At 38.1% G+C, this 107,299-nt stretch overlaps 2 protein-coding genes across 3 annotated transcripts; both read right to left on the bottom strand.

Annotated features, from left to right (window-relative positions):
* Nucleotides 1-5,720: 5,720 nt before the first annotated feature.
* zmat4a (zinc finger, matrin-type 4a) lies at nucleotides 5,721-88,128 on the bottom strand. 2 transcript variants are annotated; one of them, XM_056746117.1, is made up of 8 exons: nucleotides 88,022-88,128; nucleotides 85,593-85,824; nucleotides 70,644-70,745; nucleotides 55,180-55,269; nucleotides 48,195-48,351; nucleotides 33,443-33,667; nucleotides 17,778-17,874; nucleotides 5,721-7,062 (listed from the first exon to the last, which is right to left on the bottom strand). In XM_056746117.1, the coding sequence occupies exons 2-8, from the start codon at nucleotides 85,677-85,679 to the stop codon at nucleotides 7,035-7,037; spliced, it is 786 nt and encodes a 261-aa protein (XP_056602095.1). In that variant the 5' UTR covers nucleotides 85,680-85,824; nucleotides 88,022-88,128; the 3' UTR covers nucleotides 5,721-7,034. The 2 variants fall into 2 exon arrangements, with proteins under 2 accessions (XP_056602095.1, XP_056602094.1); XM_056746116.1 differs by lacking the exon at nucleotides 5,721-7,062 and having other exon boundaries at nucleotides 17,269-17,874.
* A 9,105-nt stretch (nucleotides 88,129-97,233) lies between these two features.
* Nucleotides 97,234-106,490, bottom strand: sfrp1a (secreted frizzled-related protein 1a). Its single transcript, XM_056746236.1, has 3 exons — nucleotides 105,757-106,490; nucleotides 102,931-103,011; nucleotides 97,234-98,624 (listed from the first exon to the last, which is right to left on the bottom strand). Exons 1-3 carry the CDS (start codon nucleotides 106,271-106,273, stop codon nucleotides 98,299-98,301), a joined length of 924 nt encoding a protein of 307 aa, XP_056602214.1. The 5' UTR covers nucleotides 106,274-106,490; the 3' UTR covers nucleotides 97,234-98,298.
* Between the last annotated feature and the right edge of the window lie 809 nt (nucleotides 106,491-107,299).

The following is a 107,299-nucleotide window of genomic DNA, read 5'->3' as shown; positions in this document are numbered from 1 at the left end:
TTGGAAGTTGGCTATGCTATTTAGGAATTAGTAGACCTTATTCCCATTCATTCGGCTTTATGTCTGTGTCTTCGGTCAATTTAAAAATTGACTTTTGGATGTGTGCTCATCTGTCAATTAAAACAAATTATAATTGGATAAAATAAAGGCATAAGCCACCAGAGTGCAATATGAGATTAAAGTGCTCAAACATTTTTTTCCATTTTCGCAACCAACTTTTCCTCTACATGAAAATTAAAATACTTTTCAACAAAAAGGTTGTCTTTCTAAGGGCGGAAAACTCACAATATTGATATGCAGTGTGATAACAATTGACTGCGGCATCCGGATAATTATTTGAGGGATTTCTTTTCATACCGGATCAGCAGGAGAGTGATAAAGTCTCATAGCCCCAGACTGAATCAATCAAAACTCTAAGTGAAAAAAAGGCACAATAATAACCTCCATTATTTGAAAGGAGATAATCTTCCCTATAATGGTTCGATATGATTCCAGGGCATCACCTGACATAAAGCTATAGTTGAATGGAGAACTAAAGAGACACAATCTTCCAACCCACAATAAGCAGGTTCACCGATGAAAATCGTCTGATCATAGAATACAATAGCTTGTCTATGTATCTGTTTCTCACAACTGAATTGTCTAATTGCTGTTTAATTTCTTCCCCATATTGTTTTGTTAGATGCATTAGTATCATAAAAAAATGAAACTTTGCAGTGTACTGTAAAAAAGGAAGCACCTCATTTGTGAGTAATAAGCTAAATGCCCTAGTCTCTTGATACATCATATTGCAATTAGAAGAAATTTATGTTTGATATAAAAACTAATAGATCCACTATTTGTAATGTAACAGCTAAACGGCTTTCGATGAAATGAAACATTGAGCATATGGCATCCACACACTGTGACCCAATAACTAATGCTTTCTTAATTTCTCTCTACACCTCGGAGTGGAATGATTTGTACTAAAGATGAGGAAATTGTTAGCATCTTTGGAATTCATAAGCACCCTGTAATCCCCCACCTCAAAAAAGACAATTACAGTGTTTTTCCTATTCATTTGTAGTATTTGCAAATCACCGTGATTTAAAGGTCCAATGTGTAATTTTTTGGAGGATCTATTGACAGAAATGCATTATAATATACATAACTATGTATTCAGAAGTGTATGAAAGACAGTACATAACGAAGTTTTATGATTTTACTAGCTATGAATGAGCTATATCTATCTACATACACCGCAGGTCCCCTAGCACGGAATTCACCATGTTCACCATGGAGAACGCATTTTGTAAATACATGCGTGTTATCTCTTTTGGCAAAGAAGCGATATTGTTGCCTTGTGTGAGCTGTCCTCATAATTCAAAAGGGGTGGGGGAAGGGGTGGAGTGGGCCGTTGGTTGCAATTCACAACCTCACCCCTAGATGCCACTATATGTCATTACACTGGACCTTTAAGTATTGAAAGGAATCGAGGTATGGATGAAGGAGTGCCCTGAGCAAACCAGGGTGGTGTGAATTTTAGAAAGAGGAAGCACCTGCCACTGCGGGGTTATAAATTAAAGGTGAATCTCATCATGATGAAGATCATTTCCTATGACATAAATAATGCTTGCCAAGATATGACGAGGCTCACTTTTATTCATAGAATATTACAGCCTGCGAGTGATATTACCACAGATCGGGTGCCTGTGATGTTGAAACAAGGGTTATACATTTTGAATAAGATCAATTTTAAATAGTAACCCCTCTGGGTTTTTAAGTGAGCAGCAGGGCTCATTTACAACAAATTGCAAATGTCCTTCACCAGTGGCCGAGGATCTCAAGACTGAAACTGAGCCATAAATAATTTTTCATCCTACAACATATGTTTGTGTTATCTTATATGAAGTTGTTTGTATATAGTATGTGACCTACATCACACAAGTGTAGAAGACTTTGCCTTGTGCAGTCCGCCACACACTTTCATGTACAGGACTCATACGCAAACACACATACACTGAGGTTTATATAAGAATGTAAGTTAATATATTTTTATATATTAGGCATATATTGAGGGATCTTAATTATTTTAGCAAATGAGCAAGTAGAATGACTTCATCTCACCAATAAACATGATTGTATCCATATGGTGTTTTAGATGCCTAAGAAATAGCAAATTGGTTTGAATACGACAATTACTCAACGCTTGTTAAATAGTCGATCACCCTGCACATCTCCTTTCATCCTGAAAAAAGGAAAACAGCTCAAATGATGTACTCCTTGACCTATCCACCTCATATCTGCCCTATCTAATTCCATAATGATTCCATGCTGACACCTACCCCTGATCAATACACAAAAGAAAAATCTAGCTGACAATGACAAAAAACATGAGAGGGGCCGTGATCCATCCTCCAGTACATCCAGGGAACAGTCTGCAGTGCTACACTATGTCCCTGTCTCATAACAATAAAGGAAAGACAGCAGAACTACACCTAGGTGTCAAAGATAGATATACTTCATACTAGATGTGAATTGTCTTCATAGTAGATTTTGCAGTGGATTCCAGTTTTGCCAGCAATTATTCCTTCTTTCGGCCTGTGAAGTTATGACTGATTTATTTATCTAGATGATGCGGTTCTCAAATGAGGTCAATTTATGAACATACAGTATGATTAAATTATTCAAATCTAGAGATGCATATACTGATCATCTCATGAATTCTGAGAATGCTTACAGTACATTCATCAGCGGAAAAAAACGCACAGTGCTTTTACACATTCACGCACACATGCCCAATCACATGAAAAACAACCGCTCCCTGCTATGATGTTCAGCTAAACACATCAAAGTAATGAAAATTCAATGAAAGGGAAATGAAATATGCTTTTACATATATGAACACCAGCATGTTAGACGCAGCTGTACAGTAGTTGACAGCTGAACGTTATTAATGCAGTATCACAGCCTTGATAAATTAAAAACATTGAATCTAGACATGCAATTACTATTTCCCTTTAGTTAAATCTGTTCTTGAATGCTGGGAATAGAATATTTAACTAGACAGATGGTTTGACCTTGATGAGAAGGTTTTTGAACTCTGATTATTATGCTGTTGTGGGTATGCGGCATGTGAGAGGAATTTTGTTTTCCTCTTCCAGCTGAGCTGAAATGAACGAGGATTATTTTACAGGAGACCTGCTGCGGCTTGAGTTTGTATAAAATGGATTGATGTGAACGAGAAGCAGTCTTGGATTAGCTGTCGTCCTTTGAACTCATGAATAATGTATACATATTTATTCTTTGAAGCTTGAAGAAAAGTTTCACTAACTTGAATATTTTCATACTGCGATTATGTGCTTTTATTGTACAGTTTATGAAGTCAGCAGCCCACTGGATAATTTTACACCCGTGATTAAATTCATCATTTTTATGGACGTTTTGTTTGCGAAGCAATTAAACAATTTCAGAACAACACACATTTTGTCGCTTCAGTTAAAATTTACATATAAGCATCATCAGTTCTTCAATTAGCCTAAATCCTGAAAACAATACAATTTTAAGCAGTTTCATGATTATCTTGCGGCGCAATTCAACCTGAATAAATTGTGGTCTGGTGGAGCATTAAAAAAATATTAATGCATGTAAAAGCCACAGAACATTTCAAATAATAACAATTAGATCCCTTTGCATCCTGCCATCGGAAATTGCAGCTGCGACTGGATGAGGTTAGGAATTGTGGGGGTTAGGCTAAATTTAAGCCTCGTTCCAGGAACGGCAGCCCTGAGGAACGGTGGAGGCGTGTATGGCGTTGGCTCTCTGGAGCTGTGTGATGCTGACTATTGCAATGGCAGAAACGTTGCTCTGGTTTAGCCACTGACTGCAGGCCTTGACTGGTGCTGAACTAACATGCAATGACAGGCATTCCACCCCCTCTGCCAACAGCATAGTAATGTCAAAGAGAGAGGAAAACAGGAGAGAGAGATCTGTTTACAAACACACAAAGGGTCTAAAAGCAAATAACCTCTATACAGCGCAGCAACAGACAGGCATACAGGGAAGCATGGGGGACGGTCCGGATGGATGTACCTTGACAACCCGAATGTCTCCCACTGGTTAAAGGCTACGCTGCAGCCATGCGAGTACAAAGCGGAACTGACAGCAGCTAATCTATTCCTCTCTCCTCTCATTCATAAACCTACACTTTATGACTCATTGCATTTAGATTCCACAACTAGTGTTGATCTTGACTGTTGCTGTGTAGGAATGTGGTCGCTGCATCTTTGGCGGTGGGTGATTTTTTGGGTGTTTTGGGGAAAAGCAAGGAGAAAGTGGTTTTGCATTGTCAGTTTCCCACAGGTGCTTATCCTGAAAATTATCCATAGGGTTTATTTGTGGAATTGTGTGTGTGAGACTGAATTAATTTCCTTTCTAGCGCAAAATATTCAGTGAAATACCCCTGAATAACAAAATCACAGCAGGCCAGTTTTGCCATATAAAGAGATCTGAATGATGAATTATGCAGAAAGGAAAAATGTGCCAACATTGATTTATGTTTGTTCTTTTTTTCTGATGACTCTCATCCAATTTGCATAACATGTCCAAAACCTATTTCCTCAAAATGACGAAATTACAAAATCAAACTTTTCTTTTAAGGAAATAGCTTTGACCCAGTGGTTAGCAATAGATTAATTTTAATATACACTTGTACAAAGGGATTTTTTTACCTCCCCAACTAACTTAATGTGGCCTCGACATCTTTTTTAAACAAATGTGACCCTGCCGGTTGAAAACACAATTTAAGATTTTTTTGTGCTTTACTGTTTTCTATACATAAAACCATTCATCATAATGTTAAGTAAATTTGTGAAAATACAACCTTGGTGATTTTATATAGACTGGGTAAGGCCATGTCAAAGATTGAAATCGATGTTAAGGAAGCCAACGGTTAGCGTAACAGTCCGCAAACACAGATGCAGTGCATCATGCATGAAGATGATTGTGAAAGCGCATCAAAGCTTTCACTTCTACATTTCTCTCAAGGGATTTAGTTGCGATGGACAGAGGTCCTTTTTAAACTACTATTTGACCACATTAATGTCCCCACATAGTCAGATGCTTTTGGGAACTTTCCCCATTTACATTATCCATTATTTAAATTTCCTCACGAGCAGAATAATGAATGACTCAGTCCTCCTGATGAGGTGCCGCCGCCGTCACTTAATTAGAATAATCTATCTCTACGGGTCAGGATGCATGAAAAAGGACACCGCAATGGATGTTTCATTAGAAAAGTTCATTATCAAATAAATAGCTTTGAACTGCGCCTGCCGGTGAAGAGGCAACGTTGATGACTAAATATCTGTCCTCTGAAAGAGGCTATAGAAACCACAACAACTGATTTATAATATAAGGTCAAATATAAGAACCACAGTGGGATTCTTGCAGGCGATTTCTTGTCATGCTGCAACTGAATTGGTGTCAGATATGGGACGTCTGAATGTTAATTAAGTTTGATGAAGGTCTGTTCTGTCTACAGAGAGAGTTATGAACCTGTGCCACTCACGGCACGGCAGGACATTCCATATTTTAGAACGGGGGAATACTTACCGTAAACATTCGGTCTTCTTGAATTAATGTAGAAATCAAACACTGTCACCAAAAAAGGTTTTGAAGTGCCTTTTATTTTATTTCAGACACAATCCATCACATGAACCAGAGCACAGAGAGGGAGAACAACAGCCTGCTCTCTTAAAGGGAAAACACATCAGTTCCAATGAAACAATGCATAAATGGATTTCTCCATCTTTGAAACAGAGAGCTGATAAAGTATTTGTGCACTTGTTTGTTAAAATTCGAATCTTTATATACATCATAACAGATTAGGTTCTACCATGCTTGGCTGAGTAATCTTTACTTTTTATAGTTTTCTGTTTTTTTAATAATTTCCGTGATTTTGTTATTTCTTGATTGCACCAAGGAATAAACTGACATCTTTCTATCAAGAATAATATAAAGTCAAAAGTTCTCATTACGATGATCGCTCTTTTTTTAAGAGAGAAAATAAAGAGACGCAATCAGTGCAAATGTAAAAGCTTGAGAACACACTAGTTTTGCAGCTTATGACAGTTGAATAAATATATTAAATATATCTTCTACAGTACACTTCTAATAATAATTCAAAGTATTATTAGAATATTCGGAGACTGACGATTACAGTAATCTTCGCTCACACGACAAAGGAAACAGCAGGCATGTATAGCAAATGGAAATATGTGACCAACAACCAGATGAAGAATTTAGCTGTTTTAAACTCTGCTTAAGTCGACACAACTTTTTAGATTATAATGCAACCTCATTTAAATCTGTTGAAAACTTCAAAAATTTATTAAAAACCAGACCAGAAATCTACATAAGTCTATATTAGCTGTGAGTTCACGTTTATAAATCATCTCAAATGCCCATTCATCAAACACACCAAAACAGCTATACATACATACATAAACACATCTAGCAAAGTGTTTCTGTAGAACCCCCAATGCACACATTAAAAAATAAGACATAAAAGTGAATCGTGGGCGACAGCTTCCGTAGAAGTTCATTTTTTGTTTCAATTTTCTAAACAAAAAGTTTGGCAGATTTTTGGACAGATGTTGCTTAGCAGAAAGAGTGACCACAAGTAGCGTATTCAGTCATGCACACAACAACTGACTGAGATTAGATACAGTATATAAACGTCTGGTAATGTAATAGAGAAACTGGCAGGTGGGCATCACTTGATGAAGTCACATCTGCTCCAGAGTTTTAGGGCATGATGTCTGATGTCATGAGGAGCAGGACTGCGGCAGAAGAGGCTTGGAGGCAGAGGGACGTTGGGAATGAATAAAGGCTGATTTTTAAGAGGATCTTCTTTTGCGGTCAAGTTGAGAGCAAGTCAACAAAGTGAAATGGAGCAAAATTATGAGAGGGAAAGATAACAGAGGCAGAAAATCTAGGGCAAGCTGTTCACAGCTTGTCTGACATCAATCCAATCATCTTGGTTCTCCTATGGCTCACTGGACACACAGTTGATTTTTTAGGCTAAAAAGAGAAAAAAACAATCATATTTGTATGATAAAGTATATTATAAAATCAACGTACATTATCTCACTCATCATTATTTATAATGCAGGATGTTCTGCCACATTGAAAGAGTGGAATTAATACACTAGTCTACACCCTTGAATTCCTTTCAACCCAGTCATTTTGCCAGCAAGCTCGAGAATAGCCTTTCAGAGCTCTGTATTACAGCCTGAAGTGATTTGGGTTCGTTTCTGTATCTCTGTCAAGCAGGTTAAAAGCTAGGCGAAAGTCAAAACACAGTAAATGTAACCCTCCACACAAAATTACATCCCCACCTCCTTCACAATGACAGGACTGGGAAAGCCTGTGAAAAATTACACTGAAACCAAAGATGATAGTGTGCGGTGTAAAACACAAGGGTGTTGTGTCATTACACATTATCATAAGCGCAGTACTCTGATGCAACAAGAGAAATTTAGGTAGCGATCTTGCTGTAAAAGATGAAGGCAAGATTATGCTTGAGGCCAAACATTTTCCTAAAGAATCAGTTCTATACCCTGTAAAGCATGTTAACATCTCATTAAATATTTACAGTGAAATAATGCTAAGTGACTTTGCCCTTGTAACAAGCTAATTTTAAAACGGTCTTACGGTTGTCAAGAGTTTTACTGTTGGTCTGAATTGGTTTGACACTGTGGTATAATAGGTTGTGTTAAGATGATAGGTGGCAAAAAAAGATAAAGCGACAAACAGTGAAAACAGTAAAATATTGAATTCTCAGTTCTAAATCTAACTAAAGATCGGAAAATACATGAAAAAATTTAACTACATCCAATTCATACGAAAAATTACACAGTTATTATTTGAATACAGTTTTCATCAATTATTTGACAACGGTTAAAGGTCTTCATTTGCTCTCCGTTCCAAATCTGTATCCATTTCTTTGTTCTGATGAACACAGAGAAAGATATTTGGAAGAATGATTGTAACCAAACCGTTCTTGGCCACCATTGACTACCATAGTAGGAAACGTAATTAGTAACAAAGCACTCAGTAAAGCAATTTTTGTTTCTACTATGGTAGTCAATGGTGGCCTTGAAGTGATATCGATGTAAACTATGTAATTTGGTGAATAAATAGTTTAGGATTCCAAAACCAAGTAATAACAGGAATAACAGGTTAACATGTTAACATGGGTTGGTAATGAGAAAGCAGATCACTAGAGTAATGCTTGAACTGATTACGTGGAGTAATAACAACACCACTGAGAACACTTACAGAGTTTTAATTACAGCCTTAATCTCTGTCGCTCTAGAATTGTTACAACATACATTAGCCAAAGAAAGCGATAAAAAAGCCTTGTGAAAATATCCTCATGTGACATTTAGAAGAACTGGGGGTAAGATCACTTTATGCAAAGACCGTCACAAAACTGTTTATCTTCTTTACCTTTAGAAAGGAAATCCCCTGATACACCTTCAAAGGGCAATTTGTTTTTCAGTCATTACCAATAAAAGCATCCCTCATTTCAAAATGCCACGCCTCAGAGGGTTATACAGAGGAACTCTATAACACACAATCTCTATTAAACAGCTCAGTAAAAGACGAGGTCCACCCACTCCAAAAAAATTCACTTGTCTTAAAGAGAATGTGAAGTTTTATGTTGCTGTGGCGACAGCATCTTGGGAAGAAAATACTCCACTGCTATTGTTGTTTTGATATGTACCTTTACTTGTTTTGTTTGATATATGAAGAAATCGAAAGTTAATGAATCATGGGCTTTTCCCGAACGGCTCTGCGTAATGCTATTGCAGCTTTTTAACACAGCAAGACCGACCATAGTCCATAGTTTACCATAGTTATATATCCTAATTAAACTAGAAAAACAAAACACTGCATTGAAGTACTAGCAGCCATCCTCCCAAGTTGGCGCAATATTCAACACAACCATGACGTAGATTAACAAGTTCTATATGCTACAGCTTTCTCAGGTCAAGGCCTTTTGGCAACCACTTATGCGACTAACTACGAATATTAATAACTATTCTACAAAACCTTCTTCAAAATTTTAATAAAAAAGTTTGTACCTCTTTCAGACTGTTGTTTTTAATATGATTACTATTTAAATATTACTTGAATATTACTTGGAATGCAATAAGCTTCGAAACTTTTGACAAAAAGTAGAAATCTAAGAAGCACTGCATTGGAGAGCTAAATATGTCATAGTGGCCCCTGTGATTTTGTAAATTTCATTTTAATGCACAATAAAGAAAAAGCAATAGATGGTACGGTCCTAAATTATTGCTTTTTTACAGCAATAAAACCTTGAGATCAAACAGTTGGTCTAGATGTATCCTGCAGCTGAGACAGCTCATGCACATTTCAGTGTTTTATTAGGTTTGCTATAAGTGTCTGACATGAATCCCAGCACAACCTGGAAATGCGTTTAAGGAAAAAGTGTCTTTTTTGAAATGCACTCTCCTTTCTTGGCTTTCTGACTGACTGCACTTTTAACACAACAAAAGCATGTTTTTTCTGGCAGATTTAAACAGGTTTACAAAAAGGCAAGTGAGAAAACTGTCTGTATGGCTTCTTTGGACCTATACTTCAGATAACATTCACCCAAAGATAGCAATTCTGTCATAACTCATAACTTGCTTTCTTCTGTGGAGTACAAAAGGACATTTCTCATTCAATAAAAAGCCTATGTTTATCAATGTCTATAAAATGTATCCTTAAAACCTAACAAAATATATGTATACGTCCACTTAATCTTATTAAGTATACCTGGGTAAAGTTCAAGTTTACACTCTACTGTACTACTAGTTTATTTCTAGATTGCAAGTATACTAATAGCACAGTTGAAAAATCCTCTTTTTATATTTTTGTGTAAACACTAAAGCTGTCAAATCATTAATCGCGATTAATCACATCCAGAATAAAAGTTGATGTATACTTATTAATACTATTACTACTATTATTACTACTTATTATACGAATTAAATATGAACCGGCGAAATGAACCGGCTGCCGGACATTGTCCCTTACATAATATTTGTCTATGTACTCTGCATACTCATTTTATAGGAAATATATTTAGAAAAATATGTATTTTTTTTAACAATACTTTCCATTATATATAAATGTTTATTAATTGTCTTTAATATATGCATGTATGTGTATTTACATTGTGTATGTGTATGTGTATTGATAACAAAATCAATAAGCAAAGTATACAGACACATATTATGTCAACACAAAATTTTATTCGGAATGCGATTAATTTTGATGAATCGTTTGACATGCCTAGAAAAAAATAAAAATCTACAGTAAGGTGAAGTTCATACAATGTTTTCATACAGTACTATAAAAACATGCCCATCCACTGTACAGTCAGAATCATACATGTCTCAAAATCCAAATTAAGCAAAACAAAGGAGTCTGGACCTACATTTTACATAAAATTCTTCTCCACTTAAGGTCTCACGTTTAAATTAAATTGCTGTTGCCCAACCAGCACTGACCTCCATCAACCCGCTCCTCCTACCTACAGTACCATCAATTCTTCCTCGAGTGTTATTTTCCAAGTTTTAAGTTGCACAATCACGAAACCATCCTGATTTTAACTAGTGCAGGTCTCTATGAATACAGCATGTAAGAGTCAGTTCTGAAAGAAAGGTAACATTGTTTGTATACTATTCATTTAAAGAAACATGTTTCCAAAAGGTTTGTGTAGTTGAGTAGGCGGGGCGAGACCGTGGTTCGAGTCCGGTGAGTAATTGTGAATGAGCGCCAGCTGTGCGCACTCGGGCTCGAATCACGTAGGTGATTGGGAGTATATAAAAGGAACGAGCGACCAGACCATCGAAGAGAGAGGGCCGGGCCCGAAGTGTTTGTATATGTATTTATGTTTTACTGTGTTGTTGTTCGCCGGCGGTCGTCCGTGAGGGGCCGCCGGCTGTTATATTACTTTATTAAATGTTTAAAATGTCTTCCGGTTCCCGACTCCTTCCTTCCCTTTTATGGAGATTTATTACAGTTTGCCAATGAGACTGCACTATTGATTAAGATCATGAATTTTGAATTCTGATTACTCACAGGGTCAAACCCAAAAAGATTTAAAGGATAAAGACCTCTATATAAGCAGGACTCTATGAGCGAGTAACGTAACTGCTACAGTGGTGATATTATTTTTCTCCTGATGCAAAGCTTAAACAATGTTAAGTGTTCTAGTCTTTATGCTTGAAAGGAGGGTGGGTGTCTTAGGATAGAGACATCACACAGTCATGGTGATCTGCAACTGCAACTAGGTTGAAAAATGACATTCTTGGGGCATAAATGTCCATTTAAACTGTGGGATTGTGAAAGTGCTCATGTGTATGGCCCTATTAATAGACCTTTACTCATCTGACCCATTTAAGCGATGCTATACTATTTCCAGAGCACATTTAGAGTAAAGATGCCATCCCTCATTAGTCCAACAAGTATAGCACATCAATGCCATTTAGTCACCAATTTTTTATATACACACATTTTACAGTTTGATGATGTTACGTTCGAAGCAGGGGTCTTCAACGTTTTTCGGGTCAAGGACCCCTTAGATGAGATATGCATGGAGCAGGCCCCCCTATACTGAATGGTTAAAAGGAGATATTTAAATAGAAACAACCATATTGTCACAGCAATATTATGTTAAGACATTACATTACAACTATTATGTTATGGTTGCACATAGGCCAAATACTTTTCAGTGTATTATTTTAATTTTCTTATATAGATTGATTATTTCTAAGGGATTTGCAGCATCAAACATTTTCATTTTACAGTGAGATGGACAATTAATGATTTATTTTTACCTTAATTTTTATTAAGGCTTCAATGAGATGGAAGACAAAAACTAATGGCACAAAAACTATTCTAGTGGAGGTAGAGGTTGTCTGTGAATGCGAAAGAAATCAGTTCAGATTTGATGCATTCTGTTTTGATATCAGACCATTTTATTATGTGTTATATATTTTTTATATATATAAAAAATGTGTCATTTGACTGTCAAATTAGCGCTTTACAGCTTTAACAAATTTGAACAGAAGTTCAGAAAAATATGGGAATGCACTTTATTTGCACGCAACTCATTTCATGCGTACTCTGAACTTATCAGGAAAGAGACAGAGAATACACTGATTCTAACCCTACCGGATTTTATGACGCACGTGTTACGTTTCTTCCATTGCTTGCTTCCGCTGCGTGAATGAATGTTTTTGTCATCACGCACACAGGTTAAAATTGACATGCGTGGGAGCTACAATGAGTCTGCATGGCTGAGCACATGCACAGCTTAATGAAAACATGGTTGTATTAGTTTTTTACCCATACTTTACATTTTTAACAAAAAGTAAGTAAGTGCCTGTGAGTAAACAGTAATGAGGAGTCCCCTTGCAGTTTCACTGCGGACCCCCTCTGGGCCGCGGACCCCTGGTTTAAAGGCTTAATCATTGTTTGTCTCATATATCGCACAAACACTCACTGCCACAGATTTTTGTCCCCTCACTTGTCGTCTTGTGTCATAAAGATATGAGGCCAAAAGCAAACAATGTTGTTTGAAGACTGTCTCAGTCTATTTGTTTTCACTATAACGAAATCAATATTTCATGTTTTATTTCTCTTGGAGTGTAGACATGTTTATTTTACATCCGAAAAATCAAGCTTCCCCCCGGGAGCTTACATCTTTGGAACAAACAAATCAGCCACACTAGTGTGCAAAAAAGGTGGCAGATGAGATTGAAGGCAAATAGCTCATTAAAGATACGATGACGCTGGAATCAACAAACTGTCAGGTGGCTGAGCTGATAGAGATCATCCTGATTTTTAGGTTGCTGAGCATAAGAACCACAGGGAACAAGTTGACAGACAGGAGAGGGACCCAGGATGAAAAGATTTCATTAACCAGGAGGGTGAAAGTGGAGGTTTGAGGACAGGTTTACTGAATGCTCATGGGGGAGATGTGGATGAAGTTATAAGGCTGACATCTTATTGTGTACCGTTCAGTTTAATGTACTGAAACAGAAAAATAAAGGAAGATGAGAAAAATACAGACCAGAAGAGATCCCTAATGCATTTATAGAAACTTGCAAAGCTTAAGAGTGTCTGTTGTGGAAAGCTTGTTATTTAGCATCTTTATTCAATTGTTCTAAATGTGAAACATGAAAAATACACCATACAAAAAATAATGTGAGTTTATGAGCCTTGGTAAATATTATAAAATAAACATTTATATTAAATTAAAATCATGTTCAAATCATATCACTATTTTTTCAGTGGGGACATGTTAAAAATGTATTAAAATCCAACAGTTAATTTCTCTAAAATGCACATACATTATTTAGGTTTATTTAATGAAAAAAAAAGGATTTAATTAAAACATTATATTTTGAATATACAATTTATATTTTTTGGTGAATTTTTATAGAAATATTTTATTTGTTACTGGGTTTTTATTTAAATTAACACAATTTAAACAGCATATTTTACTGAGGTCACAGCTTTAAAATTAACAATCATTTATTTTAATAAATTGTTACACATAAAATAACCGCTACAATTTTAGAGTGTATTTAGTGTATCAAGTATTAATAGAAAACAACTATTGGTGGGTGGGGTGAGCAGTTATGTCCCTTTATGAAGGGCCATCCAGCAAATGTGTACAGGAAATAAGTATGATCCTGTAGTAAATATTGTAAGATCTAACTTGGGATTTTAAGGGATACATGGCGAGACAATCCAAAATTCTGTTTAAATTAAATTTGACACGTCTTACATATGCTTTTATCCAAAGTGACTTAAAGTGCATTTAAGATATAAACTTCATACTGTCAGACTATGTTCCCTGTGATGAAACCCGTGACCTTTGAGCTTCTAACGCAATGCTTCGCCACCTGAGCTACAGAAACACACAGGAATGATAAACACATTTTATGAGGGAAAGTTTTTGTTCACATATAAAACAACAATGCCTTGCTCCTTTCAAAGTCTTTACTACATGAGGGTTGCCCTTCATAGTGAGTAGGGCATAGCAATGCAAGTTCCAATTGGATTGGCCCAGTGTGTAATGTGCAACCCATTAACATCTCCTAACTCTTATCAGAACAGCACGTGTATAAAGACAGATAAGTGTTTCTTTATGTACAGGACATGTGTTGTGGGTGTGTGTGATGTGGTGATGGGACATTGATGAATGACAGAACATAAGTGTAATGATGCCATGATAACGAGTCTGTCGACTAGTCTTGACCTATTGACACCGAAGCAGAGGAGGAATGACTCTTTTCACTTTCTTATTCTGTTCAGACCCTCTTACATTCTGTGTTTTCTGTGTTAATTAGATGTACATCAAACCCTTGAGCTTTTGGCCATTTGAATATGCGTGTGTAGACAGCATTAAATAGAAACAGGTTACATTGTTTGTTTTTTAGAGGAATTTAGCTGTATGAAGACCTCTGTATCAAGAAACAATGATTAAAAAGTGTACTCTGACCCCTATGCAAGCTTGATAGCATTTAGATTAAAATGTGATGTAAAACTCATTTTGCTTGAGGTGGATTGCTGACTAATGCTGTATTCATTAAGTCTGATATTTTGTTCCTTTTGCCTCTCTATCGTCTTTATTGTAAGGTTACTTTTTTATGTACTTAAATGCTGCATTGTGAATCAAGTTTTGAATGCTGATTTTTAGGTATTGCCCAACAACTGATTTTTTTAACAAATAGTTTTAAAATCACCAAGTCCACAACTCCTTTAATAGGCCTGTGTTCATATTGCAAAACACACCCCACTACAAGAGAGAAAAACTAAAATACACTCTTAAAAGAACAGTTCGCCCCCAAAATTTTAATTGTCATCATTTACTCACCCTCAAGTTGTTATAAAGGGGTATAGATTTCATTGTTCTGATGAACACAGAGAAATATATTTGTAGGAATGCTTGTAACCAAATAGTTCTATTGATTACCATATTAGGAAAAAGGACAACGGTAGTCCAAAAAAATCCACATTTTTCTAAATATCTTGTTTTGTGTTGAACAGAACAAATGTATAAAGCAGTTTTCCTACTAGTGCTAAACAATGCCATAGAAGAGCCCCCTTTTGCTGTATGGATAACATCTGCAGAAATGTTTCTCTTTCAAAACAAACTTTTTTGTGCAGCAAAACATTTGATTAGACTATAAAAAGGTAGGAAAGAAATAGACATTTTCATCTTTGGTTGTTTGGGAAACCAAAAATGGTTCTTCTATGGCACTGAATTTATTTTATACAGTCGATATACGGTCATTTTAGAGTTTAGAGCTCATTTTATGCCCGGTGTTTCTGTGTGCTGTCTATATAAAGCATTTCAAAATAATTCACTTATACAGTTCCTTTTCAGTTCCTATGTAGGTGGTAGACAGCAAGGTGGTTAACAAGGTTTTGTAACAGAGATTCAATCTATCTTCACAACAGACATCATATTACCACTGTCTGGTCCATCACAAATCACACACAACTGGAAAGAGATACAGTATTACACTCATCAGCAGTGATCTGCTCCCAGATGAACCTAATAAATTAAGAATTTACTAAACTAATAGAAAGTGGTGAATAAATACACCCTTCAGAGCTCAACCAAATGACCAAAGAAGAGGTTGTACTTAATTCGGAAGGAGCAACATATTTAGCTCGTCTGCTGGCCGTGGGCTTGATTGATTTGGTAAGAGGCAAGGTTTTGATTTAAGCTGCTGGAGGAGATGTGGAGTGTGTCTATTGATTGGGAGAATTATCCGTATCCTTATCATGAGAGGGTAATTTGTTTCATCAACCCCTACAAAGAGTTAGAATTGAATTTCCTCCTTGAATTTTATTGTTCCAAACCTGTATACAACATTTCTTTGTACCGTTGAACACCATGAAAGTTATTTGCAGAAATGTTAGCAAATTACATTTCTGGGACATCATTGACTTCCAAAAAGAAAATAAATAAAAAGTATAGGAATAGTATAGCTGCTTGTTTTATTCTTCAAAATATCAAATTTTGGCAGTCAATGATGTCCCAGAAATGTCAGTTTTTAACATTTTTCTAAATATCCTTTTTTTGTTCAACAGAACAAAGATATTTATACTGGTTTAGAACAACTTGAGGGTGAGTAAATGATGACATGACAGAATTTGTTTTTGGCTGGAGTATTTCTTTAATAAATTCTACAGACAGTTTAAAGAGCAGATGTTTTACAAAGCCAATTTAATAAATTGATGAAAAATTGTAACAGACATGTTTATGATAAAATAAAGACTATTTTTTCACTTCTGATTAAGATTGTGTATTAAACCAATGCATATTCTAAACCTGGCATTGTGCACTACATGTATTGTTGGCTTTTATGACAAATTGCTTGAGACATTTCCTCATTTGTAAGTCACTTTGGATAAAAGCACTGCTAAATAAACAAATGTAAATGTACTTAATCGAAAACCTGGCAATGAAATGTGTGTTTGTTTCGTATATATGATCGTCTGTACTGTACTGTACTGTATGTGCAGCAGGCTGTTCATTTAGGTGCCTGAGGGAACATTTGTTCCACCCTTTTGCGTTTGGCATGAAGCATGTGACACTGAGTATATTAGAAAAGAAGGGAACAGACTGGTCAGGATAACTGAAGCATGACACAAGGGTTAGATTAATAGAACTGAGAGCAGCTGTATGTCAATACGCATGCGTGTCAGTCACTCAGCTCATGGAGGTGACACGCTTTAAAATATCAAGTGTCAAGTCTACTTTATTTATAAAGTAGACTTGAGACAGATATTTATTTATCTACTTTATTTATAATATCACCTGCATAAAGATCAGTGTGGGACACCCACTAAACATATGTTACTTGTCCACGGGACAGGGAAGACATCCAATCTGGTGGCAGGAGCTGACACAAAACTCTGGACATTTGAGAGCCACTGCAGATGGAAGTCGTGATGCACTTCATTGGTGTATGAGATCTACACATTTTTAAAAGCATCTGATTTTTTTGTGTACTGGTAAGATTTTTTTTTTTTAACCGGCTACAGAGAGATGAGATGACTGATGCTCTAAGCTCGCTCAGATTTGGATGTGCTCCTAATGTTTGCACAGTTAATGAGCAGCATGGGTGTGTGAACAGAGAAATTGGGGTCAGTACAAAAATTACAGAGTAACTACTTCAAATTTGCTCTAGGCCGAGTGTCGAAAAGAGGAGGAAAGCACAAAACATACAGACTCACTGCCAAGAGAGAAGACTGATGGAATGGGAGCAAGCTGCAGACTCATAAAGAAAAGATCATTGTTGATTTAGACAGGTCTCAGTTACAAAAGTACATGATGTTACAGGTACAACTCCTCCTCTAGGGATTAATTTAAGAACAATCCCAAATTCAAAAATCCTTCAAAATTGCTTTGGGGTGTACTTGCATTTCCAGGAAATCTGTTGTACATAAAGGCTGTCATTTTAGTATAATCTATTCCACTTTCAGTTCCACAAGTACAGAAAATAAAAAAATGAAGTAGAGAACAAACAAATGACACTAGCCAACCTCTAATCTTTCACATCACACCTCATATGTCAGAGCAATAGGAAATTATTCCTACCCCGTGTAACAGTTACATACTTTGTATGTGCATTCTTTGTGTTGAATTTTGTATTTTTGTCAGGTTATGTGTGCATGTCAAAACTGACTTGTTTTGGTGCTTGGAGCCCTGCAGGTGTGCGTGATACTGTGCCACTGAATTTAGCGTGACGCTGCAGATGTCACACGTGTAGCAGCGTTTCAGACCTGAAGAGAAAAGATACACAGTTGTAAAAATACAAACACACATAGCCAGACACAGACAACTTGGAGCGATCGCTCATCTATACAAGCACTGTTATCCAATATAGAAACTATACAACTACTCGACAATCGCGGAAAAAATTAAGAGAACCATTTTTTTATTTTAAAATCTACTGTTTATATGTATGTGTTTAGGTAAAATATTAATTCTGTGAACTACTACCAACATTTCTCCCAAATTTCAAACAAAAATATTGTTTCTTTTTGCATTCATTTGTAGAAATGAACACTGGGAAAAACAGGTCAAAAAGACAGAAAAAAATGCTCTGTATTTTTTCCGACCTCTAATACTGTAATGAAAACAAGTTTATATTTATTTTTAAACTATACAACAGTAATAGTTGCACATATATTTAGGAAAAGTTCAGAAATGATTTGTCTTCATGTTTCTTGTCATGACTGTTAGTCTTTAACATTGCTGTTGGATGACTTTATGTCATTCCTGAGGTTTGATTTTGTTGAATTTCAACAAGGACTAGTCTGTAATGACCACAATACATCTAGAAATGCTTTTTAAATGAAAATTTGGAAGAACAGGACAATTATTTTTTGAAGAACAGGACGGTTTGATAAAATAATATTACAAGCATATTCTTCAGTCTAGTCTCTCTCTCTACAGTCTCTCCACCATACTGAGGTAAAAACAGACTGGTCAATAAACCCTTATCATGTCATTCCTGAGAACAGAAGGACTAACTGGGGAATGAGATAATGCTGGTCCAGCTCTTTCTCTCGCTCGGCCGCGTCTCAATACGGGTCAATGCTCGGCTGTGTTTCGCAGTTCTGCCTGATCAACTCTCCTGATTACCGTACCCGGAGGGAATGTGTGTGTGCGGAGAGAATCAATTAGAGACATACATTATAGCAAAGAGTCTATTATTTATTTAGGTTTATCAGGACCATGAAACAACAATCTCCATGACACCAGTTCAGTGTTTAAAAGGAGAGAGCTTTGGTGGAGAAATAAGTGAAACTTAACAAAACAACACCTCATATTACTAGTCGTGGTCTGTTGACTTTGGAAGCTATAAAGCTCGTGACTAACGACATGATGTAGCAACACCCTGGCTATCAGCGCTGTTTATGCCAGCACCCCCTGTTATGGATTAAGTGTCCCGTGTAATTTGCTGTCATGTTGCACTAATAATATTGCACAGTGAAAAATTGCCCTGGCGATCTCCACTCCAAATTAAGTTAAACCCATAAACATCGTTTGGAGGAGAAGGGCATGGAGAAATGAACACTTTACTATTGATTCATCATTATGTCTAATTTTATCCATTCTCATACATCTACAGCATGCTGCCTGTGACGATACGGTCTCGCGCTGCATTAGATCAGTCTGTCAAAAAAAATTGACACTGACAGGGAGGGAACAAAGCCTTCCGTGTCTATCCCTATAACACACAAGTGTCTGATCATTTCTGCCAGGGCAGCCAGCAGGAGTTTTGAAAATTGCTAATCGTTTCAGCGACAACAACTGAAAAAACTTTTCATGCATCAATATACAGGGCCATAAACAAAAAAAATTTGGCTTTGGAAGTTTGAAGTTACTGTTCATGACACATGTCCTTGTTTACTTACTATAATGTTATTTAAAATCTGTTGGAATTTGTTCTGAAGGTTGTCTCAAACTGTGTTCACCCTGTTGTCCTCCCACATTAGAAGCCCCATAACTAACATAACAAACTAGTCCCTAGGATGTGCTCTAAAGTCTTCTGAAGTCTTACGATAGCTGCACTCACTGTAAATATAAGACTTCAAATTGTTCTCCCAACAAAGGTAAGTAACTTGAACAAAGTTTTTTTAGTAAAAAAATATGAAAAATGTATTATTTTTAGTATGCTGAACAAAATTAATCTAAATGTGGTACCAACAAAGATTATTTTGTTAACTGTTATTAGATAGCTAAGTGATTGTTCAAAGGCGCGTCAAGAAGTTTCACCAATTTACCAAACTGTAATCTCAAAAAACAATTCTAGTGTTTGAAAATTCCCAGCATGCATTGCAGATTTTTTTTAATTTTTTGCTGGCTATATTTTTAGTTTTTGTTGTCATTGTAAGTTACCTTTAGTATTTAAAGTTCCTTTTTTAACTATATGATGTTTAATGATGTTTGATGATTGTTACCATGATTGATGATTATGTGCTCAATGTTGAGGTCTGAAATAAATGAGACATTGAGGCCATTGCTAAAATGTTTAAAACACAATCACCGTAAGAAGTTACTTAAGTAGAGTGTGTATATAATATATCTATTAAATAAAGTGTGTATATATTAATATGACAATTATATATTAACGATATATAAAGCATAATCTTTTGAGTTGGGTCAACTAAGTTCATAGTTGAGTGAACTCAGAAATCTAAATGTTGTATATCTATTTTAAGTTGGTTTAACATTTTTTTTTTCAATTGACAGTCATGTGACATTACTCAGTTAATTGAGTTAGGTGAAATACTTGAAAAGTTGAGTAAACTCAAAAAAGCTGAGCAGCGAGTTGCCATGAACTCTTAAGTTAACTTCATTTTTTACTGTGCTGTTAATCTTATCCTACATTTAGTGTCCTTGTAAAGAAATAGCATGCGATTCATCTATATATATTTTTTTTTCACAAATGATCAAAAGTCACAGTGGTTTTGAATGATTAGAAGGGTGGGAAAATTATGTCTGAAACAAGCATGAAACTGTGTTATGTACCTGTCGAGAAGAGATGCTGTTTGGAAGGGAATGGGAAACCTTAAAGATTTTGAGGGCATACAGTCAGGTCCATAAATATTGGCAGAATTGAGTCGATGTCCCAATATTTATGGACCTGACTGTATGAATAAAAAAAAACATATTTATAATAAACACTTCAATATTCCCTAAATTAAAAGGTTGATAAGCATATTCCTAATCACAGCCAGAATCTTAATCACAGTCAATTATTTAAACCCTTCTTCACACACATGCTCTTGGATACTGACATCAAGGGGAAATGGCGGCGACACGAAGGCTTGGGGCGACTCCCAGCTGACCCTCTGACAGGCTGCCTCTCAAACGCTTTTTGAAAAGGTGAAATAATGGTGCACTGCCCGAGCATTCATCAACTTTAGAGAACCGTTCCGCCTGTCACGCTGCCCACGGAACGCATGAGTAATGAAGGGGAAACCAGTGCGCAGCTCCTATGAAGTCTCTCTCATCTGTGTCGCCCCGTCTAAGATTTATTACTGTTAACACGAAACATCTTCCGAATGGGAATAGAGGAACCACAAGTGGTATAAATGAACAGAGAGCGAATGTTGCCTCTTTGCTATCCATCTTGCAATCCCTGTTCTGCGACTGAATATATATCTTACTTCTTGCAGATCGAGGAGCACAGTGTGCTTGATTTCCTTGTTCTACAGCACATGAAGTCTCTCTTAAATAGAACTGTAAGGATTTTAATAAACAAAATGTTTTGATTGTAATCATAAGGTCGGAATTGAGAATATTGTACAGAATATAAAATGCCAAATAGATGGAAAAGCAAAACGCACTGGAAAACCCCTTGAAGAATATCGGGAACGCAATAAAGTTTAATGATACCTTCAAGGATATTATCACCTCAGGTTTCCGATATGCTCCTCTTTATTTAGATTCCCATCTGTCTATCCAATTTTAAACTAGTTGCAATAATAGTTAGACCATTAGTTACTATCCATTACACTAAGAGTCAATTATTTTTCCCATGAGTAATTATATAACGCCCTTGGACAGATTCCCCATATCACTAGATTTCAAACAGACACTTGTGTTTATCAACTACATTAGATGTTACAGCACCCAACTTCAAACAGGCTTTAGCCAAGCATTTACTTTCACATCGAGTTTTACTGCTATACAGTCAAATATAATTTCCTTCTTGATATATGCCTCTGGACTCTTTTATGAGGAGAGCAGGAATAACCATAAACCTCAAAAAAGGAAAATAACACATTCACTGTGCCCATATTAAGAATGTAAGCACAATTTAATCGCACAAATAATGCATTAAAGGAACACTTCACCTTTTTGCCATAACCAACTCACCCTCACTATCCATCATAACAGTAATCCACACAGCTCCAGGGATACATGTCTAGTGTTAATAAATGTCTCATGACACAAAATGAGCAAAAACAATTCATATTTTGAGAAATAATGTTTAGTCAAGTTTGGATGTAAATATGATTATCACTGTTCTCACTCAAAAACCTCAACTTTTTAATCTCATTAGATATATGCCATTTTTGGAATGGGTCACTGGGTCTCTATTCACTTGCATTACAAAGCCAGGGACATCCAGGATTTGGATTATTACTACTCAAACTGTGTTTGCCAGAAGTAGACACCTTGGAAGGCATGAGTGAATTAAGGCAAACATAATTTTAGGTTGAACTGTTCTTTATTTGAATTTATCATACTAATTTAATAAATGTCTCATAGTCTGAAGTTATTTACCATTCACCATTTTTAATACATTACATAAAGTTCTGATGTAAGTCTGAGCCTTTCGAATGAAATTATAGAATGTTCATCATATTTAGAAATGATCCATGTATTCTATGTTTCATATATATTTGTTCATAATTACATCTCTCTACTTCCGTCTCTACTGACTATGTGCATGTTAGTTGCTTTGCAACAATGCAAAATTGTTAAAAGCGCTACAGAAACAAAACTGAATTGAACTGAATAAACAACATTTTGCTTTTAGGGAAAATCATTTACCAAAAGCCTACATTTGTTAGAACCTTCCCCTTTTCACATGAACCCTTAAAACACACATGCTGTATATAATCTCTCCACATTCACATCTCTGATACAGGTACAGAGTTCTTTCGACAGTACTGCAGAGAACAAGCACTTCTTTTTCACTGCGAGTTGATCCTTTATGAACTTTAGGGCCGTGCTGGTTCATCTATTTTAACCCCACAGGCATCTGCCCGCCTGATGGTACAAACATCAATTTGACTCTTTCAGTGAGCCAGAAAACCCAAGCATATGTTTGCATAGAGAGATGTATTTATTAAGATTCTATAGAGGACAAAGCCTTCCAAATAGTTACATCAGTGTACCTGGGGCAGTGATTCATGTTTTGGGTGTGAGGGCAAGGGTCAGCTTCAAAACATCCAAGAGCACATTGTAAAACAATTAGGTGTGGCAGTGCCTTCTGTTGCAATGTACTGTACATGAAAAATGGATCTGCTCTAATGTTCCTTGTGATTAGACCAATCTGTCATCAGATATGTTATGTTGGTTTAAACATGAGCAAAATGATGCTAAACAACAATGAATGAGAATATTATGCCAGTATTTGTGCTGCGGATAGCAGATGTCATCTAAGTGCCGGGTAATTCAGCAAACGCTGATCCACTTTTGTTCCAGACAAAACACATCTACCATATTAAATTGAAAAGCCCATGGCTAGTGCCCGTATTAGCAGTGCAAATATAATACACCACAATCCAATTACCATCTTACCTGATTCTATTCAAATACTAACAAAAGGGTTAACACAGAATTGCCTTTTTGATCAGAGACTTAAAAAAGTGAAAAATGTGAATAATTTTTATTAATTTGTCATCAAACATAACACTAAAAAAAATTGTACTGTATTTTTTACAAGGGATAAAGCAGGGCTTAATTTCAGCGTGGAATTGCACACTCAAAAAAAAGTTTTTGAAAGAACTTAATGAAATTAATGATTTTTTTCACAAAATTGAATTACATCTCTCCAACAAAATCTACTTTGTTTGAAAAGATTCTTTAAAATTGTTTTGTATGAACAACATTTTTTAGTAGTCTTGATTAAATTCATTTGTGTCATATACGTGCATATTTTACATAAAACCAATATAAAAAACCCAATTATAGCGATTACAACATTTAAAGAGAACAGTCAAGAACTTTTTTTAAATACACTTTTAACATTTATAAGACACTATTATTATTTATTAAGATATTGAGGAACTAGAACTCAACAGAAATGCAAATAAATGCTCGTAACCGCCCACGACCTAATCAAAGGCAACGCTTTTGGTAACCACACAAATTAAAAAATATAACAAACTCTTCAAAACCTTAAAGATACATAAAAAACCACCAAGTGTATCTTTTTACTAAAAATGCATTAAATAACACTTATTTACGAAGCATGCTGGGAAATATAAGTCCTCTGCCCAATTGTAACTGTTTTATGTTAACATAACACAACTCCTTCATGTTGTACCAACATGAATGGTTTGAGTTATATGACTAAACAGAAAAATAATCATGTTGTGATTAAATTTTCATAAGTTGTGTTTATTTAACTTAAGCAATATAAGTAAATTGATCAAGCAGCAAAAATATTTTTTTGAGTGCAGGGCTTTCGCATAATTTAAATCATGCTGCAGATCAGTTTTAATAACGCTGGAAATTTCCGCATCGGTGGAATTTGCATTATTTCTGATCATATAATGAAATAAATCCAATGAAACGAACAAAATAAAATCGAAACGCGAAAACAGTATGTCTCTATTTGCTACCAGCCCTGTCTTTCGCTGAGCCCTTTTGAGAATCGCATGTCTCGTGCACCAGAAATAATCAAAGTGAGCCAAAGAGCGTATTCACTGATTAATGTTAAAAAGCCAAATGTTTTTCAAGTAAAACTAAAGAAAAATAGTTAATTGCACATCCTGCATCAGGAGTAGACTCTGAACTTCAGCTTGGGCATGCAGAATGTAAGTGCCCAGGCATGATACCTGTGACCCGAGTTGTGGACGTGTAACCTGGTGTGATTGTAAGATACAGCATATAAAACAAACATATAATTGCATGTTGTAAGTATGACTATTGCCTATAGTCAAAGCACAATCTACTAGACGAAACTACAAGCTGCACAGCGAAAACCATGGGCAAAAGAAACATTCACATGATTAAACAAAACTGCATGCTGTATGGGTACATAGAAAAAATTGAAATCAACCCGTACACATACTGACTGTACACCTATCAGCCACAGTCTCAAATATTGCTGGCCTGCATGCAAAACTCCAAATGTGGCCTTTCTTTCAGGGTTGACGCTGATTAAGTCCCGCTTAGGGGCATTAATGTCTGAACTGTCAAGTAAAATAAGTTCAAAATTCATTAACGAATGCCTTGAAGTCATGACACAGTTGTCATTCTGGCTTACCTTTTACAGTGCGTTACATTAATGTTTTCAATAAATAAAGTGTAAGTTACTAGAGAATAGATACAATTAATTTAAGTTATTTTTTAATAAAACATTTGTATTTAATTATTTTTGACACTGTTTAAGTTTTTCTTTCACCCCTTCTCTCCAACGTGATTATCAATTAGTAATGATTTTCACCCCTTTTCTTTTTCCAATACAAATACCTAAAATGCATTTACTTGACAAGGAAAGTGCCCAAAGATATCGAAAAATTCATATTCATATTCATATAATATTAGGTACAACTTTTTCTTCCACCACTAGCAAATATATTTATTTGTTTTATGCATATATTTGTATATTTTCTTTCAGGAAACGAGATTTAATATCTTAGGGTCACTTTACTTGGATAAGAATGCATCTTGATTTAAGATATCTGTACTGCAAAAAAAAACACACTAAGCTTTTTTCAAAGAGCATACTCATTTACTTAATTTTTCCTCCAAATGATAATTCTTCATAAAACTATCATTTAAAGTCCTGATTTCAATTGTGTCCTCTTAACTCAAAGACACTTCCAAAAACATCAGCTACATAACAGCAGCGAAAAAAATCCTTCATACCATTACATAAAGTGTAATTTTGTCAAAGCCAGAGAGAAAATGAAATGGCTTATGTGTCACCTAAGCATGAAAAAGCTAAATCAAGTAACACTTCCTGGTTGGCATTTTAGGTTTGAGCATAAAACCTTTCATGGACAGAATTGCTAGGAAGGAAGACTGTAATTGCACAATCCTTCAATGTGAAATAGCTGATCAACAGACAAGTCAAATTATATCTTCAAACTTGTCTTTCCAATTAAACAGCAGGACATGGATAGATGGAGTTTGTCACAGGCGCGGCCTGACTGGCTTGTTGACGAATCGAAAAAATTGACTTGTGAAATCATCAGCTTAGATTAAATCAACATTTTCGGCCATGATCAGTTAACTTGAGTGATGAAGTGCGTGTAACTAAATCAGTTTTTTTTAAATGAATAACTAAAACATCAAATAAACCACCTTGTCCAAATGCCAGTAATTCTTTCAATACTGTAAAATCAAAAAAAATTATCAATGAATTGCATTTTAGAAAAAGAGATTGTAGTCACTGCAATATTGATTATAAACGGTACACTAATTATAAAAACACTACCAATAAATGCAATGAAAAGCAAGTAAAGTGAACATGCTGCATTTATGAAAACATCAGTTTGACGTTACCATTTTGGGACACTGCAACTCTGCAATACTGCATTGTAAGCATGTCCCTTTAAATGAGTACACTGACTACACAGAATAAATAAATAAAGTACTTTGCATTTACAAAGTAGTTTAGATATTGGAAAAGCTCAAAGGACGTCAACATGAAGGCCCGGACATGCTAGCGGCATCAGGGTGAAACAGATTGCTTTCATTATGATAAAACAGGACACTATGCATAATTCCAGGAACACATTGAGATGAGAGCTTAAATCACAAGGGCTTCCCGTCCAATTGACTGCTGCAAAAGAGGAAAGTAGTCTACATTGGCTTCCTTGGTTTCTAAATGACTGTGGATTGGTACTGTTAATGAGCTGGGTTTTGTGCATTATGCAGTGTTAAGTTTTAAGAAAAATGGGATTGTTAAGTGTGAAAGTAAAAATAGCAAATTACTGCAGCCACTATATATTTGATGAAAAACCTAAAGTGAAAATAGGGTGAGAGAAAATCATGCCTTTAGTTCACTGTAGAACAACTGAAAAATAGATGTAGAAAAACGAAAATACAGGATTTGGATGTGCATAACTACACAGCACAAATACTCAACTGTATTGGCTGTATTTCGATTGAGCAGGGAATCATTTCTGTGCACATAAAGAAAAAACAGAATCCATCATAAGAACGAAATGGGGTCAGCTGGGTCTTCAAAAGCTTGCAAGAATGAAATTAAATTTTAGGGACAAGAGGATAAAGGATGACACCCCCGTGCAGGCATCTAGATTATAAAAAATCATTGCAGGTAACCTAAAATGTGCTCAAGTCAAAAATATAAAAAACCAAAGGATAATATTATAAAAATTACCTGACTACATTAAGTTCTCCCAACAAAATTTACTAGTCGATTGATCCACTAGTACTGTAACCAAACCAAATTGCAAATAACTTTATACAGTATACTGCATGAACCCCCCCTTCTGTCATCATTTATTCGCCCTCATGTCGTTCAAACCCTGCATGACTCTTTCTTCTGTGGAAGATATTGCGATAAAATGTTTTAGTCGGTTTTATGTCCATACAAAAGTCGATGTGGGCCAATGTTGTTCGGTTACCAACCTATTTCAAAATATCTTCTTTTGTATTCTGCAAAAGAGATTTTATCATACAGGTTTGGAATGAAACATAAATAACAAAATACTTACTACTCCACTCAACTAAAAATCAACAGAATATAAGAAATCTGTATCCCATTTAAATAAAAAAAATCCTGTGTTGTTTTCAACCTATGATTGTTTCTAAAGAGACAAAATATACATATGCTAGGTTGTTTCAGCCCAAAATGCTAGGTTGTTGCATTCCATGGTTGGGTCAAATATAAAAAATATTTTGGGTTAATTTAACCCAATGGTTGGGTTTCTCCCTTTTCGACTTTTTGAAAACAACCGAGCATTTTTTATATTGTAGAGACTCAAAGCCTCAGGAACAGCAAACGTGCCATGCACTCAAAGCTACAGTACACACACATTCATGAAAAACCACACAGACACGGTGCTCAATAGAAAATCTATGAATATTTCATTATGTTGCAGTCTTCAAAGTGTGACTGCTGCCTCTCTCTCTGATGCTCTGAACATCAGATAACGCTCCCAGCATGCAGAGGACAGAGCAGAGACAGATCTATGCAACGACAGAAAAAGAAGAAAATCTAAGTAAAGCAGAGAGAAAAAGAAAATTAGATGACAGATATTGAGAAAGAGAGGCCCAGACGTCCACACAAGCCACTTGCTGAAGTGTTATAGGTGCTAACACTTTGTGTGAAAGATGAGACTGCCACCAGCAGCTCCCCAGCCCAATGAATTAGGCAGAAAGATCTCCTGCAACATTTCTCTCTCTCTCTCTGCCAAATAACACACACACACGATCTCTCTCGAACAGCCTGGTCTGACCGTTAGGGTGATTTGCCACATCATTACTAATTGATAATCACGTTGGAGAGAAGCCATCAGAGGAGTACAACTGCTCACTGCGCCGGCTGCACTGACATTTCCTGGCTGGAGTAATGACTAGGTGACATTAGGGGAGACCTTGCGACACAGACAGTGCAAGCGGGCAGCCGAGGGGAAAATTGCAGAGATGTTTGGCCCATCTATTTTTCCCTCCTTAACCCAGTGAAGAGGAAATGTTTTGACTGGACATTTCTACAGTCTCATTTTAGTCCTGGTGTACTGGTCCAAATGTTAGGGTGTGATAACAAATGCACATTCATTCAAATTGCATTACCAAAGCATTAGAAATACAACTCGGTAACATGATTAAGTGTTTTGCCTTAAAACATGATTTCTACTGTATATGTATTGCAGCCATTCCTGTCCAGTGTCTGTTGAATTCTAACAGGAACAAACCTCAGGTATGATGAAGTCACCACATAGCAATGTGAAAGACAAAGAGTGAAAATATTATTTTTGAAATGTTCTTAAAGCAACCCTTTGTATTTTTTCAACCTAAAAATAATGTCTCTGAAAATAATTATTTCAGTGGTAGAACAAATCTTAACTGGATGAATAGACACAATGGAACATCACTTCAGCGTTTACGCTCATAGCGCAAGAAAACATCCACTGCCCCACCGGAAGTCATTCAGCTCTACCTAGAGCTGCGAACATGACATAGGAGAAGATGAATATTACTCGCTGCTTACATAAAGTTTGCAGGATTACAATTAACGATGTTCGCCGGCATTGTGAGACTGTCAGCTGCTCCCGTCTAGTAAAATGGAGAAGTACTTTAAACTATACGTTTAAAACTACTTGAACAGCTTGGATGCTATTGCTATTAGCATCCAGCACGTAATGTTAAGGCTGGATAAGACTGAATGACATCATCTTTACATTTAGGCGTTTGGCAGACGCTTTCATCCAAAGCAACTTACATTGCTTTATCCTATACATGTTACATAGGTATTTGCAATCCCCTGGGATCGAAAGCACAACCTTGTGTTGTTAACGCAATGCTCCTATCACTGAGCTACATGAAAGCTGTATCATTACAGTTTATCAACAGTTTTCAGCCCTTAAATCCCTTTACCTTTAAACTATAAATTTGTATGAATCTGACCAGATAGCAATAACACAGTTCCCTGTAAGACACATTTGTTTTACATCTGTCACATGGCTCTAATATGCAGGTTTGCTGTAAAGAAACGTTTGATGTTTTTTAATGAAACTTTCTCATTTACCTCCCATTGTTATGTTACAAATCATTAATACTAGGCTATATGTATTTTCTCAACTCCCAGTCAGAATAAGATGACAGAAGAGATCAGCGAGAGGACGACATGTTTCAGAATTATGATGAAGACTACCAATGTATATGATGAAGTCTACCAAAGGATAGCTGTGACCATAAGTTTCAATTTGTGGTTTCAATTTTGTGTAGTTTCCAACGATCACAAATAAAAGTCGTTCTGCTAACCACAATAAATATGAGAAATGGATAACATGAGAAGAACAGGGACATCTTTGAAATAGTAGTGAGCATTTTTTATGTGTATTGTGAGACCATTAAATTAAAATCATTTTAAATATTAAAATATTTTACTTTACAATATTCAAATATAAAACCTTATTTAATCGAAAGCATTTATTTGACGTATTTAATAGTTTTTGTATTTGCATTTTACTTGACAATTTCTCTTTATCAGTTATTATATACAAGCTTACATTAACGGACCAAATTGATGTATACACAGTGTTACTTTTATTCTTTAGCATTAGCTAATGCTAGCGCTTTCACCAATAGACCGTTTGATCGTCAGTAAAGCTGAAGTGCTGTGGCACAATCACATCTGCACTCTTAAAGTCATGACAACAAACTGCAGTACCAGTTAATGTTTAGATCCTTACGTGTAATAACGCAAATCCATGCTCGGAACATGATTAAATATCTGTAAAGCTTCATAATCGGGACACAGCCATGCCTGAAAGACAAAGTCACGTATGTATTTAAACACTGCAGGTCATGACTAAACAAATGTTTTGTATTATAGGACCCATATATATTTAATATATAGTACTTTAACAATACCATGTAGTCTATTTCACTAATCATAACACCTTAATTCCTCTAAAAACAAGCACTGGTAAAGCACATTTGCTATGGGTGAATACCACCCGGAAACTTTCCCGCCCGCTGAGTGCATTCTACTCCCACTGCTATCTGAGCAGCGTCATAGCTGCTACAACCACCCACTTTGTTCGGGTAAGAACACGCCCATCCCCTGCATGCGGAAGAGTGCGACATGATGTTTTTTTTTTTATGATTATGAGCTTGTTAACTTGGCATTGTCCAAGATCTGAAAGAACTGCATCTTGTTATTTTCACCAGAATTTTTCTGCAAATAAATGTAAAAACATTTTATTTGGATTTTGGAAGAAATGTTGTTAGTTCCCAGAATGAAACAAAAGTGGTTATTTCACTCAAATGCATTAATTAGTCAAATAGTTTTATCTGTGAATTTATTCATTTTATTTGTTTATTCTACTTTAATTTGGTCACACTGAAGTAAAAATAACACATTTACTTTACTTTACTTTGGGAAGTGTATACAAACTCTCACATGTTTCGCTCTGATTCAAGTAAAAAATATATCTTTGGTTTATTTGCTGTGGAATTCCTGAGCTTTTCTCATTCGGCCTAATTGTCCCCTACCTTAATCTAGTGCTGACACAGTCAGAGCGATAGTCTAGCCAATCCTCCAGTGTGTCTTCCATTAGCAAAGGATGGTCACCATCCATCACTCTAAGCTTGGAATAACCTCCAGTCAAAATGAACTAAAACCCAATCTCAGCTCAGTCTCAGAATGGCAATCTCTCCAAAGCTTTGAGATAAGGCCTTTTAAGTTTAATGAGTGGAAACATTCTATGTCATATAACATCATGTTCTGCCAGACTGACGAGAGACCTCGCTGGAATGACCACTAGACTGGACTGCTTCCCATTCGGCTGAGAGAAAATGTATTTGTAGTTGTTATTGACATAATGCGAGCCATGAGACAATGGGGGAGCAAACTCCCCATCCCTCTGAAATTAATAGCCTGTATCAAGGGCTCATGCTGCACAAAAGCTATTGATGCCCGAGCTGGAGAGGAGGCAATCGAAGTATGATAAACGTTAAGATGAGGTTTTATTGTATTATATGAGAGCAGTTTCATTAATCTATTGAGATGTGGCCCCCATGACACCAACTATTGCTGTGAGCTGGGCATAACCCTCAATAAAAACTAAATTAAACATAGCATGAGGAAACAAAGTCACTTTATGGTGCCCTCACAGAAGTGGCAGTGTGATGTTACTCTGAGGTTTAGCAAATAGATCATGAAAAATCTGAACCATTTAAGACATCAAGGAAACAAGGAAAACAGTTGACATTTGTGACATTATTGTGTCGCAAAAAATCCCTCTTCACAATCTCACAAAAAATATATTAAAAGTTGCACTAATGTACTGACAATTCAAACAGCTGAGCAAAAAATATCCATTTCATCTGAATATATATGAAACATAGGATTTAAACCTGAAAATAAATAAAGTTTTTAGATTCTGAAAAAGTTAAAACACTATGGGGCGGTTTCCCGGAAAGGTCTTAGTACCAGACTAACTAAAATGTTAGAAGTGACTTGATCAAAAACATCTTGTACAGACATATCTTAAAATATATCAGTGAGATTGTTTTGTCTCTAGATGCACACAAGCGTATTAAAGAGAGATCTTAACTTGAAAATCTTTTCCTATCTGCTCGGTAACCAAGGTAATTTCAGTTAGGACCTCATTCAGATCAAAAGCTTTTACAGAACAGCATTTCCTATGCATAATCTTATTTTAACTACAGATAGGAAAGGTGTATTACAGAAGATTCTCAATTTGACAAATAATCTTATAAACGGTCTTAACTTTAGGACAACACCACAGCTGTCCTAACTTCAAAATATCTAAAAACGAACAGAAAAAACGCTCACAATTGCGCTGTTCAACAATGGCATTACATTTATTATTAATTGAAAATTAAGAATGTTTTATTGAAGAAAGATTATTGGAGGACCCTATTGATGTTTTACATGTGTAATGACAAAACACTTATAAGTAATTGCAGAATGCGGCGCAACTTGACATTACAATTAGCACAGAAACTGCATCCTGCATTACAGAGGCCAACAAAGCGTCACAGAGGATTACCTGTTTATAATGCCTCATGCAGTACCAAAAGTTAAAAAGTCACATAACAACCTGTATTTACTTTAACGTTACATTCATACTGCACTTTCTCAATGACATCCAACGTTAGTGTTTCCAAAAGTGTAAGCGATGGAACCTGTGTGTTCCCCCTACCGTTTTCTTCATCTCTCTTGCCTGTAGGGCCGCTTTCTTTAATTTTTTCGCTTGCAAGCCTGGTAAACTTTTCTTCACAGCCTCGGCTTTACGGTTAATGCCGGGCACTGCAAACTCATTATCAGCAACTCTTGCCCACTCCTTTGTCTACCAAACTTATTAAAGTTTCTATTTCCGCGGCACTAAAATCAAAAGCTCGCCATCTTAGTTTTTCCATTTTGTTTACCTCATCAGTAGCTCGCACAGTGTTGGTTGCTTGGTAACAGACCTGAAATCGGATTGCCGAGTTTGATGGTGTAATTTAGGATTTCCTAACTAGAGAAAAGATACGATTTTGTAAGATAGGATAGGAATCTTAAATCATGTTAAGATTTGCTTCTGTAATTCGAATTTGTGAAAAATCCTAATTCAACGTATCATATCTTAAATTAAGACCTCGGATAAGAAACTTTCTGTAATACGCCCCAGGTAATGTTTTTTGTAAAGTATGTTTTTTTTTAAATACTTAAATATCCTAATTTAACTAAGGCCTAGTCCTTAGTTAAGCACCTATGATGCAAGAAGAAATACTAAGCCACTATAGGATACGTTATACACAGCCAAAATTACATCTTCACTATGTCGCAGCCATGATCATTATCATCATCAGTATCATTCCCAGCAAACACCTGCAGTGCAATAAAGCAGTCAAGTAAACAGGCATGATGACAGGATAAAGACTCTGTACCTTTCATCTCTCCCACGTCTAAAGTCTTTCCCAACTGTTCCAGCAGGTCTGCGCGCGCTGCGTTCTTCTTGTGCTTTTTGCCGTCGTAGTGTTGCTGCGCCATTCCAGGGTTGTTGAACCAAGCGTTACAGAGTTGACAGTAGCGGTCGGAGTCCCGGTGCTGACGGTTCGCGCTAACAGGTGAGGTTTCTGAGGAGGGTGACTTCACGGGACTAGGTGACTCCTCTAAGGGTATAAAACAGTAAGCAGAGACTTAGAAATGGTGTCAATATTGAATACATAATTAGACTTCAGTGCAACAGAAAGCATGATGCAAAGATTGGCAAGCGGGGACAGGAAGTTCATAATTCCATTATTTCTCTACATTGAATTGGATAAAGGTTTTTGTCAGTGGTGGAATTGAATTTTGTTTGAATAAACTTAGGGATGCATTATTTCCTCTAGGACCTAGGTTGAAATTCCCGTCCTTCTCCAGAAGAATGAATAGGGTTTAACAAAACAAAAACAGGGTCACCTAATGGTAAGCTCACATTAAGTGCATTAAAAACCTTGGGTCGGCACTCTTCAAACTCTCCATATTCCTTTAACACTATGTATGTTGGTTGCAATCCAGATAGCTGACACATAGCTTCTAGACCTTTTCTGTCAAGCTCACAAAACAACAGGGAATAGCATTTCCGATTAATTCCATTTATGTCCCAGCAAACCTAGTACTGTTTCCTTCTTGGATAGCCCTATTTTATTAAGTTAAAGTGTGTGTTTTGTGAAAAGCTTGCTTCTGATCTTGACGTCAAACACAATTACTGGAATTTTTTCTACCCCTCTGTTAAGCTGTACAGCACTATATGAAAAACAAGCTATTGTCAAAGCCTTTATTAGGAAGATGAAGCTTTGCATTGTTTCTGACAGTGTTCCAGCATAGACACAAATTTTCTTTTTAAACATGGCGAATCGTGCATCCCTATGCTTGAATGCCAGCATTACCACACAGCAGAAGGAACGACACAATCATAATGCAGGGCCCAAAAAACAATTTTAACAATTGAGTTCTTTCACCATCCTACCACAGACAACGTTTACAAAAGCTCGGTTCAGCATCCACATCACATCCTATTATGCAGCGAAGGGGGGAATGGAGAGAATTGGCCACTTCGTGTCTAAGTCTGTCAGTGTTTAAAGGAGTCATTGAGAGGTGGAAGTGATCTAAAGTGACCCAATATCTGGCCGAAAGAGGTTGTGTTCACATTTATACGGACAGCTTCACTGCAACAGGGATTTAAAGTGTGCAGGAAACAGAGGGGGAAACCAAATGCCAGTTTATAATTTTGATGAAGCAACAACTATCTGTAGAATGAAACCCAATAAACTCTGTCTTTAAGCTGAATTCATATCTTTATGCTTTACACAATAACTTTACTGTGCTGAATTTAGTCTTCACACAGTCCAAAGAGGGCACATCAGGAAAAAACAATGCGATTTTTTTCAGCTGACTCAGATGGGTGAGTATGTTGGATTTGTGCTTGCAGGGTCAATATTTTTTACAAGCTCCTCCACTATTTTCTTGCACAGTTTTCTCTTTAAAAGTTACAAAGTTACAAAAGGTGTTTGTATATTTTTAATCATTCTTTAAACAAAATGTACATGCAAATGCTATGACATTTAAAAAAAAACTAGTAACATTGCAACACTGGTGCAATATGAAAAGTGACTGTTCTATCAACTATTCCAATAATTTTGCTATTTCTAATTCTCATTGGCTCTGGGAATGAACACATTTTAACTCGCATTATATTTTAATAGCTTTAATAGTGACTGTAAAGCAGGGGGTCAGTTAGCTTCCTACAGAACGCTTTGATTCATCAGCACATCTGCGAAAACTGGGACAACTACGTGTGAGAGATGTTGAAAGGGAAAGTAGTCTGCCAAGACAATGCAAGAGTGCCAAAATATGCATTATTCCTCCATTCAGTTATTTACTCTTCAGTCTTGCATTTTATTTCCAGAAAGGTTTATAATGAAATAACACACTCAGTCTGGACCAAATTTAATTTGTGCAATTAACAGCCACTTCTGCGAAAATTACATTTGATCCCGTGAATTAAAATGCTGTATGAGATGTAAATTTAAGGAAGATAAATGCGCTGCCACACGAGAACGAGACAGCAGAGCCAAAAAGCACGAGTAAACTGCTCTATTTTAATAAAGCTTAATCTAGTTTACTTCACTGATGGATATTTTTGTCTCCTTTGTAAATAGACACTGTTTGCAGTGTGGGAAGACTAGAGAAGAAAACAAGGCAACTGTGGACACATAGGTTGTCCCGACAATAAATAAAATGTTAGCTAAACAGGCAAATACTTAAGTGACAGGAAAATAAAGCTTGTACTGTAAACTCAAACTCTGTTAAGCCCTGGCTGCCGTTGTAGCTAAAGTACCTGACAGACTCTATAGCAGTGAAACACTATGGATATTAGCAGAATCTGGCACTGAAACATTGGACTATTGATTTACAAGCTCAGGGGTATACAAAATGGCATCCATCATAAAAAGTGATTATTTCCGGTAAACAAACGCAAGACCAAGAGACCAATCTTGTTCAGTTTAAAGCAACAGTGTACTGTTTTCCTGCAGACACAAACATCTAACATTAACATTATGCTACTAGTTTAAAATCAGATTTATTTAAATTAAAATGTTACAGGTTAAGCATTTTTCTTCTTTAAAGGGTGTGTGGCATATGTCTTACATATGATGTGTGGCATTAACTGTGCCGGCGGTCCTTGCAGAAATATCACCAAGTGATCCATTTCCTTCCAAGTCTGCAAATTCTGGGCACATTTAACATCTTAATAGCTGAGACACTGAGCATCCACAAAAATGATAAAGGACGAATGAATATATTTCCATGGAACGTCCCCTATAACAATATCACTCACAATCGCAAGTCTCCTGTGGCGGGCGGTACTGTCTCCCCAAATATAATTACTGCAGCCAAACTTCTGCCTTAATAGTTCTTCTATATTGCTTAAATTAAGTTCAGTGCCACAGGTATGAGAAGCCTGTGACACTAAAGTCATTCATTCCCAGTATCTCAATTCTACTTAATGTTTTTTGGTCACCAGGGGTGGACATAACCTCATTTATAACTTTACTCCCTCCTCTGGTTTTGGGCATGAAACCAACTCTTCTACATCATTTAAGTGTATCATTAGCACCGTACTGTTGGCTCCCCCACTGTGTTTCTTGTACCCGGTCCCAGAAAAGAGCGATGCTCATGTCTGATCTTCCACAAAAACCCTTCCATTTATACGCTGGGCTCTGCCTGGATACTGTAGTTGCCGTATGAAAGCACTTTAAAATCACTTAGAAGGCTCCCGAGTATCTCTGGTTAAAGAAAGGCTATATATAACGGGAATAGAATTAGGTACGGTGAGGGAATTGCAGGGCTGAGAAGAGTGAAAACCAGCCTAGGAGAAAAACTTTGTAATGCAGTGTATTGAAGTCTCTTATAAAAATCAGTTCATGGCCACTTGACTGTTTTTTTGTTGAGGACATACACAGATTTACAAAGTTTTTGAGTCTGTTTTATAATACCCTGACACCAGCAAGCAGAGATTTGAAACATTAATGAGGTTCTGTGATAGGAAACAACATTGAAACGCCAGGTCATTTCAGGTGACAGTTTTCAATACAGGGAAATGCATCTTTCGCCCGATGTATTGTAGGCACGGAGACAGCATGTGAATTTGGAAAACATAAACACGGAGAGCAACTATAAGAGAGTCTTACCAACACTATTTTGTTGAGCAAATGTTATCACTTTCCTGGTCATATTTATTGAAGTTAGATTTCACTATTCTAAAACTTGTTTAAGCTGAGAATACTACACACTCATTGGAGATGAAAGCATGATCAAATTAGTCATCCTATTTCTTCTACAAAAATGAAAGACAAATCATGATATTATATTATAAATAATGAGTGTAAAACTGAAAATCTGCAAAGCTTTCTGTGAAAATCTCAGACAAAAGCTGCACTACCATTTTAAGATTTGCCCTGCAACATTTGGTTTTTTAGATGTACAAAAGGAATTTCTGTCTCTGTGAGAACTGTAATGCAAATCCTATAAACCTAAAGCAAAATTTGAGTTCAGTTAACAAACTTCTGAATAAACTCATTGGTTTTACTCATATCTAATACAAGAGCACTGTAAAGAGCTTTCACTGGCAGAAAATGACACAGACTTCAGAAAGTGAACTTCACATGCAGTCTTATCCTAATGCAATGGATGTATGAAAGATTCAGTTTTTGGATCAACCAGAAAAGGATCAAAGGAATAAATCCTTGCAGTTATCCGCTTTCCTCTCTGAAAAGTCTTTACTGGAATTACAATTTCCTTACTGCTGAACCTAATCCTGTATCCCTCATTTATAAGCCTGCACATTTTTGATGCAGCAGGTATTTAGTGTTTATAACAGAAAAAAAGTCTTAACAAGAAATTATATTTTACAATTAACAAATACAGATAACTTGACTGCTCTCATAGGTGGAATTGTGTACCTTGAAAATGACAGTTTCTGTAAGATGCTTTATCTGGATCACACCTATAGAAAGTTGAATTAACCAGAGGCAAAAAAAACATTTATTGTAGTAACAGGAAGCAATTACACAGGAGGCTGGACCTGAACTGCAAACCACACTGCTGAATAATTTGATCAGATGGATGTAGCAGCCTCAAATGTCATGTATAAATGAATAAATGTACATGTAGGTCAATACATGCAGTCCTCCGGTGGTTTCCCATTTGTCTTACTGAATAGAGAAAAGTAAGGGAGGGGATGTTTTGTGTTATTGGCTGATGTCAACTAGAAACAACAGTGTTTCCCAGGAGTCGAGAGGGGCACAGGGCAGCCGCTTCACTTCTCACTATTGGGCAGAAATCAATAAGTGTGGCCTGTGAATGGCCTGGTTTTATCCTTTACGCAGGATGTGGCAGATCCAATCAGATCACAAGCCTTTAGAGAATAAATCTTCTCTTCTTAAGTCCAATTCACAGCAAGGGTGATAACTCTGAAGTTTTAAAAATTGTTTGTAATCGTTCAGAAAACAGAACTGTCTACATCAATAACGATAACAATACAAAAAGGAACAATATCGTTGGTATCACATTCAGACTGATTTGTTCTAGCTGATGAGTGAAAAAATTTCTAATGTCATAATGTCATAAAGCAGTGCACAAACTTAGACTTAACATATGTTTTTGTCCATTGGTGTGGATGCTAATATAATTATTATGATTATAGTTATCATGCCTTAAAGGAAAAGTTCACATCAAAATCAAAATTGTGTTGTTTTTTACTCACTCATATGACGTTCAACATGTTTTAAGACCTCACGGCGTCTTCGGAACACAAATTAAGATATTTTAGGTGACATCCGAGAGATTTCCAGGCCTTCTCATAGATATCACGATTATAGTTGCTGTCAAGGTCCAGAAAAGTACTAAAGAAGTTAAATTGGTCCATCCGCTCAAAGCGGCTCAATTGAATTTTTGCGACGACAGTACTTTATATGCGAAAAACCAAACAAACCATACACATGTGTCAAAATGCTCTCGTGAACGCACGCCATATACTGACAAAACAGAGGAGAATATATTGATTAAAGTTGTTATTGTGGTTTGTTCTTCGCACATAAAGTATTGTCGTCACTGCAAAAAAGTTCAGTTAGCAATTTAAAGATGTCTTTAGTATTTTTATGGACTTAAAAACTATAACCATGATGTCTATGAGGTCTGGAAATCTCTCGGCTGTCACCTAAAATATCTTTATTTGTGTTCTGAAGATGCCGGGAGGTCTTAAAACATGTTGAACATCATTGTGGGTGATTATACAAATAACATAATTTAGACTTTGAGGTGAACTTTTCCTTTAAAAAACATGTTTCGTACTATATATTGTATATACTGTACATACACATACATGTATATATATATTAGTGGTGGGCATAGATTAATTTTTTTAATCTAGATTAATCTAGATTAATTCCAAGATTAATCTAGATTAATCTAGATTAAAATGGCTCATTTGAATTCTGCCGAAGGCATTCAGAATATGTGTGCCACCCAAATAATGACTAAAAGCAAGTCTTTGAGAACGGGTTTCTCAACCCAGGTGGCGCATTAGACCAGGGGCTCATCTCCTGTTTCCAAAATGCATCACAAACTGCTTGAGAAAGCTGTTCTACTACGATAATTGGTGATGAAAATTAAATTATGTTCAATAAGATGAACTTGTGTTTACTTCCGCATTAGCTAAGGGATGATTTGCGTTTAGGTGGTACTTGAGACTGGAAGAGCTCCTACAGTACATTTACATTTAGTCATTTAGCAGACGCTTTTATCCAAAGCGACTTACAAAGAGTGAGGGAGCAACAAGCGATATGTCATACAGGAGCCATAATACTTTAGGTGCCAATACAAAGTTACTGGTTTCAACTAAAGCTAGACCAGTACCTGTTGAGAGAAAGTGTTTTTTTAAACCAATTCCGCATTGCACAAGGTGCAAACAACCTTAGTCTTGTCGATGTTTCTATTGGGAAGCTTCTTAAAAATGAATATTCCCTGAAGCAAACCCGGCGGCTTCATAGCTGCATCCATGTTAGCACGTCACTTTTGATGCGGTAATTTCACAGTAACGTGATGTTGTGTTCAGACCAAACGCGAATGGCGTGTCAAGCGCGAGTGATTTATATGTTAATGAAAAGAGCCAATAGACCTACTTGCGGCGCGAATCGCGCGAATGAAGCCCGGGTTATGAGATGATGAGGCGGCTTCTGCTTCCGCGAATGACGCGAATCACGCGAGTTGAAAAATCTCGTTCTCGCCCCGTACAGTGCAGTTAAGCTGGTATACATCCGCGCTAAAATATCAAGGTGAAAGTCATCATAGCTTGCGTAGTATAGACCCAGCTCCCAACCCAAATTTGAGAATAGATTAACGGCGACAATTTTTTTAGCGCGCGATAAGAGTCTCACTGCGTTAACGGCCCACCACTAATATATATATATATATATATATATATATATATATATATATGTAAAATAAAATAAAATATGTAAAATAAAATGAAACCAGGAAGTGCACTTCCTGGTTTCATTTTATTTTACTTAAATACATAATAAAAAATCTATAATATTATATATTTGTTAAACATTTTGATTCAGTTGTAACAATTTTTAATACAAAACATAGCACACATTGAATCTAATGCTCACAAAAAAACGTCTTGGTTACGTATGTAACCTCAGTTCCCTGATGGAGGGAACGAGACGTTGTGTCGAGAACGACAGATGGGGTTCGCCCTTGAGAACCAATCAACTCTGACTACTATAGAAAAGGCCAATGAAATTTGGCGAATGCAATTTGCATGCCGGGCTCCGCCCCCGGAAATCCGGTATAAAAGGAGGCCGGCGTGCAGCATTCACTTACCTTTGTTCTGAAGAGCCTGAGACCTCTCAAACTGCAGCAGAATACGATACGTGTTCGTGGCATAAGGGACACAACGTCTCGTTCCCTCCATCAGGGAACTGAGGTTACATACGTAACCAAGACGTTCCCTTTCTGTCGGTCTCTCGACGTTGTGTCGAGAACGACAGATGGGGTTGCCTATGGAAAACGCCACAACGCTGTATCGCGTCACAATCTCTAGCGAAGCGACGGTAACAAGCCTGGGCGTGTCATCTCGAAGCTTTCGTGAGACTGTAACCTTCCAGTGTGGTGGTCGGGGGGTTCCAGAGCTTTCTTGGAGAAAGATGGGTACAGCCCTGACCGGTAACTTTCACGGACGGGGCCTTAGCTCTCTATAGGCGAGAGGCCGTCCAGATCAGTTTACACCGGGTAAGCGCGACTCTTAATCAGAGAAGCGCTACAGAGGCCACCTCCTACCCGTGGGGAGGAATATGGTGGATATAGGTATGGTCTCGTCCTTGGAGGAGAACGCATGGAACGTGCGGACTGAGTAGTTAACCGCGAGGTGGAGGCCCACCTGGGGAAGCTCATGGGTTACCAGGAGTGGGAACCATTCTCATGAGGATACATCAGACGGAACAGCCCACGGAGGGGGTGTTACAGACGTCCGGTAGCACTAGGTCCGGTTAGAGCTATCTGTGATAGCTCACATGGTATCCCGGCCTAAGGGGGAAGGCTGCTCTGCCCAGCCAGCCCCCAGGGGGTGCTTGTTTGGTGATGGATGGAATGCCTATTCTTAACCAGTGTCTGGGTAAGAAGGGAGGCTGGTGAGGTACCAGTTTCTTAGCGATGTGTTCGGGTAAGAAGAAAAGGTAAATAGCACACTGACCCAACCTGTTAGAGGGTGGAAAGGTGCTTTCGCAGGCATACGCCCCCCCGGATGCCAGTCCTACATGTCGCCACGCAGGACGTGGGCTGACACCGGGTTTACGCGAAGGTTGTTAACCCTTGCGAAGGTGTTTGGGCATAGCCCAACCCGCAGCTCTACAGATGTCTGCTAGAGAGGCGCTTCTGCCAGTGTCCAGGAGGTGGCTAAACTCCGTGTGGAGTGAGCCCTCACTGCCAATGGGCATGGGAGATTCTGAGATCGGAATGCCGTCGTAACGGCGTCCACGACCCAGTGCGCCAGCCTCTGTTTGGAGACAGCCTTCCCCTTCTGCTGTCCTCCAACAGACACGGAGCTGGTCAGAGCTTCAGAGCTCTGCGTGCGGTCCAGTACGTACTGGACACAACACTAATCGGGTTGGGTCTTCCTCCCCTATGGGGAGCGCCTGCAAGTTCACCACTTGGCCCCGGAGGGAGTAGTGGGAACTTCTTGGGCACGCATCCGGGCCTGGGTCTCAAGATAACGTGAGAGTTTCCAGGGCCGAGTTTAAGGCAATCCAGGGACACGGAGGATGCTCGGTGGTCCCCTACCCTCTTGAAGGAAGTGAGCGCCGTCAGGAGGGCCGTCTTACTCTATGAGGAAGATCGGAACCTCCGAGGGGCTCTTTGGGGGGCCCTGAGGCTCCCCAGGACCACTTAGGGTCCCAAGAGGGTATGGAGCGGAGATGAGGCGGATTCCGCCCTCTCGCTGCTTAGGAACCTGGTGACCAGGTCGTGTTGCCCTAGAAACTTTCCACCGACTGAGTCGTGATGAGTGGCAATAGCGACTACATACACTTTCAGTGTGGAAGGGAGATGTTAGTCTCCAGTCTCGTGAGGAGGGGAACACAATCCTGATCAAGCACCTCAGTGGGTCTTTCTCGTTGAGAAAGACACCAGGACGAGAAGAGGCACCGTCTAGAGGCGTGTAACCGCCTAGTAGATGGGGCCCTAGCCTGGGTGATGGTCTCAGCCGTATAGGGGGAGTAGCCATCTTAGGATCTTCTCGTCCCGTCTAGAGACCAGACATGGGTGTTCCAGAGGTCTGATCTGGGATGCCAGAACGTGTCCTTCCCCTGAGAGAGCAGGTCCTCTGTCAGGGGAATGGTTCAGGGGGAGTCGCTATCCAGAGCATCGGCTCTGAGGCCAAGTGCGGTTAGACCGGTGTGGTGTAACCAATAACACTTGGTGCTCCTGCTCCCTGACCTTGCACAGAGTCTGTACAAGAAGGCTCCTGGGGGGGGAAGGTGTGCTTCCGCCCATCCCGCGGCCAGCTGTGCGCAAGGATATCCGTGCCGAGGGCAGGGACTATCAAGCGGGCAAATGGTGGTGTTACGGGAGGTGAACAGGTTTTACCTGGGCCTACCCGAACAGCCTCCAAATGAGCTGGACTGCACGGGGGTGGAGTCGCCACTCTCCACGAGGCATAAACTGGCGAGAAAGCACGTCGGCTGTCTAGTTCAGTTTGCCCGGGGTGTGTGGCCTGCAGGGAACGAGTCACCTGTTGACTCCACCGGAGGAGGCGTCGAGCAAGTTGTGTTTAGCTGCTGTGTGCGAACGCCACCCTGACGATCTGTATTCGCTACAGCTATAGTGCTGTCCTCGGAACAGCACGTGTATGTCTCGCACGAGAGGCCGTAGCCTGCTCAGTGCAAGTAGCATAGCCCACAACTCTTGGCAATTGATATGCCAGCGCAGGCGGGGGTTCGTCCAACACCCCACCTGCGTGCCCGTTGCACACTACACCGCACCCCTGCAGGGAGACTTCAGTCGTCACCACGACCTGCCTCATAACCTGCTCAGAGGGACCTGAGTCCGTCGAAAAAGTCATAAAGACTAGGGGTTATGGTGCGTCGGCAGCAGGGCGGCATCACCATGCGCCTGCTGCCGGTGTGCCACGCTCTCCTCGGAACTCGACTCTGAAACCAGTGTTGGAGCGGTGTCATGTGCATCAACTCGAGGGGTATTAGCCCGCGAGGACGCCATGTGTCCCAGGAGCCTCTGAATTGTTTCAGGGGGACCGCTGTCTGCCTAAAATGTTCATTTCAGACAGTTCAACACTGGTTGGGCACAACTGCGGACAGGTGTGCCGACATGGTGACAGAGTTGAGTTCCATACCGAGAAAGAGGACGCTCTGCACTGGGGAGAGCTTGCCCCTCTCTTGGTTGACCTGGAGTCCCAATCGACCTAGGTGCCGGAGCACCAGGTCCCTTTGTGTACATAACAGATCTCGCGAGTGTGCCAAGATAGGCCAGTCGCTGAGATAGTTTAGTACCCGCTCGCCTTCCTCCTCTCAGGGAGAAAGGGCGGTCAGGGACAGACCGAAAGGGAGGACTCTGTACTGATATGCCCGCCTCTCGCACGCGAACCGTGGGAACGGCCGGTGTCGAGGAGGATCGAGACATGAAAGTAAGCGTCCTTCAGGTCGATTGCCACGAACCAATCCTGACACCTCATAGATGTCAGGACGCGCCTCTGTGTGAGCACCCTGAATGGCAGCTTGTGAAGGTGCTCTGTTCAGGGTACGCAGCCTTTGGGGGCAACCCGCCGTCTTTCTTGGGAACGATGAAGTGCGGGTGGTGACCCACTGAACATCTTGGTTTTGAGGGACGAACTCGATGCCTGTTTTGCCAGAAGGGTGGTGACCTCTACCCGAAGTACGGAGGCGTCCCTGCCTCTGACAGAGGGAGAGATGATGCCCCGAAACTTGGGTGAGTCTCTGGCGAACTGGATCGAGTAACCAAGACGGACCGCCCTCATTAGCCAGCGAGACAGTGTGGGCAGCTCTCGAGCTCCCAGGGACTGTGACAGGGTGACCAAGGGGACGGTCTGCTTCATCATTCCCACGGGGGGTGGTTCGTCGGCTGGCGGAGCTAACCATGTCGCGGGGAGTCCCCGGAGGGAAGGTTTTTGCTCCGCCTGCTTACCTGCCTGGCGGGACAACGGCACGCACTGTCGGTTTGAGAGTGGTGACGGCTGTCGTATGTGTACGACCTCACGCCTCGCCAGGGTGTGAGGTCGGTTCGCCGAGCACAGTCCAGTGGAGTGTGCGATCGGCTGCAAGTAAACCCGGGGAGAACAGAAAACTCAGTGAGTAAGTGGGCGCCAAGCCCTAACAAGGGCCCGGCTTTGGTGACGAGGCAGGAGTCGTCCCGTACCGACCGATCAGAGCCGTGGCTGTGAAGGTTCGGGCCCGATGTTGTTCTCCCTGGGGTCTTCCCGTCAGTGTCCCTTCTCGCGAGGAGGTTGCTGACGGGGTGTAGGTTTCCCCCTCGACCTCTGCTTCCGGGGTGCCGCCTGTGGGGGCACAGGAACCGGAGCCGATGCCGAAAGGGTCCTGGGTTGCAGGGAAGCAGACGTCACGTGAGATCTCGGAGGCCTGTAGGCGGCCGAGTCGCGGCGTGAAAAAAATGTGGTTAATTGCCACTGTCTGCTTCGCCGTCAAAAAACTGCTGAGCGCAGTCCTCGACGGTGTTACCAACAACCCACCCTGCGAGATGAGTGCATCAAGAAAGCGGACTTCCTTGCTGTCACTCTTCTGCACAAGGTATAGCCGGGGGTGTCTCTCCTGGACCACTACCGTGGACATCGTCCGACCCAGGGCCCGTGCCGCCGCCTTAGTCGCCCGTAGAGCGCTGTCAGCGGTGGCACGGAGATCCTGCATTATACCCGGGTCGGCCTTACCCTCGTGGAGCCCTCTCAACGCCCTGGCCTGGCGGACCTGCAGGATGGCCAAGGCATAGAGAGAGGAGGCAGCCTGGCCCGCAACATCGCAAGCTTTCGACACCAGTGATGCCGAAGTCTTACGTGCTTTGGACGGTAGGAGTGGTCGATCCCCCCCCAGGTGGTAGCCGTCCGCGGCACAGGTGCACCGCAGGCGGACGTTCCACCCGGGGGATCTCGACGCAGTCCTTGGCTGCCTCACCATCGAGGGAAGTAAGGGAGCCGGAGCTGGTTTCACTGGAACGGTCCGTGAGTGGAGCGTTCCAAGTTTTACACAGCTCCTCATGCACCTCCGGGAAAAACATGGCACCCGGGGTGGGCGCGGTTTGCACCGCGCACCGACCTCGGGAACCACGCATCCCCGGGTTAGCACGGATGACATCACTTCTGCTTCCTCCTGAACTCGACCGCTGGGGGTGGAGTTTGGATTCGGCAGAGTCGGATGCCAGTCTCCCTCCGATGCTGCGAGCGACATCTCATCTACGTCACACATCGTTTCCGAGTGTGTGCGTGAGGATCCGGACGGTATGCCACCGCCGGTTGGGGAACGTTCAGAAGAGCGAATCGGGGTGCGATCGGCCCGTGAGCACTTGGCTGGCGGGTTTACGTTCGCAGAGTTCCCCGTATCACTAACGCTGCTAACGTGGGTGGTCATCGGGGCCGTAGCCACAGATGTCACAGCCCGGGTAGCAGACGAAATGGTGGCTGGTTCCCGTAGGAAGACAGCCACCCGTGACCGCAACTTCTGAATGACAATCTGCCCGCAGTGCAGGCAGATGTGTCAACGAACGCTGCTTCAGTGTGCTGGACGCCCAGACACCTAATGCAGCGATCGTGTCCATCCCCCTCCTCGATGAGGGTGCCGCACCCAAGAGAACAGCGGGACATGCCGCGCTGGAGAATGCTCAGTCAGTCCTGAAAAGGACTTTTAGAAAAAATCTCTAACACCTCCGGAACCGCCGAGACGCCCAGGGGAAGGTCGCTGCAGGAAGGGACGATCCGCTGTAACACGTCGTAGCACCAGCGTGTAGTTGTAGAGGATTGAATCCTGAGTTGTACTCATGAGCGATGGCTCTGAAGAACAAAAGGTAAGTGAATGCTGCACGCCGGCCTCCTTTTATACCGGATTTCCGGGGGCGGAGCCCGGCATGCAAATTGCATTCGCCAAATTTCATTGGCCTTTTCTATAGTAGTCAGAGTTGATTGGTTCTCAAGGGCGAACCCCATCTGTCGTTCTCGACACAACGTCGAGAGACCGACAGAAAGGGAACTGACTGTTTCAATCCATACGTCATTAAAACCTCTTTAAACCATCACGTGATATGTGACTTAACAATACGCCAATCCTTTTTGGTTAGTTCTAACAAATTTTGCAAAAACACCATCAACTTGTTTACAGATTGTCAGGGCATTGAAAATCTCTGTGGGTTTAAAGAGTACTCCTCTCTGCTCAGTTAAGCCTGGTCTGAGCTAGTCTCTCTCAGTATGCCACATGTCAGACGGATTGATGGTCTGCCTCCATCCCCTCGGAGTGGGACACAAGCCTCGTCTGTCTCTAGCCATCAGATGCAGATGGCATAGCTAATGATGGCATCAGTCAGTGACAGGAAACTTGGGAGAAACAAGCAGAGAAAGGGCGCTGAAGAAAAAACAAGAATACAGTGCCGATTCGTTTTAAGCACAGCTACATACTGTAGCGTCAAACGCGGAATCTGATTATTCCAAAACTGAACCTCATTACACAATAATTTGCTTCATGGGGTTGATTACCAATGTCAGCACTGTTTAACTGGTCCAGTGGAAAAGAATGCACACTGCTCTAGTTCTCCCTCCGCCGAACAGCCATGTATGCCCATTACATCTTATCAACTTGACGTTGATGGTGGGCAATCTGTGTTTCCATATCAAGCGTTAGAATTGTGTAATTGATCTTAAACACTGCTCGTGTTATGGTGGCCCTTCTAACTATCCCATATGTGGCGCAGCTGTCCGGGAAAGACTGTAATTAATAAACGCCAGGCACAGCCAGTAGGAGAGCTGGTGACTAATGTATGTTGAAAAGAACCGAATCTCTCTCCCTGACTGAAATCAAAGCAAGGCTCGGAGCCTCTCGCTATAAACACTTTCATTTCCTTTGTGTATCCTTCCAAGAGCGGGTGATTTCTGAGCGTTCGCTGTAAGCGTAAGCCTGTATCCCCAAGTGTTTCCTGCTCATGTTAGAGAAAACGTTACACTATTACAGAGCTTTACAGGTCAAAAAACCAAAGGGGCAAAGCACAGCACTGCATGATATGAACATAATGCAAGAGACACAAACATAAAGACGGCGTGTGATGACAGTCACATTTCCAGTTGGCTGCTTCTGTAAGGATCCTAACGTATCAGACAGATAGATAGACAGACACACACACTCTCTCTCTCTTCAACCTTATTTTTAGGTCAATTACCCCTGTAGGCAAGCGGTGAGCACTGATGTGCAGTGCGAGACTGAGAATGTCAGGCTATTTCAAACGCTTTTCGTATCCTCCAGCCACACACCGCTGGTGGGACATACCGTACACAGCCCACACTGACAGAACTGCTGTAATACAGACACTCTTCCAGACAGATTTTAAGTGTACGTGTGACAGACTTACCTTTGGCTGTTATGGCAGGCTGTTCCCCCAGCAGAAGTTTGAGTCTCTTGGCATGGATCTTTCCTTGATAATGAGACTGGGCTACCACCGCTGAAGTGAAGGACATGTTACACAGTGTACAGCATTTGTTCTTATCCACGTCTCCGTCGTCGCTTCCCTGAAACACACCAGATGGATTTGATGCAGTCAGAAGGTCGGCAGGAGCAAGTGTATAAGAATGAGACGTGAAATCAAGAGGTTTGAATGCTAACATTATAAGCGGTGCAATCCCTATATTGCGGCTATCTTTGGGGTCAAACCCACCTAGCAATGCATCAGGTTAAATATGCAGTGAATATAACCGTTTAAGAATGAGAGCAAGTGCAAATGTCTCTGGGAATTGCTTATGTGGTTCCCGGTGTGATGCAAATAGGGGTGATTTAACTGTAATAGGGCCAGTTCGATTCAGCCATCACAGACGGAAAGCGAGAAGCCATCAGCCTCCATCTGTACGGCCGTGAGATATATTCTATATTTTACACCATACAACAGCTGTGGAAACCATGGATCCATTTCACACGACTGCATTCATTTTCCCAGCAGCATATGCCTGCTTGGTATGGGAATTTAATAAAATCACTTCACAAACTGAATGATGGCCTTCATTAAACCCCTGCAGCACCCCTGAAGCCTGATGTGGCTTTTGCATGCATTTGAACTTGTATCTTTGATAACTAATGCACATAAACCTTAAAACCGTGTTTTAATAAATATAAGCATGTCTAAATTTGGTCAGTTTTAGACATTAGATCTCGGTGTAGACCTTTTACAAGTCATCAAAAATGAATGTTGCTTGAAATAAAAGAAAAAGCTTTCTGATCCCCATGTGTTCAATTTAGTTGAAAAGTTTATTAAAAATAAATTATGTGGAATAGTCAGGATCTGAAACCGCCCCCTTGCATGCCAAAAAAACTGTACGTCTACATCATTTCAATGTCTGAGAAAAAAGACAAACTACTTTTGTCATCGAAGCTAGGACAACAATTGAGTCAGGACTGCCACTTCCCCCTCCAAAAAAGTACAGGCACAGCAACCCTGGAATTAAGATGTCTCCTTTTCATCCTTTTCTGTCTCTTCTTCCTCTCGCTTTTTTTTGACTAAAACACTGTAATTTTGTTAAGCTTCCACTGTGAACTTTCCTGGTCTTTGGCCTTGCTTATATGTTACTTACAGGCATCATATCTGTTAAATGTAATTACGGAGAAAGACTTTATATTGATAGTAATCAAAAAAGCGGTTGCCCTTCAGCTCAGTTTTTGTCAGAAATGAATAAAACAGAGCCCTTATTTGCATACATTTACCAGCAATTTTGTCTCATTGCCATGAGAAGACTTGGCCAATGAGAAGGGCAAGCCGATATGACATGTGTAGTGCAAGCGGACTTAAGTTTTGCTTGCAGGCATTCTTATACACACGTATGCACTGTAGCTCGCAAACAACACACATGTGTGAAACGCAATTCTCTTAAATTGTAGAGCCAAAGCAACTATTACAAAGCACTTGACACTGAAGAAGCACAATTGGACAAGGAGGCAGATTACAGCAAAAATGGTCGTCATGGTAGGAAGAAATTCAAAGACTTTACTATTTCTAAGAGGCACAGATGCCTTGCACACGTTTCTGTAACCTTACAGTTTGTGCACTGTACATAAGTTATATGCATAACGTCTTCACCTGCTCTAAAAAGTTGAATCACACACACAAACGTATTTTTTGGACCTAGTCATGCAATGACATTGACTGTTATACAATAGAATGAAATCGCAGCCAAAAGCAAAGCAGAGTGACACTCTATTGAAAGTAAATCAGAGTTTGCACAGCGTTATTGACTGTCAGCTGCAGGGCATGAATAGCCACCATGTTTACTAAGCAAAAAATATTTTTATTGTTAAAGTTTTGTCCACGGTCTGTTTGGAAAAGTACAGTAGTTCTCTTTACTTTGGTCTTACAGAAAGCTAAAAAGGGTTTAGAAATTAGCACATGAGTCTTATTGATTAATTGTGCCATTTTTGTGCCAATATGGTGCCATTTTTGTTCTTTTTGAACTTTGAGATTCTAGTCACCATCTTCTTTCAATGTTTGGAAGAGAACATCAATATTTTCCAACAGTTTCATGAAATAGAAACAGTCATTCAAGTTTGGAATGAAGAAGGGAATCATAAATGATGAAGGAAGTAATTTTTCGGAGGCTTATACCTTTTTAACAGATCGTTCACCAAATCCATGCATTTATTCAGGCATCAAATGCAGTATGTAGAGATAAGGCTACAAAAAGTGTGTGTATTAATAGCATTTCTTACAAGAAAAATGACATTCCCTTTTTTCATGCAAAAAGGATAAAATAAAACTCATGACTCAGCTGTTACCCTGCAGATTTAATTTCCATTTTGATTCTTCAGATATATATGGGTCACCTATTCTAAAACTATGTGGAAAGCTGAAGATGATTGCAATTTTTTCCCGCAACCTAAATATGTAGCAACACTGCAATTCAGAGCTTGTCACTTTGAAAGATGCATTACTCTTCAGCAAAATGGATTCGTGTCTACTTCATTCATGCGATAAAATAATCTCTTTTTGTATCCGCTAGCGGTAAATTCTCTTTTTATCAACACAAAACAGGGAATCTACCACAAAGGTTTTCTATCATAACAATATTAGCACACCATGAATAGCGGTGAATAATTAAGGTATGCAGTAAAAAGAAATATGCAGTATAATAGCTCCATTTAGTGTCATGAGCGAAAAAAGAGCAACCTCTGAGAAATAGGACTGCGCTAATTTCTAAAGACAATCCAAAAACGCAAATGACTATGAGTTGTCAAACTAAGCAGTGGCACAGACAGAAGTGTTAGGAGTCTGGCAGGATTATCAGGCATGTGATGGAATAATCAGGAAGTTGATAACCATCTGATTGGCACAGCAGAACTGGCCCGTGGGAAGGAGGTGCTGAATCTGTGATTGCAGTACAAACACCAAGAGGAGTGAAAGAGATACAGACGCTGACACAGTGGATCAGTTGAGTTGCAGAAGATACAAAATGTGCATGTCTTTTATACACTTTATACATACAATTCAATCAATTACACTTCCATTTACACGTAAGAACACAAGGTTCCATTTATAAAAATTAACATATCTAACATGAACTGACAATGAACAATATATTTTTGCAGCTTGTTGAAATTTTGATAATGGTAAAAATGGTCATGGTAAAATAAGTACAATTGTTATTTGTAATAACATACATAACTCATTAATCAATGTTAAATTAAAATTAACTCAAGTAAAATAAAAATGCTGTAGAAAATATTTATATGTACACAAAGAAAGATATTTTGAAGAAAGTTGATAACTGAACAGTACTGGCACCCATTCACTTTTATTGTATGGCGACAAAACCAATGCAAGTGAATGGGGGCCAGTTTACAACATTCTTCCAAATATGTTATTTTGTGTTCTGTGGAAGAAAGAAAGTCATAAAGTTTTGAAATGACAAGAGGGTTGCTTTTTTGTCATCTGTTTCTTTTTTAGCTTCACTAAATGCTATAAAAACATTAGTCTACATTTTCATTTATTCAACAGTCATTTCATTTATTTACAGTCGATGAATACAACTCACCTTAAGAAGTGCCAGTAATACAAACTTTAAAGTTTCAGACACAATGTTCAGATAGTATAAATCGAAAGGATAGCAGAGTCGGTTCTTTTAAATACTTCTAAATATGTGTGAAAATCTTTATGATCAGTAGAAGTACAAAAAATACTTGTTGTGTCAAAAACACAAGCAGCAGTACCTCATTCTTTAAATCGTATGGATAGTCTAACAATGCAGAAGAATAAAAAAGAAACACAAACTAATACTGTAGTTAGTATGAAGCGTGGGCCGATGTCTCACTCTCATTTGTAAATTCCACACTTAGTCACGGATCTGTCATTAACCGAGTGAAATGAAGACCTGAAGAGAAGCTCAAGTTCCAGCTCACTTTCTTCACTCTACTTTCTCCCGGTTCTTCATTTGTGCCCCGCCTGCCCTCCTCCCCCTGGAAACACGAGTCCTGGTAGGGGTTGGTTTAATCACAGCTAATTAAACAGGAGTAAGTATCCGATGGGCTATTCGATCATTGCAGGAGTTGTCCCAGCCTGCTAATTGTATCTTCCGCAATGGCCCACGTATTGAGTTACAGTGTTGGAGACTTGGGGAGAGATTTTCAAGTGTCCTTAGGGGACCATGTAGCTATTAGTAGCGGTTGCAGACAGCTGATTTGTGTTAAACAGATAGATGTGGCCAGTGATCTCCTGTACGATCGGCTGCTGTTTTATTAGCCGTTGAAGGAGCAGAGGACAGCCGGATATAGCTTGGCTGCTCACTGACTCTTGGTGCAGGTACTGTATAGATTTTGCATCTTCAGAGTGCTCTAGGACTAGTTTTCCAACACAAAAAGAAAATGAATGACAGCATTTGGTTTTAGTCTGACTGATGGGTGCCTTTGGTAAATTGACAGCATAATGAAATAATTCATATAATAATTAGGTTTCAGGCTGTCTACAAGTCAATTTATTGTGATTTATGTTAAAATGTAATAAAATAAAAAATGAATTCAAGTAATCATGCACGGCATGACTCCTATGCAAATTTTGATGTAACTTTTCTATTATCAACACTTTTCTAGCCAGTACAGTATATCAAACTTGGTCTCATGGGAAAACATGAGGTGGTGGTTTCATATAAACATGTATGTTGTGAATTGCTCAAAGATGTACAATTATTAGAAAAAAGCCATAATAAAGCTCCAACCCTAAACCTAACGGGGTTCATACAGATTAGTGGCTTACTAAAATAGTTACGAAATGCCATTAGACTGTGTTGATGTATCCACAAGTAAGGGATAATGTACAGGCAGCCAGTATTTATCACAGAAATAAGCCCCGACAGTGTGATCAGGAGGACCCGACGCAAAGGGAGGGTCTTGTATCACACTGATGTGGCATATTTTGCGATAACAGCCAGCTGCTTGTACGTTATCCCGTTTATTACACGGCTACTTGCCACATGAGGAAAAAAACCTGGACATGTGAATTTGAAATATTTTTCTAGTTCATTTTTACCGAATGCAGACCTTCAGCAGGGAAAAGCAGATTACTTTCGGTTTTAGGGGAAGAAACGACATTCAGATGTCACGAAAAGGCAATTTGGTTTAATCATATGTAAATATCCTATCATATATGTTATTAAAAGATACATTTACATTTAATTTAATTTGTCAAAAAAAGACGTCTAAATTCAAACAAGCCATGTAATAAGAGCTCCTAAAGAACAACTTGAGGAAAATGAGAGTGTAAATAAAATACATTTGATTTTGTTTTGAATTCTAAACCATGACAATATCTGACAAAGCAGAACACAACCACAGCCATGTACAGTACAGCTCATTGATCTATAAATATCAGAAAGGGTAATGTTGTGGAAAATAATTGCTTTCAGTTCCACTCCACTCCCTTAGTTCCACTACAAAAATTGCTGATTCTGACGACTGTCAACCTCCTGACTCCTGAGCTTCCCTCTATCACATTATGTGTTAATGACAAAGAGAAGGTAATCATAAAAATTCCAGATCTTGCACTATTTTGTTTCAGGGGATTCATTTTAGTTTGTACATTAACTGATAAATGATGAAAGAGCCTAAGAGGATTATTTAAATGAAGATGATTTAGCATAATTCAAACTTCATTATTTCAAACTAAACGTATTTGACACGAGAGCAATACGTGCTTGCCTGTCATCGGACAATTTCATAAACATCAAGATTAGACAAAAACGGGAGACACGAGCACATCCAGTCTCTGTGATCAATCACAGTTTTAAAATTATTTCTTGGTCCATTTTCAAAGGGCCAATTCTATATTTCTACCTCACTAAAATAATCTTCAATAGGCAATGGCTCATTAAAAATCACTCTATCCAGTCTATATGACTAAAAAGTCTATTGACTGATAGAAGATGGATGCAGATCAATATCCACTTGGATGTCTTTGTGTTGTTGCCATTGATCTGACAAAGTACATTGCTAATCTCACTCCAAAAATTCAAAAAGAACTGCAGTCTTTTGAAATCTGTCTATTGACGGTGAATACCCAGACTATAAACATACCATTTGCTTTTATTATACCGTAACTGTTTTTCTCTGATAAGCATACAGCTGTCTCTGTCACGATGTCAATAGCGTGTCTAATAATGTATACAATTACTGTAAATGAATTCAATAGACCAAATGAAATATAATTTCATTCTGAGCTGCTGGCAACACTTTCTCATCATCTTACTCGCACATAAACACTTACATGAGCTTTCGGTGTCCTGCAGTGAGAGGTTTGCCGGTCTGTTTAGCGGTAGTATAAAAACATGTAACATCTGTACAAACCACAGGCATCATAGACCATCTCAGCACAAAAAAAGGCTGATCTAACAACATTCACACAAACTTGTGAGTTTCTTTCATTGTTTGAATGGTCCATCAAACGTGGCTATAAGGCAGAAGTCTGTTTTGTCCCACTGAGAGAAGTAGAGCAGACAGACCATCTTCTCAGCTGGACTCATTTCAAAAGATGTCTGAAGTTCAGAGTTAAGTTAGATTCTAAAAGTTTCATAGTGAACAACAAAAAACGCTCATAAAAAGCAAAAATGACGTGCTATGACTGTTGGGTCACCTCTACATTTACCCACAAATAGGACAACAGTCACTATAACTATTCACTGTGTGGACAGACCAAGATCAATAGCTGTAAAAGCCCATTAACAGAAAAGACTCACCACCCGATCATTGAAAGAGTGCAAAAGGTTTGACAGCAGCTATTATGTTATGTATGTTGTGATACTGCCTGCATAGGCATTTGAGAACACATCATAGAGGCGTCATTTATAAAACATAAAGGATGGGACACTCACATCATCTGTTCTGAGCTTCTTAGCCGGGCACCCTCCATCCACTGGGTGTAACATGTAATACAAACGCACTTTGTTTGCATGTTTTCGACTCTGAAAGGGAAGAGCAGAGAAAAAATATTATTTAGCTTAAAGGGCTGCAATCCCAGAAAATGCACTCAAATGTTTATTTAACAGAAATTGAGTCGCCAGCGTGTGTGCAGAAACACCCTGTAATTATAAAATCCATCTATTCTTCTTTTTGTAATCTCCTTTAAACCACAACAATGGCACAAAACAGGCTGATGTCGATCCCCTATCAATGTGATGTCACATTGATTTATGCCCACCCATGACCGCTTAGAGATTCTGCCTAATTTCATGCAAGAGCAGATGTAGCCACTAGCCAGCGTCAAAAATGAGTAAGAAAAAACAAATCTGCGATGTTGTTTTCTGTAAAGCTTATTCATTACAACGAAAGAAAGTTATAGCAGTGACTTTCTCGTGAGTTCATGTTTTCTCCTATTTCCTGAGTACGACAATACTTAGAGTGGATAGAAACAGAGTGTGCATTTGTAAGACAATGAGGTTACATACCTGTCTGTCATTTAAAAGTACTCTGAATGCATGTTTATACCTATATGTCTGTTAGTAATATGCTTGCAGATGCACATAATCATCAATGGCCAACATTTAATTCAGCAAATGGTCAGCATATGTTGTTCTATCTTTGTTTTTGTCTTTCCATTTAATTCGTATTTATGAACATGGCATTAAAGGCGGGGTGTACGATTTCCGAATTATGCTTGTTTAGACAAAGTCGGGCCGAGTACCAAAACATCCTTTAAGCCAATTAGCAGTAAGGTGCACAGTGCACAGGATGGATATTGGTCGATCCGAGCTCTGACGAAAGCTAAAAATCTTGGCTAGAGGTGTGTCTGTTTCGGTGATTTGAACATCAGCAACAACTATGAGAAATCGGACATCCCGCCTTTAAGGTGATTTTTATGTAAGTTAGTGTATGGTTTTGGTTGGGCAAGGTTTGACAGATGTAATTGCGCTTTCTGCCATATTGCTTGTCTTGATGTCAACCAACGCACATGTGTAAGCACGCTACCTCATATTTTGCATACGGGGAGGGGAGCAGAAGCGTATTTGCATTTAAAGAGACACACACAAAAATGGCGAGTTTTACATTCCAGCAACAAATGGCCATGTTCAACATATTGTAATGAAATATATGTGGTGTATTTTGAGCTGGAACTTTACAGAGACATTCTAGGGATACAACTGACTATTTTTACATTGCAGAAAATCCCTGGATTAGTGACCCTGTAAATATAAGGAATTCATTACACTATTAAACAAGCATTGTACTGAAAACTGCTAGCAGGATTCTGTGCAGAACCAAAATAAACATCACACCAGTCCTCAGGTCTTTAATTTACCAAATTTATAGTGACCTGCTCAGAAACCTACAGGGCTGAAGTTTCCTAAAACTATTAAAACATTTCTGTTAATTTAAATCATATAAAATATCTGCCTAAAAGTTGTTTGGAAAACTTAATAAACTAAACAAAAGTAGAAGCAATATTTAAATGAATTAATGTATTTAATTAAAATGAAATAAAATTAAAATAAATATTAAATAAAAATAAATTCAGCTTATAAAGTATAGCAACATAAAAAAGCACATAACAAAACTGCTATAAATGTAACTAAAACATTTAAAAAAAAAAATACAAAAGTAATAGCCAATTCAAAGTCTTTGCAAAACTACAGATGACATTAAGTGAGTGCGAATCCACCAAGCCATCAATTTCTTGGCTTTGACGCCGTGGCTTTCATAGAGGAGGCTAAATCAATTGACCCCTCAGTTTACCTAAAAATTATGTTGTTTGACAAGAAAGTAATTGAACTTCATCCTCAACACAAAAGGCAATAATCAAAGAGCAGATATGTGGGCCAGTGAGTGACACTGGGAAAACGTTCAATATAACACACTCATTTCCTTTAAAAGTACTGAAAGATTTTCAGAACACATGGACCTGGATGAACTTTATACCTTGTAGACTACAGATGAATGTGGCTGTAAAATGTGATCTGTCACCTTGAGTTTGAGTACTATGGTCCTCATATGTTTTCCTTCAACAGAGGTAATATGGAAGATGACAGAAAGAGAGAGATCACCAGAGACAGGCGGAGAGTAGAACTCAGAGATATTGAGAATGACAGACACTAGGAAGATATGAAATAATCACTTGTTGCCTCTTGAGCACCTTGGGAGCTCGGATATACATAAATCTCGATTTTCCTTTGAAACTGCGTTGAAACGTAAATCTTTGTTTTCATAATTCTATAATAAACTCAATTATTTGTTTATTTCAAGCTCAAAATACATGAAAAGGAAGTTCATTTTGGGAAAGGAATATTATATATCTGACACAACACTCTTAAAAAATGTGCTTCAAAAGGTTCTTCTATGCCATAGAATATCCTTTTGGTTCCATAAAGAACCTTTAAAGGGGTCATATGGTGCGAATATGTGTTTTTCTGTGTCTTTGGTATGTTATAAGTTGCTCATGCATGTATTAGACACGTATAATTACAAAAATGTAAGTGTTGGAAGAAAAGGCTGAGCCCGGCCGGACCCCATGGGGGAAGGCCCGACCACCAGGCGCTCGCATACGAGCCCCAACCCCGGGCCTGGCTCCAGGGTGGGGCCCCGGCTGCGCCATACCGGGCGACGTCACGGTCCTCCAATTCCTTGTCATCATACTTTTTTTTTTTTTTAAAGCGTCTGCCAAAAGCATAAATGTAATGTAAATGTCATAGCACACCTCGCTTTTCAGAGCCCTGAGCTTTGTGAAAAAACTGAGCGTTTCAGAGAGGCGGGGCAAAGAGGAGATACAAACATGCATGGTATGTGGAAAATACTGCGTCTTTTAACCTTAAATGCTGTTTACACCTGCATTACATCTAAAACAAACGATAATATTCGTGTTAGCCGCGTCATATGACCTCTTTTACATCTGAAGAACCTTTCTATTTCCCAAAAGGTTCTTTGTGGTGTAAAAAGGTTCTTCAGATTATAAAAAAGTAAGAAAGAGGTGGTTATTTACAGAACCTTAGACTGATGAAACCAAAAAATTTGCATAACTTTAGTAAAATCTCAAAATTTCATCAATTCTGAAATAACTGCAAATATCAATAACAAAAAATATGTATAACAAAGGTCAAGTAAAGCATATCTTACTAGCAGAAACATTTAATTTCACAATCTCATTTTATAGGGCCTTCTCTACTGTCTTTCATATCCCTCCTCAGCAACAGAAGACTGTTTATGATGGAATGGCACTTACAGGCGAATTTGACCCGTAGTGTACTATTAAGTACTCAAGATTCTGGTCCTTGTGGGAGTCTTGGGGATGGCAATTTCATAGAGATAGACAAAACCAGTCTCAAAAGTATAAGGTACATTTAGAATAGATTGGAGTTGTTGAACTGCCAAAGCAATAGATTTTGTAGTCCACAATGTAGCTCTGAGTCAAAAGCACATGATGTTCCAAACCTTACCGTCATTTAGCCCGAGGAAAACATAAAGCTCTACTCATGGATACGCACGGGGGGAAAATAACTGCCACATACAGAAAGCTTTCAAGACTCATTACTGTAAAGGGACCCACACTCCACTAGTTAGGGACTGTTTGCTAAGATCTGCTTCCTTCAGGGTTTGTGTTTTTATATATAAAACAAGTTGATGAGCAGATGATCCTCTCAATATATTTTGAATCTGATTCAGTCTTACAAGCAAAATTGCCTTACCTTTCCTAACCAGGGTTGTTTACACTATGTAGTGATGATGCTGCACATTTTATAAGGCTTTGATGCTTATTTACCTTCGGTATATGTTCACCTTCAGTGCAGCTTTCAATGGATTGATCAGGGACCAATCAGACCAGACAGCGGATGCCAAAAGCAAGCAGAAACTTAAACCAGTTGCAAACTGTTTGGCAAGCTGCAAACTTTTCACTTCCATGCCGAGAGGCATTTTTAGAAGCTCCAACAACAAGTGAACACTGATATGACTTTTTTTAACTGAAAACTTAATTAAGGCAAGACACCACTTTTTGAAAGGACATGAAATTCTGCTTTTTAAAACATTTGAGCTAAAACTTGGATTATTGCACACTTTACTTCAGTCGTGACTCCTAGAAGTTACCAACTGTGCTAATGACCATCAACATTTTTTATGAAATATAATTTAATCAAGTCAGGACATATCAAGAAAGAAAATATACCACAAAATCTACATAATCCCACACCGATACATGGGCTGACAAAGGCAAAACCCCGAAACTATCAATTACTGAAAAAATGACTTTTCTTTGCATTTAAGCCAAACTCTTCTATCAGGACAGATCATAATTATTACTCAATGTTGGCAAAATGGGTTTCCCTTTGCAAAGCAGTAGGCTTCTGATGATTATGCCAGACACAATAATGTATAAAGTAGTTAAAATTCTAATAATGGTGCTGAATTAAAAAAAAATTACTTGTTCTCATCAGATAGACTTGAATATTAACATGCTACAGATCCAATGTATATTTTATACCTAAACACCAGACTTTTCTATTTTCTGGCCTGATTCGGTAGTCAATAGATCATGTTGAGCCCCAGTTTTGGGAGCAGACACATTCTCATACAATGCCAGCAAACTGAGTGGGTTTTCTGATTTAGGCCAACAACTCGTGGATGAGCAACTGCACCATGCTGCCTGAAGGATGGTCGTCAACACTCAAAGCACTTCTGCTGATTCCATGCAGAACAAAAACTAGGCCAGACAAATATATTTGAAAACTTTGTTGGAAAAGTTTTGTCACAATCTCCACTAATTTCCTATTAGAAATTTATGAAGGCATCTCCAACAAGCTTACACAAACATCTAAAGTGAGCGTCTTTTAACAAAGCAATGGTCTAAAAATGGATGTTGTTAATTCAGATAGTGCATAATTCATTTGAAGGAAAAATATAACCTGGATGTGTTGCATAAAATAGTTTACGTACCATTGCAAAATGTAGAAAATTACACAGGAATATTTTAACAACAATATTAAAAGAAAATTATTGGCAGTTACATTCTTAATTATGGTTCATGGTGAACCTTGACAAAGATCAAAGTGAAGATGTGAATTCATGAGCAGAACAGTATTTCTAAGATATAAAGGGCTCTATTAAATCAAGCACTCTTCAAATACTGTAATGTTTGCATGCTTTTTTACTGAAAGGCACTAATCCTCATGCTCCACAAGCCTTTATTCAGTCCATTAACACTTTCTTCTTCCAATTAGTTTCATCTCCTCCCCCTTCAAGAGTGAGAAATAAATAAATAATTACACAGGTGAGCCTTAATAGCTGCTGTTGCGCCAGAGAATCTTTATGATTATCGAGACAAAAAAACAATTTTAAATTGTAATTAAAACATCTTATATGCTACCCTTAATTATTATTATTTACGTCATGATCCTGCCTAACCTTGTCACGCTTTTCTAGTCTTTAGGCTTCCCACATGTTATGTGTGGAAGCACATGGTCAGTGTTTGTTATGATGGCCATGTGCTCTCCTGTCTCCCTGCCCCCTCGTTTCCTCGTCAAGCTTCCCGCCAGTGTTTCATTCCCCAAACCTGCCTAATGTAATTATACCTTGTTAGTTCAGCTATTTAATGCCCCTATGTTTTTATTTCGTCCTTGTATGTATCCCGTGTCCTTGTTTCCTGATCCTTATTTCTGAAGTGATTTTCTAGTGTCTATGGCTTGCCTTGTTTTGCCCCCTCGTGGGAAGTTTTTTGATTTCAAGATCTTTCGTTGATCCGAGTAAAGTGAAATTGAAATATGTGTTCTGAGTTTGATAAACAACAGAAAAGTGTGTTATCAACCACCCAGTCAAATTTGAATGGAGAAAAAACATCCAAGTAAATAAAATAAGTTATCAAAATGTTGGAAAAATAAGCAGGACTCTCTGCTCTCATGCTGGGGGCGCTGAAGCCACGCCTACTCGAATCGCTCAACTTGAGTCCCCAGCCCAGTAGGCTATATGTGAATTATGTGAATACGTTTTATGGGAGGAATTCAATTCAAACACGCGCGAGGCAAAGCTCACAATATAGATAATTCAGGAGCAGGTTAAAAGGTATGCGTATTTGGCGTGCTGTCAAGAGAGAGGGCTCCGAGCCCGGTAGTTTCTTCCGAATACGGAGTACTCTCCCCGGACACGGTATTAGCCCGAACCCAGATCACTTTGTGGTTACAAATAGCACCCGGCAATCTTCAAAGATAGCATTTGTGCACGGAGGCAGCTTAGAGAGACAGGCTTCAAAGTGTAACGAGGAAGGCGGGACGGGAGCCGTGGAGCGTTGACGGTGGTGTGAGTGATACTGGGAATCAGCTGTGCGCACAGAATAGCAGGTATACATAAAACACCTGAACAAGGGCTAAATACAAAAAAAAATATTTATCATTTATTTTGAACTGCGAAGTCAATGTTTTATAATCAGCAGTACTTTTTTTTGTATATATTTTGTCTCCAGCATTACAATTACAACGCATTAAAAATAAAATCATCTGTACTACCTGTTCAGTATATGTGCTGGAAAGCAATTAGCCAGGTCGGCTGGATAAACATGTTTTGTATGACTGCCTTTGATCTGAGCTCACTATCAAAGAAAAACATTGGTTATATCTACTGACAATGAATTTATTAGACTGAATAACATCAGCTACTTCACCCATAAATGTCGTCTGGTTTAAAATAAATCCAATTACTATTGCTTTGTTTTGAAAAAAATATCCTGAAAGAGGTAATGGGGTGGAAAATCATGCCGATTAGTTATCCTTGTGCAATCGTTCATTTTTTATCCTTGTGCACAATTTGTTTAAAATAAAATGGTGGACACGTCCTGATTAACGCTATCCTTTATACAATTCTAATAGAATATTCTGTCATAGCCAACCACAGAGGAGCTAATTGTGGCAGCCAAATATATAGCAACAATTGAAAGGCATAACCGATCCTCACTTTGCTAGTAATAGAGAAGATGTGTTTAAGTAGGCTGCGCTGAATCAAAGTTAGACCTCTCGCAGCTCAGGGGGATTTCAGTGACTGCAGATGTGTGTGAGATATGGGGTCACCATTTTTGAGAAATTTCTATGCAGCTCTGCTCTCAACCAAATGTAATTAAATTCATCCCAATTGTTATTCAACTTGATTACAAGAGGAAGCAATAATGTTTAAAGAAACAAAGTTCTTTAGGGTCAAAGCATGCAAATATAGATACTAGACATAGAGTTTTGCTGGGATACGCCCCGGGACACACTCCCTTGATTGGTAAAATACTCAGCAAAATGGCTGCTTTGAATTGGAGGAACAAAGAAAGCTCTAGAGGTCGACTGATATTGGATTTCGGATATTGGATAACGATAATTGAGGTGGTCAGTACCTACTGATAATGATTAATTACCAATAGTTTTTTTAATGGTTTATTTCAAATAAAAATAACACACAAAGTAAGTTAGCAATGAAGTGTATTACCACAATAAACACGTTGCTTGAATCACTAAGTTGTATTGTAGTTTTAAATTAAACACAAATATGAACTACATTAATAAATATTAAACTCCAGTGTATGATTTAAACAAAATTATAAATAGGTAATTTCAAAAAATTTAATCATTTAAAACATTCTTGGCATCACACTAGCAAAATGACTGATTCATTGTAATATTTTACAATATATACTGTCGCGTTCACGTTCGTGTTGGTTTACATTAAAACGAATGTCATTAACATAAGCCGTTTGTGCTGTATCTGTTTTCTATTTCGGAGGCGGATCTTGCACGCGCGCATACAAGCACACATGTACAAACACACATACACACACACACGCACAAACACACACCTATACTATACACATTACTATAATAAAATGGTTACCTTTCTGCATGTATTTTTGTCACCATTTTATAACTTCTTAAAGAGTAAGTTGCATTAGATCATGAAAATTACATTTCAAGCAGTTTGTTATGTTGTAAGTCCAAAGGTGAATAAATAACAAAGTTAATGCCTTGTAAAAAAGGGAGTCAACTCCGAATCATGCAAACGAGACGTGTATCTAAGGAGTATAACCCAGGGTTTTACTGTGCACTCGTCATTTCACCGAAGATTGCTTCAATAATCTTGGCAAGTTCACTGCAGGATCTGTTAAAAGACTATCCTTAAAAGGGGGAAATACCAACCTTATTTGAACCCGTTAGCTCCACCGAATCACAACCTGTAAGTGTGACTATTTATTTTTGTCTGAACTTCAAGAAATATGTGTGTGTTTAGCTAATGCATATAACGCTAACGTTAACATCTCGGGTTTTACAGTTTGTTTATCTATATATGAACCCGGATCATTTAAGTGTTCAATCTATTATCGTCTCTCTATTATCTACTGTCGTCTTTAGATGTTTCTTCGTCAGACTCGGGCTCAAACTGGTAAGGTTAAATCCCTGCCATCTCTATCTATACACTGTATACAATATATAACCTGTAAACTGTAATCCAGCAATGATGGTAGGCGTTATATTTGTGACGCATGATGAACGCTGTAACAAATTCAAGGAAAGGGAAGAAGGAGGGGGGAACTGGCGAACGTTCAACAACTTTAAAAAAATAAATAAACAAACCACAAAACGTAAGTAAAATGGTGCCAGCTCCCGCACTATCAACTGCCGGCCACACAAACATAAAACATAAAATAAAATCAAGGCCTGGTCCTCTCTCCGGTCGCACGTCCTTTAAGCTTCCTATCTCCTCCAAAGAGAAGCTTTTATCCAAAGCGACTTAAAAAGAGTTAGGGAGCAACAAGCGATATGTCATACAGGAGCCATAATACATTAGGTGCCAATACAAAGTTACTGGTTATTATATATATATTTTTATGTGTCTGTCAGGTATTCACAGAAGTGTTGGGTTTAAAGTAGTTTTTTGAATGTTGTGAGAGATGTGGTTGACTGGACAGAGTTATGAAGAAGTTGTGAAGCAGAATGAACGGGAATTATGAGCAGGCAATACAAGACGCCGCTGGTTTTCTGAGCGCAGGGATCTTGAAGGGGTGTAGGAGTGCAGGAGGGTGTGAAAGTAAGCCGGTGCAGATCCAGTGAAAGTCCTGTAGGCAAGCGTTAGTGACTTGAATCTGATAAGGGCTTAGACTGGTAGCCAGTAGAGAGAGATGAAAAGGGGTGTCACATGAGCCCCTTCCGGCTGTTGGAAGACGAGGCATGCTGCTGCGTCGTTCTGAACCAGCTGGAGCGGTTTGATAGCCTTTGCAGGAAGACCAGCAAGGAGAGCATTGCAGTAGTCCAACCTTGAGATTACCAGGGCTTGGACAAGGAGTTGTCCCGCATGGTCAGTGAGATAGGGTCTCACCTTTCTAATGTTGAATAAGGCGTATCGGCATGACCGTGATGTCTTTGCAATTTGATCATTGAAAGACAGCTGTTCATCAAATATGACTCCGAGGTTCCTGGCTGTTTTGGAAGGAGGGATTGTGTATTGCCAAGATGGAAGTTGAGATCGTGTTGCACCGTAGGGTGTGCCGGAAACACAAGTAATTCTATCTTGGCAGGGTTCAGCTGGAGGTGATGCCCTTTCATCCAAGCTGAGATGTCCTCAAGGCAAGGTAATGCGAGCTGCTACAGTGGCATCTTCTGGGTGGAACGAGATGTAGATCTGGGTGTCGTCAGCATAACAGTGACACGAGAAGCCATGTGCCTGTATGATGGGTCCCAAGGATGTCGTGTAGATGGAAAAAAGCAGTGGCCCAAGTACTGATCCCTGAGGGACCCCAGTGATCAAGTGGTGCGCATTGGACAGCGAGCCCCTCCATGACACCCTGAAGGATCTGCCAGAGAGGTAGGATTTGAACCAGCGGAAAGGGGAGCCTGAGATTCCTAGTGATGACAAGATGTACAATGAATGGGAGGAGAGAGACAGGTCTGTAACTGTCTGGAGTAGAGGGGTCGTATGAGGGTTTCTTCAGTAGGGGCGTGACCTGGGCCTGTTTGAATGTGGATGGAAAAGTGCCGGTGAGCAGGGAGGTGTTGATGATGTGTCTGAGTGCAGGTTTGAGTGTGCTGGTTATGGCCTGAAGGAGATCGGAGGGGATTGGGTCAAGGGGACAGGTGGTGGGGTGGCTGGAGAGCAGTCTGATTATTTTAGCTTTGGTAACACTAGCAGAGAAAGAGGAGAGTAGTGACTGGTAGTCCCCTAGGTCAGCAGGATTCTTGGTCTTGCGCCATCTCCTTTCAGCAGCCCTAAGTGTACTCTGATGTTCACGGATGATGTCAGACAGCCAGGGGCAAGAGGGGGTGGCATGAGCTGGTCTGGAGCAGCGGTTCTCAATCCTGGTCCTCGCGACCCACCGCTCTGCATATTTTGTGTATCTCTCTTGTTTAACACACCTGATTTATATCTCTAGCTCATTAGAAGAGAGCTTAATGAATGAACCGCGTTCCGATTGACGTGTTCCCTGAACTGTGTTCATTGCTCTCTACTCCCTGCACACATGAAATCGGCTGACGTTAATTTAAGAACACGAAGAACAAAACTTACTACGGAAGATTGAAGGCTAATTTAACCGTAATTTTGAGATTTGCGCAACATTATCCACATTTCGAACGGGATTTATGGCAGAATATCTAGTGATGTTTACTTCGCAGGGCTCTTATGGGCGTATTAAACAAACCTCCGAAGCGTTTGTTACAAAATATGCAGAACAGGGGGTCGCGAGGACCAGGATTGAGAACCGCTGGTCTGGAGGACAGAGGACAATGGTTATCGTGACAGGATGAAAGTGTTTAGCATAAGCTGTCAGTGGCAGTGTCAGCATCTAGAGATGCAAAGTTGGAGGGAAGAGAAGATGTCACTTTAGCAGAGAGTGTGCTCGGGTAGAGAGCACACTAGCGAAGGTTCCGTCTAAAGTAAACGGGTGGTGGTGTTAGTGTAGTGCATGTAGGAAGGAGCATGTTGAAAGTGATGAAGAAGTGGTCCGAGATGTGAAGAGGTGTGACTTGAATGTTATCTGTGGTGCAGTTATGGATGTAGATGAGATCCAGCTGGTTTCCTGATCTGTGAGTACAGGCTGTGTCAAGGCGCGTGAGGTCGAACGAGGCGGTGAGGGTGTGGAAGTCAGAAGCATAGGGTTTCTCCAGGTGGATGTTGAAGTCCCCAAAGACTACAAGAGGGCCGCCATCCTCTGAGAATGATGAGAGCAGCACATCTAACTCTTCAATGAAGTTGTGAAGAGGACCTGGGGGCGGTAAACTACAAAAACGCTGAGCTGAGTGGGAAAAGTGATATTAACAGCATGGTATTCAAATGAATAGTTATTGCATAGGGAAGATAGTGTGGAATATTTCCAGTCATTGTTGATAAGCAAACCTGTGCTTCCTCCTCTTCCGGTTTGGCGGGGAGAGTGAGAGAAGGAGTAGTTTGTGGAGAGAGCAGTGGGTATTACCACTCAAGCGGCTGCGTTTTAGTGTGTTCACATGGATAAGTGATATTCAGTTATATTGTTATAACACATGATCTGCCGTGCATAGCAAGATTCATTCTCTACAGAATCCAATGGTACTTGATTTATTTATTTTTGCATACTAAAACATTTCAGAATGTGTGAAATTGGTGTGCTGTGTAACTAGAAATGTCTGTGCGGCACCATAACGGAAGTCAGAGGTCTTATCAGAAGACACACTGAACAGAAGACACAAGTAGGATAAGGAACGGGAGGTTTGTCCTTGAAGATTGATAACATCGCTGTGACCAATCATAAAAAAAGAGTCTTTCCGCTCACCACTATGCATCTCATAAATATGGATTAATTAGAGAATGCTGATTGGAATAACAAATAAGATGAGGGTACACACAGAGACACAAGATAAAAAAAAGTTTATCACAGGTATTTTACCCCAAATCTGAAAAACAAATAACACAAGGACAAAACCAGATTAAGATACCATGCAAGTAGTCGAAGTTAAAAATTGAAGTCTGTTCCTCTTAATAAATATTTTTAAATCTACCAACTCCAGCTGCCCAAAATATGCAGAATGACTTCAACAAAACTAGCGTTGACTCACCTGACTGCAAATTGGTGTAAAAAATGTAATATTAATGTCATATCACAAAGAACATAGGAGACAGGTTACCTACATTATGTTGTTTAAGATAACTTCTTTCTGATATATAAAATCCAAATTTAAATTACACTGTGTTACCAGGCATAATATTCACTACAATGCCCATTGGGAAGAGACCTGATATTTGAACAATCTTTAATCTCATACATGCTGTACCAGATGCTTACACTTAACATTAAGAATATGTTTGCCTTGGGATTAGCAATAACCTTTATCAGACCTCTACCTGTGATGTTCTCATAAATCTTTCAAAACACAGAAATATAACCGCGAGCACAGAACGAGCACGTTAAGATTAGCACCATGAGGACTATTATAAGAAATCCAGTGGAGGAGGTGCTATTCCTGGCCACAATTGTCTTCTGCATTAATAATGCCCCTTTTAATACAGCAGCTGTTGAATAGTTCAGTTCAAATATCTGAATTCTCTCTCCTTTTCTGTCTTTGATGTTTCAGGGGTGAGGATTAAAAACTCACCGCGAAGTAAATTTGTCCCTACAGCATAATTTCTTAAACCAAGAAATAGAGGTTTTGACATAACCTTCACACATCACATTCCTAACAGTGACACATTTCTAAAAAGGCATGAAAAATTACTTTCATTAATTTTTTTATATTAAAGTAGTTCTTTACTGGAACAATGTCTCTCATTAGATTAAGAAAATGTCCATTTACTTCTTTAAAAACGTATTCTAAAAACGATACAGACAAAATCATAATTTGGAAGACTTATGCATGTATCAGTTTATTAATGATGTACTTGAAACATAAGCTTTTTTTCAGTGGATAGTACATTTTAAAAGCATTTTGTTGTTGCAAAAACAGCCTATTTTTTATTGTAAATAATTTTCATTCATTAAACTGTCGATCCATCACATGAATTATGACATTGTTCCACAGGTACAATGCGGTGGATTATTTTTCTATACTTGATTCATATTTTTGCTTTTGTCATGCTGTGTGTAATTTCCTCCTTCCTTCCTAAACCTTCATGTTGCTGCTTTTTTGATGTGCACTATAAATATTAACCAAAACAATGCAGCCATTTTTTCTGGCCTTCATCCATTTCAAATCCTTCTCTGCTCACGACCATTTCTTATCAGGTCTGTTAAAATCCCTTTGAAGGCTTCTCCTGTCCCTCACTGTTTATATTTCTCTCATTTTCATTTCACTTCATCCCGGTCAGATATTGCCCTTTGTAGGCTGGGTTGATCGGTTTGTTCTGTTTGCCTTGCTCGTGATCTTGTCTGTTGACTCTTGACTATGATTTATCCTTATAGCAGTAATTACATCCAAATGCTTACCATCATCTGAATTTCCCAATATTACAGTGATGAAGTTCTTCATTAATCAGACAAAGAAAGAAGGTTAAATCTAATCAGTCAAGTTTTCACTGATAAACATTCTGTGGATACCTGAGCTGGCATCTGAGGATCACATGCGGAAGATCGTGCCTGAAGAAAAAGAGAAAGTCTCCTCCAAAAATCTAGGTCTCCACACTAAATTACACTGCCCACTGCACGTCTTTCCACATTAGAAGCATGAAAGCTATATTCCAAAACCACCCCTTATTGTGCTTGTGGTGGTGGTTTGCAAAACTTTGTCGACAGCAAAAAAAGTACCACATTGTGAGAGTTTCATAAAACAAATATGCAAAAATCAGCAAAAAAGATTTTTACAGATTTAAGCAATGTAACCAGCAATGTCAGTTGCACAACATGCGTACAAGTCAGTTTCAACCCATACACCCACAAGGGCAAGCCAGCCAAATGACACGCCCGGCGTGTTCACACCAAACAAAAACAAAATTAATATTTTACATACACCTACCAAGTTGAGCCAATTTGTATTCTATGCTTGTCTGAGCAAATACATAATGATCCCGTCTGGGCCGGCTTAGATTACAGCTCTGCTGACAAGTGGTCATATAACTCTCTCCTCAAGAACCATGAATACGCACGCAAAGATGAGCTGCTCTTCCACTAAACACAGATCAGAGGACATGCATGCAAAGCCTCTTATGAGTGATTATACCACATTTCTAGAAAGTAGGCTTTCTATACAGTGGGTCAGTACCTAACACACTATTGGAAAGTTTTTTTCGAAAATTGAATACCATTTCGTAACATCCCTTATTTGTCAAAAAGCATGCCCACGCTCAAGTGGTGCCCCCTTGCACGCCTGGAAATAATTGTACAGCTGTATGTCTTTTATTAATTTGATCAAACTAAATACTCTTCAAAGATAAAAAGTAGGGGTGTGAATCGTTTCATAATCGATTCTTAGGGTCACGATTCGATTCCGAACCGATTCTTGACTTACTAAGTAATAAGCATACAGAAAACGTCATTTGGTATTTTATATTGTATTAAAATGTATTAAAATACATATTGTATTTTAATACAACTGAGTGCCCAATAAAGCCATTGTCATTGACATTTTCTGTTGTCAGACATTAAAACAAGTTTATAATAGTATATAAATGCGATTCATTAGTCCCACATGTCACTTTGAAACATCCTCTGAAAAAATCATCATACACAATAAAGAGGTGATTTTGGCAATAATACTAACTTTGTCTCATGCAGCGCATGTGAGCTGACTAACAAACTGTGCATATTAACAGAAGTATGATCATGTTCTTAAGTCTAAACAGTGACATGTTTTGGGAAACGCTATATTGCACTCATTGGCAATTCAGCAGTAGTAAGGTTAATTGAACGTGCTGTTTCTGCCTGCCGCTCAACGCACAGAGTAGATGCAGAGAAAGACTATCCTGAAATGCATTTCTTTATATTGAAGTTAAGTACATCAGGGCTGAATGGTTTTCTCTTTCTCTACTGCTCGTGAATGCTCCACTGTATCTCTGAGTGAGATGTGTGTTCTCTAACTGGACCTAACCCTAACCCACCCCTAATACAAAGTATGCAATACTACTGTATATGTACTCAAGATTAATATGAGATTGGTTGAAACTGTGTGTGTTACCTCATCTTTACAGATATAGAATGAGAAATTGATGAATGCATAAATGTTACTATTAAGGGCAAATGCAGATTGATTATGAGAAGTTGCATAAGTAAATAATGAACGTCCATGATTTATTGCTCCTGGGCCCTTAAGCAAGGTCTTCAACCAAAGGTTGCTCCTGAGGGATTTCTCCTATAAGTCACTTCGACTAAAAGCTTTCAACAAAAGACTGTCATACTTTTTGTATATGGGGCCAGACAGGGACTAGAAGCAAATCTCACCTCATAATGTGCCACTCTCTGTGATTCTGAGATGAGCTGTGCGCTGCACACTTTGCAGTAACTGTCTGTGAAAAGGCTGTGGTCCACCTGTGTTGACTTCATCTAGACAAAAACAAAGATGATTTCAATATTACAGAACATAACAATGCTCACTACATTTAAAGTGATAGTTCGCCCAAAATGAAAATTACGCCATTTACAGACCCTCTTTACATTTTAAACATGTTTGACTTTTCTACAAAACGCAAAAGAAGATATAAAAAAAAAGGGTAACCTAAAACCGTTGGTCCCCATTGACGTCTATTGTATGGACACGAAAACATTACAAGTTAATAGGGACCATCCATTTGCGTTTACCATCGTTCTTCAAAATATCTTTTTTTTTGCAGACGAAAAAGGTCATACAGGTTACAACTTACCATATTTAATACAGCAGAATACCACTGCACACAGTACATTGCTATTTTAGACGTACGTTAGGTAAAACGCAGCACTGTCATAAACACCTGTCACATCAATTATTCTTAACAACGTGTTGTTTCCGTCACTTGAATTATTTCAGCATATGCGCTTTGAAACATGTCTATGACACTCTTTCATTTGAGCTCCCCACTGAAGCGGTTTATAACAAGCTGCAAAGGTTGCACAGCAACAAGGAAAAACCTTCATGTGATATTTTTTTGTGGTGAAGATTTAAAAAATCCAGCCGTAAAAATCAATAAAACAAATGCATTTTCACAAAGTTAGCTTTTAACTTCTTCCGTACCGTGTGCTTTGCAGATGATAAGTGAAAAAGCCCAAAGCTCAAGAGGCTACTATATATATATTGTATAATTCATATATTATTTGACAGTTGCCTGTGGATGCAGGTAGAAGTTTAAAAAGTAATAAAGAGATTAAGGAACAAGAGGAAAACCTTGGCAAACACTTGAAACTTTTCTACTGAGGGAGAGAGGTGCTGCTCTAAGAATAGAGGCTTTAAATTCTTTAAATACTTTATTTACATCTCCATAATGGAGAACTTTAGTTGTTTGTGTCTCCTGTGGGTAATGCAGAAACTGATCGCTGTAGATCCTCAAAGTCCAATAAGAGCACTGTCATTACTACAACATTTACACAGGTGTAAAGGCAAGGATTCAAAACCCTACCAAACAACAAAAACCACAAAAGCAAACAACCCCTAGTGCTTTGCTGGTGTCCTGAATGATCAGAGCTGTGAGGTTACAGACAACCCACATCAAAAGATCTTTGGTATTGCATCTTTATTGCGTGTACTTCATAAGATATTCTAATGTTTTTCTAATGTTTTAGCGTTTACTAAAAAAAAACAGTTGTAACCACAAAATAAGATATTTTGAAGAACGTAGGGAAAAGAAGATATATTGAAGAATGTAGGAAAGCCAACAGTTCTGGGGCACTTTATTGTAATTTTTCCCAGTCAATGGTGGTCAAGTACTGTTTAGATATACAAGCATTCTCCACATATCTTTCTCTGTGTTCATCAGAACAAATCATTTTATAAAGATTTGGAACAACTCAAGTGTGAGTAAATGAAGACAGAATTTTCATTTTTGGGTGAACTGTCCCTTTAAGCCACCATATTGCGTGGCAGTTTCTGTTGAGTGGTCTCTTCTTTCAGCTGTGTCAGGGTGTTTGATCAGGCCTGAATCTCAAAACACACTATCTTGCCAAATGATTTTTAGTTTGGCATCTATGTTAGTGGATTGTCTTTTATAGACTTACTCTTGGCAGTCTTTTGTATTATTTTGCACCACAGCTCTTACGTGAAGCCAGATTAAGACACTGGGATTTTCACTTTCCAACGTGCTCCGATTTTCAAATGTTAATGACTTTGCAACTTGGCTAAGAATGAATAAATAAACATACTGAGCTGTTCCCAAATAGAGCTGGTGATATTAATTCATGCATAAATATTAGGTATAATGTCATTATCACATTCAAGTCATTCAGTTGTAATTATTATAATCGTTTAATCATCACATAACTTAAATTTATCCCAGTCGCTGATCTTAATTATATTTTATAAATGCTGCATGCGTCAGATTTAAAGATTCCAAAGCACTGCTGCTCTTGAAATATTTTTTTGCAATCTTCAGTTTCAGTTTAGGACGTTATTTTCTATTCTCAAAGATCAATGCAATGCATCATTGAAAGCACTCTGCTCTTGCTGTGATGCATCTACAACAACATGCAGCAATATTAAACCCATTCTTTAAGTCTTTCGAGTTCTGTGTGTGTCCTCATCTCACCCATCCTAAAACCACAGCAGATCATCCGAAAAAGGCAACTTTCTCCAGAAAATTGTGAGTTCAGAAAGTTTGCACTGTTGTGTCTGAAGTTGCTCTGGGCAACAGACAGGCGCTGCAACAGTAAGCTAGCAGAGATGAGAATAAAGAGTATGAAAGATAACCCAGAATGCTGCAAAATGAAGAAGCAGAGGGAGCAAATACAAAAGAAAAAGAAATGGGTAGAAGGTGAAAAGAGGGGCGGTTTCTCTGTCTGTCTCTTTCTCCAAGAAAGCAGTGCATAAATTCAACAGAACAAAACAGGCAAAATGCTTTCACTGGAGTCCAAGCACAATCGCTTTGACAAACATACTTGCACAACCACGTCCAAGAAACAATTGCATTATTAATCTGTCGGTGGCTTGTTCAGAGAGAAATATGTGTTGACTGAGCATGGAGAAACTCTTGTCCTCTTTTACTCAGAGAAAGTTTGTCATTATTTGCATGCGAACATGATTTAGACAACATAATCACAATCTGTTTACTTTCTTAATAAAAGTCTCTGTGCACAATTCATCAGAGCGTGATATTATTCGGGGGGAAAAAACATAATATTTCATCACAAATTTCTGAAACAACTTTTACGCTAAAGTAACTGAATGACAAGCAAATATGGAAATATAACTGAGCTATGTTGAATGTGTTTTGATCCAATCCAATCCAATCCTGATGAATAAGCATCAAAGTCAAAATTTTATATTATGTTATACTCGTAAAAACATCCCAGAAATGCTTTTGCGTGGTGTTTCGTGGTCTGTGTGCAAATCAGTCTTCCGCATCAAAAGTTGATAAACAACAGAAAACAGATTTACCTGCCCATCACACAAACTATCCCAAACCACACACTGCACATACACACACCGACTACAGCTTTCTTCTCGGCAAACCTGATAGGACTGAACAAGATTTTGAGTAGATCTGGCTGCGCATCCACAGTCAGGAGCATGCATGTGGGCTGCATCAGAGGTTCAGAGAGGGCAGTGCGGAGGGTGGCCCTGACAAATGTGCCCGCTGTCACAGGTGTGCTGTAATCCGTTATGGGAAGTATACTGAGCTGGACAGCAGCTGCTTCAAGGGCTTCCTCTCTCTGACACACATTACCTAGAGAAAGTCCTGACACTGCAGACTCATTTCAAGGCTCTTTTACTTTTTTGGAAACATCAGGACATTTTGGTTGTAAATGTTAATCATACCCAGACATACTAAATTGAACACCGGCCGGAAATCTGACACTTCTAGTGTATTTAATATATGGGTCAAAATGTATTAAGAGTATCACAGGATGTTATATTCTTTAGAGGGGGTCTCATTACAGCTTACTGAGTCAAATTAAACTTATCCATTGACTTACCCTCACGTTAAAAGCCTATTTGCCTTTCATTTTCAGTAAAACACAAAAAGAGAATATTACATCCAATAAAAAAATCATTTAAAACAGCTGTAATTTTCTTTCCTCTGCAAAACACAAAAGAAGATATTTTGAAAAATGTTGGTTACAAAAACCGTTGGTCCCCATTGACTTCTATTGTATGGACACAAAACCAGTGTAAGTCAATGGGGACCATCGTTTTTTTGTTACCAACATTTTTCAAAATATCTCTTGTGTTCTGCAGAAGAAAATCATACAGGTTTGAAATGAAAAGTGAGCATGTAAACGATGACAGAATTTTTATTTTGAAGCTGAATCCCTATCCCTTTAAAAAAAAAGCAAAGGCACCATAAAAGTATCATATAAAGTGGTTCATATGACTGGCACTATCCAAAACTATTCTAAAGCCACATAATTGACCCTTCGCAAAGACCGCCCCCTTTTACCATGTCTGACATCAGCCAAAGCACTCCCAATGCACTAAAGAATATTCATTGTGAAATAATCATTTCAGGAAAAAAAATGACGTGTACTTTCACCAAAAATGCAATAAGAAAGTCTGCTATATGCATTTAAAGTATATATTCAGGATGTGAAAGTGACTCAGAATAAATTAAACAAAATAAAGATCGATACTCTAGCCTAACGTACTTTGCTTGCTATAATGACATAAGGTCTGGATAGCGGCATTGGTTTCTAACAGGTTAAATACAATTGACTGATTATCGATCTGTCAATCTATATTCCTTAAGTATTTTTGTGTACACTGCTGAATTACTTAAAAAATAGTTAGTAAAATAGATTATTAATGAAAAATTATTATTAACGGTACATTGGAATTACAGGACAAGATCGACAAATTTGGTTAAGGTTTTTGTTATAGAAACAATAACCAACTCATAATTGTAAAACATGACAGCTTAGAAATTGTGTAGATTTTCTATGTGTACATTTTTTAACAATAAATAAAAATCGCTAGTAAAACAAGGAATTGAGCAGGAATCAAAAACAGTAGCTATGACACATTAGAACAGCACTTCTATACCACTGCTGTGTGGCACAATGTGAAGCATCTGCTAAATGTAACTATTTTCATTTTTTTTCATTTCTCTCTGCTTTAAGTCTCCCCAACCGGAAACTGCCAGGGTTCTGACCGTGAAACGCGGAAGTCAGCAATTGGGGGGGCCAGGCAGGGGCCACTTATGCTTTTAGGGGGCACAAAGACATGTGTCATGATCACACTAACATGTGTCAGTCATTTTTCACTGGAATGTACTACTGTTTTCTCTAAAAGTAAACTAATAAGCTAATAAAACAAGTTCAACTCAAATTAATATTCCAATTTCATTTATAACACATTGTATATAGTCCAAATAAAATGACTACAATAATAACATTTAGCATCTTAAATTTATACACATCAATGTAAAACTACCCACAAACAAGATATTCAAAAATCAACTTAAGCCATCATCTAAACATGAGTTCCTTTACACAAATAAAAAAAAAAAAAATATGCGTGTGACATATTGTGGTTTAGGCAAACTTTCATGTGAATGCCATATGTAAACTAAATACTCACGTGAAAACCCATGTTTTCACGTAGAATTTTAGGGTTAAAAAAGTTCTCTACACAACTAAATCACTTTGCTGATGGGTCCTCTGTCCCCTGGACTTTCTGCATTCTCTAAGCTTTTGAGCATTTCTGACTCTTTTTCAGAAGCATCTTCTTTCTCCAGCCTTGACTGACTATTATCTTAAGTTTTCTAATTAAAAGAGGACATTAAGTCCTTAAGATTTTTTCTCTTCATTTTAACTGCAAAATCTGAAAATTATGATAATTTGTACATGAAAAGAGGACTCTCAAATAAACAACAAGTAATATACCGGACAGTATAGAATAAGCTGTATTGATTACTGAACTGTGCTAAATTGTCCTTGGGAATAACAGACCATTTATTTTAATTATAAGGCAAAAGTGCATTTTATCAAACATTCACCCCAATATATGTAGACTACATTTTATCTCATTTCATAAACAAATAAAATGTCTTAAGTGTGTTACACATTCTCTGGCAGCAGTTGGTTCTTTGTATAGGCACGAGTCACGACTGCTTTATATGTAGATTTAACATGAGCAACACCGGAAAATATGGGTCAGTATTTTAATATGATGTGTAATAATATGCATTTGTATTTTATTTTTACTAAATATTTCCATTACCATTACCAGTGTAATCTCGCTGAAGGCGCACGGACTCGACATTCTTTGCGTCTTGTTTGAGTAATTTTTGTTTTGGAACACAAGCATCATTACTGCCACTCGCAGCATTGGACACAAAATTGCTCGGTTGTGCTAAAATATTCCAGAAACGAATCCAGATTTAGGGGGGCCAGTGGGGTGGCAGAGTTTAGACTCCCCCTAGAACCCCCCCTGCTGCATATAGCCCAATGGAATCGACTGTAAAATCTAACAACCCTATTGACGGCCAGCAACAATCACAAATTACTTTTTTAAACCGCAAAAAGCGCAGCCGGTTAAACTCTTTGGTTTGATTATCTGACAAAATAGTGAATAGCAAGAGGGGGTGCATAATATCGCCGTTATGATTGGTTCGGTCACCTGTCAATCAGGCCCCACGCGAAGGGTCAATTGCTTTGTGGGAGGAACAGACTCAAGTTTCACGGAAAATCTTGACACTTTACCCTCCTTATTCACAATAGAAATATCATTGTCCAATTATTGAACAAACTGTTATTTTTGAGTTGAATCGTTTTAATGAATCAGCTTATCCAGACTACAAACTGAAAAAGTTTTGATGATATCCTCAAATCAGACTGATCCGCTTCTTGAATTCTGACTCAATAATCCCGTCACGGTGATTAACAGCTCAGTGGAGAGGAGGATTATAATATTGATTTAAAATTAGGTCTGTCAGGAGTACGTTTCCAATTCAGTGGCGCTGAGAACACGCATGAACACAAATCTGCGCTGGTTGCTGAGTAATGGCTAGTTGAGCTCATTAACATTCTGAGGCAACATATCATGACGCACAAAGAAATGAAAGAAAGGGTGTGTGTCTTCTACATCCATGAGAATTAACATAGACAGCAGGCAGCCGAGGAAAAGCAACTCTACTGGAAAAACGATGGTTCAGTGTTCATTACTCTGCAATGCACAACCGAAAATGAATGAATATAAAGTCATTGTTATCACAGTGTTCTTTATATTATATATTATATACAGTGTTGGGTGTAACTAGTTACTAAGTAATTAGTTACTGTAATTTAATTACTTTTCCCTTGAAAAAGTAAAGTAAGGGATTACTCTTATGTTTTCTGTAATTTAATTAAAGTTCCTTTTGATGTACTTAAACTAAATACTTTGTGAAATATATGCGTGTGCAATAGTGTAATTGACATCAAAATTCAAAGTCTTATTTTAAAATCTGCGCTTTAATGTATAATTCTCACATTTGTAATACTTGGGTTAATAATATTATATATTTGAATGAATTAAATAAGCAGTTTCATTTCTATCCTTGAATCACTTAACTAATCGAGGTTGATGTAGGATATAGAAAGTAATGAGTAATGAGTAACTAAATACTTTTTGAACAGAGTAATTTGGACAGTAATCTAATTACAGTATTGAATATGTAGTGAGAAACTAGAGATTAATTACTTTTCCAGAGTAATTTACCCAACACTGATTATATACTGTACAGTATTATGTCTGAAGAGCTATTAATCACTCTTTATTGCCAGAGTGGATGTTAATATCTGATGCACGATAGATCTCAAGCTGAATGTAGTTTGGTTTTAACCATTAAAGGGATAGTTCACACGAAAATAAAGGGACTTTCATCATTTAATCACCCTCATGTCACTCCAAACCTGTATGTCATTTTTTATTTCTGGTGCAGGAAACAGAAACAAAATATTTTTTAAAGAATGTTGGTAACCGAACATTAGACCCCGTTTATTTTAAATGTTTGAACACGGAGACATTTCTCAAAATATCTTTGTTTGTGCTCAAGAGAAGCAAGAGTCATAAGCAGATTTTGAATGACATGAGGGTAAATAAGTTGGTAGAATTCTTATTTACAGTTTTTTTACAATTTGTTATTTTGATGACGTGGGATCTTGACTTTAAGTTGATATGGTCCATATAGTGTACAGTTATATTAATGAATAGACCATGTTAATGTAAATCATTATAAAAATATCTAATTCAGATGCTGGATCCAACACAATTTTTCTGGATGCAATAAAAAAAATGTTTTATCTAAATTGATACATAAATTCTTGTTGAATAAAACTTTTTCTTATATGTAGTGAAACAAAAACAGATATGATGTCTGATGAGTGATGTACAACTGCTCACTTTTCACACATGATAACATGATAGGCTAGAATGGCCTTTATAAACTATATCACAGACTTTTGCAGCACTTAATTCAATATATCCCTGAAGTAAGTTTTTTATACAAGTCAGCTCAAAGACAACAGAATAACAGATCAGGGAACACAAAAACAACATGTTTTCCCACTTCATAGACCTTTACATTATATTGATGCATATCACATCCATTACCCTTATCAAAACAACACATTATGAATAACTCCTCATACCGCGTAAACATGACTGACGGAAGATACCTCTCAAGAAAACAAGATGAAGTAAAATAGAGAACAATAACCTCGCCCTGCTCAGTCAGTACCTGTCTATTCTCTTCTGCTAATCTCTCTAGTACTCCATTATATAAAGTTGTTTAGTTTCCCTGACAGGAATACAAAAAAAATCTCCTCCTGGAGTGCTTTATGGATAATTCAGAACTTGTGTCCACCATGAAAAAAGAATCCTGCTTTACATCGCACCAACTCGACACCCCCAGCAACAGTTCTAGATGCCAAACACCAGACGGGTCGTCTCCTGACACCCCAGATGCCCACCTCTTAGTTTTCAAGTTAACGCGACAGAGGGGATTTTCTTACACAGCGGATGCCCCTGGTGCACAAGAACAAAGTACCTGTCTTTGCTGGACTCATGAATTTTGGATGTTCCTGGACATGAGCTGTTATGTGGATAAAGTACAACATGTTTCCACAATCCTACAGAAGACAATGGTGTTATGTGTCCAGGGGATGTGGAAAACATCTGCTGTCGTGTGCAAAGGAGCAAGGAGATAAAATGTATTGTAGCGTGATGAGGAAAAAATTGGCAACCGACAACAGTGACGAGTTCCTGACAGCTCTTAATACTAATTTGTCATGGTGAGCTGACTTTCATGGAGAACATTAACTTATAGAGACAAAAGTAATTGCCTATTCACATCAACAATGCCAAAATGGCAAATAGCAAAAGGGGGGGCGTATAATATCGCCGTTATGATTGGTCCAGACATCTGTCAATCAAGCTTCACACAAAGGGTCAATTGCTTTGTGGGAGGAACAGAATCAAGTTGTACTGATAAACTTGACACTTTAGCGTCCTAATTCACAATAGAAGTATCAATGTCCAATAATTGAACAAACTGTTCTTTTTTAGTCTTTTTAATGAATCAGCTTATCAAGTCTACAAACTGAAAATGTTTTAATGATATCCTCAGATCAGACCAACTATAATGATAAACATATAACCAAACTCGTTTTTTTTTTTCTTAGCATGTGTTCTTCATGTTAATGGACCTTGAGCATTTATTCAGTGAAGTGATCAAACTATGCAAAATAATACATCATCTTATTCCAAATGTTGCTTGAAGGCAACTAGCAATAGTAAGAACAGATCATGCATTTGGTGCCTGAGGTGGTCTTCATACACAGCACAGAATAAAAAATAACTAAAATATGTACCTATGTGTCAGTTCATTTCTCAGAACAAGCACATAGTTCATTGTTTCTTCTCTGTGGCTAGCTGAAGGTCAAACACAGTTCTCCTGTTCTAGTGCCTTGTTTAGATGTTTTGATCATTCATATGGACCTCGAGATCAAAAAATAAAACAAGAAGGACAGTCAAGTACACTCTAAACCCGCATTTTGTGTTCATGAAACATTTTAAGTGGTCATTGCTTATTCTTTATAGTTTTTTCAAAAAACGTTGTCCATGCCCAATCTAATTGTTTGCAATATTGAGACAAAATATTAAGTGCATTTTAAAGGAATACTTCCGGCTTGAATCAAAATGTTCCCATGTTTTACTTACCCTCAAGGCATCCTAAGTTAACTTGACTTATATATGCAGAATAATGCAGTCTGAGTTATAATAATATATATACGTTTACTTCCAAGCAGTAGAGTTGGAGTGAATGTTTTTGAGGCTTTGATTAGGTTTTTTGAGTGTTTAACAATGGATGTTTATGGTTGTAATAAAAAAACGGACCCAAATTGGACAAGCAGATTAACCAGGAGACATTTGCAAGCAGGACTTCAGAGGACGTTTCATTGAAGATTTTTTAGATAGAGGTATGCGTGCTCACACACAATATCAGTGTTCTTATTACCGGTTGTACTACTGTGATGAAAGTGAAAGTAGTTTAGGGTGTAGCTCAGTCAAATGTTTACAATATATGATTCCTCTGCTCCATGGGCGCCGTAAAGGGGTGGAAGGTTAGGACTATTCTAAGGGCCCATGCTGATTTAGGGCCCAGAAGAGCAGACCCCCTTTTTATTTTCCTATTTGTAGGGGGCCCAGAAATTTTGGTTTCCATAGGGCCCAGAATTTCTGGCGGCACCCCTGCTCTGCTCTAAGGAAGGCCTCGCACAGTTTTATGCATACTTTTGGGTGCAGGTTATTAAAATCACTGGGAATAGTGACATCATGTACCCGGCAAGCAGAGGGCTGTAGTCCGATCCAGCCGTTCTCTGTAGTCCTTTAAAAGCGAATTCTGTTAATGACAATATCTCGCTTGGCATTGAACTTTGAGGTTTATCATTTTGCAGGTATTATTTACGCTTCAACAGCAACATTACACGCTAACTAAAGATTGAAAATGGGATCGCGGGTAACGTGCTCTTTAAAGTAGTAGTTCACCTCAAAATAAATTTTCATGATAATTTACTGACCCCCATGACATCAAAGATGTTTATGCATTTGTTTCGTAAGTCAAAAAGAAATTCAGGTTTTTGATGAAAACATTCCAGGATTTTTTTGACAACTCTTGAAGGTCAAAATTACAGTCAAAGGGCTATAAACAATACCAAACGATGAATAAGGGTCTTATCTACAAAAATGAATGGTCATTTTCTAAAAAATGTTTTATAAACACAAATGATTGCCTTACTCTGTTCTGCGATGCGCGTACATGACTTCAGGTAATACGTAATTACGTTGAAAACTTGCACGTTGAAAACACTGACTCGGTACTTCCGCCCTGAGGTAGGAAACGGGCCGATGGTGTGGAGTCGGGGTGGTGGAGGGATGCCCAAAACAGTTGAGAGAATAAAGGAAAGACAGCATGTCTATATTTATAGGGACTTCCTCTTACACTGATTGGACAGATGATGTAATGACTGATGGCGTATAGGTTGAATAAATGATTTGTGCTCCTCATGAACTTTGTTAATAAAACATCATTTATATTAAATCATTATTAATAGACACCCTTAATGTTTGACACAGTTTTTTATGTAACCAATAAAAAGCCACTCAAACTTGCTTGGCAACATTGGCATCACAGTATTTAAATATTTAAATGTCTTTGTTCAAAGTAAGATATTTGGAAGAATGTCTTTTAATCCAACAGATTTCATCCCCCATTCACTGCCATAGTTGGGGAAATAAAAAGCCTACTATATGAGTCAATGGGGGATAAGATCGGTTTGGTTACTGACATTTTACCAAATATCTTGCTTGGAACAAATATATTTTTGGGTGAAGTATCCCTTAAAAGTAAAGTTTTTTTTCCTTGGACATGCAAGGTTTCTGAAGGACGGCAAAGAAATACTGTGAACTCAAATAAGATACAATCTCGGGGTTTACGCAAACACGGCCAAATTTTACAATTACAATTCACATTATACAATACTAGCATCTTCTTACCCACCATAGATTGAAAAAACAATGCTGTGTGCACCAATGCTGTACTGTACATGAGGTGAGACAATTCAAAGTCTCTTTTACCCAAGTAATGAATCAGCCAAAAGCCAAATAAAATGTCTTTTTGATTTAATACCACACAAATCATGTTATGTAATAGTTAGTTTTTCATCAAGTTACTACAGTTCACCTCAAGTCTTTAAGGTGCCCACGGACCATTCCCGGAGTCTCAGGACAAAAACTGACCATGAGCACCAACCATTGGTTATGCAGTGTGCTTTTTATTTGAAGCTACTATATTTTTCACTTTTAAAATCTGCATAGTGCTTTCATTTTCATACCAATTAGAATATGACACAGAATTAAAGCAGATGACAAACTAGAATTGGGGTTTTGTGTCTGATAGGCTATATTATAAATGACACAATTAGTAAACTTGTGAATTAGAAAACCCATTTTCCTAATCACACTAGAACCTCACTGACTCAGAACATGCATTAGAACAAGCTAATAATGCTAATGAGAAATAAAACACACTTTATTGTAAGTGATATGTGTAACGTTGAATAGAAAAGATTAATTTGAATATAAATATAGGTCTAAATTATATTCCCGTAAAAAGAACAAGGCATATATTTACATTCACATCTACATTTGTGCATTTGGCAGATGCTTTTATCCAAAGCGACTTACATTGCATTGTACTGTCCATTTGTTTCTGACTATGTGTGCAGTCCCCTGGGATCGAACACATGACCTCTGCGTTATTAGGTCCTTGCTTTAACCACTGAGCCACAGGAAATCATATATATGTATTAAATATTGGATATGATGATCTAAACCTCAGCTTTACTACAATTATTTTGTGAGCGGAAATAGAGAGAAGAGAAAGATAATATCGTGTCCCTGAGCTTTAGCAAGACATTTTTCTCTCCATAATCTTCGCAAGAATCGTGGGTTTTGAAGCTTCCAGTGGATAAACAGTATTGGAAAGGCACTGGGTTGTCACAGCTGGCTCACAAGCCCTGAGAAACGAATTATGATGGTCTTACATTTACATTTATGCATTTGGCAGACGCTTTTACCCAAAGCAACTTACATTGCATTATCCTATACATTTATACTTAGGCATATGCAATCCCCTGGGATCGAACCCACAACCCAATGCTCATTCCAATGAGCTACAGGAAAAGGCGGCCATGCATTTATCTTTAAAAATAAAACTTCACTGTTCTTATTTTAATGAATTATGATAAATTATTCATCATGATCTGCAGAAAACAGCTCTTCTGAATTCTCAATTACTGCAATTTTATCACACAGTAAACAAGTTATGAAGTTTAAGGCAGTCCATTAGCAAAGATAGAACAGTCTACTAAGATGAATCTCAACAGAAAATGCTTTTGTGTGACAGGCTCCTACAAGGCTGAAAGAACCCTTTGCACAGGACGGAGTGTTTTTTTTTTAAGTTTCAGAGGTAATTCGGAGATTAAGATTCTACACTAACAGGGCCACCTTGTGGTGCAGATGTACCGTTTCTCAGAATGATTATACCACACACCCAAACCGCTGCAATTTCACAGTATAAATTTACTAATTTTTAAAAGTGTTTCATAAAGCAGTCAGGGTGGCATGCATGCAAAAAGCACTTAAAATAAATAAACTTTGAAGTTCTTTTACTCCCTTATCGCTTAAAACCACACAAAAGCGGCACAGTTGACATGGTTATAAGGAACATAATTGAAGGGATGCTGGATATGTGGTATTCCTCTTCCCTTACACTGTTTTCTAGCAAGGAAGCAGAGAATGCTAATTTGTTAACACACCATAATAACAGAAATTAAAGATGAGCCTCCTCCCTCTGCACAGGAAAAAAGTGTCAAGAAAACATCAATAATTCATATCTTCCCTCTTTATTCTCTCCAAACAACTGTTTATCCAACAAGCTTGTTAGAAAGTAAAGTTACAGATGTAAATAAATTCATGAGTATCTTAAGTGCCAATTATCATCATGCATCTATTTGGATATAACACTACATGACAATTCTACAATTTATTACACTCAAATTGACATGTTTTAATACAAAAACACATCGACCTGCTAAAAGCAATACGATTTAGTCTGTGACGGAACATATCTATCCAGGGTTAAACAGGAGTAAAACCTCTTCCTACAAAGACATTACTATACACATCTGATTTTATGTCATGTAGCCTATTTGCACTTCGAGGAATATGAAAGAGAATATTAATGCTGCCATTGTTCTGCATGAAGATGATGTAAGCAGCACCCAGAGAATGAACTTTAAAGGAACAGTCTCTCTTTCCAAAAAAACTAAACACATATTCGGGCATATTTCTATAAAAAGATTTACAAAAGGTTTACAACATTCTGCCCCTCGTTTATACATTTTTTGATTTTACTTTAAAAGTGTTAAAGTATATTAAATGTTGGCTGCTGTAAATCAAAAACAACATATTTGTGAATCTTCTTATTGAAATTATTTAACTCTCTTTCCCATGTATTAAAAATAGATCTAGGTCTACATTAAAACTGTTTTATATAATAGGCTACCTGCTTGTTACTAAAGTTACAGGACAGTTAGTTTCAGCATCCACGACATCGTGACAAATCTTCCGTAATTCACATTTCAGTACATGACACACATCACAACAGGTGAAAATGAAGATCAAAGCGTGCTCGACTGAAAACTGACACTACAAACGCGTCAACAGGATTCTTGAAATTATACAGGTATACATAATTTATCATTTTCGGCGAATAAAACAGCTGTCAGCTTGAAGAAACCGAGTATTAGTCAAGACACGAAGCAAGTAGCCTATAGAGTGACTCGTGGAACGAAATGTGCCTTTTCAGGGTCATCTTCACATCTCGCAACATCAAAGACATTAAAGAAACGAAAGGCTGCACAGATTTGGGATGCGAGTCGTTGTACGATGCCATGAAGTGCATCTAGTTTCTCGTGTTGAACTGAACTGTCTCTCTTCCTGTAAACATAACACCACGCGACACATTGTTGCCGAGCTCGAGCAAAGACTACAACCTCACGCTCATTTCGGAGCGTCACAAAGAAATTACAGTACGAATATGCAGTACGTTAATGTGTTTGACAAGTATATAAGAATGTACTTAAAAAATAAATGTTGTCTCTCAGCATCAACATACTCCGTTAAACAAACAAGCGCCGACTTTGGCTTCATTTCTTAAAACATACCTGTAACTCTACGCTGTAGCCCTGGTATAAGTGCGTCGGATACACAGTCAGATGGTGTTGCACTTGGAGGGACAAGGTGTAATCCATTGACTATGTGATGTAGACGCGTTTGTAGGAGAGGATGCTCGTGTGCCTGCGGTCCTTTAGTTCAATTGCAGAGCGTTCCCCGCCCCGCTCTCCTTCATTGGCTGGACGACTGGAGTAGTTTTTTCCTGCAGAAGTGACTGTACAGCTGGGATAAATAACAAGAGGGCAGTGCACGAATTAGAAAGACCTGTGAGAAGGTGATGCTGAATTAGATTGATTGTCTACAGTCAATGTGGTTAAAGGGCACGCTTGTTATGCACTGTTGTTACAGGGTATGCAAACACAAGGACATCACTTTATAAAACAAAAGGATTTCCACCTATTTGAATGAAATTCCTTTCGTTTCAGGTGTTTAGACTAAAAAATACGCATTTGATTTTGTTACATTAACCTTGTAATAATTGGGGTCTGGGTCATTTACTGCATTTCTATGGGCAAGTGTTTGCCCTGAAATAGAGCTAAAGTTTTACCACATGTTTTCACCATGGAAAAAATCCATTGACCTTAAGAATAAATTTTGATTATGATTTGAAGTGATGCCAGGCTGCGTGGGAAGCGGTTCATCAGGATGACACTAAAGGGAATGTGCCTTTAGGCTAAACTCTACTTTGGCATCCTTTGCAAAACAGCAAATAATCACTTCCGTTATTGAGCAGTCTAATAATTTAGCACTTTTCTGTCTAATTACAATATACTATGTTTACATAAAGGAGAAAAGGCAAAATGCGAATCATGTATGGTGGCCATGACCTCCCAAACTTACAAACTGTTGGTTTAATTTATACTTTCCTTAATTAGCTTTAAAACTCTATCATAAAAAAATCTCAACAAAGAGTACGCTGTAAATTTATAAGATGCTCCATTCACAAGCCAGAAAACAACATCTGATTCAGCTTTGTAAAATTAAGGTTTGTAATCCCTTTATATCACATTGAATCTGTAAACTTAATGCTTTGTCGACATTTAAAACAAAAGTTGACATTTAAAACAAAAGTTGATAATTATCTACCTAAAATCATTTAAGTGACCTAGTGCAATGTTTTTTTTACTATACTTAAAAAATGAAAACATTTTTATTTATGCATATACTGTATATTTGGTAATGTTCATTATGTTAAAAACACAAGTTAATACATTACAAACATTCTTGTTTCTAATAACCTAATCATATAATAGACTCCTCTATTACAGTAAAACACTTCAGCCTACTTATCATTCCCGAAGCAAACTATTCTGAGATTCTGAGGAATGCCTGGGAGGAAAATCTCCTGTGGATTGTATATTCTTTTCTTCTGTTCTCATTCCATTCTTAGGCTTATAGCGGACTGCAATTCATGTTCCCATCAGCTCATTTACATTCTCTACAGGAATTCTGGGTAAATAGGCATCTAAAATTTTAAAGCAGAAGCTGCTGCTTTCTGCGTGACTTTCACCGTTCAATGGCCTTACCATCTCATACCATCATAATTAATCACCAAAGCGATCAAAGCAGTCATGGTGAATTGGACTGCATTGTGGTGTAATGTACGAAGCAATTAAAAACTCTTTAAATACAACACCTGAAATGGAAAATGTGGCTGATAACTTTCGCTAAAACAATGATCCATTATTAACATAGCTGCCGATGGTAAATAAAGGCAGATATCAGGCATTATTGTTTATTTAGCGGTTATTGTCATGCATTGTATTTCATTCTCCATCTGGTGCTTTTATCTGGAGCTGTTCACAGAGAGTAAACTATAAAGGATTGTACACAGTGTGGAACCATTCTTTTGTGCTGAAATTACTTTTCTCTGCCAGAATCAAATGTGACATGTCAGGGCCTGGGGTCCATCACGGATGACAGCCATCACCTTGTGTTTGTTCTTTTTATTTTTGTGTTTGCTAGGGGTCATTAAGAAAGTCTTTATTTTGACTTGGTCTAAAAATATGTGTAAGCAATTGAGTACTTAGCATATGAGGTTCAATTAGAAGTAAATCACATTAATTTATAATAATCGTTGCCAACAATACGGTTGCAATCGGACATTTCATTTGCTTGACTCAAACAACGGGATAATAATTACACTGGAATTGTTGTGGTTTCTTAGCTCTGTATATGGGTTTATGACACAGACTCCTAGACAAGACAAGAAAACATGTGGAGATCAGGTTTAGTCCTCCATCCTGGCTTTAGGCAAATGCACCTTAAAAGTTAAACTTATGTTCTGCTTCACAGCCACTGCGCAGCTCTTTGCCTGAGCTCACACACATTTTCACACATGCACGCACACGCACTCTTTCAAATACAGTACAATCGCCCATAGACACGCACTGGGAAGAACACACACATATACACATACCAGTTTCCATACGGCCGTGGCTGATGGGGAAACCAAGGTCACCTCCAGTGATGTCACAGCTTCTTCCTTAGGCAACTCCAGTCTTCCAACACAAACACAGAGAAAATAAAAAAGGCGAGATGGGGGATGGGAAGTGACGAGTCGTCTGTCCACCAGGGACATTTTCTATACTTAAAGATGGATGTGTAATGTGTGACTGCTGCGATTGTAACAGCATTAGATTTTATCCCATTTTTACCCTTCATGCTTTGCGACTAAGCTCATAATGCAGGATTTAGCCGTCAGTTCTAGTGCACAATGCACATAATAAGGCCCATAATATTCAAGACACACTCCATAAATGATGTCATTTTGCAGTGCATTCGACACAAAAGGTGTTTCTGGGAGGGGAGAACAATGTCAAGAAGAAAATCTCACTTACAAGGAGTATATTGCCCCCACAACACATTTTTGATGCTCTACGAATACACCTGTAGGAATGTAAAGATTTGCTATAACATGAAATGTATTTATTATACAGCAGAGATGCCGCTGAGCTGAGTGAAGCTGGAAGATTCACTGCGATGTTGCATTTGATGAACTTGTGCATTTGTGTCCTGAAGAAAAACGTGAATATTCTCAGAATTTGGTTTTCAATTTAAATGTAGGAAGTCTTATCATTGGTTTCTTCTGGGAGCCTGTCAGTCATTTATCCACATGCGTTTTTTAAAAGTTTGATAGGTGGTAAGGGTGACTGAATAGGCCCAATGTAATGATGTGAGGTGATGTGATTTTTCTTCCTCTGACACAACTCCAAGTGTGCAGCAGTAGTGCAGCAGAATCAAGCCCTTGTGAAATTGAGGTCACACAGCTGCAAGCTCTTCTGTAACACTACTGGTGATTCTGAGGACAGACAACAATAGTGTCTATGCAAGTATGTAGCTTTTGATAATATATGTGGGAGCACAATTTGAACAAACTTAATAATCCCACTACATTACTTTAACATTCTGCTCCACGTAGATCATGTATTTTTTATAAATAAAACATTGTTTACCAAATATTATTATTATTAACTGTTATAATTTAACAAGTTGGTTAAACTAGAAAATAGAAATCCTTCTAGCCTCCAGTAGTCGAGCAAACCAGTAATTAAAAGAAAACCACAAACAGTTGGTAGGGTTTAATAGAATAACTTTTCATTTTAAAAAGAAATATTATCTTAGAGGCTTTCTTGTTTCTAACCAGTTTTACTGATATGCACATGAGGTTTACATTATTTATCCTAACTTAAATGCTGGGTTCTGATTTAAACCTGCACTAGGTCATGAAGTCTTACTTGATGTCGATTGTATGCGAAGTCTGACGCACAACACCGCAACATTATTTAAGTTAGTAGTCTTCTTTGTGTCTCTTATCAGTCTCTTGATCTACCGAGTGATGTCCAATGTCCTTATCTTAGTTCCTTATCTTCTTTCCACGGTCATCAACCATCACCCACTTTTACTACAACTGGCAGCCCGTGAGACGCAAGATGTCGCCAATCTTTTCTAGGCTACAGTAACTTCCGTTTGCATGAAACGACGTGGTAACGAGACAAAGTAGATCACAATTACAAAGTAGATCATTGTCTGAATGAACCCTTTATTGAGCTGTTTCTTTTAAACAATACACACAGTAAAGAGTATTTTCACATACTCAGTTTGTTTAAACAGCAACACAGAGAAGGAATCACGCCTGACTGCTTTGGCGACTGAAACTTTTGGCTGATGCGCTGCTACACCGCTAGGTGTCAGTATAAGAACAACATGAGTGCTACATTGGCCAGCTCAACGTAGTCGTAGTACATGTTTTTTTTTTGCATAACTTTCAGATGTGATACAAATCCTCATAAGAATTACCTATACAGCACTCATACAAAATATTTGTGTGATGTGCTTGTTGTAAACAAATGTGTCTGTTTGTGCACATAAACTCATCCTTATCCTACAGGATCTACTATTATTGTCTGAAAAACCTTAAACATGGGAGATTTAAGAACACTGTGGGCAGAGAGGACTTGGGCTATTCATACAATCTGCCCACAAACACCCACATATTATTGTCCAAGAGCAGATACAACATATAGGCCTACAACGAAGACACATGGGGACATGTGCTGTTTATGATGGAGATAAAATCTGATTAAACAGATCAAGTGTAGTAGACCTAATAACCAGTTTAATGTATTTATTGTAGTATGTTTCTTGGAGTTTGTCAGCTCGTGTATGAGGTTAAATATGTTATTGATGAGTGAATCTAACAGGAGGATCTTACAAATGAGTGTGTCTCCCTCATGTGGTGGTCTACTGTTATTACAGTTTGGCCTAAAGGTGAACATGGTGTTGTGTTGTTTGCTGAACTGCTGAATCCATTCCATGTTTAAGGTATTGGGTATTATATTGACATATTTTCTATGGAAAAATACCATTGATGTACTGTGGGCTACCTATGATTAAATGTCAGGTTCCATTAACAATAAACAAGGACTCATCAAATTTATGGTGCGTTTCACACAGAAAATAGTTTTTTTTAATAATTGCTTTCCTGTGGCTCAGTGGTTAGAGCATGACCCTAACAACGAAAAGATCATGGGTTCGAGCCCAGGGGATTGCACATTGTCAGAACCAAAAAAATTAAAGGACAGTGTAATATAAGTCGCGTCCGTCGAATGCATAATGTAATGTAAAAGGAAGAAAGTACTTAACATGGATTACAACCGCAGAGTGTATAGTGGTTCCTTCTTTACACTTCATTTCATACTCTTTCATTCCACACCAAAGCTCTTTTCCCTGAATCACATTTCTTGTCTGACTCTATTAAAGCATACAATCTGGGAGAAAATATGAGCTGGAAAACAAAGTGAGGCATTCTGGGAATGTGTGGTGCTTCCACTTAGAGAAAGCAGCCAGAGCCAATGAGGGGCTGGCAGAGAAGTGCATGATGGGAGCCAGTCTTGCCCAGAGGGATGGAGAAGAGCCAATGGCTGTGGTGTTAGTGTTGGAATCCCTGTTTTTCACATTCTGAAACTTGGAGTAGCACCCTCTTCTTCCCAGACGGAGTATTAGGTTGAGGTGTAAATGTCCAACAACATCTCACCTTCTGACACAGGACATCAAAATGAATGACAGTGGCTGTATTGCCTGCCAAGCCAGTCAAGTTATTTTTCTTTTCTTGAGTTAAAATGAATGAAAAGTTTTTATTTAACTTTAAATTCTATGTACGGTGTACAGTTTAGAATAATATACCACCATAAAACAGTTAATACATGTTGACATTCAATCTGCAGTGTTCAGTCAAAACTGGGAGGTAGAAAAGTCACCAGTTGTGCTTGACACGTCATTATATTCATATAAAAAACAGTAAAAGTCTATGTAGCTGGCAGATTTTTGTTAAACAATAAAACCGTTACCACTCCACAAGCAACTACAAGCACCTACCAAACTGAAATGTTGACAGTTTGCGATATTCACATTTTTGTCAGTACCCACATTTTTCCAACAGAGGGCGTCTTGACTCAGATAGTTGTCGGCCTTCTGGCGCACTTCACTTCAGGGAAACTGTGATTCTCCACAAGATAAAATAGCGTTATCTTCGAAGCATTGTCATTGTTATAACCCAATGTTCTGTCAATGTCAAAAAATCTCTCGAGATGAGTATCTTTCTAAAGTCTCCCTTTCTTTCCCTCTTTCTGAATAGCCATGGGCACTTGGAAAGATGATAGTTCTCCATCTCCAAGTCGAGCACAAAGAAACATTGTCCAGGAGAAAAAAATGCAGGTATGTGTCTTTTTGTAGCTCATTACTTTGAATCTAATCTCAGACCATTCTTCAGCGAGAAGGTAATTTTCAGGGTGCTTCACATGCATGATATGTTTTAGAAATCTTGTTTTTTACATTCTGGTTTCCGTGTAATAGGTGCTGCAGGAACTTTGAATAAGCTCAAGTAAACAAGTAAAATAAAAGGCAACTTCATAAAAAAGGCTGTCAAAATGCAAACATATGAAAGCATGTTTTAGATCCCCCAAAAATGAAAATCCAATCATTATTTACTCACCTTTGAGTTGTTCTATCATGTTCTGATGAACACAGATAAAGATATGTGGAAGAATGCTTAAAACAAAAGTTATTGGGCACCATTGACTACCATAGGACAAATTACTTTATAATTAAAAATATATCTTGACGAATTTAGGACAGCAGACAGTTCTGGGGCACTTTTGACTAAGGCTGTAATTGTTCCTACTATGGTAGTGAATGGGGTCCAAGAACTGTTTGGTTACAATCATTCGTCCAAATTCCTTTCTCTGTTTTCAACAGAACAAATACATTTATACAGGTTTGGAACAACTCAAGAGTAAATAATTCATGACAGAATTTATATTTTTTTGTTGAACTATCCCTTTATGGAATGTTGGTTAGCCTACACTCAAAAAAAAGTGGTTGTTGGCTCGTAATCATAGAGGAACCACTTTTAGTGCCACATTGAACCATATTTTGGTGCTTCAGTGGTTCTTCAGCGGTTCTTTGGGATGACTGAGGTGCAATATAGAACTGCTGGAGAACCATACAGGGTCTTTACAGGTTCTTTATACGTTATCTGTGCTATATAATACAGCACCTCGGTTATCCCAAAGAACCTCTGAAGAACTCCTGAATAACCACAGAAGCACCAAGATATGGTGCTATAGGGTACTAAAAGTGGTTCCACTATGATGCTATATAGCACCTTTTTTTAGAGTGTACCCATTGACTAATTTTTTCAATACAATAGAAGTGAATGGCTACCGCTGTTGTTCGGTAACCACAATAAAAAGTCACCTTTTGTGTTCTGCAGAAGAAACAAAGCCATACAGAATTTTCATTTTGGTGGAACTATCCCTTTAAACTTAATGGATGTGATACATTTATAGCGGTAAACAGACTTTTAAAGTTTTAAGTTTTAAAGAGATGTATTTTTTACCACAAACATATGGTTGTGCTCATGTGCTCGAGTCAGGGTGTGTTTAAGTAGGAAATGTTTACAATATGAATAAATGCTTGCGCTACGTATGTGCTGTATAAAACGCAGTCTAACCATGACTAACCTCCTGAGCTCCGCACTAACATGAAAAATTGAGGCCACAAGTGAGTCTCTGGTGAACGTACAGCAGGCAGTTGTAAGTGGGAGCTAGGCTGGAATAATAAACAATAGCGGTCTGAGGTGCCTCAGGAATAAAGCTCCCCTTGGCAGATCTTGGAGGCACTTTATAAATTAGAAATGAGTCTTGTAGCCAGGTGCACCAACAATAGTTGCCTGAGCTGCTTGGCTGGCAAACCCTGTCCTCCCACACCCCCACCCCCTCTTTATTTCGGCCCCTTTCTCTTGCAGGGGCCAGCATTCCCTCAGCTTGGTGTGTGAGGGGCACGAGGCTCTGTGTCTGCCACTCATCTCATTCTCATCAGTCACATTTGACCCTAGAAGGCCAGATTTCTATGATCATGTCATATTCGCGCATTCATAAATTCAATTACAGCATATTTCCCTCAGATTGTAAGCCTCTTAAACTTAATGCAACATGTTTCAATAAAACAGTCTGCTTACCTGTACATTTATGTTTCTACCATTTTAATTTCCCTGGTCACTTAACACTTCATTACTCAATGTAATGTTTATTGCTAATTCCAAGAGAGTTCAACCCCATAACCTTCTTTCCCCGTCTGGTTTTGGGGAGGCTTAAAGTAGAGGGTTTCAGGCTGTAAATTACTTTTACATTCATGTTCACTTGCGCTCTTTTTATACCCAGAGGAATCCAACAATAGCAACACAGAACCTTTAACTAAACCTATGGGTTAAAGAAATTTGAGGGGTCAGTTTTTTCTGTCTCTATACCTCAATACTTCATGTTAAATAAATGTCTGGCTTTGCCAAATTGCATGCTTTTTCCAGCAACAAGAGACTAGAGGCTTTCACAGGGGAGCTGTAGCAAATATAATGGAACATTATGAACTACTTAAGCAAAATTTTAGATTTTTTTACCACAAACTTTAGGATTTATAATGATTTCATTAAGTAGGCATTTGACTAAATCAGCACTGGGTGAAAACGCAACACTTTGTAATATCCAAATCCATCTGGCATCCATTTCAAAAGTGAAGCGCTTACACATTTATTAACTTTATGTTTTTGTAAAAAAAATTGACTTCTATTATTAGCTTTTCTATATTAAAAATAAACATGAGTCTAAATTATATATTAGATTTACTTTAAGCACAAAAGTAATTGTTCCAAAATGTTTGTCACCAATAGTTGCTTGTGATGAATGGCATTGCTACAGTTATTTTATTGTAATGCATTAATGTGCTTTTGCTGTCATGATAAACTGGTCCCAGACTCCAAATATCTTGAACATAATTTTAATTTATATGTTAAAGACTTCTCCTACAAATCGGAATATTCTCTTAACTATCACAACAATAACAAAATGCTTGTAAACAATATAATACACAACAATTCTGATAAGTGCATTTATTCAGTTAAATGCATCAAGTCATAACCAAAAACTTCACATTTACTGGAGTTTAAGGATTTCTGCCAGGTCAGATGGGTGTCCATTTACCAAAATCAGACTTCTGTTCGAAGGATCAGACCTCCCACCTCGCTCCAGAACACCGCTATGTTACATCTAACTGTTGTGACAGTTGCAGTGAGATAAGAGTCAATGTTATGTCTTTTTTTAATTCCTCCTTTTTTCAGCTTTTACATTTATTTAATCAAGATGTTGCCTTTATTCCAGTATATTATAAAGCAAATTCCTATAATAGAGTACCCAGAGATAGTGGTGACTGAGTCTAACATGCTTTGATGCAAGCTTTTGAAATGCTATCGAATGAAAGCATGTCATTTGTAAATGAATGTAGCGTACACAAACTGAATTGCAGAACGGCAGACAATGAAGTGGAGTAAACTATCTATTTGGGGTGTAACTGCACCATCGTTCTGCTGGCTTTAAATACTTTTTGTATTAAGAAAAACCTTTGCAGATGTGTTCTTTTCATCTGTGATCTACTTTTTAGAAGTACAAATGCTTTATTCTTACATTTCTTTCGTTAAAAATGATAAGTATCAACATAGTTTAGTGAAAACTGTAACAGATTTCATAGTAAGTTTGTACAACTGAACTGGTTTGTGAATGTATTCACTGTATTCTAGAAAAGGAATAAATCAGGATCGTATGTTGCACTGGAAAGTCTTCTTCATCGGTGCATCATTTGCTCTAAATTGTTTTTAAAGATGCCCATTGATTGAAGTCCATAAGCTGTGTTTTATGTCTTCTTAAATTATGTTTATTTAATTGAACATAGTTTAGATTAGACAGTGAATGCCAGAATTTCAGTGTGGTCTTTTGGAATTTTTGATCCTACTGTATATATGAATCTAATCTTAAACCACTCCTTTGGGATTTGTCACTTGCAGAACACACTAGAATGGAGTAGTCTTTTAGCTGAGAATGAATCGTAAACACGTTTCAAACCCGTTTATGTTCATTCATTATTATTCAGTTATTTTAGAAGGGTACTTGATTATGAACCCCACTGGAAGTGAGTAAATATGGCACATTAACAAACACAAATTAAAAGCAGAAATGATTTTCGACCTTTGGAAACAGAGAGAGAGTTTGAATCATAGATTGTTTCCTAATAAGGCAAAGCTGCATCCTGACTCCCTCTCCAGACTTTTGAAGACATGTGCAGTAACTATGACAAGGATGAAACCACATCTGAAATACATTTTGCAATACTAGGTCATTTACTAAAACCATATGTCCAGAGATCGGTCTTGGTTTAATTCTTGCATGTTTCGTTCTTTCATGATTTTTCTATGGAAATGCACAACAAAGTGATTTGCTTTTTATTTCCTTCCAGTGTTAACAAGACTTCACAGTTTACAGGCATGTGAGCAAAGTTGTGTATTTGAACATTACATCAATCTGGCTGGTTTCGATGGACTGAAAGTTATTAGTTGGTCTGTTGATGTGGTTTATTGTTACTGGAAAACTTGACTCATAGTGACAAAATGTTGTCTTAAAGAAGGCAAATGAGCTAGACCGCAAAACAAAGACATCATCTGATCCTGAACATTCAAATGTCAAGAGTTAAAGATCAACATTCAAACTTATTATAACATTTGTCACATTTTAAACAAATAACATTTGACTGAATATAGATTCTACAGATATGCCATCAATTAAGGTTAACACCATAAACTTGACAGCTAAAAAAGAAACGCTTTGTCAAAGTTACTAACCATAGTAAAACAAAAGGTTTAAATTCATCTCAAAGCACCACAGCAGCAAAATTGGGCATAAAACAACAATCAACTTTGAGTGGCTAAAGATGCATTCGATGCGTTTAATTTTGCTACAGTATATTGTACTCATCCATGCAATTGCTTCCAGAGCTGGGTTGTTTTTTGCATGAACCGTAAACTATAAATCATCTGCAACACAGCAGTGAAATTGAGGTTTATTGAAGTTGCGCTCATTGTTGATATAAAATGGTTGCAACATTCCAGACAGGATTAACAGTTGTAACTTGAGACAACAGAAATTAATAGGCCTACTGCTATTCATTATAAAATGTGTAGTATATCTTGAAGCAATTTCACTCTATGAATAATTTATTTTGGCCATCATGCATTGTTGGTACGTATGCACCAGTCTGCGTTTCTGCATTTGCCCTGACGGTTTCAGTGTTTGTCATGGTAAAAACTTTCTAATGAAACATCTGTCATAGTGCACCAAATTTACAGATTAATATTTCCAGAATAACTTTGCACATTCAATTTATCTCTTAAATTTATGACCATCCTCCAAGCTAAAAAACATTATACCATTTTACATCATTGAAATCACAAGTAGCCAATCCTTGCTTTTATGTTATTGTATTTGTTAACATTTTTGTTTTGTAGGCTTTGCTGTTTAGATAATAAAAATAATATGACGCCATTAACAGTACGGAAATATATTAATGTTACAAACTGAAAATTGAGTCATACTAGTGCTTTGGAATCCTGCTACCAAGGCCGATCAAGATGTACATGACCACAGATATCTTTCTCGGCCAAATTATTTCAATAACAAGATTAATAAAAAAAACTTGTAAGATAGCATAAAATTGGTCCTGTTACTGAAAAAACACAGGGTGCAAAAGTCGTAAACATTTTTAGCTCTTTATTTTATATTTGTGCTAGAATTTTATGTACAAAATGATTGCCAACATTAAAAACAGAACAAAAACGCAACTAAGAAACAGTGAAACTATGAGTGCTACACCAACACAAGATCATTATGATTTAAAAGACGTTTTACACTATGCGTTCTTTAACTGATTGGTTACATGCATTTTAGCAGAAAGCTGTGGATTTTAAATGTCAAGAGGTTTGCAACTGCAATAAAAAAAAACTTTGTTTAACCTTTCACCTGCAACATTTACAGCAATACAGTAAACAGTAAAGTGTTGGGTGATTAAATGGACATTTCCTGTACCAATGTAATGAAATAAATGACTTACAGTGCAATAAATGTTATTAATGTAATATAGTTATTACTTACAAAAATATTCGACTGAAAATATAAAACAAAGCGGTGCGGATATGTTGAGAGTTTTAACACAGTGGCCAAGATTTAATAGACATATACTTAATGTAGAGTGCCCTGGACAACAAGTTTGTTGTTCACACAGGTTTGATTATTGTTCTATTGATTAGTTTATGGTCACAGTATAGGTTATAGTATTATTCGGAAAGATTAAAGCACACTGCAAAGCAAAAACTTCTGGGGTAGTTCACATTAACTGATGACATTCAATTGCTCAAAGGAACGTGTAGCGTTGTTTACTATGGTATGTACTCTTCTCAGTGTGTACAAATGTTTTGTCAATAAGTTGTGAACATATTGAATCCACTGCAATCTGTCATTGTATTTTTTTATAAGTAAAATAAAAACACGGTCAACCATCAATTTCAGACGAATTGTGATCGTTTGACAACACTATGAACAGTTACATGTTTGTATATACACAAAAGTTATCAGTTGGATTTGGTGGTCATTTGTACTATTCGATATCTCTTCAGTAAAGCAAGACAGATCCCAAGACGAAACACTTTGTATATATAAAATACATGAGAAATATATATAATGTATATAAACAATGGAAAATAAAACAATATTTCAGGTTGCCTGCATGTGCAAGTCCATAAAGGAAGTGTGAGGAGAATGTTTATTTGAAGACATTCTCAAAAGCAGGGCATTTGTGGCTTTTGAGTTTTTTCATGGTCTTTTTTAACTCTTTGCTAGTTTTGTCCCATTTGTGAATGCCGGTGAGAAGGTACTGTTTGTCCACTTTGCGGCCCATGATGAGATATGTGTTTCCAAGATTTTCAAGCTGGGCACAAGGACAGTCGGCTCCATTCTTCAGGTATAGAGTGAGTTTCTTCAAGTCTTTCTTCTTCAAAATGCCCAGCTTTACAGGTTTCTTCTTCTTCTGCAGAATCACCTTGCGATCCATGTTCTCCCGTTTAACCTCCTTGATTTTGGTCTTTATGGCTGTGGATAAAGAAAAAGATAGAATCAGCTTTCGGAAAGTAACCTTGCCATGCTAGAAATACAGCTGTAAGAGCATGTTTGCTAGTGTGATGTTGCGTTTATATAATTCTTTTAATGTAATTGTAGCACTGATTTTGCAATGCCGAGACAGCCTTCTATACACAGTCATCTAATCCCCAGGCCATGTGCTGGGCTCACAGAGGCCTGGTTTGGTTTGCAGTAGGGTATCGCTGGCAGGTCCCAAACGTCCAAGACCATTAAAGAGAGATTAGACTGCTAAGTAATGTAGAGGGCAAAAGAGAGATGAAGGAATGGAGAATAATGAGGAGAAGGTGTAATCAATATCAGGCCTGTCTTTCCTGCCAATGGTCCTAGGGCGCACCCATAATGATAGTGGTCTCTATGTCATGAACTCTGTCAAGTTCAAGAAAGAGTGTGGATATCCATGCAAACCAATCTGCTCTTATTGCAGAATGCTTTTCCCAGGGGCAAGAATGTCCTAAATTGCAGCTTCACTGCCCTCTGCCCCAACAGACGTAACCGGATCCCATAGGTTTTGTTTCGTAGAGTACCTCTCTTATAAGCTTAGGGCCATTAGTCAAGGGTCAACATTTTTCTAGATGGACATATTGGCGTCAGATGAAATGGTCTCTGTGTTTTTAACAGATCATTCATCATCACACATCAAAAACGTCAAGATAAAATGTTCGTATTACTTTAAGGGTTGTTAAAGAGGCATATGTAATGTCTTTAAGTTTCCTTTAACATTATTTTAAAATGGCAGCTCTGCTTATTGTCTAACTGTTGATTTAATCTTCCTTTACATTCTAAGATTTGTTGTAATCTGTCTGATCTTTCAGTAAACTCTCTTTAACCTCTTAATCGTTTTATTTCCTTAACCTTTCGATACTCCAGCTAAGCGTAAGTCAACTACTGTACATGGTGGTCCTGCCAGAGTCCAAACTTTACACCTCCTTATGGGTGATTTTTTTTCTAGGTTAATCAACATGTAACATCTTATCAGCTTTAGTGGTCGAATATCAATGACCCACCGATGAACTTCAGGCACTCTGCCACTTCAAGAAGAATTTTGTGCAATTACCAGCCTGATTCTAAAGACCCGTGGAAAAGAGTAGACATTGGTTTAGAGATTTACTGCTAATTATGCTTTAACAACCTGATCAGTCTCCATTGGTTGTCAGTGGGCAGACCATAATGAAACTAAATCCTTACCCTATCCTGTTGAACCTTGACTTGTCAAGGTTCAACAGGATACCTGCAGCCACCGCAGCCTGAAGCGAGCGAACGTAATGCTGGATTTTTGCCAAAGATAGTTGTGTTTGAAATGAAGACCCTTTTAAGTCGGAACTTGTTGAGAGAGTAGTTCTTTACACCTAAAGACAATCATTCAAAGAGCTGCCTGAAGGAATGGGTTGTATTTCTGCAAGAACCCTGCAACCCTCATCTCCGTCCATTACATTGCTCACGAATGTTGCAGTACTTCCACAGAATCTTCCCAGTATTATAAGTGCACATGGAAGGGATTAAAGCTTGATCCAAAGTCTATAAAGGGGCTTAGCATTTGATGAAATAAAAAAACAGCCTGAAGGTTAAAGAATTATCAAGTCGGACTAGAAAAAGCCTTGCCTACCTCCCACAACTGCTTTATCTTAGTTCAAATCTAGCTTGAACTACACTGAACTCTCGGTTACAGTTAAAAACCTTCAGTCTCACAGCTTATACTTATCCCCAGACTTTCTAATAGAGTTAGAATTTCTAATTCTATCTAGTCAAAGTGATAGTTCACCCAAAACTGAAAATTCTGCCATTATTTACTCACCCTTGTCATTTCAAACCTGTATGCCTTTCTTCTGCAGAACACAAAAGAATATATTTCAAAGAATGTTGTTAACTGGCACCCATTCACTTGCATTGGTTTTGTGTCCATACAATAGAAGTGAATGGATGCCGGCGCTGTTCGGTTACCAAGTTTCTATTGTGTTGTGCATTCTGGTTTGAAATGACAAGAGTTTTCCTTTTTGGGTGAACTATCACTTTTAAGTGTTCTAGGCTTAAAGGAAGTCAATAGTTTACATAAATCTAGTTTTGCAGGTGAGATGCTTTCCTAATATGTCTAAAACTGATAAGACTTGAGTTGACGTGGGTTAACTAGCATCCCACTTCTCAAACAGATTCATCACAGCAAAATGAGTTTACTGACATATGATAATGTACACATCCATATGTACAGTAGTTGATGTAGTTGCAACACCATCCTCTATTATTTATGCAGACATTTCGACTTCTAAGTTTACTAAGGTTAATTATATCCTGTAAAACATCAAGCAACCATCATAATGTTATTTCTAAGCACAGAGGCAATGTAATGATACTTTTTTGGTTTTGATAGCTTGAGTATTCCTTATTATTAATTAGTATTAATATTAGTCCTTTTTAGTCCTTAGCCCATATTAGTCCTTCTAATGGAAAGAAAACATTTGTCATCATTTCTTCTACTGATAAACATTGCTTTTAAAAAAAACCTAGTAACCTTTTGCCCCTGACATTTGACCTGGTGTCCTCTGTCCATTATAAGAGACTGATCCACAGCCAGATGTAATGATGCCATTAACTCGGTGGGAAGAATTTAGATTGGAACTATTTGCAAACATGGCACCTGTGACCCAGGGTGAGCTCTCGTAAAGATGGTGCTAAACCATACAGTTTTACTACAGGAACGTTGAGCATGGATCATTGACCACAAGATAGCCAACTAAGACAGCCAACTAAGTGTGCTAATGTTTTTTTGTTGGACAGAAAAGAGCTGGGAAGGCAATAAAACTCTATATGCCTGAAGTCTGTATGATTTTGTTTTCAACATTCCTGTTACAAAAGGTGATTGTGCTTAAATACATGACAAGCAAAGCTGTTCAACAAAGTTTTGGGAAAAACAGATGCATTTAAGAAGCACACTTCCTCTGAGACTACTCTATACATTTATTCAATATCTTTTGCGATTTGCTGCAAAGTCGGTCTTTAGCAATGTAATTGATGGGAATTTTAGCACTGAGGTCACAGAGAGAGTGTCAGTGGGGTTGGTTTACATTAAGCTGTCCATAGAAAGGCTCCAGCTCTCAAAAGATGGTTTACCCATTTTAAATCACTGAATGCAGCTTTATGGGTTCGTTAGAGGCTAAGCAAAACCAGCTTTTGTTTTTTTTCTTCAGAAGCAAGCAGGAAGTCACTCCTGCACTGCTCTCCTTTTGTTGAGGTGACTCATGCTGTGTTTGGCCATAATGGCAGCAGTTATAGGCTAATTTAACCATCATTGTTGTTAAGCATTCTCAAATCTAAACGTTAAGTCATGCTAAAACTCAACCTATATCTGATCTGGAAATGCAAGAAAAATAATTAATAAGTTGTTCTTTGAGAGATTAATGTGTGAATTTTTTTAATGTTCAAAACATTCTAAAAACGAAATATAACTTTAAATATGAAATATTATTTGGAATCTGATGGTATTCTGATTTACGGAAAGGGTTAAACTCAAACTTTGCCCAGAGGTCAACCCCTGGGCTGTTGTCACATCCAGACTGGACAGCAAACATCCCAATTTAGAGCTGTTAGTAACAGCCAAATAAAGACTTTAGGGCCTCTGTGAATGACCTCAATTCATTAGTTAAACAGTTGTGGCTTCTCAAAGGGTAATCCAAACCATGACATTGATTTACAAGGGTTACAACATTCTGCTTCTGCTGTTTTAAGTGTTTAAAACCATTGCATTGTTGTGTGGATTTGGCAGTCAAGACAGTAAAGGAAAATATGTGCAAAATAACAAAACGGTGATCCAATGACTCTAAAAGTGCTTGAATCCCATCCAAATATAAAAATGCCCCATGAAATGAAATAACATTTTGGCATTCAACATTTATGGCTAAACAAGGTTATGATTCAACACTAACACTAGCTAAAGGCAAACTAAACTAAATGAACACTAAATAAACTAAGTAGAGTCCATGAAAAGTTGAATATGTAGATAAAACCTTCAAACCACGCAAACTCTTTACAGCCATCTGTACAGGAATGTTGGGGAGGTTTAAGAAATAGGTGAGTAGATTCAGTATGGAGTTTGGCTGTTCTCTTAAGCTAATAAATGTCAGTCTTGGCTCTCTTGGAAATGCAGAATAAAGAACATGGGAGGGGAAGATGGGCTGCTGTGTTGGCACATGCAGTGTGTGAGTGCAAAGTAGCATGCATGTGTGTTTCTGTATTTGTCAATGTGTGATGCATGTGTTGATGTTCTTACCAAATTCACTGGCACACATGTGCTCCAGAATAGCATCCGTTTTCATCTCATGGTCACACGGAGGACAGACTGGAGAGTATCCTGTAAAAGAAAAGATGCTGTCAGTGGCTGTTTGGAGAAATTCACAATTGGTATCAAAATCCACACTAATTGTAACCAAATGTTTTTTCTGTTGTCTGCTTTGGAATTTGGTCCAATTTTTGTGTGTCTAAATAATTGGAAACTTTGCAGTTGATTTAGGAAAGTTAGAAAGTTGACTTAGTGCAGGAAAACAATTACAGGGGAGAGATTTCTCACTGAAACAGAAAGGAAATGTCATTCGAAGTTATTAAACCTCTTCTGGTTATCTGTTTGTTAGGCAAGTTTATGGATTTTTTGTCATTCTTACTTTTCTTCTTAAGAGAGTTGAAATACATTTATATTACTGTCCTCTTTTATATAATTATTTGTTCTATAATTCCCATATAATGAATTTATAATTCTTATGTTTCTGTTTTGAATTCTTTTGTGTAACTTGTATCAAGCTTTTTGATTGAAAATCAATGCCCCATGAACACTTAAAGTAAATAAATATGATCCATGCTATTTAAATGTATGTAAACTACTGTTACATTGTATGCAGGTTAAAAAGGATGCAATGTCCCGAAAACTAGGGCTGACTGAATAAAAAAATACAGTGTCATGAATACTCTCAGACATGGAAACACAAAAATCTCTGAAAAGTCTCTTAAAGATCTTTGAAGTATACATTTAGATTCAAGCTAATTGTCATTATTAAGATTTTTAACAGGACAAAATCATCTCTATTACATATATTCAGTTTGACTTAAATGAAAATTCTTTCATCGTTTAATCACACTCTTGTCATTTCAAACCTGTATGACTTTCTTTCTCCTGAAAATCACAAAAGAAGCTATTCTGAAATAAGTTGGTAAGAAAACAGCACCGGACCCCATATTGAAACAAAACCAATGCGTGCCAGTTAAAAACATTTTCAAAACATCTTTATTTGTGTTCTACGGACGAAAGAAAGTCATTCAGGTTTAAGTGGGTAAAATAAATGATGAACTATTACTATAAGCATAAATAAAAATGTATTAAATGTTTTGTGACTATTTGTACACAGATAAAAACAGACGCTGGCAAAGACTTAAGGTATATTTTCTGCGTAATATACATTTCCACATAAGCCAAAAGAACTTCTCTTTTTGTAATGATAAAATCAGCAGTAAACTAAGAGTTGAAATCTCAGTGGCTCTTATAGAGTGTTACTCTCCACAGGCATTATTAGCATGGAATTTCAAGAAAACAGTGAACAAATGGTTTGGGCTCAGAGAGGAGGAAAAGAGGAAATCCTTTCTTCTCTTTTATCTGGCACTGATTTTAATTTACGATGAATTGATAGCAGGATGAGTTGGCATGAGAAAGAGGATCTCATGTATCTATGTCATTTGGTTAATTTGACCATTATGCTGATAACTTGTAACATCTGACTTGGGTACAGTGTGCTCCTAAAGTTTAACAAGAAACTTTTTCTACCTGCTTTGGGTATTTCAGATCCTATGTCACAATTGTTGTGATTTCTTAGGACTTTGCATCAAAAACAGCAAAATGACGGTTTAAGTACAATGCGTGGTTGAATGTTTTGGAACATGCTTTATTCATTCTAAAACACAGAGTAGTAACTTTGAAATGGAAATTCCCTTGTAATTTATGAGCCATCTACATAAGTCAGTTGTACTTTCCCTTGTCAGAGGCTTACAACTATAGGGCTTGAGTCTTTCCATAGGAAAACTTTGACTAGTGCCAGATGCCTTGACTTACATGCTAACATACACCACTTGACTACAACATCCTAATGTAAATCCTTTTGCCTTGCACAAGTGTTCATTTGTTTCCTGGGCTATGAATATGTGATTTAATATAGAATGGTTACTTCTTTTTACAAGCACTAAAAATAAAAATGTTCTGCTTAGGTACCATCGCTAAATGAAAACAGCTGCTCAAGTCTGTTTCATTCTTTAAGCTAAAAGAATTATCTTCCTGAACTACCTCATGAAAAGCTGTGTTAACAGTCACAGCAAAGCAGCCCATCAGGGAGGGTTGGCAGGGGTTTTGACAATGTATTGAAATAGATTGACATAATAATAATAGGATTAATCACAAAGGCATGAATTCATTGTCATTTTACTGAATATTTTTATAAAGAGAAACAGGACAGAAGAAAATTAGTCTAATAAAGAGGTGCTGGTGTTGCAACATAAGACCAAATAAATAGATATGTAATGGTCCTTTGTTGGAACACATCCCAGTGTTGTTCTGGAGCTCAACTAACACACTGAAATCAATTGCTACCAGGTGTTAAACAAGAAAATACTCACATAATAATCTATCATTCTTTACAGAGAAGCTCGGTTTTAGATGTTTTTCAATAAACACGATCTAACTGTGCCAGACAAATTCCTAAAATCTAACCTCGGTAGAAAAACATGAGGTATTTAAGAACCTTAGAAGTAACAAAAGGTGCGATAACTCTAGCCGAAAACCCCCAAATGGACACAGGTCCCTGAAATAACACTGCAACTGCCTTTCAAAGCTTGCGGTGTTAGTTCTTACACACGGCAAAAGGTGAAAGGTTGTAAAATGGGTAAAGTAATACTTAATGTACATACTGTACATTGAAACAAACAGTACAACCTTACATGCCTTAGAACTGCCACCACTGTTCACTTCATCATACTTAAACAGAAATACACTTTATTGTGAGACCAATATAAATTACAGCAACAAATCTGTGTAAATTCATATTTAGTAAATCAGACTCACCACTGGGCTTGGAAGCATCTGTTGCGTTAGGTGTACTGATGCACACATCATCTTGGGGAAACTTGTCGCAGGTGAGCATCTCGGGCCAGGGGAACCCAAACGCCTCCATAATGGGAGTGCACCCATCACGCACATTTTCGCAGAGCCAGCGGCATGGATAGATGGGCCTGTCCAGGCACACAGGGGCGAAGAGGGAGCATAGAAATACCTGAGTGCTCGGGTGGCACTTTTTGTGTACCAGAGGAACCCAGCTCCCTGCCTGCTGCCTGACCTCAGCCATAGTCTCGTGCTCCAGTAAGTTGGGCAGAAGCATCTTGTCGTAGCCCACACCATTACAAAGCCTCAGGTCATCTGGGATGCCCACACACTGGGGAGGCTTGTCATAGAAACGTTCACTGATGGGCGCATCTGGCTTCCAGACCGCATGGTAGTCATACTCAGATGTCTGGCTCAACGTGACCAGTGGCATTATCAAGGTCATGATTCTCCAAAGAAACCAAGATGCAAGGGAATTCATTGTGAATTCCTTGTTCAGGATCCCCAGTCAAAGCAGCCCCCAAGTGGTGAGCCTTGAGTGAAATGAAGTCCTCTTTGTCTAGAAAATGGGGAAGAAAGCCAAATACCTCTGAATTTATAAGATTTTGAAGTCAAAGTTTTAAAGTTGTGGAAACTCCACCTCTGAAAGCCCGTAACTGCTGCTGACTCACACGGCTCGCTGCCAAGGCAGATTTGCTTGAAATGCGCAGCGCTGAGAGACAAGAGGAGACTGAGACCGCCACGGCGACCAATAGGAAACGTTCAGCACCTTTTGGTTCTCAAGTGTCAATCAAAGAATTCAATGACCCGATGAATGAGCCAATATCCCCGCCCTAGTTCGTCTCGCTACATCTGTGGAAACAGATCCTAATAACTTCATTTCGATAACGTTATTCTGTGCATTGAAATTCATGAGGGAATGCAATGGCACTTCGGAAGGCTCGTGCACGATTATACATTTCCCTTGCGAAATTTAACAATGGCTTTTCTACAGTAAGCATGTAGTGTAAATAAAGAATGTCGTGAAAACACAATAATCACGCATTTCCTTACTATAGTTAATATACTTAAACCATAATATGTGAAGTAAAACTATGGTTACACAAACAATGTTCCGCCAAAGAACGTGTTAATTTTTCAAATGGGCTATATTCTAATAAAAAACTTTAGTAAAGCATCCACAAGTAAGCTATCCGTGTAAATATAGGCTACGTTACCTCGTGGCCATTAAAAACACAATTAAAGCTAACGCTGTAAAGCCATTAAATAAAGGATTCTGAATAAAACATACCAACATTCTGCAGGCTGTACACTGTAAAAATTAAAACATGCTATTTACTTAAAAAAATTTAGGTAACATTATTACACTTATTTTTTTTTAGTAGTTTTTTCTTTTTTTTCTTTTTGTGGAATTTACCTTAATAAATAAAGTAAAATTCTCTTGACTATTCAATCAACGGCAAATGATGACTTTGTATCATTTAAGCAATGTACTTTATTTATTTAA

Source organism: Triplophysa dalaica, chromosome 4, assembly GCF_015846415.1.
Source record: "Triplophysa dalaica isolate WHDGS20190420 chromosome 4, ASM1584641v1, whole genome shotgun sequence".
Classification (NCBI taxonomy): domain Eukaryota; kingdom Metazoa; phylum Chordata; class Actinopteri; order Cypriniformes; family Nemacheilidae; genus Triplophysa; species Triplophysa dalaica.
Note: the sequence above shows the minus strand (reverse complement) of the source record. Positions and strands in the feature narration are given on the sequence as shown.

Excerpts from the sequence above, each read along its gene's own strand:
- sfrp1a (XM_056746236.1), bottom strand. The coding sequence starts at position 106,273 with ATGAATTCCCTTGCATCTTGGTTTCTTTGGAGAATCATGACCTTGATA. Across the intron at positions 103,012-105,756 it reads AGATGCTTCCAAGCCCAGTG|GATACTCTCCAGTCTGTCCT; the intron begins GTGAGTCTGATT and ends TTTCTTTTACAG. Across the intron at positions 98,625-102,930 it reads CATGTGTGCCAGTGAATTTG|CCATAAAGACCAAAATCAAG; the intron begins GTAAGAACATCA and ends CTTTATCCACAG.
- zmat4a (XM_056746116.1), bottom strand. The coding sequence starts at position 85,679 with ATGGATTACACCTTGTCCCTCCAAGTGCAACACCATCTGACTGTGTAT. Across the intron at positions 55,270-70,643 it reads AGAGAGTGGCACATTATGAG|AGTCGAAAACATGCAAACAA; the intron begins GTGAGATTTGCT and ends CTTCCCTTTCAG. Across the intron at positions 33,668-48,194 it reads GCCTGCCATAACAGCCAAAG|AGGAGTCACCTAGTCCCGTG; the intron begins GTAAGTCTGTCA and ends TTATACCCTTAG.